Source organism: Schistocerca americana, chromosome 5 (assembly GCF_021461395.2).
Source record: "Schistocerca americana isolate TAMUIC-IGC-003095 chromosome 5, iqSchAmer2.1, whole genome shotgun sequence".
NCBI classification, from domain to species: Eukaryota; Metazoa; Arthropoda; class Insecta; order Orthoptera; family Acrididae; genus Schistocerca; species Schistocerca americana.
The window spans coordinates 452,746,993-452,891,171 of NC_060123.1; positions in this window are offsets into that span (position 1 = coordinate 452,746,993).

The window sequence follows — 144,179 nt, forward strand, 5'->3', positions numbered from 1 at the left end:
ATCATTCGAGAGTGGAATGGTAGAGAAGTAGTATGAAAATGGTTCGATGAACGCTCTGCCAAGCACTTAAGTGTGAATTGCAGAGTAACGATGTAGATGCAGATGTAGATGTAGGTTTGCTGATACCATACCTCAGTTTTACTACAAGGGAAACGAAGGAACTGGTCTGTCGGAAATTCAAAATGAAATGATCAATGGTAGGGGAAATGATGTTATATGATGTTAAGTTCACATCACAAAATATTAGTTACCTCACCAAAGGCCAGCACTTGTCCTTTGGAGTGCTGTAAATGGCCTGGAAAGACGAAGGGTACTGAATTACTGAAAAGTGACGTTACCTAAACCTGTAAATACTGCGAGAATAAATACCACAACAGAAAATGCACTGGATGGGGAATGGGCAACTCTAAGAAGAGCATTCGCAGACGTTGAAAAGTCATAGAGGTACAAGGAAGGAAAATTCTAAGAACCGCTGTGTAACAGACGAAATACTTCAGGTGATGGAGAAATGAGATAAGTACGACAAAATGTTCATAGGAAGACAGCAATATAGCAGTATAAGTCAATTAGGAATGAGACACGTAGGAAATTATGGGAAGTCAGAGCAAGAAAAATTCAAGTACTTCTGCAAGAAAAATGAAACGGATTCGAAAAAGAAAAGGTCGTTGGAAGGACTAATTGAGAATACAGAACAGTTAAAACAACGTTTGGTGAAACTGAGGCGTCAGTGTTAAGAGTACAATGGGAATTCCAATTGTCATCGCACATAAACAGCGAATGGGTGAAATGTGTAAATTTAAAGGCCTCTACGACGGGGGAAATGTCAACTGACGAGAAAAATTAAGAAATGGGAGTCGGTATTAGAGCACTTGCTGTAACATAAGACAGAAGACATAGATAACATTCCATCGGAATTTCTAAAATAGCTGAGGGACTTCGCAACCAAACAACTATTCAAGTTAGTTTATAGAATCTGTGGGTGTGGATATTTACCATCATAATTAACGAAAATTATTGTACACACAGTCCCGAAGATACAAAGGGAACGTAATGGCAAGTACTACCGCAAAACAAGCTTAAAGGCTCATGATTCAAAACCTACTGACAAGGTAATACGCACAAGAGTGGAACAGAAAATGGAGGATCAGTTGCATGACGTCAGTTTGACAGTTCCGACGTTGTGCTTGATAAAGTAAGCAAAGTTGCGCTACTGCTTTCAAGTCGGCGTCTGTAACCTGCGATCCGTTAAACACAACGCTTTCATCACATTCTTACACACGAAACTGTAGAGGGACCGAGCTGACATAAGCGAGGTGTTTTACCACACGTCCCCTGTTCCTATGCCGTATGGCGAAGGTTATTCATGGTGCCACTATTATTTCTTTTGTTTCCCATTACTCTAGTGATAAGTGCTTTGGAAGAAGCACCGTTGAGTATGACTTCGTATGAATTCTAATTTCTCTGATTACCTCGTCGTGGAATTTTCCAAGTAAACACAATAGCATAAAGCATATTTCTTTAAGGTGCCTCTCTGCATTATCTGTAAGTGACTTATCTACCAAGAAGCCGGTATAAGTTGCCATGCCCATTGAGGAAGACAAAATATTAAAGTTTACGAATGCACATCATTAGGAATTCTGACCTTCTGTAGTGTATGCTGACTTCGACTGCGTCCCACTCCTGTGGCTTGGTGTGAAGGAGACCCTACAGCCTCACATACCAGCTTCACAGAAGGAAAAAACCATATGCGGCAGTGTACGAGGTCAAATGTTTGTATGAATGGAGTACTAGACACAAAGCATATGCCAGGGATAATGCTACGATTTGGTTTCTCAGTGAACTTGAGACACTTTCATGGGAGATTGATAAGCTTTAAGCATCAATATTCCCATGACCGAATCAAAAGAAAATGTTGATATTTACAAGAAGGTGGGTGATAATTATATCTGTGGCAGTCATTAAATTGGAAATTGGAAACTCTTCATAGCCACCATTGCCACCTAACAGAGAATTTTCGCAGTGCCGCCCATAACATGTGCAACCTGAAGTACAATTTGCCACAACACATACCCCTCTTTTTCCACCATTTCAGCAGACATGAGATTCATCCTCGTATTTGAATGGTTTATAAAAGGCCGGTTGGTTCAAAAACGAGCCAGTGGATAGAACAGTGGACTAGTATGAGAGATTTACTGCGTGCATACCTCTAAAACTACTAATGGTGGGTTTGAAGACATGCACTGAATTATTATAAATGCTAAACACGAACTTATGGAGACTGACAGACAACTCATACATTCAAGGAACCCAAGAGGAGAACAAGATCATCGTCAGTAAAATAATATGGAAAATACCTCACATCGCTGTAGTAGATGAGCAACGTTTGAAGCTTTTAATAGTTTGAAACGCGGGAGCGGATCTGACACTACATTTCCTTTCATGGGAATTTCTTCTGAATAACCAGTGCTACCAATGGCAACCAGATGTCTAAACACTGATCTTGGATTCCCTATAGTATCAGATAGCTCTTCTCATGTCTCATGACAATCGTCTTCAAGTGAATCCTCTAGAAGTTTCAAAATTCATTCTTCTGTTGATGTTTTCGGCTGATCAATTACCGGATAATCTGGGTTGCTTATGCAGTAATCACGGAAACGAATAGACCAGCGAGAAAATATACATGAATGCTGTATAAAGATTCTAGACGAAAACATTGCGGCAGCAAGTTATGGACATGCGGCTGTTTTAGCGGCCAAAGTGGTGTGTAAAGCTGGTAATTAATTTTTTTCGGACCCAGTGGTTTTTACGTAAAGAGAAGGAAAGCTAAAGGGCTTGCGTAGTAGTTGCAATATACACTAACCACGGCAACCAGTGCGACCAAAATTCCCATATAATTCCAGTTGAAACCATAAATGAAATATACATCATTAGCACAGCTAATATGCCGTTTTTAAACGCTGAGTATTAATTTTAAAACAATTGTACGTGTTACAACTTTTCTGGTACAACATCAGCATCCAGCATACACACTCACAAAAAAAAAAGAAAATTGAAAACCAACCAGTTTCCTGAAATTAGCACTTCCACCACTGGATTGTGTTACAGAGGACTGATTAGATGGCTATCTGTTTACCGTATAGTACCGATACCCAGTTGTGTTGTGAAGGATGTGATCAGGCTTCTGACGCACAATACAGCACTAAGACTGGAACCGAGACAGGTGTCTCAGTGGTGTAACAATTGGGCTTGCGTACCAGCTGAGCGAGGTCCCAAACCCCTCTTTTCCCCCTTTCTTAAATGATCAACACCTGGTTTTGCTAAGTGGAAGAAGCGAAAGTTGAGACGGTTATTTAAAAAAAAAAAAAAAAAAAACCTTGTCGGTATCTTTAACTCGGCTTTCCAATTCGAGATGGAGCCCGTGGCTAAAGAGCTCGTTGTCGGCGGTACGTTAAACACTAGCCTCCTTCGTTCCTAGTACTGGAGGCTGCAATCTAGATGCGCAGCTGCGTATGAACTAGGTAAACGCAGACACAACTACTTTTTGGCACCAGTGTCTATGGACCAAGACTTCGTTATCGTCGCCTCTGATAAATATGACATCGACAAAAGCTAAAAATCGTTCCTTGCGCCCATCTGTTAGTGAAAGTCCTTCATTCAAGATTGTTGATAATTTCTATGCCATGAACTGAATAAAAAAAGATCAGAAGTTATTTTTAAACGTTTCTTGCAAACACACACGTGATTTAAGTGTGGTTAGCGTAGTTTAAATAAGTTCAACTGGCACCAAAACTGCATGTATCTTCTCGCCTCACTTTCTTAAATCGTAATGTAATTTTTCAGTACATCTACTGTTCTATTTAACAAAATTTTGTGTCAAACTTTTATAAAATCGATCAGTCAGGTTAGAGAAGCGTCGCTTTTACAGCCGTTCTTCGGCACTAGCCTCTAACTTAGTTTGCATTTACCGCGAATGTCTCGCCCAGTGGACAGTCCCAAGGACTGAAAGAAAACAGAGGTGATTCTTGTCTATAAGAAGTCTAAGAGAACAAACCCGAAAACCAAAGAACAGTATCCTTCACGTCATTTTCTCTGCAGAACTATTCACAATACTTCAGGTTCTTACAGAATACATTACCTTCTAACAAGGGGAGGCCGCCAGTTGTGAAATTCAGATTCGATTCATACTGCGCATAATAAAAGCTTATGGCCAGAGGTGTAATGTGGCAAAGCACCAAGATGCACTTCTCAGCCGTTGTCGAGAAAATCGACAGTTAAAAGAAACCGTTGCTGTGAAATACTCTCTACGATTAATAATGCTATACAGCGTCATAGCGCAGCGGTAAGCGCTCGGGTTCGTAATCCAAAGGTCGCCGGATCGAATCTCGCCCTATGCAGCCTTTTTTTTTTTTTTTTTTTTTTTTTTTTAGTATTTGTTTTTCATAATTCAAATATATATATAATTCCCGGCAATCAGTTGCAACAATTATGCATATAATAAGTTGTTGAAAGTCGTTTGTCGTGGAAAAACTGGCGACTTTGAACATCATTATGTTTTCCGCAAACAAAGTTGTATTTCACAAATGTTATTAATTGTCTTCATAATGTTAACCACGTATAGTTAACGGAAGACGTAGAAACGATATTCCGAAACGAATACGTATAGCGTAAGTCAAACGTTCGAATTAGAATAGAGACCCCACGAACACAAATTTGCTGTGGCAGATATGAAATATAAACTCCGTTACTCGCTCGTTACACTTGAATGACAGATGTTGAATGGGCCGAAACGAGCCGCCGCATAACAGCGTAGTTGCCTGCTAACTTCGAAAGAAGGTAGATGCTGTCCCTAGCGCAACTTATAACATTGTCGAAAATCAGTGCGGACGGGAGAGCTTTGGTACACCCTGTTAAAAAAAACGGAAAAATGGAGGCGGTACAACTGGAGACCGATCCGCCTTCACCAACATGCATAAGCAATTCATTAATACTTTATATATATATATATATATATATATATATATATATATATATATATATATATATATATATATATATTTGAATTACAAAAAATTATAATAAAAAGAACGCATGGCGCGAGATTCGATCCGGCGACCTTCTGATTACGAACCCGAGAGCTTACCGCTGGGCCATGACGCTATACACAACTAATAATCGTCGAGAGTATTTCACCGCCACGGTTTCTTTTAACTGTCGATTTTCTCGACAACGGCTGAGAAGTGCATCTTGGTGCTTTGCCACATTACACCTCTGGCCATGAGCTTTTTTATGCGCAGTATGAATCGAATTTGAATTTCACAATTGGCGGCCTCCCCTTGTAAGAGAAAATCAAGATGGATTAAGAAAGCATCTCTCGTGCAAAGCTCAGTTTTCCCTTCTCTCACACGACACCAAGCGAATGATGGATAAAAGCCACTAGACAGATTCCATATTTCTGGGTTCCAGGAAAGTATTTGACGCAGTGCAACAATGCAATCTGTTAGCTTACACCAGAGAAACCTTGCGAGGCGGCGCAATGGTTAGCACACTGGACTCGCATTCGGGAGGACGACGTTTCAAACCTGCGTCCAGCCGTACATAACGTAACTGTCATTAGTGTCCTCCTTCATCAGAATGTTCGACCCCCACGCTGCAGGGGCAACAACGACGCTCCTGCAGCGTTTTCGATGGGAAGTGTTTGGTCACCCACTATACAGCCCGAAATTGGCTCCCACAGATTTTCGTCTTTTAGCTCACATGAACTGCTAGCTTTGACAGTAATTTGGCACAGAAAACAAGCTCCAAAGCAGTGTCGGGATTGGCGGAAAGCACGGGCACCTGCTTCCTGTGACGAAGGTATCGGAAGAGTGTTACCATGCTACGACAAACGTCTAAATCGGGGCGGTGACTATCTAGAGAAGTAGCTGAAAGGTGTAGCTAAATGTTGCCAATACGTAAAACATTTTTGATTTTGACTGTCGTTTCCATTTTGCTTACGATCCAAAGTTGAAAACAAAATAGCCCCAGTACATAAACGGTCTGACGGATAAGATGAACAGCAGTCTGCGACGGCTTGCTGACGACGCTGTAGTGCACGAGAAAGAGTCGAGTTTGAGCGGACCGTACGAGCGACAGAGAGAGACTCGCCTTGTCGTTTGTAAGTACTTTTGCTTTCGCCTGCACCTAACTGCCCTGCTGTTTACAGTCATGCAGGCAAATTTTAAAGAATGGAGCACGTCTTTACCTTTTGCTCTACATAGTATTGACGAAATTCTATGAATATTAAATTCTGACTAGGAGCGATTGGTACGCCTATGATCTTTCAACGTTGTTGCACCTGATGATGCGGTTTTAAGCCGCGATACCAGTTGCGTTTCAATAAGCAACAACTATTCCAGCTGTAAGCGGAGTTCTTCCTAACGTCATGCCTTTCAGCAGCTGCGGTTGCCCGGAATATAAAATAGCTTGTCACAGGAAGAGTGTAATGACACATCCACTGTTAAGTGGATACTTGGAAAGAGGACAGTGAAGGCCTTGTAAGTAGGCTGTTTATGTTTTCTCTATGTAAGTAGGCTGTTTATGTTTTCTCTATGTAAGTAGGCTGTTTATGTTTTCTTATTGGCAATGTTACGTAGCGCTCAATATGAAAATCACTGGCTGTGCTGTGTGCAGTCAGTGGCTGCTTTGCATTGTTGTAATACTCGCCATTGTAGTGTTAGGCAGCTGGCTGTGAACAGCGCGTAGCGTTGCGCAGTTGGAGGTGAGCCGCCAGCAGTGGTGAATGTGGGGAGAGAGATGGCGGAGATTTGTAATTTGTCATGAACTGATATATATATTATGACTTGTGATGATATTAAGGTAAATACATTGTTTGTTCTCTATTAATATCTTTCATTTGCTAACTATCCCTATCAGTAGTTAGTGCCTTCCATAGTTTGAATCTTTTATTTAGCTGGCAGTAGTGGCGCTCGCTGTATTGCAGTAGCTTGAGCAGCGAAGATTTTTGTGAGGTAAGTGATTTGTGAGAGGTATAGTTTAATGTTAGTCAGGGCCATTCTTTTGCAGGGATCTTTGATAGTCAGATTGCGTTGCGCTAAAAATATTGTGTGTCAGTTTAAGCACAGTCATGCATAAATAGCACAAAAGGGGACGTTTCATATGTCGACCCTTAGCCTAGGATACCTCACTGGAATCTTCTGATTTTTTTCTTGTAGTTTGTGTAATTAGTGTAGATTTTGTTTATTGCTAGCGCGTAATTATAGAGAGAATTTCCTTTGTAGTTGCAGTCTTTCATTGTGGTACAGTAAAACAGTTGTAGCATGCATGCAGTTTTACACCAAGTATTTCTCAGCAGCGCGTGAAATTAACTAGATATTTTTTCAGTGTTATGTTAATGTGTTCTCTTATTTTTGCTCTTCAAATTGTGCTTTTCTGTGTTGTCGTGTGAAATATTGTGACAACAATGGCGTGTGAAAAACGTAATACTAGGCTCCAAAGTAAACTGAGAAATGACAGTGAAGATGAAAGCAGTGTGTTAGCGCCGCAGAGTAATGAATTAACAGACATTCAAAGTAGTAATTTGGTAACTGTGCATAGGGAAATGGAGCGGGCGGCAAACAATGGCGTGGACAGTGAAACAATTAGTGAAGAGGGACGCATTATCGAACGATCGGTCGGCAACAGCTCGCCTCAGGAATACGAAATGACAGGAAACAATCTCGCAAATACTGTAGATTCAGGTTTTGGTTCCTCACCGTTTTCTCAAATAAGTCAAGACACATTTTCTGCTTGTCAAAATGTGAATGTTGCCGGTGCAAATTCACTGCCGAAAAGCACTGAGGAACATGTTCCAGACACCAGTGCATTGTTATTACAATTAATACAGCAAATGGGACAAACACAGCAAAAGCTTCAAAAGTTAGACACAATGGAACAAAATCTTCGAAAGTTAGACACAGTGGAACAAAATCTCAAAAAGTTAGACACAGTGGAACAAAATCTTAAAAAGTTAGACTCATTGGAACAAACTCTTGAACAAACACGTGAAGACTTAACTACTGAGTTACATAACATTGAATCGAAATGTCAAAAAGTCTGTAATGACGTAAAAACACAAATTTGTGAGCATTTTCAACCTATTTTTTCGCGGCATGAAAATGCATTACAGAATCACGAAGCAGCCATAAAAGAACTGCAAATTATTGTTCATGAAAATCATGAGACCTTGCAAGCTAAATTTGACTCAGTTGCATCTACTGATTCGGTTACGCAACTTGCAAAAACTCAGGATAACTTAAAGGACACAGTAGATTCGATTTCAACACAAATGGACACTCTGAAACTTGGTTCAGAAAAACACACTGAGGAAATGTGTTCATTATCAGAGAAAGTAGTTCAACTTTCGGATCAGCTAAATAATTTATCTACGAAGGTAGATGATAATCTGAATGACGCAAAACCGGTAGTCTTTAATGACACAGAACAGAGCGAACAAATTAGGAAACTGAAACAAAATCTGAATCAAATTGATACGCAACACCAAAGAGAAATCCGGGAAGTACAAGATCAGCTGACACAGGTAATACAAGAATTACGTATTTCAGAAGACACTCGCGCTCCAACACGGGAAGAGGAACTTAGAAATACGCAAAAGCCACAAAATAATAACACAGGGCATTTCGGTAATTATGAAAGAAATTGGCAAGGTACACCGAATTTTGAGATGGAACCGCCGACACGACGTAACTATGACCGAGATGCTACTCGCAGACACGATGATTTTGACTATAAGCTGTTCATTACTACACGTAAATTCAAAACGTTTAAGAATTCTGCCAACGACATTCATCCACAAACGTGGCTCCATCAATTCTCTCATTGTTTCCCTCCCAACTGGTCATTGGAGCACAGGTTAGAATTTATGTGTGGCTACTTAGAGAATGAACCAGGTGTAAGAATGCGATCGGTCATTCACGATTGTCACAGTGAAGGAGATTTTTATCAGGCCTTCCTCTCAGCGTATTGGTCTCAAGCTACACAAGACCGTGTAAAACATAGCATCATGATGATGAAACACTTTGAACAATCTGAATTTTCCAGTCTTGTCAAATATTTTGAAGACATGTTGCATAAGAATCAATATCTATCAAACCCATACAGCCCCTCAGAACTCATCCGCATTTGCTTACTCAAATTGCCTGAACATTTACGACATATTATTTTAGCAGGACGTTGCAAAGATGACATTGAAGCTTTTCAGGGTCTGTTACAAGAATTGGAAATTGACACTGACAATCGGGGAACGCGGAAACAGGAGCACAACAATTACAGGTCACATCCGTCACAATTCCGTGACGACAGAAACAATAACCGGACACGACGGGTCTATTCTTACAACGCAAATCGTGAACAAAATAGACACCACCCGTACGACAACCGTTGGCAGAGTAATAATAGTTGCAGAGAAAGATCGCATTTCCGTAGTAATGACTATCACAGAGACAATCAGAGAAACAGACAATATGGGAACCAAAACAAGTATTATCAAGGGAGGCAAAATAACTTCAGACGCAACAGTTCGGCGCAGAGTTACAATTCAGGGAGAAATTCTTCACCACATGACCGACAAACAAGAAACTACGTAAACTACCGACAAAACGACAGACCTGAATTTCATCAGAACTGGCGGGATTCTAACAGAGCTGGGCCCTCTCGGCAAGGCGAATTTGTAGAAGTTAGATCTCCTAATCCCAATAACAAGGCGCGCCAACAAAGAGACAGACAATGACTCGCGCCGCAGGCACCCACGTGCGCCGGCTGGCTCAGAGAAAAATAACATAGACGCTAACCTTGAGAAAAATTCCAGTATTCTTTGCCGACGTATATCGCATGACAATTGCATTCAAGTTCAAACTCTGAGTACTATGAAGAGTAAAGGTTTACACCAGGTTTCACATGTAAAACCATTTATTGAAAGATAATCTGCTTTTTAACTTAGTCTTTGTCATAAAATTTTTCGCTTCACATTACTAATATGCTTTGTCAGACTTAGAATCTGTTAACATACAACAATGTTTGAAGTTAAATATCCAATCAAGAACCAAGAGAACTTATTTAAACAGAAATGACGAATGCATTGTTATAGTGAACAGACGTCACAGTGTTATTGTGTGTGTACATTCTTGCTTGTTTGTTGCACGATTACGTAACGACTATAAGGCTCACATACTTAGAACATTTACCAGTACTGCTAATGAGATTTTAATGCAACATTCTGGTTTATTTGAAAATAAATTCTGAATTTAAAGTGCTTTCTGAGAGATACCAGATGACACAGAGGTTAGTTTATGTGACAGCTACACGATTTTTATCACGACACTACTAATGAGTGACAATTTACAATGTTGCTTTTGCGGTCTATCTGTTTTATATCTGCACAGTTTTCTGAATTCTTCTGGAAAGAAAAACATGTTTTAGTAGTAACTTTTGTGGTATAGCTACAATGAGACTGCCTTTTCCGTAGCACAACAATACGTTACAGCACAGTACTTTCCTCATCACGGCAATAAGCGTAATAACTAAGACATTTATACGCAAAGCATTTCACTTTTGTGTATTATGAGGTAAGTACATTGACTTCTGCAGAACTTAGCTTTCGGAGGACGATAACTACGACACTTCCACAGAGATTATGTTGCAACAAGACGCACATTTAGCGCTACAGGACACGTATTTGAGTGATCAATTTTGTACTAAAAACATTTATTTTCAAAGATATTTGAAACACAATGATATAAAGTTTTTCCGTGATACATTTCATTCCATTGCAATAATCTGTAGCACCTGAGGGTATAATTACATTAATCCTCAGGGGGGTATATGCTTACTTTGTGTACCATGTGTGTGGCAACCACAAGGAACCCTAGCTAATATGGTATTTGCTTATACAACTTTACACATCGGTACCATATTTCTCTAACACACAAATTACACAGCTATCTGATCATTTAACTGAGAGAGACAAACATTTATTTTTACTATATCAGTGACAGATGTTTACGTAATTACACCGTTGGAACTTCACACTTACGAAATTGTATTTTGTCTGTACTTTGTAAACTGTTCATATTTTTTCGGAACCATTGTGATACTATGAGAGCTTTGAATGATGTATTTGGTAAAGGGATTATGATTTTTAAAGTACGTTTGAGGCAGATGACACTTTTGACATGAGCAGAGAATTTTTTTAATTATTGGAGGAAGCTACGACGATTTTGAGATTTGACCGAGGTGTTATGATGTTATTTTTACGACGACGATGTGTATTATGCTGCTGAGGTATGTTTACGATTAATAGGCTGAGGCTATATGAGTTATTTGATTATGCTTCATATTTATAATGACGAAATATTGACGAGTGTCGATGGATACGTATATGTGTAATAAGGTAAGGAGTAATGAATAGTGGGTAGGGACTCTTGACTTGTGAAAAAGGATGTTGGAAACCAAGAATCGTACTTTAAGAGTTATGACATGTGTGAATCATGTGTGAATGTATCACAATGCCACTGAACATTTTTTGGACACTGTTATATTCATAGGATTTTGTTTCTACAGATTTGCAATGCTAATTCTTGACCTGTGAAATATTTTTATGTGAGGCTGTCACTGCAGCGGTAAATATTTCCGTAAGAAAGTTAAGTGACCACCTGCACGTAATGCGTCGCGGGTACCCAGCTGTGTCAGACGCCTGGAGAAAAAGCCATTATTGCGAGCCCTTTTCAGCGGCACAGGTAGAAAAAAAAGGGGACGTGGGACGTGTCAAACACCTGGAGAACAAGCCATTAGGGTGTGACTTTCATCGCTAATGCGACACCCTCGTTACTTGAAAACATATGATTACTCGCACTTTGTGCTAATTACTGAAATGCTTATGAATTGATGGGAAATATTCGTACATCTGCACACCTGATTACGACAAGCGTCTTTCTACGAGAGTTGAGAGAATTTCTACTAACTTATGAAATGTCACATGACTATTGAATGATATTTTTATGCTTTGGTTTGCGTAACTGCTTATTTCATTTGATACCTGTTTTTCAGCTGTGTTGCAGCATTGCTTTTATAAAATAAACTTAGATGCATTTGCTAATGTGAACACTTTCTGTCAACAGATCTATTAAATAATTATTTTATGATCCACATTCTTTAAAAAAAAAGGAGCACTTGGAAAGGAAAGAACAATAAGAAGGAACTAATAACAGTAACACACAATTTTCTTTTCAAGTACTTGGTAATTTCTTTTGTAGAATAAATTGTGATGCATCACTCTAATGTTAAGATGTGACATAGGTATTAGACATGGCCATTTTAGTGTAATATTTTTTCTGCTTGCGCTATGTCATGTTTAGGTATAAGTTGCTGCTGTTTGCCAGGCATAGTGTTATTGAATTTGACTTTTGCTCATTTATGCTGCTAGCTTTGCCAATTTGCATTTTTTGCATTGCTGTTTATAATAATTGTTTTACGTGCTGCTGCATTGCCTCGTCCCTTAGTTTAGCATCTGAGCTCAGTAGATTTAAGTTAGCTTAAGAGGGGGTAGACTATATGAGAAACTGACTATGGAGAATAGGTAAAGAACGCATTGCGAAGTTATATAAAAAGGATTTGGGCCCAAATGAGTATTGTACAATCAGAAATAATTATTTTGAAAGAAATATGAACAGAATACAGAAAGCATGCTTGGATAAGATTTTTTTGGGGGAAGCAAAGGTTGAAATAAGACGAAAGATCTATAGAATGAAGTTTTGGGTTGGACTGCAGTACCAAATGTTACACTGAAAACGAACCCTGTCCTTTCCTATTGGTGTTATCCCACTATGTGTTTGTGTACCCTTGTGTATTTGTTTTCTTCCTGTCTCTGTGTAGTTTCATAGAATTTTTTTCTCTTTTAATATTAAGATACATTCACTATGATGAGGAATACTGTTATCCTCAAATATAATTGGCATTAATAATATGTTATTTACTTTGTAAAGATGTTAGACATTATTCATTCTGTTCAAGTGCTCATGTATAAAGTTGATGTTCCAAAAGTTATTCTGATATTTTATGTATCTACTTATGTCATAATTCCTGTAACACAGATGTATATGTCTATTTCTATTCTTTTGTAAAGCCTGTTTTGCTACAAATGTTATCTGTATTGTTATGTTCTTAATGATGTATTCTGTACCTTTGTTATTGTATTCTCATGTTATAAAATTGTAATTGACACCAGTTTATCAAACTAAGTAACATGTAAGCATTCATTTCACTGCACACATTTCCGTTGGTCATAGTATATGGACAATATGTGAGAAGTAGGGACTGTTAGTGTTTGCACGTGTGTTAATAACTCAGCAAGGGACTGGATAACAGCATTGCTGGTTCTAAGGACAATTTCAAAAACTTTGTGAGTGCACAAGTGGTGGTTATGGACTTGCTACATTATCCGCAAGACTCTTCAATGGTGATTGTGCACCTGCACAGTCACAACAGATGGCTGCTGACCATCTCTACAAGGACTACAGTGGGTCTGCATCTTTGATGACCCACCAGTACCATTATCTCTACAAGGACTACAGTGGGTCTACATCTTTGATGATCCATCAATATCATTATTTCTACAAGAACTGCAGTGGGTCTGCACCTCTGGTGGCCCACCAATATCATACTCTCTACCAGGACTACAGTGGGTCTACCCTGTGTTGACCTAACTACCAATATTCTTCAAAACGTCGAATGACTCTGCTGTGGGTTTGCTCCATTGTGGCCCATTACCTGTCAGCATGTCAAGAGTCAGCACTGTCTTTCCGTTGGAAGGACAACACTACTTCTTCAAGACTGCATGGAAATCCACTACTTCTGTGTGCAATTTCTTTTACTAATGAGACTTTGTGAAAAAAACCTGTAATTACTGTTATGATGAATGATCAGGACTATCTTTATGGACTGTGACAAAATTTTAGCTTTTGACCAACATTGTATCAATAAGTGTGTGCATTTGATTTCTTTGTTATTGTAATTATGAAAAATTTTATCAAATCATTATTGGCCACTGCCCAAAAAAAATTTGTAAAATTTTTTGTGGGGAGCATGGGGGCTATGTAAGTAGGCTGTTTATGTTTTCTCTATGTAAGTAGGCTGTTTATGTTTTCTCTATGTAAGTAGGCTGTTTATGTTTTCTTATTGGCAATGTTACGTAGCGCTCAATATGAAAATCACTGGCTGTGCTGTGTGCAGTCAGTGGCTGCTTTGCATTGTTGTAATACTCGCCATTGTAGTGTTAGGCAGCTGGCTGTGAACAGCGCGTAGCGTTGCGCTGTTGGAGGTGAGCCGCCAGCAGTGGTGAATGTGGGGAGAGAGATGGCGGAGATTTGTAATTTGTCATGAACTGATATATATATTATGACTTGTGATGATATTAAGGTAAATACATTGTTTGTTCTCTATTAATATCTTTCATTTGCTAACTATCCCTATCAGTAGTTAGTGCCTTCCATAGTTTGAATCTTTTATTTAGCTGGCAGTAGTGGCGCTCGCTGTATTGCAGTAGCTTGAGCAGCGAAGATTTTTGTGAGGTAAGTGATTTGTGAGAGGTATAGTTTAATGTTAGTCAGGGCCATTCTTTTGCAGGGATCTTTGATAGTCAGATTGCGTTGCGCTAAAAATATTGTGTGTCAGTTTAAGCACAGTCATGCATAAATAGTACAAAAGGGGACGTTTCAGCCTGTACGCGGAGGTGGACGTGTCTGACGACGTGATATTACATATGAGGGTCGATGTGAAAGACGTAGATGCTCAACTAATACAGTCCTCAGAGTTCAACACGACTTTTGAAGAATTGCAGATAAGGCAGAAGGGTAGATAATTACCAATCAAAATGTCTAAAATCACTGGGGAAAGTGGCAGCCAAATAGTATTCTAGTGAGAGTGTAAAAGCCATAGGGCTGACGAAGTAGGACTTAGACCATTTCACTTCGGATTAAATATCGGCGATACAGCTCCGAGACAGCAATGCATATTAGTTGCAAGCCATCGCATAGTTAGCTTAATACCTCCTGCATCAACGTTACTGGTAAGAATAATACACAGAACAACGGGAACGAAAATTGTGAATATGTTAGATGACGATCAGTTTGGCCTTTGTAAAGATGAAGACACCTGAACCGTCGTTCTGATTTTGCGCTTGACAGTGGAAGGAAGAATAAAAATTAAGACACGCTCACAGGATTTAACTACCTAGAAAAAGTGTTTGACAATCTAAAATGGGGCTAGATTTTCGAAATTCAGAGAAAAATGGGAGTAAAGTATAAGGGAAGAAGTATGATGTACAAAATGTACGATAATGAAGAGGGAACAATAGAAATGGAAGACAAAGAACGAAGTGCTCGGATTAAAAAGGAGGTATGATAGGAATTCAGTCTTTCGCCACTACTGTTCAGTCTACGCATCGAAGAAGGAATGAAGAAACTATAAGATGCTTTCTGGTGTAAGATTTAAATTCAGCGGAATGGATATCAAGGAGAAAATTCACTGCTGACGTACCTATCCTCAGTGAAAGTCAAGTAGAATTACAGGGCTTTCTGAATGATATGAACAATCTAAAAGGTACAGAATACTGTTTGAGGATGAAACGAAGACAGACGATAGTCTTTAGGAGTAGCAGAAATTAGATTAACTCAGAACGTAACACGAAAATTGCTGTCCATAAGATAGACGAAGTGAAAGAATTCTGCTGACTTACAAGCAAATTTACACATGACAGACGAAGCAAGGAGAACGCAAAAGATAGACTAATACAGGAGAAGAGGGTATTCTTCGCCAACAGAAATCTACTAATACAAAAAACTGGCTGTATGTTAAGGAGTGCAGGGCTACAAGAAACATGCAAGGATATCGAAAAGAATACGGTCTTCGGAAGGACTGATTCAGCATACAGAAAACGAAAACTACACTCGGTGATATTAAAAGTAAGGGCGGCCACGTGAGTGGTGCAATGAGATATCCACTGTACGCAGAGGAGGGAGCAGATAGGTGAAACGAGTACAATGAAGGCCTCTATGAGGCTTATGATCTGAATCACATGTGATACGCATCACTGGTTCAGGGTATTTTCCAGACGTATTTTTTGGCCTTCTGTATTGAAGGTGACTCCACGGATGTAAAATTATTGACCGGTCTCACTCCATACTTCATTTTCCAAAATAGTGGAGAAGGTAAAGTGTTGTGTTGGCTACTGCGGGAGTCAGCACCGACACAAACTAGGAAGGAGAGAAGCTGCGATGGCCAGTGGTGGGAATCGAAATGATCTGTGCATTGAACTATATAAAGGCACATTTGCATGCCGCGCGTGAGTTTCCTCGGAAACGCGAAATCTTCATTAAATAATTAATCTGTGAGAAATAAAGCCTATGGCACAGAACTGCAGCGCTGTGTCGCTGATAAAACAAAAACAGAATTACGATACTCTGATGTTTGATTAAGGAGAGGGAGGTTCTGGTTGAAGTGGTGCGAGAAGCACGTATTTTATTTTATTGTCTGGCACACCGCCATATTTCATGTTATAGAAAATTACTGCGAGTTGCAACCATACTAGGCACTCGATTCTGAAAAGAATTTATATTTATAAAAGTAAGTAGGATTATGAACTGTAGGCTTATTCATTGAATATATATGATTTAACTAACTGTGTAATTTTTTGTTTAGTAGACAATCACCTCTGTACGACGTTTTGGCATGGCTGGCAAATTACTGTAATATTGAGATTTAGTTTATGAGTCCGCACCTACCGCAGCAGTCTTTGGAAACGATTTAATTACGAAGTCCGATTATTTCAGTTTTATTTCACGGTCAACTACGAGTAACATTGCCTTTACGAAAAAGCCATTGTCAAGCGTCTGATACCGAATAATTAAACGTCACGCAAATATTAAGTACAACCAATCACTATCATACAATAATACATAATTAATATTTTATTTTATTTTATTTTATTTTATTTATTTTATATTGGCGACTGCGTGTCGGACTTGTTATTTTGTCATTTGTTACACTGTTCTCTTTGTTTCATGTGAAAAATTAACTATCTGGACCTGGACGTGAATGTATGAGAAATAACAAAGATCTGAAGATATTTTCCAATTCTAAAATTTTGCGGGAAGACGCAATGAAGCTTCCAGCAAAATAAGGTAAGACGCAGCATCTTTGCATTGGCAGGCTTGACCAGACGTATAATTCAGTGTATTAGCTTTTCAGTAAAATTCTGTAGTGTTTCTTTTCCGCATAACAGTTTCAGTGATAAATTCCATTCTCAGTATTTTTCCTTAAACAATAACGTATGCAACAATACCAATACACGAGTGTACAATATGGCCGACTTCTGTACGATATCATGTAACATGGCCAGCAGCCATTACCAATAATCTCAAATTCAGTTTATATTTTTAAATTAACAGACAGCCATTGTTGCTACGACCGATTCATGCTCAACTGCATTTTATTTTAAAACCAGTGTCAAACATTAATTTCTTGAAATATATATTACGTGTGGCATGGTAATAACTAGAAAACAATACGCAAAAATGGAACAGCAAAGACGTACTATTCAGACGCAATCCGACTCGGACGAGAGACAAATGTTAGAAAATGACTTTACGACAGCAACCGGTAGTGACGATTCATCAAACATTGAGGCAAGTGTTGACGAAAATTTTGACAATAGGCCTTCCACCACAAAAATTTCAAAGTCTCAATCAGAGCCCATGTTAATGCATGACGTCACGTCTAATGACGCGGCGGGGGCAGAGACCTTGCAAACAGTAAACATTGCCAACATGTTACAAATGCTAATGAAACAGAACGCGGAAAACATGGCAACCTTAAAGACACAAAATGACGAAATTAAATCTGACCTCATAGCAATCAAGGCATGTAATGACACTTTGTGTAAACGTGTGGAACTTATAGACGCCACACTGACCAAACAGATGACTGAACTCAGTACGAAATTTTCCAAGCTTAATACGAGACAAGAAAAGACTACAAATGACGTAGCACTTTTACAGACACAATTAAAAAACCTTAATGTCACGTGTGAAGCTCTTACTGAACAAATTCAAACATATCCTTCAGTACACGACAACCTTGAAAAACGAATTACTGACGTGCAGAATAAATTTGACGATGTTGAACAACACCTGACTGACATCTTACAATCTGATGCCACAGCTCATTTTCAAAATATTAATAAAGAATTTCATGATTGGGTAGAGAACAAAGACAAACATTTTGATAGATGCATACGTGAAAATTTACCAACAATTGTGCACGACTCCGTAGCGGAATACATCACTAATAACAAACAGCTGATTAGTGACGCAGTACAATCCGTCACTGCACCCATGAGACAATTCACCGATCAACCACAGTCTGAATGTAACGAAAATATCAGTCAAAATGTACAGTTCAGAAATCAATATACATTCGAGTATGACGCACACATACCGCACACAACATACACACAAGAACAAAACACACCACGACAACAACACATACCACAACGTGCAAACACAAACACAAGCTATTATCATGGTAAACCACAGCAACATTATCGTAATTACTCGCCAGCTGAGCATTGCAGTAATTACAGTGGAACAAATCCATATCATAATGCAAAGGAAGAAGAAAGCTTAATGAAACACAGGCAATTTCAGATTTTTATCCCAGAAAAACGAACCATTCATCCGGTGATTTTTCTTAAATCTTTTAGTAACGCATTTCCACGCACTTGGAGTGACCGGAAAAGGATTTCATATATTGTCGGTTACATCCAAGGCGATGTAGCTGTCTGGGCATACAGTCAAGCTGACGTATGTACCACGTACAGTGAGTTTGAGCGTGCTTTTCTGAACAAATTCTGGTCGCAATCCGTCCAGGAGCGACTCAGAAGACAAATTTTAGAACCTGAAACTTTTAACAGTAAAAATGGTAACTTACGCAGATATTTTGAAAAATACTTGAACATGGGACATTTTTTAGACGAACCAGTCGCAACACGTGATATACTCCGAGCGTTGAAGGCCAAATTGCCTTTCAACATTAAGGAAAAACTTCTACATATCCCGGATGACTATTCAGATTATTTTTTAACAGCTTTAGATTCGGTTGACATGTTACTTGAAGATCAGCGCTTCGCGCGGCAAAACAGCAGCCACAATGTTTACACTAGTGGTATGCAAAACATGCAGGCTTGCCAACACAATTCTGGCGCGCCCACAGTTGGATACGCGGTACAGCAAAAACAGCAAACTCAAATGCCGTCTCAATACGGAAATCAAAATCAACACGCGTATTCCAATACAAACAACAATTACAACAGTAATAACACTTCATGCGGCAATCCATACAAAAGGCACCGCGGTAATAACAACAACGGTAACAACGGATACAAATGTAACAACAAAAACACAAACAGAAATAGAAATAATAATAACTACGAGCCAAGACAGCATCAAGGCTGGACTCGTAGCGATCAATACTTTCATTCAAATACTGCTTTACCACAGCAGCCACCAGGACAAAATTGGAGCATACCTTACGACCGACAGGTAAGTTATAATGCGCAACAGCAACAACAACCGCAAAAGTTTGGAGATCATAATAGGCAATATCCGAATGTGAATATAATAGAAATGACACCTGATGCACAACCCCAATCTGTGTCAGTACCTAGTACAAATGATAATCCAAGAAACTAGAAACAGTCACTACTTTGCCCCAGGTCGTGGCTGAAGAATTCTTGGGGGGCGACTTCAATGTTAATCAGTTATTTGACACCACAATTGAACAACAAAATATTGATGTGCCTAATAATTCTAAACAAAAGCTACCTGTTTTATTTATAAGATACAACCACAATGACAATATATCAGATGAACTTTTACAAGACAGTACACAATGTCGTTTAAACACAAATGAAATTGTTTTAGCATCTACTACTGGTGTAGTAGGTGGGATTCCAACTACTATTATCCTAGATACAGGTGCAGCTGTGAGCGTTTTGTCTTTTAATTTCTATAGAAAGATGTGTGAATTGGAACCTGTGCCTGAGTTTCCTGCCCAAAACTGTAAAATAACTACTGCACTAGGTAATAAGTCATGTAGGGTTACAAAGCAAGTTTTTGTAAACGTTAAAATAGGTAATGGAACCGTACAATGGCCATTCCTGGTTGTACAAAACCTTGTGACAAATTGCATATTAGGAATAGATATTATGAGCGAGAAGGACTGCATTATAGACTTCTCCAAAGTTAAATGTATTTTAAATGATAAAGGCAGTGTAATTATTATTGATTTGGACAGGAGAACTCTAAAGCATGACAAACACTGTACAGGGTGCAAGGTTCAGTTAGTACTTGACAAAGACATTCAAGACATGCAAACACACTCATCTGACACAGAGCTAATGGACTTGAAAACATTGCTTGATCATAAAATAAGTGAAGCTACAGCTCTCAGTGTACATGAACGTATAAAACTACAGGAAGTGTTATCCAAATATTTACAAGTTTTTACCAAACGATTAGGTGTTATCAACACGTATGTGTACAAGATTGAAGTTAAGCCTCACAAGATCTTCTACCATAAGACATATAACGTACCGTTATCTCAACGACCTGCTGTGTGGCAAGAACTAAAACAAATTACAACATAGATTATAAGTAGTATAGAAATTTTCATTTCAGCGGTTCCAGTGACGCAGTTGAAGACAGAAGAACTTTTCTTTCAACGCCGCGGCACCACCGAGAAGACTGAATATTAAAGTAAAATTTATGATTACGTAGCAGTGAATGATATATAAATTTTTCACGGAACATTTGTGACTGTAGGTACCACTGACTTGGTATGACACCTGACGAACCGACAGACGTCATCTGTGAAGCGATCTTTTACTTCGAGAAATAGATTAGACGCACATCACTCAGCAAGAAAAGCATCTACCGGTAGCCAAGGCCACACAGACACTATACACACACGCACAAAACGCGAGGAATCTAACAGCTTTCCGTCTCTTATTATTTTGAATATTTATTGAGTAGTGAAAACGCCTGGTCTTGCCTACTGATGTAATGAATGTTGTGTCTAACCTATCTTAATTTCAGATGACATCACAAAAAAAAAACATCGATAAAATCCCAGCAAAACCGTTAAAGAGGACGTAAATATCTGCAATCCATGTAATCAAATGTGACACAATGTAATAATTTATAGCTATGTAATAATGATGAAAACATGTTTATGTGTAACTGTATTATGTTTATGCTAAGAAAATATGTGACGTGTATATGTATGATTACTTATGTTTTTTTTTAACTGATGTATAATGTAACTGTTACTGTGTGAAAATTTGAACGATAACGAGTGCCAAAATGTGAAAAACTTTAAAAAAAAAAAAATGCGTAGTGAACCACTGTTCACGGACATTAACGTACATTACTAAGTCTGCAACTACGCAGAAACCTATGTGAAAGAAACTGTTAATGACATTCATGATGCATCGTACCTTTGTAAACGCGATGAGTAACTACGAACATTTAGGTGAGCTATATTTAAAAAAAAAAAAAAAAAAAAAAACTGAATATGTGAAGTGCATAATTCGTGCATCGTCTAGTGACATTACTACAGTACCCAACTTCAAAATGTTAACTGGATTAAATGGACACAAAGTGACTGTCCAGAAAACAACACAACGGGTGGAAGAATTCTGGTTGGAACTTCAGGGAATGAAATGTTCTCGAAATGTGACGGACACTCCTACCTGGACTGTCCAAGGATCGACGCCAGCTATGTGGCGTCCGAGGTTCTGCAACCAAGCTTCCACGGAATATCGAAAACGAACTGCATATGGACTAATTACTCGACGGGTCACGTCTGATCTGTAATAAACAATGCTTTTTGTCACAACGAACTGCATCACAACGACTATAATGGAAATAGGAAATGGACATGCTTATGTATCAATCACGTTGTTATACAGCGATGTTACTGTGATCAAAAAACTTTACCACGACGACACTAACCTGTGAAACAGTACTGTGCAGTAGATGAATATAAACTGTAATAACGACACGATGTGTATAGGTCGACGCACCTGAAACAACAGAACATTTTTCGTTGAAGCATTTCATTGCAATGCTATGTAACTAAGAACATTCAACAATCTAAAGTTGTATTGTATTATAACAAATATTGTAATTTTAAAACTAAGTTACCTGTCATAGAATGTAGTCTTCATATGTAATCTTGGTGGAATATTTTCTTTGTGCAACGACTAAGAAATGCGCGCGCACACGAACAATATGAACTGCAATACTGTGCCGCGTGATCTAAATTTACGAAATAACGGCAGTGCCGTAGTTACACAGACGCTTCTGCGCATGCGCGCACTCTGTTTTGCCAACATAAGAACTTTTTCGGCGCACGCGCGTCATTCAAATTTTGTATATAATATACAGTATAATGTAAGTCATGTAAATAGTTGTAGATAACTTAGATTTTCTTGTGCCTTTAGGTGAATTGCTCGCCTGCAGGTGTGTCCTTTCGCCTCGCAATTTAGGGGGCAATATAAAGGCACATTTGCATGCCGTGCGTGAGTTTCCTCGGAAACGCGAAATCTTCATTAAATAATTAATCTGTGAGAAATAAATAAAGCCTATGGCACAGAACTGCAGCGCTGTGTCGCTGATAAAACAAAAACAGAATTACGATACTCTGATGTTTGATTAAGGAGAGGGAGGTTCTGGTTGAAGTGGTGCGAGAAGCACGTATTTTATTTTATTGTCTGGCACACCGCCATATTTCATGTTATAGAAAATTACTGCGAGTTGCAACCATACTAGGCACTCGATTCTGAAAAGAATTTATATTTATAAAAGTAAGTAGGATTATGAACTGTAGGCTTATTCATTGAATATATATGATTTAACTAACTGTGTAATTTTTTGTTTAGTAGACAATCACCTCTGTACGACGTTTTGGCATGGCTGGCAAATTATTGTAATATTGAGATTTAGTTTATGAGTCCGCACCTACCGCAGCAGTCTTTGGAAACGATTTAATTACGAAGTCCGATTATTTCAGTTTTATTTCACGGTCAACTACGAGTAACATTGCCTTTACGAAAAAGCCATTGTCAAGCGTCTGATACCGAATAATTAAACGTCACGCAAATATTAAGTACAACCAATCACTATCATACAATAATACATAATTAATATTTTATTTTATTTTATTTTATTTATTTTATAACTTGGAGATTAACTGTACATTTTATTTCTAAAAATTAAATAATCGTAGCTTAACTTGTTTCCTGTTCCTCTTACATACAAGTAATTTTACTATTACTGCTTGCAGAACTAAGTATCGGTTTCCTGTTGCTCAGTACTGGAATGGAAATAAAGTCCCATGCTTCTTGGCAGAGCGTAGGGGAACGATGTGGGGGACCCGCACCGCCGTACTAGACAAGGTCCTAATGGAGATGGTTTGCTGTTGCTTTCCTCCGACCGAAATGGGGATGAATGATGATGATGAAGACGACACAACAACATCCAGTCATCTCGGGGCAGGTGAAAATCCCTGGCCCCGCCGGGAATCGAACCCAGGACCCCGTGCGTGCGGAGCGAGAACGCTACCGCGAGACCACGAGCGGCGGACTGCTCAGTATTGATGCCCTAGAAGTCTGTGACTGAACTGTGCCGCTGACGCTGCACTGAGGAGGGTGGACCCTCAACTTGAGACGGAAGTTGTAGCGTTGGAGAGCTACGCCTTCCTCTTGGCGATGTGGTGAATTGTGACGTGGTGGTGTGGAGCTCTTGACGGTGTGCATATTCAGTTTTTTTATTTGTTTTATTTTATTGCACCCAAAGACGATAGGAGAGTGAGAGAGAGACAGTGGAAGAGAAGGAAAACGAAAGACCACATGTGACTGGCCTGGTGGTGGGTATGCCCCACGGATGTTGAGCAAGCCATCGCATAGTTAGCTTAATACCTCCTGCATCAACGTTACTGATAAGAATAATACACAGAACAACGGGAACGAAAATTGTGAATATGTTAGATGACGATCAGTTTGGCCTTTGTAAAGATGAAGACACCTGAACCGTCGTTCTGATTTTGCGCTTGACAGTGGAAGGAAGAATAAAAATTAAGACACGCTCACAGTATTTAACTACCTAGAAAAAGTGTTTGACAATCTAAAATGGGGCTAGATTTTCGAAATTCAGAGAAACATGGGAGTAAAGTTATATATATATATATATATATATATATATATATATATATATATATATATCGGGGCGGTTAGTAGACCCGCAACCGAGCGCCTCCCCAGGTGGCGGATAGGGGAATGCCTCCTAGATATAGGTGGTACCGAGGAAATGAAATACTCGGGGCGGACCAAAACTACTAGTAGCGTCTGTTCCCACAGTGGGCGGCTACAAAAGGCGTCTGCTCCACATGTCAGTGGCGGCCTCCACCAACCTCCTGATCTGGAAAGTCAGGTTGTACTCGGCAGCATGCCATACATCCAACTACTAAACATCATGATGGTACAACGAGAAAAATCTCATTACCCCGTGCCCCAGTCAATAGACTGGGATTGTCGTGAGCATCGGATTCCGGGGGCTCACGGACATCATGAGAAGAATCGGAGCTTCTCAAACTCCCTCAAGACCAAACGCAAACACTACATCGGCACACTCAACGTGAACACACTGATGAAGACAGGAAAGATGAAACAACTGACAGACACTCTCGAAAAATTTCAAATCAAAATATGTGCACTGCAAGAAACACGATTCACAGACGAAGACCATTTCAACACGCAGAATTTCAGAATATACAAAGGAAAACCATCGAGACAACTGAAAAACCTAAGGCTTTTTGGCACAGGATTTGCAGTACACAGGTCCATCACGGATAGCATTATTAACTTTTCGTCACCAAACGAAAGAATCAGCGCCATCACAGTGAAATCAGCCAATAAATCCTACACAATAATCAACGCACATGCACCAACTAATGACTACAGCAGGAAAAACCCGGACGAAATTGATGACTTCTGGACGACAATGGAAGAAACTATCAGAAAAATTCCTGCACATAGAGTCAAAATAATACTGGGAGACTTCAACGCCAAACTCGGAAAAGAAAAGATATACAGACATATCACAGGAAAACATACTCCACACAAGGACACCAACAAAAACGGAAACATCTGATAGACTTTTGCAAAAGCCACGACCTCGCCATTATGTCAACAAAATTCAAGAAACCAACACGAAAACTTACCACATGGAAATTCCCCAGCGGAAAGCAAGAACTACAAATCGACCACGTAATAGTGCAGAAAGACTCACAAAAAGAAATTTTGAACATAGACACCCGTAAAGGCTACTTCGACTCAGACCACCACCTACTACAGATCAGGATTCGTCTTTTGCCCAAGAAAAAGCTCCAGAAGAACAAAATTGTTAGACCAGATCCAGAATACGTTACTTTAAACCAGACACAAATACTACACAAAATTAAAATGGAGAAAACGACAGACTGGACACAACTTTCACGAAGAATCCGAGAGGCCATGAAACTAGCACAAGCACCACGAACACGGAAACACCGTTGGTGGAACCACACATGTGACCAAGCTATTGACCAACGAATCAGTGCATGGAAAAAATTTAGTTGCCATAAATAGCAAGAGAATTGGATGAACTTCTTGAAAACACAGAAGCAATCAAGCAAAATCATTCGCAGTGAAAAACGACAGTATGACAAACGGCGACTGACAGAGATCGAATCGGACTTCATGAAGAACAATACAAGAAACTTCTACAGAACGTTCAGAGAAAATATGACTGGATATCAACCACCCAACTTGTGCTTCAGAAGACCGGATGGAACCCTAGAAACCAATACCAAAAACAATTGTGACATTCTGGCAAAGTACTTTGAAAAACTGCTCAACACGGACCCCCCCATGGAAGAAATGATGACAGAAACGAGCACATACAATCCAGATAGTGAACCTCCAACTCTAGAAGAAGTTAAAGAAATAATAAAGTCACTCAAGAATCGTAGAGCAGCAGGAGAAGATGGCATCATCGCAGAAATCTGGAAGTTACAAGACCCAGAACTCACCAAAGACATCCACAGGATCTTGGAAGACATCTGGAAGACCATGAAAATCCCTGACGACTGGAAAACTGCCCTGATACACCCACTACACAAAAAAGGTGACAAGACTAACCTGAACAACTACAGAGGAATATCCCTACTACCGGTCACATACAAGATCCTCTCTAAAGCTTTACTGAACAGACTAGAACGCCAAACCGACCACTTGATTGGGGAATACCAAGCAGGCTTCCGTAAAGGGCGGTCTTGTGCGGAACAAATTTGGAACCTGAAAATGATTTTACAACACAAACAGAACCTGATCATTACCTTTGTTGACTTCAAAAAGGCGTACGACTCTATCGACCGGAAAACTCTCTTCAAAATTCTAGCAGAATACCAAGTAGACAACAAAACACGGGCTATCATAGAGCAAACTTTAACCAACACGACCTCCAAAGTAAAGTTCTGTGGGGAACTATCAGAGCCCTTCGAAATTCGCACAGGTGTCCGACAAGGCGATGGCCTCTCACCTCTCCTTTTCAATCTGGTGTTAGATAAGGTCATAAAAGAATGGGAAACATCACAACAGGGGATAACCTTAGGAAACCTACAGATTAAATGCCTGGCTTTTGCAGACGATTTGGCGATTGTCACGAAAGGTATAAAGGAAACAAAAGACGCTATTGAAAAACTGCACGAAATCGCTTCCAAAACTGGACTACAGATCTCTTACGAAAAGACACAGTTTATGAGCACAAAGAAACTCTCATCTCTGAACACAAAGTATGGCACGATTTACAAAACAGCAAACTTCAAATACCTCGGTGAAACACTACAAATGAGTGGACATAACAGAGACTCAAATGAAGAAAGAAAGACTAAACTGGACAAGGCATACAAAGTAGTGTGGAATCATTACAACAAGAAGTCTATCTCACAAAAAGCCAAATTACGCCATTACGACACGGTGGTGCTCCCCGAGGCACTATATGCAGCAGAGACCACACTAATCCGAGGGCATACACGTATCAGACAATTAGAAAAAGTAGAACGGAAAATACTTAGGAAAATATTTGGCGCAACTAACAACAATGGAATATGGATCAAGAAACCTACAGAGGAACTGTACAAACATACGGAGACAATCACAGAAAAGATTAGAAAACGCAGACTACAATTCTATGGACACCTATACAGAATGCCATCACACAGGCTGACCAAACAGATCTTTGACTGGGCAACCACTAGAAACAACAAATGGGTGGCAGAGGTAGAAAACGACCTGAACCAGCTCAACATAACAGCAGACACAATAAACGACAGAATAAAGTTCAGAAACATCATTAAGAAAAGTAAACTACATGAGATACAATGCGACAAACGAACAGGCATAAAATGGACCGAAGAACGAAAGCAAGATCACAGCCAGAAGATGAAAGAAATATGGGCAACCAAAAAGGCAATCAAGATGAAGCCGAAGATACGAAGCCGACAAGAAGCATGGACAGAGGACCGGAAACAGAAACACAGCGAGTGAATGAGGGAAGTTTGGGCAGCAAGGAAGGCAGCAAAAGGAACTGGCCATGTAGTTTAGTCCAAATGCGCTCTTTAAGGGCAAAACACCAATAATAATAATAATATATACATATATATATATATATATATATATATATATATATATATATATATATATAATAGAAGGGACAGTAAGAGAAGCAGGAAAACGAAATGAACTGTGCCGACCACCGTTGAGCGCCTGGTTAAATCAGCGTTGACAGGAGGAGTAGAACTCTCTCTTACTGCCTGCTCTTCGCACTGGTATGTGGGTCAACGCCTTCTTGATGCCGTTTCGTGGCGCTGCGTTGGTAAGTCGTGCAGTCAATACTTTAGGTATCCTCATAAGGTACACGACGGTTCTCACTATGTAGTAATGAAATATTTGGTCAATCATAGATTTCAAAACGGCTTGTGTACTAGAAAACCTGTGTATACCTTCGCTGAGCACATAACAAAATTTTTAAATAACAAAATATCACAAACTGGGCTGTTCCGTGGCATCAAAGGTTTTTGGTTGTATCAGTCATAATATTCCATAGAGAAACTGAGCTTGTATTGCATACATGGTTCAGCACATACCTGATTTCGTTCCTTTTTAAGAAACAGGTTGCAGAAAATTACAGTACAACGTTCAGAAAATAGAGACAGAGCTGACAGTATTCATTTGTGAGAAAATTATGATGAGCTATCTGCAACACTGGATCATAGGCTAATTAATATTATTGTTAAATTTTAATGATCTAAGATTTCAATTAAATAAAGAGGCGAAATTATCCCTTGTTCAAGGTGAAGTAAACATTATTGTCGAGGTGATCGAAGAACCATCCACATGGAAAATAGTAAAGATGTATTTGTTAAAATTAAGAATTGGTTCTGCTCAAATATAACATCATTAAACTTTGAAAAATCACTTAACACTCTAAATTGTTGCAATTATCCCAGTCTTCTTGAATGTAGTTCATCAACAAAATGTGATAAAAGGAACTGAAAGTTCTAAGCTCTTGGATGTGCATACTGATGAAGACTTAAACTCTAAAACCATGTAGCATGGCTTCTAAAATTTTAAGCTTCAACTACTTTGCCGTAAGAATAAACGCCAACTTTGGAGACAAAGAAATCAGTGATTTAACAAATATTTCACGTATTTTAATTCACTAAAATGGTACGTGCTAATATTCTGGTGGACCTCTTCATTTACGTGAAAGATATTCATTGCACCCCCCCCCCCCCCCCCATGAACCATGGACCTTACCATCATTGGTGGGGAGGCTTGCGTGCCTCAGAGATACAGATAGCCGTACCGTAGGTGCAATAACAACGGAAGGGTATCTGTTAAGGGGCCAGACAATCGTGTGATTCCTGAAGAGGGGCAGCAGCCTTTTCATTAGTTGCAAGGGCAACAGTCTGGATGATTGACTGATCTGGCCTTGTAACACTAACCAAAACGGCCTTGCTGTGCTGGTACTGCGAACGGCTGAAAGCAAGGGGAAACTACGGCCGTAATTTTTCCCGAGGGCATGCAGCTTTACTGTATGGTTAAATGATGATGGCGTCCTCTTGGGTAAAATATTCCGGAGGTAAAATAGTCCCCCATTCGGATCTCCGGGCGGAGACTACTCAAGAGGATGTCGTTATCAGGAGAAAGAAAACTGGCGTTCTACGGATCGGAGCGTGGAATGTCAGATCCCTTAATCGGGCAGGTAGGTAAGAAAATTTAAAAAGGGAAATCGATAGGTTAAAGTTAGATATAGTGGGAATTGCTGAAGTTCGGTGGCAGGAGGAACAAGACTTCTGGTCAAGAGACTACAGGGTTATAAACACAAAATCAAATAGGGTAATGCAGGAGTAGGTTTAATAATGAATGGGAAAATAGGAATGCGGGTAAGCTACTACAAACACCATAGTGAACGCATTATTGTGGCCAATATAGATACGAGGCCCAAACCTACTGCAGTAGTACAAGTTTATATGCCAACTAGCTCTGCAGATGACGAAGAAATTGAAGAAATGTATGATGAAATAAAAGAAATTATTCAGATAGTGAAGGGTGACGAAAATTTAATAGTCATGGGTGACTGGAATTCGGTAGTAGGAAAAGGGCGAGAAGGAAACGTGGTAGGTGAATATGGATTGGGGCTAAGAAACGAAATAGGAAGCCGTCTGGTAGAAATTTGCACAGAGCACAACTTAATCATAGCTAGCACTTAGTTCAAGAATCATAAAAGAATCCTGTATACATGGAAGAACCCTGGAGATACTAACAGGTTTCAGATAGATTATCTAATGGTAAGACGGAGAGTTAGGAACCAGGTTTTATATTGTAAGACATTTCCAGGGACAGATGTGGACTCTGACCACAATCTATTGGTTATGACGTGTAGATTAAAACTGAAGAAACTCCAAAAAGGTGGGAATTTAAGGAGATGGGACCTGGGTAAACTGAAAGAACCAGAGGTTGTACAGAGTTTCAGCGAGAGCATAAGGGAACAATTGACAGGAATGGGGGAAAGAAATACAGTAGAAGAAGAATGGGTAGCTTTGAGGGATAAAGTAGTGAAGGCAGCAGAGTATGAAGTAGGTAAAAAGGCGAGGGCTAGTAGATATCCTTGGGTAGCAGAAGTTATATTAAATTTAATTGATGAAAGGAGAAAATATAAAAATGCAGTAAATGAAGTAGGCGAAAAGGAATACAAACGTCTCAAAAATGAGATCGACAGGAAGTGCAAAATGGCTAAGCAGGGATGGCTAGAGGACAAATGAAAGGATGTAGAGCCTTATCTCACTAGGGGTAAGATAGATACTGCCTACAGGAAAATTAAAGAGACCTTTGGAGATAAGAGAACCACTTGCATGAACATCAAGAGCTCAGATGGAAATCCAGTTCTAAGCAAAGAAGGGAAAGCAGAAAGGTGGAAGGAGTATATAGAAGGTCTATACAAGGGCGATGTACTTGAGGACAATATTATGGAAATGGAAGAGGAGGTAGATGAATATGAAATGAGAGATACGATACTGCGTGAAGAGTCTGACAGAGCACTGAAAGACCTGAGTCGGAAGATGGCCCCTGGAGTAGACAACATTCCATTGGAACCACTGACGGCCTTGGGAGAGCCAGTCCTGACAAAACTCTACCATCTGGTGAGCAAGATGTTTCAGACAGGCGAAATATCCTCAGACTTCAAGAAGAATATAATAATTCCAATCCCAAAGAAAGCAGGTATTGACAGATGTGAAAATTACCGAACTATCAGTTTAATAAGTCACAGCTGCAAAATACTTTACAGACGAATGGAAAAACCGGTAGAAGCCGACCTCGGGGAAGATCAGTTTGGATTCCGTAGAAATGTTGGAACACGTGAGGCAATACTGACCTTACGACTTATCTTAGAAGCTAGATTAAGGAAAGGCAAACCTACGTTTCTAGCATTTGTAGACTTAGAGAAAGTTTTTGACAATGTTGACTGGAATACTCCCTCTCAAATTCTGAAGGTGGCAGGGGTAAAATACAGGGAGCGAAAGGCTATTTACAATTTGTACAGAAACCGGATGGCAGTTATAAGAGTCAAGGGGCATGAAAGAGAAGCAGTGGTTGGGAAGGGAGTGAGACAGGGTTGTAGCCTATCCCCGATGATATTCAATCTGTATATTGAGCAAGCAGTAAAGGAAACAAAAGAAAAATTCGGAGTAGGTATTAAAATCCATGGAGAAGAAATAAAAACTTTGAGGTTCGCCGACGACATTGTAATTTTGTCAGAGACCGCAAAGGACTTGGAAGAGCAGTTGAACGGAATGGATAGTGTCTTGAAAGGAAGATATAAGATTAACATCAACAAAAGCAAAACGAGAATAATGGAATGTAGTTGAATTAAATCGGGTGATGCCGAGGGAATTAGATTAGGAAATGAGATACTTAAAGTAATAAAGGAGTTTTGCTATTTGGGGAGCAAAATAACTGATGATGGTCGAAGCAGAGAGGATATAAAATGTAGACTGGCAATGGTAAGGAAATCGTTTCTGAAGAAGAGAAATTTGTAAACATCGAGTATAGATTTAAGTGTCAGGAAGTCGTTTCTGAAAGTATTTGTATGGAGTGTAGCCATGTATGGAAGTGAAACATGGACGATAAATAGTTTGGACAAGAAGAGAATAGAAGCTTTCGAAATGTGGTGCTACAGAAGAATGTTGAAGATTAGATGGGTAGATCACATAACTAATGAGGAGGTATTGAGTGGGATTGGGGAGAAGAGGAGTTTGTCGCACAACTTGACTAGGAGAAGGGATCGGTTGGTAGGACATGTTCTGAGGCATCAAGGGATCACCAATTTAGTATTGGGGGGCAGCGTGGAGGGTAAAAATTGTAGAGGGAGACCAAGAGATCAATACACTAAGCAGATTCAGAAGGATGTAGGCTGCAGTAGGTACTGGGAGATGAAGAAGCTTGCACATGATAGAGTAGCATGGAGAGTTGCATCAAACTAGTCTCAGGACTGAAGACCACAACAACAACAACATTCATTGCACAGCAAAAATTTAAATTATATGTCTATTTCACACAGAGACGTCTTACAAGCGTCGTCTAAGCAGGTTCATCGTACATCTGTTCACTCATGAAGTAATATTTTGTCAACAGTCTGCCTCAGTAGGAGAGTAATAGAAATGTTCGTCAAACTAACACCATAAGCAAGAATGATCTAGACTTCCTTCTATTGAACCGCATTTTGAGACAGAAAGCTGTGAATTTCACAGCTGTAGAACTCTCGTATGGTCTACTCTTTGAAATAAAATTGTCTGACAGGCAGCTGAAGGGTGTTAAAGTATTAATTAAAGTTGTTTCTCCTTCTTTTCCACTGAGGATTTCTTAACTAGAAATAGTCAATTACAAACCTGTACCTGACGTTAATTGAACTATATATACAGGGTGGTCAGAAGTAATCTGTAAAGACTGTAAGGGTGTAGCAATAAATAGTGTGCTGAGAAAACATATTAAGAACGAAATTTCATACATTCGTTATTTGCGACGTAACAGCACTGAAGCTAGCCAACCAGGTCGTATTGCACGCAAATTCAAGCGGTCCTGCAGATACATTGAGTATCAGTTGTTTTCCTAGCGTAGATGATAGCCCACGAGACTGCTCAGCCATGTTCTCTGGATGGATCCTTACTACCGCCTCATGTCCAATTTATTCGGTGTTAGGAAAGCACACGAGAACGCATTCGACGACTTCGCTTCTGGAGGACCAGCTGCATTTGGGCTTGCAGCTTACCCTGCAAAGTGTGTGTGCGTGTGTGTGTGTGTGTGTGTGTGTGTGTGTGTGTGTGTGTGTGAATCCACGTACGTGTTGGGTCTGCAATGTTTCGTCTGGAACGTTAATCTTCAATATGTTCTATGGAACATGGAAATAACCAACAACAGCTAGGGTGGAAATGATGTGTCAATACATACTTCTATCAGACCTTGCATGTACGTTGGTACACTCTGTGCTCCAGCTTCTCTCTTCCTTTCAGATTCCTCTGCTGCGAGAAGCCGTCTTCGAAAAGTTTCGTCGCACGCTGTAATCACTTGTAAGCACTTCATGAAGTATTCAAGCAACGTAAAGCAGAATGCTACACACGGAACAGACATAAAATGTGCATGGAGTCTTGAACGGGTGTTGCTATTTCGACTGCCGAGAACCGAAGTCACGATCTTGTATCTGCTTCGCGGCGTACGCTCTTGACTGCGAAAGGGTGCAAAGAGAGAGGGAAAGAAAAGGAGAGAGAGAAAGGGAGTTGGAAGAGAGAATGGAAAATAAGTTCGTTCATAAGATACCGAATGTAAGACAGTAGAACTCGAAGTCACCCAGTACGCGGCAGTTCACTATTAACGCATCATCATTTTAGTTATAATGCTGAATGCCGGTGCAATACGCCCCATAAAAAAAGCTATGTTCGAAACGGTGCCATTGCAAATGTTACATATTGCTTCCAAAATCAAAGTAAGTAGTGTTTCGCTTATTTATGAGGGTTACACATTTGTAAATGTGTAGCGTTGTATTACCGAAACGTCAGCTATGAATTCTCTATAACAAGTATGAGCAACCTTTCCTGACTCGCGGACCCACTCGTGAGGTGACAAGACACCAGTGTGAAATCAGTACTATAGCGTCCGTGACGTTGATGATTATGTGGTATCGAACCGATATGAAAGGTATCCGTTACCCGATACACCACTTCCCACCACTTCAACAAATTACGCCTCAAAACATGTGTTTTTGAGAGTACATTGCTTTTATGTTCGTCCCACCTTCAATATTTACATTTATTTCCGTGTCGTAAACATTTTTCTTTACTTGTGACACTTCACGATAACTGTCTTAATTTCTTCCGCTGAAGAATTCTGTAAGACCTTTAGTAAAGAACCGATATTCACAACACTTAAATACACTGCTTGTCAATTGCTAAGGAATAGAGACATCGTCGGGCAGGAAAAACAACAAGCAATGATAGACTACATGAAATACAGTAAATACGTATTTATAACGAAAAATGGTACGGACTTCACCACATGGGAGAGCAGTATAACGGACGTAATAAATTCCATGTTGAGACAGGTTAGACTCCCAAAATAAAGGTCTATATCGACTCTCAGTAAAGAAGATGCTTTCCTCGAGCAGTAATGCACATTTTTCACCTGTTATTCATGTTGGCTACCAAGCTATTGAGGAGTTCTCGCCCTCTCAAGGCACGGAGCGAGGTGGCGCAGTGTTTAGCACCCTGGACTCGCATTCGGGAGAACGATAGCTCAAATCCGCGTCCGGCTGCCATGACTTAGTTTTCCGTGATTTCCCTAAATCGCTTCGGGAAAATGCCTGGATGGTTCTTTTGAAAGGCACGGCTGATTTCCTTTTCGAACCCTCTCTACTCCGAGCTTGTTGTCGACGGCACGTTAGACACCAATCTGCTCCTCTCTTTCTCATGGTGGTTTTCAGTTCTTGCACAGTTTGGTGTGGAGATATTCGTAGAGAATCACGTCTGCCAAGAGCATTTCAGGTATACTCTAACAAACTGGAGACCAGAATCACTTGCCACAGTCAAGCGGGATTCGCCGGATAACATCACTTCGTCACTTTCGATCACTGTTGCTGACCCGAACCAACGCGCTCCATACAACAATAAACTCTTTCACGACGATTACATGGTTGAAGTGGGATGCATTTAACAACTTTCCGAGCATTCAAACCAACCTGATTTAACTGCCGTGAATCGGTTAAGAGATACTTACACTGGTAGCTGTTGCAAGGTCCGCCTAGAGGCGAGATGTTTTTTTCCTTTTAACCCAAGGACTACAAATCGATCATCTTGTAGTGTGGTGTTCCATCTGCGAGCACAGCATACTTTCACCCAACATTTCGACCTTCAGAGGCCTTTTTTAATCGTAAGATGACAATTTTCGACACTGTAGCCACTGTAGTGACACTTTGACCGGCTTCTAGCCCTTCAACTGCTCGTCCACGACCGTAAACACTCAAATGATGTCTTGCAGAGATGTTGCCATATAACAGGGAATGTCGCACTCATTGTTTCCACAACAACATTCCTCATACACCGTCCTGCATGAACTGTGGAGTGAATATACAACGTTTGTGCACAGGCTTCTCTGAAGTTAACACATTTCCTTTTACTATCGTTGGTCAAGTAATCCATATGAACTGTCGGTTGTTCTGTAGCAACTGGCAATTGTTTCTTAGCCGTTGTCGGTTTTTCCTTAGCAGTTGCCATGCTGTGTAAACGTAGTCATCTGAACATGTGATGTCAGTCACCTTGAAATTTCATTATTGAATAATAAGAAGCCTACAAAACCAACTGTTTACCGCTAATTCTGTCTTGATATTCTTCACGGATCTGCAGCCGGATCAAGTCGTCGTTCAGACACAATATTTCGGCAGACCAGCTGTCCGCCATCTTCAGGTGAGTTAATGCTCGTGCACTGCCTCGCCGGAAACTGAATTCCAGCCCCAACGACGGAAACCTTTAAACACCACGGACAGACCACCGAGCGTGAGCGAGATGATGGGCAGTGCCTCCTGGCGGCAAGTAGACAAGCAGCGCGCCCGTGGGAGAAGACGGCAGAAACGGTAAATCGCAACAGCACTAGTTGGAAGAATCCAATGATCGAAAAGAAGACCGTTGTAGTTTAATGTCGGACAAAATCGGATTCCATATCTTACTTAGAGGAAAACCTTTATCCCTGTTAATAATATTACTTGATAATCTAATTTCAAAGGATTATTTAAGAACACATTCCCAACACCGAGAAGCAGGAGCGATCAGTTGTGTCTTGTCATGCATCATCCTGTGTCCTTCGATAACTCAGTGTTCCGCCAGTGTTCTCAGGCTGGAACAACGGAGTGTGTCGGTGATGTTCCACACACCGGTCCTGAACAGTTCGAATAGTTTGACCAACATATTTCTTTCCACACTGACACGGAATTTCATAAATCCCTACTTTCCTCATGCCCAAATCATTTAACTGAGCCAAAAAAGGCACTAGTCCTGGCTACCGGCGTAAAAATACTTTTAATATCATATTTTATTGAAATCCTTGAAATTTTGGATGATATACTTCCCGCAATGGGTAAATAAGCAACAGCCTCAAAAGTACCCTCTATTGGCTCGCCTGACGGACCAAACTGAGGAGCACAGCATGTTTGTTGTTTCGTATATCCATTCTGTTTGAAAACAATCCTCAAATGGTCAAGTTCTTCTTTCAAATGTTCCTCGTCAGAAATTGCGTAAGCTCTTTTCACCAGAGTCCGCAAAACTCCACTACGTCGGTGTGGTGGATGAGAGCTGGTCGCATGAAGATAGCGGTCAGTATGAGTAGGTTTCAGATAAACACAGTGTCCAAATGTCCCATCATCTTTTCTGTGAACTAAAACATCAGGAAATGAAAGTTTACCATCACTTTCAATTTGCATAGTAAATTGAATATTCGGATGTAGACATTTAAAATGATCTAAAAAGAGATTCAAAGCATCAATTCCATGTTGCTAAACCATAAAAATGTCATCAACGTATCTCAAAAAACACTTTGGTTTTAGAAACGAAGTTTTGAATGCCATGTCCTCAAAGTCTTCCATAAAAAGGTTGGCGACTATGGAGGAGAGTGGACTCCCCATAGCCACTCCTTCAGTTTGCACAAAATATACACCATTAACAAGAAAATACGTCGAAGTCAACACATGACGACATACCTTGGTGGTTTCTTCATCTAATTTCTCACCGATTAGTAACATGGACTCTTCAAGAGGAACCCGAGTAAAGAGAGAATTAACATCAAAGCTGACGAGCAAGACAGAAGGACCACAGTACAACGATTTTAATTAATTAATTAATTCATTCATTCATTTGTTGTTCCGTGGGACCAAATTAAGGACAAGTCTCCATGGTCATGGAACGAGTCAATACATGAAATTATAACACGATAGTAGAAACAGTTAAAATGAAATATAAGTAACATATTCAGGCGACAATTCGTAAGTTTAAATAAAGAAAATCAACAATGTAACACTGGAATTTGCTTAATTTTTCACCTCTTCCAGGAGCTCTTCGACAGAATAGAAGGAGTGAGCCATGAGGAAACTCTTCAGTTTAGACTTAAAAGTGTTTGGGCTACTGCTAAGATTTTTGAGTTCTTGTGGTAGATTATTGGAAATGGATGCAGCAGAATACTGCACTCCTTTCTGCACAAGAGTCAAGGAAGTGCATTACACATGCAGATTTGATTTCTGCCTAGTATTAACTGAGTGAAAGCTGCTAACCCTTGGGAATAAGCTAATATTGCAAACAACAAACGCCATTAAAGAAAATGTATACTGTGAGGCAATGTAAGAATTCCCAGACTATTGAACAGGGATCGACAAGACATTCTCGAACTTACACTACACATAGCTCGAACAGTCCGTTTTTGAGCCAAAAATACTCTTTTTGAATCAGAAGAATTACCCCAAAAAATAATACCATATGACATAAGCGAAGTAGACTACTTTTCGTGTTGAACTGTCACTTATTTCAGATACTGTTCTAATGGTAAATAAAGCAGCATTTAGTTTCTGAAGAAGATCCTGAACATGGGCTTTCCACAACAGCTTACTATCTATCTGAACGCCTAGGAACTTGAACTGTTACGTCTCGCTTATAATATGCCCATTTTGTCTGATCAAATATCGGTTCTTGTTGAATTGTGAGTTAGAAACAGTAAAAACTAAGTCTTACTGTGATTTAGCATCAAATTATTTTCCACAAGCCACGAACTTATTTGATGAACTACATTATTTGATACTGTTTCAATATTACATACAAGATCCTTCACTACCAAGCTGGTGTCATCAGCAAACAGGAATATTTTTGACTTACCTGTAATATTAGCATGCGTATCATTTATATAAATAAGAAACAGCAGAGGCCCCAGCACCGACCCTTGGGGAATGCCCCACTTAACAGTGCCCCATTGGGACTGAACATCGCTACCACTCTCAATATTGCGGAGAATTACCTTCTACTTTCTGTTCTTAAAGTATGAGGTGAACCAATTGTAAGCTATTCCTCCTACTCCATAATGGTCCAACTTCTGCAGTAATATTTTGTGGTCAACACAGTCAAAAGCCTTTGTTAAATCAAAGAAAACACGTAGTGTTCACAACCTTTTATATAATCCGTCCAAAACCTCACAGAGAAAAGAGAATATAGCATTTTCAGTTGTCAAACCATTTCTAAAACCAAACTGTACATTTGACAGCAAATTATGTGAATTTAAATGCTCCAGTAACCTCATATATACAACCCTCTGGATAACTTTAGCAAACACCGATGACATAGAAATAGGTCTATAATTGTCAACATTATCCCTGTCTCCCTTTTTATAATCGTTGAATAAAGTCGGACGAATTTGATATGTGATGTTTACATTTTCCCACATATGGCCTGAGAACTGAAGCTATATATTTGGCCAAATTACCGGGGCGCTCAAGTTGCTGACAATGGGGCGCAGAGGAATACCACTCTTACCTGATAAAGGTAATGCCATGGCTATTCTCTCACGTGAGCATTATGTCGCCAAAATGCATCTTTTGTTAGAGGAATCGGCCTATCGGAAAATCAAACATGATCTCACGGATTGCACAAAACGGAAGACTCTCTCACTTTTAAAGAAGAGCTCCTTCCCTAGCGATGTTCATCAAGTAACTTCAAACTGGTGCGGCGGTTCCTCCGAGATTGTATGGTCTACCCAAGATTCATAAGAGTGGTATTCTTCTGCATCCCATTGTCAGCAACTTGGGTGCCCCTACCTATAATTTGGCCAAATAGTTAGCTTCATTCCTCAGGATATATGTGTTCTTAAAGAATCCATTGAAATTAGATTATCAAGTAATATTATCAACAGGGATAAAGGTTTTCCTCTAAGTAAGATATGGAATCCAATTTTGTCCGACATTAAACAACAACGGTCTTCTTTTCGATCATTGAATCCTTCCAACTAGTGCTGCTGCAATTTATCTTTTCTGTCGTCTTCTCCCACGGGCGCGCTGCGTGTCTACTTGCCGCCAGGAGGCATTGCCCATCATTTCGCGCACGCGCGGTGCTCTGTCCGTGGTGTATAAAGGTTTCCGTCGTTGTGGCTGGAATTCAGTTCCGGCGAGGTAGTACACGAGCATTAACTCACCTGAAGAAGATGGCGGCCAGCTAGTCCGCCGAAATATTGTGTCTGGACGACGACATGATCCGGCTGCAAACCCGTGAAGAATATCAGCAGTTATTACGCCTAGAAAGTCTACGAAATCATACTTTCAGTCTTAACAGTTGCAGTTTTGTAATGGGTCCACAATGGACAAGAATTATTAACTAACGTTAATTCGAGGAAGAAACCCGAAAATACGTTGCGAGCGGGCTACAATGCGAGTGCCTCACTTTTTCTGCCACGAATGTCTTTCGAGGACATGACAGAAGACAAACATTGGAGTAATTAATATACCAACGTTTCTACCTGGCTTGTGGAACACTTCATTTGGTCAGACATGTGGTTTTATCTATTCTAATGTATAATGCAGTTAGACAATTCCTCAAGTTTACTGAAATTAAGATGAAAGCTTACAGAAAATACTAACAGTGGACGATATAGTGTACTGTATGTAAAGCAGAAATTTCCACGTCTAACGTAAGAGAAATTAGAAAAATTAGAATACGGGTCGGACATGTAAACGTACTGGGCAACCTACAAATTCAGGTAATCCGGAATCACTAGAGAATAACTAAGGAAGAATTTAGGCCCTGTAATAACCACAAAAGACTAGAAATTAAGAATATATGACAACGTATGATGAAGTATTCGAGTATTCGAGCACGTACAAATATTTCCGTGTTTTACTGTAAATTCATTGGATGTAAAAAAGGTAGGAACGAAGAGCATAAGGGGAAATGCATTTGTTATGTTGAAAAAAGATACAAATAATAATGAATCTAGATTATACATACACTTGATGTACTGAAATAAATGACTGCAAATGAAACAACAAATTATAAGTAAGGGGAAATTTACTGACCTTAACTGAACGAAAGGTAAAGAATAACAAGCGATACCTCTTCAGGTACAAACTTTTGTTTATAATGAAACTGAGATTCAGGGAAACGTGGGTGACAACACTGATTTTTTTTTTTTTTACTCATTAGGCCTCAGACTAGGTTTGATGCTGCCCAGAAGGGATTCCTCTCCTGTGCCAACCTTCTGATCTCAGAGTAGCACTTACAACCTACATCTTCACTTACATGCTGAATGTATTCCAATTTCTGTCTTCCTCTAGAGCTCTTAGTCTCTACAGTTTCCTCTAGAATTATAGTTATTCCGTGATATCTTAACGTACTGTCCCTTCTTCTCGTCAGTATTTTCCATATATTCCTTTCCTAGCCGATTCTAGCTTATCAGTCTACTCAATTTTCAAAGTTCTTCCGTAGCACCACATCTTAAATGCTTCGATTCTATGTTTTTCCGCTTTTCCAATAGTCCACGTTTCACTAGCATACAAAAGTCCATTCTCAGAAATTTTCTCCTGAAATTAATACCTATGTATGACGACAGTTGACTTTCCTTTCTCAGGAATTCCCTTTTTGTCTGTGTTAGCCTTCTTTTTATGTCCTACTTGCTCCGTCCACACTACTTATTTTGGTGCCTAGGTAGCAGAATTCCTTAACTTCTAATTCGTGATCACCAATTCTGTAACCCTTCTTCACCTACACGTAGAATAGCAAGGTCATCAGGGAATAGGATGTTAATTTCTTTCACCTCGAATTTTAATTCCACACGTCAACCTTTCTATTATTACCGTCATTGCTTCTTCGATATGTAGATTGTACAGTAGGAGCAAGAGACTACATTTCTTTCTTACATCCTTTTTAATCCGGGCGCTCCTTTCTTGGTCTTCCATTGTTATTGTTTCCTCTTGGCTCTTGTAAGTATTACATGCTACCCGTCTTTCCCTGTACCTTACCCCTATTTTTCTCTGAATTCCGAACATCATGAACAATTGGTCACCGTTGAACGCTTTTTCGAGGTCGAAAAATCCTACGAAAGTCTTTTTATTTCTATTTAGTCTTGCTTCCATTGTCAACCGCAACGTCAGAACTGTCTCCGCGGTACTTTTACAGCCTAGATGACCGTCATATAGCAGATCCTCAATGTTAGTTTCTATTCTTCTGCGTATCATTCTTGTCAGCTACTTGGATGCATGAGCTGTAAGCTAATTGTGCGATAATTCTCGCACTTGTCGGCTCTTGTAGTCTTGAGAATTGTGTGGATGATTTTTTCCGAAAGTCAGACGGTATATAGACAGTCTCATATATTCTACCCAACAACGTGAATACTCGTTTTGTTGCCACTTCGCCCAACAATTTTAGAAATTCAGATGGAATGTTATATATTCCTTCGGCCTTACGTGATCGTAAGTCCCCCAAAGCTCTCTTAAATTCAGATTCTAAGACTGGATCCCTTGTCTCTTCTAAATCGGCTCCTTTTTCTTCTTCTATCACGCCATCAGACAAATCTTCCCCCCACATAGGCCTTCAATGAACTTTTTCCACCTATTCGCTCTCTCCTCTGCATTTAACGGTGATATTCCCATTGCACTTTTAATGTTACTTTCCTTAGATTCAGTTTCACCGAAGGCTGTTCTGATTTTTCTGCACTCTGAGTCAGTCCCTCCGACAATCATTTCTATTTCTATTTCTTCGTATTTTTCATGCCCCCGTTTCGCCATAGCTTCCCGCACATCCTATTTGTTTCATTATGGTTCAAATGGATCTGAGCACTATGGGACTTAACATTTGAGGTCATCAGTCCCCTAGACTTATAACTACTTAAACCTAACTACCTAAGGACATGACACACACCCTTGCCCGAGGCAGGATTCAAACCTGCGACCGTAGCAGCAGCGCGGTTCCGGACTGAAGCGCTTAGAACCGCTCGGCCACAGCGGCCGGCCTTTGTTTCATTACTAAGTGCCAATTTATTGTAGTGATCTATTTTGCAACTCGTGTGCTGGGTGGCATTTCTGTCTCATCAATGTACCAATGTACAACGTAGTCTATTTACTCCTGCAGCATTGTGTGTGTCCACTCTATCCTAGGTGGAACCTATCAAGTCGTGTATCCTATTGCTGCAGTAAAAAATAGATTTGAAACCTCGTCACCGTAGGACGCCTGTCACATGCGGTAAATGCACTATCTGAATCTTTTACTTGCTTACCTTCTTCTTCCCCTCTTTCATTCCAGTTGGTCTTGGCTGCTTTTATTATATTTTTGTTTTCATACCCGTTGACACGAAAGGTGTGGTATAGCTCCAATTCTTCTTTGATGTGCTTACATGCCCACCAGAATCCAACCGCTGAATTACAGACTGTCTCCAACCATCGACTATGGGGATGTCCACAAATAGCTAAATTCATACCCTCTCCCTCTCGCTGTGACTAGCCTATTATACTTAAGCACTTATAAAGTTCCACAAATATGATGTATTGTGACCGATCATCTGGAGTCCATAGGAGCACCTTTTCTCTAGGAAAACCAATTTTGTCCCGCGGAAGGCAGCTGTAATAAGGTCGAAACATCGATTTAATAGCTTATCTTTCAAAGTGTTTTGTAAAATGACGCGTTACAACACCTAGAAGAATTTTAATCATCTTAAAAAAATTCAATTCTTTAACGTATGCCTGATGCACGAATTTAAATGCAACTCTCACGTGAACTGTTCGGCTGTTTCACCCACCCACACTCTCAAAGCTGTTATATCAGAGGTGTTACATGTTGCCTGACAGAATTTTTATACAGCTTGCATATGGAGTATTGTTTCATTCAATAGATATAATTCCTTGTTTCCTGCGGATACCACCCGCGATAAACCATCTAAATTTGTTATGAGTCCGTTGTCTCATTTTCAAGAACGGCTTGTTTTGAGCATTTCTATAAAAACATTCAGTACGGCCACTTTGATCAAGGGACACTTGACTGTTCTGGTGCAGAAGGAGATTTGTAATACTACGGGAACATGCAGAATGGCAGTCGCGTTATGAAGAGCTATGGTAGATTCTGAAGCGATCGGGAGGTGAGGGTGACTGCACAAAATACATTACATTTTGGAGAGTCCCTCTCATTTTGTACAACTTCATGTGGTTGTTCCGTACCCCATATTCTCACATTATGACTCTTCATTTTTCCATTTAAATGGAATGTCGCCTCGTCACTAAACACTAAGCGTGGAAGAAAACTGTCATCCTCCATCTTGTAAAAAATGAAATCACAGAACACAAAACGTTGTTGTTGTCACCTTCACGAAGAGCTTGCAGTAGCTGAATTTTGTATCGTTTCGTGTGTAAAAGTTGACGCAACACACGCCAGACGGACATCGGCGTCATACTGAGCTGTCGAGCTGCACGGCGAACGGATTTCTGCGAACTCCTTGTGAAACTACGGCGGATGCGTTCGACGTCTGTGTCAGACACTCGGGGCCGGCCTGGCGACTTTCCTTTACACAAACAACCCGTTTCTCGGAATTGTTCGTGCCATCGTCTAAGGCTCTAGGCTGCAGGAGGATCCACACCATACCTAGTACGAAAGTCACGCTGAACAGTTATTACTGACCTGCACTGCGCAAAACGTAGAGCACAAAACGCTTTCCGTTGTCCCAACACCATATATACTAGAACTGACTTTCCGAACTTACATTGTTAACGTACATATATCACATATAATAATAGTTACGATTTTTTAATAAAGAAATGATTCGTTTTGATACACCCTGTATTTGGAAAACGTTTCTTGCTGCTTGTGCAAAACCTGTTTAGCAACGGTCCTGTACCGTAAAGGCTTCCGAGCTGTACACATGGCTTGAGCACAAGGACAACAACAACGTTTGGTGTTCTGTAACTTCGTTCTTGGCAACATGGAGGATGACACTTTTCTCCCGCGCTTAGTGTTTAGTGGCGAGGCAACATTCAATTTAAGTGGAAAGGTGAGGAGTCATAATGTGAGAATATCAGATACGGAACAACAACATGAAGTTGAACAACATGAGAGAGATTCTCCAAAATGTAATGTATTTCGTGCTGTTTCACTGGAAAAGGTAAATGGTCCATTTTTCATTGCCGAGAATACTATTACAGGAAGCACATATCTCGTTACTCTTGAGAACTTTCTTTTCCCACAGTTGGAGACTGATTCGAACGACTTCATTTCCCAACAGGATGGTGTACCGCCACACTGGCATCTGGAACTGCGGGAATTTTTAAATGAAAGGATTGTTGAACGATGGATCGGTCGAACTGGACCAAAAGATCCAGACTTACATAACTGGCCTCCAAGGTCACCGGACCTGTCTGTATGTCATATTTCTTGCAGGAATTTATAAAAGACTGTTTATGTGCCTCGATTACCACCGACAATGAACGAACTGTGACACCACATTACACCAGCTGTGGAGGCTGTAGCTCCAGTCATGCTGGCAGCAGGGTAGGAAAAGTTTGAATACCGCACTGAGATGCCGCGCATTTCTATTGGGCATATTCAACACCTATGAAAAGGTACGAAAAAAACTTTTGGAGTTTCACGTTCATCAACTTACAGAATTCACTGTATATGTTTATTAGTTTCATAAATATAGACGTGCCAAATCGGATGAATATTTAATGGAAACTATAATTGTAATATTACCGCTCAAAATATGAAATTAATGTCTTAAGATGGTAATATTAAACATGTTGTTATTGGACTAGTGTGTGTAGTGTCTCTGTTTGTATCTCTGTGAAGGACAATATCCCAAACGACGTCGACTTCTCCCACAAAAAAAAAAAAAAAAAAAAAGGTTCAAATGGCTCTGAACACGGCTCTGAGCACTATGGGACTCAACATCTGAGGTCATTAGTCCCCTAGAACTTAGAACTACTTAAACCTAACTAACCTAAGGACATCACACACATCCATGCCGGAGGCAGGATGCGAACCTGCGACCGTAGCGGTCACGCGGTTCCAGACTGAAGCGGCTAGAACCGCTCGGCTAACCCGGCCGGCCTTCTCCCACACCCTACGTTATTTCGTACACGTAGACGAGTTACTCTAGTGGTGTAGGAGCAGCTGCCTACTCCGACGTAACCTGTAAAATTCTTGAAATATACTAGAAAATTTCTATAGGATCTTCTCGAATTGGAACACTGCCATCTGCATTTCGTCATTCGATGATTGTCTGCGAGTGAACTGAGTTCGTTTTAACAGAGGAAACTTTCTCTATGCTCTTGACCGTGTTATTGAAGCAGGTTCTACAGCAAACGTCGACCACCAAATGTTCGAATTCCTATACAAGATTCTGGTACATAACAGTTCATCAGAGAATCCCTTGATCAAAGTTAAATATCCGCAGTTACCTTTGAAATACAACAATTGTTGCCATTACGAAACTCCACATTAACATTACATATCGCTTGTGAATCTCAAAAAACACAAATTATACAGTATGGTGGCTAAAAATGACTGTTTCGTTGCACACCTTCGTACACTTCCTCTCGCTATCCTGTCCGTAACAAAGCACTGTCACATTCCAATTTTCTTACATTTCTTCTCTCGGCATGGAGTAACTCGAACTGAAGTAATAAATATTTTTCTCGTGCAGGCAAAGCGCGCTACCTTGCGATATATATTAATTTTAAGCCAATAATAATTTGAAGGTCGTTAAACCAAGCAGCTGATCGATCCACGATTCGAATCCGCTACCATAGGCCAAGGGGTATTATATAATCATGCTGAAGGAAACAAAAGAGATATTCCCTGTAAAAATACATCATGTAGTATTAGGTACGATGAAATTATGGTCTATTATTGATATATATGAATCCTAGTCATAAACATTGCCGCCATCAGTTGTATAAAATCCACCAGGTCGGTCAAGAATAGAACCACCGACATCGGTTACAAACTTCAGCAAGTGCTGAATTTTCAAGGGATTAGGGCTATGTGAATCAGTTTTCGTGGGCTTTCTTAATCGGAATACAATATGAAATGTTAAACTAAATTGCCTAATTATACACAGTAATCACTCGGTCTCCATGAAAAAATTTGTTTTTAGTAAAATATTCGATGTCACCTGGAGACGTGGGTCTAACGAAGGAGATACTTTAAAGGGATTTAAGTGCACGGGAAATATCCCCTTCAATCCGAACAAAATACGCACAAATTTCTTCCTTCGTCCACATTCCTGAGTGATGAGTACCGTTCTTTTAATACACAGTCAGAAGTAAATCCAGGCCCTGCAACTCCTAATCTCCCAAGAAATTCGGAAAGTCAGAGCTCAACAACTTCATTAACACTTTGTTCTGTTTTGTCAACCACAACAAAAAATGCCGGTGCCTCACATCTTACGCCATAGTTTACTTCAATCTCACAAGAGAGAGAGAAAATTGCGTTTTCAAAATTGTCAAAGAAAGAAGGTCAAGGGTTGCTGAAATCCACTAGATGTTCAGAGAAACATTGAGATCCAGGAAAATATTCTTCTTCATCACTTGAAGCTGAGTCTAAGGAATGAAAAATTCCTGTGGCTTCTGCGACATTAAATATTACGACTATAGACCTGTTAAGAAACGTGAATATAAGGTGTGGTAAGTGCAAGATGTGGTTTCACGAAATTTGTAAGGGGACTGTTGGTCGTAGCCAATTTCACTGTGAGAAATGGGTGTAGTAACTACTGGAACCGATAAAAAGTGTAATAATCCGCATTGTGGATAACTGTTTGGCAGCCCGATTTACGATTCGACAAAGCCCCAAAAAGTTTTCCTTTTTCCGTTGTCTCAACATTTTAATCTGCATTTTCATCTACAGTGAAGAACAGATCCTGGAGCAATGTACCTTTACCAGACAAAACTAACAAGTGTGATCTGTTCATCATTACCAGTTAAAATGCGTAATGAAATAATAACGGTCTCGTACTCGAGGCGTGGAATGTCTAAGTTTGAACGTTGTCGGGAAGCTAGAAAATCAGAAATGGGAAATTCTAAGGCTCACTCTAGATATAGGGGGGGGGGGGGGAGGAGGGTAAGTGAAGTGAAATTGGAAAGAAGACAATAAATTTTGGGCACATGAGTGTAGCGTAATATCAACAGCAGCAGAAAATGGTTTAACGGGAATGGGATTCGTTTTGAATAGGAAGGTGGGGTACTGAGTTACTGTGAACAGTTCAGTGATACGGTCGTTCTCATCAAAATCAGTAGCAAACTAACACCGACAACGATAGTTCAGGTGTAAATGCTGACGTCATAAGGCGATGATGAAGAGATAGGGAAAGCATTTGAGGGTACAGAACTGGTACTTCCGTACGTAAAGGGAAATCAAAAACTAATTGTCATGGGGGACTGAAACGCGGTTGTAGTGGAAGGGGTAGATGAAAGAGCTACAGGAGAATACAGGTTTGGGACAAGGAATGAGAAAGAGACAGACTTATTTAGGTCTGTATTAATTTCAGCTAGTAACAGCGAATGCTCTGTTCAAGAATCACAAGAGGAGGTGATATACCTAGAACAGGACGGGATGTATGGGAATGTTTCAGTTAAGATTACACCATGGTCAGGCAGGGATTCCGAAAACAGATATTGGATTGTAAGGCGTACTGAGGAGGATCACAATTTAGTCGTGATGATGAGTAGGCTGAAGTTTAAGAGAGTAGTCAGGAAGGATCAGTACGCGGAATATTGGGATACGGAAGTACTAGGGAATGAAGAGGAATACTTCAAGTTATCTCAGGCTAATGATACTGCAATAATGAAGAGCTCAGGAGGCAGCTTGTTTGAAGGTGAATGGTCATCTCTATAAAGACAATCAAAGAAGTTGGAAAGAAAAACATAGTCACAAAGAAGGTAACTGCAAAACCCCATGGGTAATAGAAGAAATACACCTGCTGATCGACAAAAGAAGGGAGTAGAAACATGTTTAGAAAATTCAGGGACATAGAAATAAAGTCATTTTTAAAATATAAATAGAAAGGACAGGGAAGCTAAGGCGAAATGCGTACATGGAAAATGCGAAGAACTCGAGAAAGAAATGTTTATCAGAAGCACTGACTCAGCGTATAGAAAAGTCAAAACAACCTTCGGTGAAATTTAAAGCTAGGGACGTAACATAAGGAATGCAATGGGAATTCCACTGCTATATACAGAAGAAAGAGCAGATAGGATGAAAGAGTGCATTTAGGCACCTGTGTGTGTGGGGGGGAGGAGGGGAGGTGGATTTGTCTCATGATGTGAAGAAAAAGAAACAGAATATAGAAGAGATAGGAGATTCGGTATTATTCGTAGACTCAGAATTTAAAAGAGCTTTGGAAGACATACAATCAAATAAGACAGAAGGGACGGATAAGATTCATAAGAATTTCTAAAATTAGTGGGGGAAGTGGCACACAACGATTCTTCATGTTGAAGTGGAGAATTTACGAGACGGGCGATATACCATCTGACTTTCGCGAAAACGTCATCCACACAATTCCAGCAGCCAAGTGCGAGAGTAATCGGACAATCAGCTTAACAGCTCATGCATCCAAGTTGCTGACAAGAATAATATACAGAAGAACGGAAAAGGGAATTGAGGATGTGTTAGACGACGTTCAGTCTGGTTTTAGGAAAGGTAAAGGCACCAGAGAGGCAATTCTGCCATTGCGGTTGATAATGGAAGCAAGATTATAGAAAAATCAAGACACGTTCATGGAATTTGTCAACCTGGAAAAAGCGTTCGACAATGTAAAATGGTGCAAGGTGTTCGAAATTCTGAGAAAAAGAGGAATAAGTTATGGGGAGAGACGGGTAATATGCAATATGTACAAAAGCTAAAAGGGAATAATATGAATGGACGACCAAGAGCGATATGCTCGGATTAAAAAGGGTGTAAGATAGGGATGTAATAGTGGAATTAAAATTCAAAGTGAAAGGGTATCAGTGATAAGATTCCCTAATGGCATTGCTGCCCTCAGTGGCAGTGAAGAAGAGTTACACGGTCTGCTGAACGGAATGATCAATCTAATGACTACTGAATATCGATTGAAAATGGAAGAAAGTCGAAAGTAAGGAGAAGTAGCAGAAATGAGAAAATCGAGAAACTTAACATCCGGAATAGCGATCACGAAATAGGCGAAGTTAAAGAATTGTGATACCCAGGCAACAAAATAACGGACAGAGCAAGGAGGAATTAAAAGGCAGGGTAGCACTCGCAAGGGGGCATTCCTGACCAAGAAAAGTGTACTGGTATCGAGCATAGACCTTACTCTGAGGAAGAAATTTCTGTGAATGTACGTCTGGAGCACAGCTTCGTATGGTAATGAAAAAATTGGGTGCATTGTAAAGGTAAATAATGAGGAGGTTCTCCGGAGAATAGTGGAGGAAAGGAATAAATGGAAAACAGGAAGAAGCTAAAAGATGTAGGACATGTATTAAGAATTCAGGGAGCAACTTCCACGGTACAAGAGGGAGCTGTAGAGGGTAAGAACTGTAGAGGAAACACAGATTAGAATATATCCAGCAAATAATTGAGGATTTAAGTTGCAACTGCTACTCTGAGATGAAGAGATAGGCGCAGGGGAGGAATTGGTAACCATTCGGAAAGGTGATGGATAAAAAATAAACAAATAAAATAAAATAAAAAAGTATTTACTACCCCTTTGGGGACAAAATTTAGCTCAACCCTACCCTACGTGTCACAAAGTAAAGTTATTCCTGTAAAATACTTTTGTCCATTCACAATTTTAATGACAATGACAACATTTTAAATGTGAATGATATCAACATATCAACACAAACCATTCATGAGTGCAACAAAGATGCTAATCACATACTAATCACACTTAGAATGTGACACATATCAGTGGATAAAGTATAGCACAACCTCACGATATCCCCTGCACTATTGACAGCCGTTGCATAGTGTTCCAGTACCTTGCCGAAGAATCAGTAGGCATGCGACAGCATACTCTAAAAGCATGTTTCGAAAAGCAGCACATGAAAACAGGATCTTTCCGGAGTTCATATCGCGAGTTCTGCTGGTCCTTGGCCTAGGTGCAGTTTACATACTCAACAGAAGGTTTGTCTTACTGTAAGTACCCTACAGTACAGGGACAAAGTTTCATATTACACAATTCTTAGCAGCTTAGGCAAATGGAGAAAAGTGGCTCTTCTTCTCGCATTAGATGTGGTCTAAGTGTTCTCAGCAACTGTAGACCCAGAAAACTGCTCAAATTTTAACGATATACACTGATAAGCCAAAATATTATGACCACTGCCCACTTTGAGGTCGGATGCCGCCTGCTGACGTTGTGGGCACATGACGCGCTGTGAAAATGTGTAAACTCAGAAGAGGCGTATGAAGATCACCCTAGCGAAGATATGAACTGTAAATGGAGAAATCCACCGAGATTAGGGACTTTGTCAAAGGACAGATTAATATTACGCAAAGCCTGTGACCGAGTATCTCGAAACCGGCGAAGCTTGTCGAATGTTCACGTGCTACTGTCGTGAGCATCTACGAAAAGAGGTAGAAGGATTGTGAAACTACCACTAGGCTCTAAATGGCTGGACATCCATGACTCTACACAGAGCGTGGGGTTCGGAGACTTGTCTGCTCTGTAAAGCAGGATAGACGGTTATCTGTGGCATCTCTCCTGAGAGGACACAATGCTGGTGCACGCACAAGTGTATCGGAGCACACTGTTCATAATACATTGTTGAATACGGAGCTCCACAGCAGACCATCCCTACGTGTTTACATGTTGACTCAGCGACATCGTCAATCACGATTGCAGTGGGAACGGGATTATTGGGATCTGTCAATGGAAATGTGTCGGCTCTCTGTGTGAATCACATGTTTGCTACACTAAGTTGATGGTCGTCTCCATAAACGCCGACATCAAGGTGAACAGCGAGTCGAAACGTGCAGCGCGCCACGGACGCAGGCTGTTGGGAGCAGTATTATGCTATTGTCCTGTTCTTGCGTGGGACCTGTGGCGGTAACCGAAGACACTATGTCAGCTGTGAACCATCTGCATCCCTTCATGCTTGATGTCTTCCCTGACGGCGATGTCATCTTTCAGCAGCTAATTGTCGGTGTCTCGGGGCCAGAAGAGGCGCAGCATTGTAATGAACCCACGTTAATATCTCGGGAACCAAATTCACCTGATTTAAATCCTACGTTACTCATCTGGGTCGCTATCGGGCGCTATCACCGCGTACCCAAATCAGCGGCCCATTATTTATGAGTAGACATGTAAAGGCGGCCGCTGTGATCCAGCGGTTCTAGGCACTTCAGTCCGGAACCGCGTTGCTGCTACGGTCGCAGTTTCGAATCCTGCCTCGGGCATCGATGTGTGTCATCTCCTTAGGTTAGTTAGGTTTAAGTAGTTCTAAGTCTAGGGGACTGATGACCCCAGATGTTAAGTCCCATAGTGCTTAGAGCCGTATAATGCCATTTTCTCGTTTCCAAAAATCCTTATTCGTCTTCGAGAAACACACCAAAAGCACTTTTTTGGGTACCAGAACCAAGCCTGGGATTCCAAGTCGGCTATGGACAGTAATTGCCTGAAATTATTATATTCTTAGGGCGGTATTCTCGAACAACCTTGAAAATTGTCTTGATAAATTTATCCGTTTCCGAGACACAGAGATTCAAAGGTATCCTTCTTGTACAAGCAAAATACTCATATAAAAGCTGCTGTCAGGCGAAAACGCAATTTATAAAGTGATAAGAAACAGAGAAATATGTAAAGTGTCCCCATTTTCATCGGAAGGGTTCTGGAAAATCCATGCTGTGGTACTGAAGCACATTCAGACTTTTTGTGCAAGTGCAAGTGCAAGTAAAATCCCGACTGAGGTGTAGAATTAGTTTTGTGTTACTTATATTTTTTATAAGTAAACTATCATAATTTTACAGACCAGTAAAATTGTTTCCATGTGAGTGACATGCCCTGCGGTATCAGAAGGGAACCAGCGTAAAATGACGCTATCAGAGAGCAATAAGAAGAAAATTCTCCTGTTTAAAAGACTGATAAGTACGGTTGCAGCTGTCTCATTCTACGTTCCTAGGCACCTTTAAAAATTTTCCCAAAAATTTTGGCATTGGAACACATTCGCGCTATTTGATGCTGAGACTAACACCGTGATAGTGTGACACAGACGGTAAAGTAATAAATACTGGAAGATTATGGTGTTGTGATTATGGTACAGAACGAGCGAAGGAGACAATGGCAGTGTGATAGAAAGAGAGGGATACTGTGGCAGTGGAACATGTTCAAAAAATTTTCAAATGTGTGTGAAATCTTATGGGACTTACTGCTAAGGTCATCAGTCCCTAAGCTTGCACACTACTTAACCCCTATGCCCGACGAAGGACTCGAACCCCCGCCGGGACCAGCAGAGTGGAACATGGTTGACAGTGACAGAACAGTGATAAGAAAAGAGTGAAGGAAACAGTGCCAGTGGGAGAGGAATGAAGAGATGGAGAAAGTGAGTGCGACGCCGTGGTAATGAGAGACAGTCTATGAAAACAGCAACTAGTGAGACAGAGACAGTGCTCGTGAGTGGAGACCGCAGTAAGAGGCCAGAACGATGGAGACTGCAGCTGTGATACAGAAGACAGCGAGACGCAAAGAGATGATGGCAATGAGCTAGGCCTAATGAGTGAGAGAGAATTGACAAGTGGCCTTGTGGACGCGTGCGGGTTAAAGTTAGGGGAGCTTGTGGGAGTGACATGTGAGTATCATGTTAAAACCAGAGCTAATATATTCAAACCCTAGAATTCTTGGAAAAATTTCTAAGGAGCTGAAGAAGGTAGCACAGGACTGTTGTTAATCCACTTTTCAACCACAGCCGTTTTTGTGCTCCAATAAGAGCATTTTTCATTTTCTTACAGTATTATTGAAAATATCTTCACATAATAAGGCCGACATCGTTCTATCTGGGCTGAAAAATTAATCAACACTTCTTATGTAAGTAACTACACTCCTGGAAATGGAAAAAAGAACACATTGACACCGGTGCGTCAGACCCACCATACTTGCTCCGGACACTGTGAGAGGGCTGTACAAGCAATGATCACACGCACGGCACAGCGGACACACCAGGAACCGCGGTGTTGGCCGTCGAATGGCGCTAGCTGCGCAACATTTGTGCACCGCCGCCGTCAGTGTCAGCCAGTTTGCCGTGGCATACGGAGCTCCATCGCAGTCTTTAACACTGGTAGCAAGCCGCGGCAGCGTGGACGTGAACAGTATGTGCAGTTGACGGACTTTGAGCGAGGGCGTATAGTGGGCATGCGGGAGGCCGGGTGGACGTACCGCCGAATTGTTCAACACGTGGGGCGTGAGGTCTCCACAGTACATCGATGTTGTCGCCAGTGGTAGGCAGAAGGTGCACGTGCCCGTCGACCTGGGACCGGACCGCAGCGACGCACGGATGCACGCCAAGACCGTAGGATCCTACGCAGTGCCGTAGGGGACCGCACCGCCACTTCCCAGCAAATTAGGGACACTGTTGCTCCTGGGGTATCGGCGAGGACCATTCGCAACCGTCTCCATGAAGCTGGGTTACGGTCCCGCACACCGTTAGGCCGTCTTCCGCTCACGCCCCAACATCGTGCAGCCCGCCTCCAGTGGTGTCGCGACAGGCGTGAATGGAGGGACGAATGGAGACGTGTCGTCTTCAGCGATGAGAGTCGCTTCTGCCTTGGTGCCAATGATAGTCGTATGCGTGTTTGGCGCCGTGCAGGTGAGCGCCACAATCAGGACCGCATACGACCGAGGCACACAGGGCCAACACCCGGCATCATGGTGTGGGGAGCGATCTCCTACACTGGCCGTACACCACTGGTGATCGTCGAGGGGACATTGAATAGTGCACGGTACATCCAAACCGTCATCGAACCCATTGTTCTATCATTCCTAGACCGGCAAGGGAACTTGCTGTTCCAACAGGACAATGCACGTCCGCATGTATCCCGTGCCACCCAACGTGCTCTAGAAGGTGTAAGTCAACTACCCTGGCCAGCAAGATCTCCGGATCTGTCCCCCATTGAGCATGTTTGGGACTGGATGAAGCGTCGTCTCACGCGGTCTGCACGTCCAGCACGAACGCTGGTCCAACTGAGGCGCCAGGTGGAAATGGCATGGCAAGCCTTTCCACAGGACTACATCCAGCATCTCTACGATCGTCTCCATGGGAGAATAGCAGCCTGCATTGCTGCGAAAGGTGTATATACACTGTACTAGTGCCGACATTGTGCATGCTCTGTTGCCTGTGTCTACGTGCCTGTGGTTCTGTCAGTGTGATCATGTGATGTATCTGACCCCAGGAATGTGTCAATAAAGGTTCCCCTTCCTGGGACAATGAATTCACGGTGTTCTTATTTCAATTTCCAGGAGTGTAGTTCCGGCTTAAATAACCATTTTAGAGTGTTTGCCTGAAGAAAACGCACTTTAAACTACTGCCACGAAACAAGAAGACAATAGTATAAACGTAACAGTTGTCCATTCAAGAAGAAAGGATCGTAATGTCGTTGCCCTCGGAAAAAGGAGTGGTCTCTGTAAGTGCGCTGCCGTTTCGAACTTGCCGCTGGAGGGGTACGGCCGCACACCCACGCGACGACAGAGCAAGCACGTGCATGCGTCGACCATCCACAGCACCCAGTCGTGATGAAAACAGTGAAATGAGGCTAAAAAATTAGCAAAAGAGAGGACCGTGGTTAGGGTGGAGACTGCCCTACCTGTTTCCACAGGAGACATAATCTTTTCGATGGAGTTTCATGTAATGACACCAAGTGTCGCCTCCAGCGACAACAGGTGACAACAATTCATTCCCTTGCCTGAACAGCGCCGCGGGTTTTCTTGAAGGAGTCTCACCAGACGTGCTTCCTGCGATGGTTGAAAGCTTTGGGTCACTCATTGGACGCATACTTTGTGACGTTTCAGTTTCTCCTTAATAATGGCACAAACACTTCCGACGCTCAGTCCGACCTCTGCAGCATTAACTGCTGCCGTAACTCGCCGGTGTAGAATAAAGACGGCATCCACCCGCTCGACAACTGCATCGGTAATGTGGTGTGGTTTACCGGAACCGTGGAACACCGGCCACTTACATCCATTCTTTCTTGGACCACTTGTGCATTGCCTTGAAACTTGCGATGGACATACAGTGCTCGCCTATATTTATTCCATGTACGGGCGTTGATGACCACGTCGTTTAGCACCCTGCATCACTGGTCTTCATCATTACCATCTCCTTACTACCTCCACTGTTGGTATAAACACTGTACCCTTCATCTGAAACTTCGATTTCACTATTTTTACATGTTTCAGCGCAGTGGACGGTCGACAAGTGCGCGTGTGCACTTTGTCGTCACGTGGGAGTGCGCACGTGTCCCTCAAGTGGCTAATCTTAGGCCTCAGTGCCCTTACAAAGACCGTATCTTCTTCTTTAAGTAACGATATTGTGAGCTTGTCAGCAGTTTTCATTTTCTTGCCTATGGCTAGTTTCTTTTTGAATGCTCCTTACGCACTGGAAGGCGTCATAGACATCAAAACAGCAATAAACTCACGAGCACAACATAAGTTAGAGATGCTAGGCTACCATGTGTTTTAACAATTAAATTGTAGCTGTCGCTTTCAAAAGTATATTCTGATTTTAAATCAAATGTATTACTGATGCATGTCAGCTTTTATCTTGGACGTACTGTACATCATCGCTGAAGCCACTGCTCAGGAATAATTACAACCACAATGCAAAAAAATGGAGGTCGTTCTGATGTTAGTTAGCCGCAACTATTGCCGCAGTTCCAACCCAAAAGCCAATAGGGCGCAACAGAGTTTTACATAGTCTCAGTACCGCGGTCACTGTAACTTGTGACCTGGGCAGTACCAATTTTTCTTTCCCTCTTCATATTAATCATTATTGTTCTCGAAATTTAAGTCTGATCGGACGTCACATGACACCTGTTAAAGCTGGTCGTTGAATACCTTACTCGCTTTTATATTACAGAGAGCAGGCAGCTCTCTGACCAAACATGCTGAGCTACCGTATAGGCTGAGTCATCCATGGCCGCATATATGTGTGGTCAAAAACATCTGGAGCCTGACACTCGGTACAGTCACCACCATCTGTACTTGATCCAATAAATGTGCCAGCTATGTCATTAAAAGTCAATACACTGATTTTAGGCGGTGGTATTTTTCACAGGTCACTTGCACGCTACGTAATTTCTCTACAGTAGGAATGTGGCACACTTTTCGCAGTTGACACAGTCCTGTAATGTCGGGTAGATACTGAGTTTCATGTTCGGAGTCTTACCACGAAGTGGTACAGAGCGAGCATCTAACTACTGGTAGTTACAAAAGGAAGTCGAAAGCAAGAAAGACCATTATTGAGCCGTGCTGTGGCTTGCGTTGGTGCTGTTGTATGTTTCCGTCCTCTGTGGAGGCCAGACTGTATCGTTTAGTTGACATGGTTGCGATTGTTTGTCTTCTTCCTGTGTTGACTGGCGCCACTTGGTTTGACAACCATTGCCTGTCTACAAGTGGCAACAGCGACGTTAACGTTATGTGGTAACTGTGATCTATCTTTGAGGTGACGTAGTTGTTCTTCCGGGTCGTGTGAGTGAGGAGTTCGGTTGGGGAACCTGGAGGAGCCAAGAACGCAGTGCGTGAACACGCCGGGACCGCTGGTACTGCCGGATTGTGGTCGCGAGGTTACACGGTGTAGTCGTCAACCGGATCCAACAAGACTTAAGTTCCCTGGACTTTAATCTGAGTAGTGAAACCTCCACCATTGTTAGATCTCGCAGTTCTCCAGTGACCTGGGTTCGTGTTGCTGCTTGCAATGTCACCAAGACGAGTGGAGTGCTTAAAAGGCTGACAAAATTAGCTTTCCTCGACTTCTTGTTACTAAACACCGCATTCTATATGTTACTGTTTGCTAAGTTCAACCAGCGGTATTTTTTCTGCCTCGTGGCCGCCAACATCCCAGTTACCTGCCCTGGAGGTTAGTGTATGCAACAGCAGAGTACGTTCCCTCCGGCCATTGTGGCCGAGCGGTTCTAGGCGCTTCAGTCTGAAACCTCGTGACCACTACGGTCGCAGGGGTGAATCCTGCCTGGAGCATGGATGTGTGTGATGTCCTTGTGTTAGCTAGGTTTAAGTAGTTCTAAGTTCTAGGGAACTGATGACCTCAGAATTTAAGTCCCATAGAGCTCAGAGCCAGCCAGTACATTTCCTCGTCTTGCCGTTGCTGTCCGCTAAGGCGTGTAGTTTTGACAGTTTCCTTGATTTGTAGGTCGGTTGGTGTTTCTTCTACTCTGGTAGTTGCGGTTCCCTTCTACTTTCGAACGCTCTAAACACAGCATTCTGAGGGCGTAGTGCTGACTGCTGGTTCTGGCCTTGGCGTGTTGTTCCATCATTGCATTGGTAATCGGACGTTAGGTCGCTCAGCAGATTATCATTAGTCTTTCATTAGACTGCCACTGGTTTGAGTTACCATCTTGTGATGTGAATGCAACTCTTCGCTGCCTTTCTCATTGCTCGCGAAAGTATTTTTGGCCTGATCTACTCAGAGGTCGATTCCTGGAGCACCATCCGTGACTGGCCCTTGTGTTTTATTATTGCGTTATTATTTTGTTATTGTATTACCAAGTCACCATCATTTGTCTTACCTGTTTGTGGATCAGTTGCTTGTTCTTTTGAATTAACCGTATTGTATTTGCTGTTTTATTGCATGTTCTAAATTTTTTAAATATAATTTCCACTCTTGGCGGTACAGCAAGTTAAACGCTTGTGTCACCAAGTTATTATCATTTTGTCTCACCTGTTTAGTGATCAGTTGGCTGTCTTTTAAATTAAATTTTGCTATTGCATTGCTGTTTGACAGTATGTTTGTTAATTTTTTTAAATAATTTCCATTCTTGGCCTTTAAGGCCTTCAGCCATGAAACAATTCTTAATTTATTGCCGTCAAGGCCCTCAGCCGTGAGTGTCGTTAATTGTCTTAAAATTCTAATTTGGCAATTGTATTTTGCCGTGAGCTTTAAGATCTTTGGTCACTTGTCCTTTGTATTTTAATAACTGTAATTGTAGGTTGCAGCAAGTTTAATCAATTCTTAATTTATTGGTATTAAGGCCTTCAGCCGTGAGCATGGTTACTTGTTTTAAAATCCTAATTTGGTAATTGCATTTTAGCAGTAAGCTTTAAGATCTTTGGTGATTTGTCTTTTATATTTCAATAACTGTAATTGTAAGTTACAACAAGTTTAAACAATTATTAATTTATGTCCTTTAGGGCTGTCAGCCACGAAACAATTCTTAAATTATTGCCATTATTTTAATTTATTGTTGATTTTAAATAAATTGTGTGTATAAAAAAAGCCAACAGATAGTAACTTATTACGGCCCCGTCCACAATCGTAACCGAATTCTGCCTTCCTTGACTACCAGTTTTCAATTATTTGTCGGCTCTGATGTGCGGAAGTTAGATCGCAACCAGTTTCCCGTTCAGAGGAGCATGTGTGTATGTGAGGGTGTTAGAGAAACCGTGAAACTTTAATACAGTGTCTGTTGGACGCTAAAACACTGCGAAATTTAAGAAGGCGCCACCGTCTCTAGCAAAACGTCTATGCCTTAGGAGGGCGTAGTTTGCGCGGAGATCGGAGGAACAAGGGCGGTGATAGTGAGACAGGGAAGGTGAAACAGTTCACTCAGAGTGAGTAGGCCGAGCTGGAACCTGGTGGCGAGGCGAGTCGTGTACGGCAGTTGATGGCTAATACAAGTTTGGAAGTTAACATTCACCGGCTCTGAGTTTAGCACCGAAACGAGGAACACACACTCGTGCGGGTGCCTGGATTGCGAGCCCTTATTACGCAGGTTTCGGCCGGCTGCAAACCTTTGAACGTGTGGGGCCCTTCCAGAGGGAAGGAGCGTGTTGTGTACTTCAACGACCGGCCGGACCTGGAGGCGCGCGCCGGACCGCCGCGGCGTTGAAGTTGTGTGTGTCGGCTTCACGCTGCCCTTCCTGGATCGCTATACGGATACGCCTGGTGAGCTTCCCACTTGGTTCATAGAATGCGAGTGAGGCGAGCGTCGGAAGCAACCTTAGCTATAACTGCCATTTCCTGTACCAGTACTGCAGCTGTTTAGTACAAATGTAGGTTCTGACATTTTGTACCATTCAGCACGCAATATTCAACGTCCTTTTCGTCTGGTTATTTCCCTTGCGCGGCTTGAGCACCTCCGCCATCCAACGGTATAGAATTTCCTTGTATGGTGCTTTTTTGCGGAGTATACTTCTATTTTGAATTTATATTATGAAGCTCCCTTCGAGGAAGAATTTTTAGCTCTTTTATTGTACTGTTACAGCTTTTATTATTTAATGTAATCTATTTGCTATTAATCAAGCTACTCTGTTTCATAGTAGTAAATACCACTGGTAGGTTGTTTTTTTTTTTTTTTTTTTTTTTTTTCAACGGACGTTCAATAAATTTAACTTACTGCGTTCTGTTAAGATAAAGTTCACAACACCAATGATGTTCAGTCTGCCTTTGGCCCTGTCTTCGTACCCTAGACAGCCTGTAGCGGCGACTGCGTACCAGCTACAAGTCTGAAGAACAAATATGAAAATCGAAGTCGAGTTTTAGTTTAGTTTGTACAAGAATACCATCCTGAATACCATTTGCACCTACTATTTATGCTAATGACGGTGCAATTTTATGAAATCTTCGGTGAGTGGATAGATTGTAGAGAAGATCTGTATAGTTTAGAAGGTAGCTTTAGGCAACATGGTTTATGAAGATTAAACTTGTGCTTCTTTACATAAAATTTTAGAGACCTTGTTCAAAACAGGGATAGTCAAACAGTTAGTGGGTGCACGAAGAGACCACGAGGACAATGATGCAATTCCATGGATTCAAATACCAATGTCGTAGAACATGCAGTAGACATTTTGTGCTTTACCACGATGATATTACAGTACAGTAGTGCCAAGCCATAAAGGGAAATCAGTGACAAGTAAGAAAAAATGATTTAAATGCACAAAAATAATGTAGTCTGTGGCATATAACGTCAATAATAATTCTATTACATAAACGAAAAGTACTTAATGTCGCATTTTATCGATGACCAGTGAAAACTGTGCTCGAATGGGAAATAATAATGTGCACAATGTACTTCACAATGTCCACTTTCACCTGCTTTATGTTAGGCAGACGAATTACAGACTTCTCAACATGAGTTTCAAGCAAGCTCATTTAGCGATTTCCAGTAGTCTTTAAAGTTAAATATTCTATTTTTCAGAGAACACCATTTATGTTGTCTGAGACGGTGAAACTACATGCATCACAAAAGTTGTGCATCACCTCGGTTCCAAGTGTGCCGGAACCTGTACAGAAAATTGGAATAGAGATCAACGTAAACATCATTTCCACCCTTCTTATTGCTCATGAAAACCACACACTGCATGTTGTACCACCATACAGCGAGACCTTCAGAGATGGTGGTCCAGATTGCTGTACACACCGGTACCTCTAATACCCAGTAGCACGTTCTCTTGCTTTGATGCATCCCTGTATTCATCGTGGCATACTATCCACAAGTTAATCAAGGCATTGTTGATCCAGATTCTCCCACTCCTCAACGGCGATTCGGCGTAGATTCCTCAGAGTGATTGGTGGCTCACGTCGTCCATAAACCACCCTTTTCAGTTTATCCAAGGTATGATCGATAGATAGGATTTATGTCAGGAGAACTTGCTGGCCACTCTAGTCGAGCGATGTCGTTAACCTGAAGGAAGTCATTCGCAAGATGTGCACGATGGGGCCGCGAATTGTCGTCCATGGAGACGTATGCCTCGCCAGTATGCTGCGGATATGGTTGCACTACCAGTTGGATGGCTTTCACAGCCCTTACGGCGACTACCATGACCAGCAGCGGAGTAAGTCGGCTCCACATAATACCACCCCAAAATAGCAGGCAACCTCCACGTTGCTGCACTCGCTGGACGGTGTGTTAAGGCGTTCAGACTGACCGAATTGCCTCCAAACATGTCTCCGACGACTGCCTGTTTGAAGGGATATGCGGCACTTATCGGTGAAGAGAACGTGATTCCAATCCTGAGCGGTCCATTCGGCATGTTGTTGGGCCCATCTGTATCGCGCTGCATGGTATCGTGGCTGCAAACATGGACCTCGCCATGGACGTAGGGAGTGAAGTTGCGCATCATGCAGCCTATTGCGCACACTTTGAGTCGTAACACGACGTCGTGTGGCGGCACGAAAAGCATAAGCATTATTCAACATGGTGGCGTTGCTCCGAGCCATAATCCGTAGGTAGCGGTCATCCACTGCAGTAGTAGCCCCTGGGCGGCCTGAGCGAGGCGTGTCAAAGACAGTTCCTGTCTCTCTGCATCTTCTCCATGTCCGAACATCACTTTAGTTCACTCCGAGACGCCTGAACACTTCCCTTGTTGAGAGCCCTTCCTGGCACTAAGTAACAATGTGGACGCGATCGAACGGCAGTATTGACTGTCTAGGCATGGTTGAACTACAAACAACGCGAGCTCTGTTCCTCCGCCGGCCGAAGTGGCCGAGCGGTTCTGGGCGCTACAGCCTGGAACCGCGCGACCGCTACGGTCGCAGGTTCGAATCCTGGCTCGGGCATAGATTTGTGTGATGTCCTTAGGTTAGTTAAGTTTAAGTAGTTGTAAGTTCTAGGGGACTGATAACTACAGCAGGTAAGTCCCATAGTGCTCAAAGCCATTTGAACCATTTGAAACCCGTACCTCCTACCTGGTGGAATGACTGGAAATGATCGGCTGTCGGACCCCCTTCAGTTTAATAGCCGCTGCTCATGCGTGGTTGTTTATATCTTTGGGCGGGTTTAGTCACATCTCTGAATAGTCAAAGAGACTGCTGGTAGAATCTATTCATTTTGTCGTGTTTCAGCTCCAACATTGTATGTACATTTATGACGACTTCCCAGAGATAAACTGACGAAGAAAATCTCAGCACCAATAAATAGTTAATGTAGGTAACTAAATTTAGTGAAGATATCTGTCTAGGTAACATATTTAAGTGATTAACATTCCAAGATCACAGGTTAATGTAAGGGCGAGATAAGCAACTTCAAATGTGAAATGCTAATACAATAACTATCAGTGTAACTGCCAGAATTTTGAATACAATCACGCGAAAGTGCAGGAATCGTGTTGCACATTTGTCGCATGGAGTTCCATGCCTGTTGCAATTGGTCGATCAATCCAAGGAAGGATAATGGTGGTTGTGACTGACTCTGGAAATATCGACCGATGATGTCCCTTAGGCGCTCGAATGGAGGCAGATATGGTGACCGATCAGGCCAAGGGAACATGTCGATACTCTGTAGACAAGTTACGGTTACAACAGCGGTACGTGAGCGAGTGTTATCCTGTTGGAAAACGCCCCGTGGATTACTGTTCATGAATGGCAGCACAAAACGTCGAATAACCGGAGTAACATACAAAATTCCAGTCAGGGTGCGAGGGATATCGCGAGAGTGCTCCTGCTGTCATACGAAATCGCACCCCAGACCATAACTCCAGTTTTGGGTCCAGTCTGTATGGTCTCTAACAGGTTGGTGGCAGACCCTCGCTTCGTGATAACCAACACACGGCAACCACTGGCATCGAGTCGGAATCAGCTTTCACCAGAAATCGCAACGGACCTCCACCCTCCTCTCCAACGAGCTCTCGCTTGACACTATTGAAGTCGCAAAAGGACGGTGGTTTGGGGTCATGGAAAGCACGCTGCAGGGCGTATGCCTCGGAGCTGTCCTTGATAAAAATGGCTCAGAGCACTATGGAACTTAACATCTATGGTCATCAGTCCCCTAGAACTTAGAACTACTTGAACCTAACTAACCTAAGGACAGCACACAACACCCAGTCATCACGAGGCAGAGAAAATCCCTCACCCCGCCGGCAATCGAAGCTGTCCTTGAAGTAACCAATTTGTAACAGTTCTTTGTGTCATTGTGGTGCCAGTTACTTCTCGAGTTACTGCTGCAGACACAGTGCGATGCGCCAGAACCATACACCGAGCACGTTGGTCTTCCCTCTCGGTACTGTTACGTGGTCAGCAGGAGCCCGGTCTTCTTGCGACCGTACATTCACGTGGCCTCCGCCACCAGCAGTCATCTACAGTCGTTACATTCCCACCATGTCTTTCTGCAGTACCACAGACCGACCGTTCAGCTTCTACTAGCTCTACTGCATGACCCAAATGGCGTATTTGCCGTCTTAAAGGTCTCTTGACTAACATAAAGTCAGCACGTCTTATCTCAGAGGTAACTAATGCTGGCGACGGTTGCTATCTGATGTAAACCTGGTTTGTGTCCTCATACTGGCACTACTAGCGCCACTATTACGCGAATGGAGCGAAATTTGAATAGATATCATGCTTAAGATGTAGACACATGCCTGCCAACATTCCTTTGTGTCGCACAACTCCTTGTTGGTCTTCTTACTTTTTATTGTCAGCTAAAAATGATAAAGTATGTAGTAAATATTCCATTCCATTTTTGAACTAAGGGCGTAGTGTATAACATGTACTACGTATGATGCATAACAGCCGTTAAAGATGATAACTTTTCATGCTTTTGGCGACATCAAGCGATGTTATGGAAAATGAAGAACGTTATACTACTGGCCATTAAAATTGCTACAACAAGATGAAATGCATATGATAAACGGGTATTCATAGGACAAATATATTATACTAGAACTGACATGTGATAACATTTTCACGCAGTTTGGGTGCATAGATACCTCTGGCCGTAATAACGGCCTTGATACGCCTGGGAGCTTGGATGACGTGTACAAGTGCAGCTGCCCATGCAGCTTCAACACGATACCACAGTTCATCAAGAGTAGTGACTGGCGTATTGTGACAAGCCAGTTGCTCGGCCACCATTGACCAGACGTTTTCAGTTGGTGAGAGACCTGGAGAATGTGTTGGGCAGGACAGCAGTCGAACATTTTCTGTATCCAGAAAGGCCCGTACAGGACCTGCAACATGCGGTCGTGCATTATCCTGCTAAAATAAAGGATTTTGCAGGGATCGAATGAAGGGTAGAGTCACGGGTCGTAACACATCTAAAATGTAACGTCCACTGTTCAAAGTGCCGTCAGTGCGGACAAGAGGTGACCGAGACGTGTAACCAATGGCACCCCATACCATCACGCCGGGTGATACGCCAGTATGACGATGACCAATGCACGCTTCCAATGTGCATTCACCGCGATGTTGCCAAACTCGGATGCGACCATCATGATTCTGTAAACAGAACCCGGATTCATCCGAAAAAATGACGTTTTGCCATTCGTGCACCCAGGTTCGTCGTTGAGTACACCATCGCAGGCGCTCTTGTCTGTGATGCAGCGTCAAGGGTAACCGCAGCCATGGTCTCCGAGCTGATAGTCAATGCTGCTGCAAACGTCGTCGAACTGTTCGTGCAGATGGTTGTTGTCTTGCAAACGTCCCCATCTGCTGACTCAGGGATCGAGACGTGGCTGCACGATCCGTTACAGTCATGCGGATAAAATGCCTGTCACCTCTACTGCTACACAGATGAGCAGCGAGGAAGACTTAACTAGCTCACATTTCATGACAGCGGTACTGCATGTTGGCGGAATGAAGTATTTAAAAAGGAAGGTTGTAATTTAAAGCCCCGTCGAAACGTCAGAAATTTATGTTGAAAATATGGTACGTTACAACAGTACGAAACTACAAAGAAACTATAACCACTAGTACATTCGTTCACTGAAATTTTTAAATATTTATCAGTTTCAGGGGTATCTGAGTCATCCACGTGTTTCGGTCAAAGAATTTGATACACAACACTTTCGGTCCGTCAAGTCGAGAAACTGTCACAAATTGACCTACAAAACCCCCCGAAGCACGATATTGTCAGTATTATCTCGCTCTGCGAGCCAACTGTTGGTGCTAGAGAAAAAAAAATGAATGTGACCAGCTGTTCTAGTAAATTTAATGTAGTTTAACTTTGTATCAGAATACATATTCAGCTAGAGGGCGCGGTTTTTGTGACTTTCAGAAAAGCGTGTAGAAATAACCTTAAAACACACTCCCACCCCCACACTCTTACCCAACTGGTCAGGATTTTTAGTGTGTTGTTCACATTACATTTGCCGCTACATGTTTTGTTTCCCATATTCGACTGGGCTATTTCACCGCCAGCTTAGTCGGCTACTTCGTTAACGTTATTAATCTGTACTTACTCTAGGATCTGCTGAAAGAAAAAAGACTTTTTGAAGCGTTATAGATAAACTACGCTAACAGTTCGATCTCAACTTAAGGCATACAGCACCGTACAGTAGCAGTAAGAAAGCCAGACAAAGATAACGATTGAATTGTTAATTTTATGCTGTTAAAATTCCCGAAAGTTTTGAGTAATATTTACACATCATCCAAATTCACAATTCCTAAATGCACGAAGAATAACAATCCAGGAAATGAAGACCAAAAGAAATGGGAAATAATCTGTGTAGATACATTTTTTGTACAGTGGTAGCAGTGGAGGGAGCGCCATTAGTAACGTAGCAAAAATTTTTTCCAGTGGGAGTAAGTGTGAGGATGGGCGTGTATTAGAATGTCACATTTGTACGATGTTCTTAAATGACTTGAAAACAGCAGCCTCTAGGGAAAGTGTATCCTGCTACAGAATTAAATTAAATAAAGTTTCTTACAAGAAAGGTCCCCTTCATTTATGCTCTAGGTCCAACAGTTTGTGCTCAGAGAGCGAAAGAATTTTGAAAAATCATGATCAACGTGCATTCTCTGTAGCTTCTGTGGTTTTTGTAGGTCAATTCGTGGTAGGTAAGTGACTTCATGGCTCACAAGTGTTCTATATCAAATTGTTTGTCTCGACTTACTCTACACCACTATGATACGTAAACAGTTATCGTTTTCACCCTACATACAGGACGTCCGTGGAGCAATGGTCAATATTCAGAAATATGACAGGAACTATCATTCGAAGCAAAAAACTCTAGTGTCTTTCCTTCGATCCATACTACCTCCTCCAAAAATGTGGAAAGCAAAGAGTTTGCAGTCGAAGGAATTATTTTGACATTATTTAATATGAAGTGTTCATAGCTCTAAAATTAGGCGTTTCAGAGTCCATATTTACTGGACATTTTTGCTTCGATCGGTCGTTCCTGTCATATACCCGAATGTTGGCCATTCCTCCTGGGACACCCTATTCCGTTACGCGAAACGAAATCATGGTTTGGTGTTACTGTACATTTTATACATTCAATATCTTATGCTGCCTACGCTAATTTTTCGTTTACCCATGCCAAAATTATTCATTGAAAACAATCAGTTACGAACGAAATACAAGTTAAGTTTATCCATTATACTACCATATTTTATCATTTCTCTGGTTGTATTATCATTTTTAAAGTTCCGTGCCTCAATCGGTAAAAATGGATTGCTTATAGAATCACTTCGCCGTTGACCAGTCTGTCAGTTTGTCCGACTGCTGAAAACACGTTACGTCGGCAACATTCAGACATATGAAGTTGAAGTTTATGTTATGTACTACGGTCAACGGCCAGTTTCGGTGTAAAAATTTTAAGTTTCTGAGTCAGTGTAATCAAACACACGGACATTGTGTCACATATTTTCATACTCGCAAACTCACTCATCAGAACCCATAAGATACTTCCCGTTGACAAAGAATCACGAAATTTGGAAGAAGCAAGGATTCAAAATACGAGTAAAGGAAAAAATAAAAGAAATGTCAATTTGTAATTAAGTCACTCGAAAAAATAATTCGTTTTCATTCGTTATCCGACTTCATACTCAAATTTAAAACATTCTCGAAAATCTCAAAATTTCTTTGCCCTGTACCTTGACAACACCAATGTCGATAACAGCCAAAACTCGTAGAGATCCTAGATTCCCGGTTTAAATGAACTGTCTGTTAACTAGGGGCGTTCGGTAATGCCACAACTGTTCTTGCTTCTGAAAGCAGGTTGGTTATATTCAGGATTCCAATACACCACAATATTCCCCACTATTTTGGGTACAAAACCGTGTTTTCAACTTAATCTCCGTTCAATGCGACGGCCTTATGCTATCTTACTGGGTTAGATTTGTAAGTCCGCAAGGTACTACTCTACTGGTCAACGTCGAAGCCAATTTTTTGCTAGATTAACAAGGTCCCCATTTTCCACGTACTGCTTCCTGTGGAGTGCATCTCTCATTGGGCTAGAAATATGAAAGTCGGAAGGTGCGAGATCAGGCTGTGGGGCAGATGAAAAAGAAAGAGTCCAGTGAAGTTTTGTGAGCATCTATAGGGTGCGCAGACTTGTTTTGTTATAGAGAAGGAGAAGCTCATTTGAATTTTTATGGTGACGAAAAGGCTCAAGTATCTTCACTTTTCTGAGGATTGCACAACACACTTGCGAACTGATCGTTGGGATATTGGGGAGCACATCAAACAGAGTAGCCCGTTCAGAGTTTTAGAAGACCGTCGATCACTTCCACTGAGAGTGTCAGCACGCTACACCATCGCAGAAGTCACAGCTGTGTGCGGCCGGCCGGACACAGGAGTTCGGGCAGGTTTGCGCGACCTTGTTGCGATGATGACACACGCCTTGCCCAGCGACTCACCGTGCTTTTGTTCAATGTCAGGTGTCCGTAGACATTCTGCAACCGACTATGAATGTCTTTGACGCTCTTGTTTCCAGCCGAAAGAAAGTGACAGCACTCTGAATGGGACGCAGCTCCGCTACAGACGCCCTTTTGAAGGCTAGGTGTAGTGCTGCCACCTATCAGAAGTTCACGGTACTGTAGGAGATTAAGTGGGAAAAATTCACGATGTCCCGCAAAGAAAAAAACACATTTTTTGCAACAGAAATTTTCCAAGAAAAAGAATGTGTTTGTATACTGAACGAAATGGCTCTGAGCACTATGGGACTTAACATCTGTGGTCATCAGTCCCCTAGAACTTAGAACTACTTAAACCTAACTAACCTAAGGACATCACACACATCCATGCCCGAGGAAGGATTCGAACCGCACGGCCACACCGGCTGGCTATACTGAACGCCCCTCGCGCGTAATTACATTTGTATTGTATTCTAAGTCAGAGTCCTACTCGCGTATATTTCTCTTCCGAATGACAACATTTCATTTACCTTCTGTATTAAATCCTTCTGGCACTCTCTTCCCTGCAGTGAGAGAAAAAAGCGCCCCCTCCTGCCGGTGGAGAGCTTCTGGGAATCACACATTGGATGAAATGGGCGGTAGATTACCGCGTTAGCACAAGGTGAGGACTGAATGGGCCATTAGCGGGGCCGGGCAGGGCAGTTTTACAGCGAGCGGCAGACACAGCTCTTAAGGCGGCCGCGTCACCCCGCGCGCTTTACGAGCGCCGGCAGCTGTCGCGCTCCTAACTCGGTCTCTCAGCAGAGTGACCGAGCCAGCGTTATAGAGTGCTCTCACACCGACTTCAGTTACGATCGCCCACAGCGACAACCACTGGCTTGCGAGTGGCGTGTCTGCTGCGGTATCACTAAGTAAAGACACTGAGTGTTGGTGAACGTAGATTAGCAAGGAAGGTCGCTCACCTGCGGATCTTCTACCCAAGGCGTCGCACTTCGTTTCTCACAGCAGGTGTTTCAGCGCCTAGTAAGGAAATGATTTACAAAAGTGGCAGTAGGGAAGCTGCAGACGACGAAGTCAGGATAATCTGAAGAAACATAGTTCAAGAATGGACATATATTTATTTATTTATTTAATCTGATCAGATTACGGCCATCAGGCCCTCTCTTACATCGGACTAGTGTTCCACACATGCAGCATTTAACACATCAGAGTTACATCATGACAATAGTTTAAATAAGAAAATTAGATTGCTCTAGTGACAATATGAATAAAGAGTAATGACTAAGACCTAATAAAGTAAATGCTGGCAGTATTTTTACAACAGGTGCTATACATACAAATTATGATAAAAGCAATAATAATAACAGTAAAAAAAATCAAATAATAATGATAAACATGAGATCCTTTGTGTACATCGTCCACCCCTCGTACCTGTGGAGTTACAGAAGCCAATTGTTAACTAGCAGACGGTTTCAGGATGCATCCTTGAATTCTTTTTGCCATGGAACGTGTCTGCATCATGGTATATTGTCAATGGAAAATTGCCGACCAACTGTCGCCTTCATCATATAGAACTGGCTACGTCACCACTTTGCTCTGATTGCCAATTTGACGAGATCGATGTGCATAGTCTTACGTGGCTCCTGAGACGGGTCAATCGGCCCCTCATCCAGGGCATCATGGGCTACCGCCTTCGCTCCCCGACAACGCCGGTTAACCCTGAGTACCTGCTGTTGCTCCAGACTACACTCTACCTTGCAAAGCACCACGCCGTCATCTGGTTTCGAGCACATGCTTTAGAATACCTCTCTCACAATAGTCTACATGTAGTCCTCGACTTCTGGAATCGGGTTGTGATCAGGCACAGTACACTCAGCCAGTCGCCCACAACTGGTGATGCTTCGCAGGATATCTCCACAGCGCTTTTCTTGACCACCCCTCCCCCTACAGTTGGATGTCCCATCTCCCCATCTCATGCTTCATCCGTGGTCACCTTCCACTATGTGGAGCACCACTACCTATAGCCCAACTAACGGATATAATACGACCACAGAATAAAGAAAAATGAAACAGGAAGATAATAAAAGAAAAGGAAACGTCAATAAATAAACGAAATAAAGTTGACCTTGCTTTATGGTTATTGGGTTCTTCAGTCGTTCATTCCCGTCACCTTTAATGATTGGCGCTCGAAGCTCGAACTATTGCCCCACTTTAGTTCAATTACTTTCTTTAGGTGGAGAGGTGAGATTTAGGTGTAGTTAGGATGGCAACATCGGAAGAGGGATACGTTTATTTCATTTTGGTAGGGTCACAAGTTACGGAGCCCTGTAGCGTTAGTCCTGTTTTTTAGGTAATTTTAACTTGCAAAAAAAAAAAAAAAAAAAAAAAAACATTCCGTCATCAGGTGGCAGCTATTTGTTAGCGAAAAGGTGGCATTTTTATTCTTTGCTGCGATAGCAGTGTAGAAATTGTGCACTGAAACGCTAAATCATCTTGAAACAATAGTGGATACAAAGTAATGTTATTGGGTTGAAATTAGAGTGCCTACTAAGCATTTCACAACACAGATGCGCACTTCTAAGAGAAGAGAGTAGTTTGTCAGTTTCTACACATTGCGATTTTTTTACTCCGCATTTACTTTACTGTTTGTGTCTTTTTTCATTTATTTTGTATGCTAGAAGCATGAAGTCAGCGTCACTATGATTTCTTACGGTTTACAGCGAAAGAATTATAATTGCTCTCCATTTTTCTGAAAAAACTCGTACGCCATTTTCAAAATTTAGATTGCAGACATTGGGATGAAAATGTAATGCGAGCATCATCACCATAGGTTTGTCTTACAACGCGACTCTTTTGTCGATGTTAATTTACGTAAAACTAACCAACAAGAAACGTGCCCGAGGTGCTCCAACAGGTACTGCATATCTAACTGCAAATAAGTATACGACGAATAGGTAGTGGGAGCTTTACAGTCGGTCTAGAACAGCACTGCGCATTAAATTTCAGCCACAGAAGAACTGACGCAAGGTAAAATCATAGCTTCCATAGCCGTCACCCATTCAGCGTCGACATCACTTTCACTCAATACGAACTCTATGTCCTCCCATTCGCTCTCAAATGCAGGATGCGGTCATAATAATTTCTAATAAGTTACGAGCGCGTGGGGTTTAGTAAGTGACGACGCGCTTCATTTCGCGGGCCGCGGGGTCTTTTTTTCCGCTAGCTCCGCGGCTGACGATGTCCGCGTGCGAAACAAAGCGCGCAACTACAAAGCGCGTGGGCGGGCAGGCGGTGCTGCTCATTTATTCAGCGGGCATAAACCCGGCAGCACGCAGGCCGCGGCTCGGCGGCCGGCGCTCCCTGGGGTCCGCGCAGCGCACGGCTGCGCGGCGCGACTCGCCGAGCACTCGTAAACACAGCGCCGACCGCACAGCACCGCACCAGGCCAGAGCGGCGCGGCGCGGCGCGACGCAGCCCGCGGCCCGGCCGATAAATCACCGCCTGGCCGGGCGACAATCCGATTTCTTCTGAGCGGCTCTCCCCGCCGCCATGATATACGGCCGTGCTGCTGCCGTGGCCGCCTATTGGCTGTCACAAGGAGCCCATCCCGACTCACTCCCAGCCTCCACTCCCGATCAGAAGGGAGCCACTTATTCTTACTGCGCTGCCGTTTATGATAAACGGCTCCGTCCAACACAACATGAAGTGCGCTATCTGCCGAAAACGGGCCACCAAAAATTTATATACTCAAGGCACTCCTCAAACATTTCATTGGATTCACATTTTGGCTGCCACACAATATCCCTCTTCTAGTACGGTTGTTCCCTTTCGAAACAGTTACCCATGCTTTGAAGGGTGCCTTTTGAAATGTTAATAATCTTTATCAACAGTAGCATGTTCCTTGTGCAGCAGTTACCGAAATTCAACTCAATTTTCCAGTCTGGGATTCCCAAATGTCATTGTAAATTGAAAGATTTAAGATTCGACTACTTACATTACGTTCCTGAGGAACTAGAAAACTATCTTCACAGATTCTGAACAGTGACAATCAATACTTAGTTACATAAGAAATTAATTAAGATAGTGGAAAACCTTTTTCCTTCTTGGATACGCCTGTGCTCGCGTGTAAGCACCACTGCAAATAGCGATCTGCTTATGGTTCAAATGGCTCTGAGCACTATGGGACTCAACTGCTGAGGTCATTAGTCCCCTAGAACTTAGAACTACTTAGACCTAACTAACCTAAGGACATCACAAACATCCATTCCCGAGGCAGGATTCGAGCCTGCGACCGTAGCGGTCTTGCGGTTCCAGACTGCAGCGCCTTTAACCGCACGGCCACTTCGGCCGGCGATCTGCTTATGACACGACCCTATTTATAAAGTGAATAACTGAACAAAAGTATCCGGACGCCTCTAAGTAAAGCGGAACTGACCGCTTGATTATGAGAGGCGGGCTCATCAGTGCTAAAGAAGGCACGGACTGTTACCTTGTCTGTTCAACGACAGTGACAGCTGCATGGATTGGTCGGAAGAAAAAAAAATGTTCAAATGTGTGTGATATCTTATGGGACTTAACTGCTAAGGTCATCAGTCCCTAAGCTTACACACTACTTAACCTAAATTATCCTAAGGACAAACACACACACCATGCCGGAGGGAGGACTCGAACTTCCGCCGGGATCAGCCGCACAGTGGTCGGGAGAGCTCTGTCAGTTCAAACGTGGACGTGTCATCGGACGTCACATTAATAGTAGCTCCATTAGGTATATTTTTACCCTATTATATATACCCAAGTCGATAGTTGGCAATGTGACTATCAAGTGCAGACGCGAAGGAACAACCACAGTTACACAAGTCTACGCCGACCTCGTGTACTGTCGGATAGGGATCGTCGAGTTTTCTGGAAGGAATCACTCGTGCTTTCCAAGCTGTTATCAGCAGCCCAGCTTGCACATTGAGTTTTTGGAGCGTGTTGAAAAGAATGGCGTAAAATTGTCGAGCAACTTCTCGCAAGTGGCACTTGTCTGCAGTCAGTGTTAAGCAATAGTTGAAGTAATATAAAGAACGACGCCATGGGACAGCGGATAACTGGAAACGAGTGATATGGGGTGATGAATCACGCTATGGCCTGTGGTATTGCGTTTTAAACTATAAGTGGGCTGCTTCTGTGTTGGCCGCGCTGTGTAGTGCTTTGCATTCGATCTCCGACTGCGCTTTCGTTGTTAAGAGATTCTGTAGCTGGTCGGACTCGTTGTTGGAAGTTAATCGCCACCACTGTTGGGTAGTTGCAAGTTAGTCGCCAGGAGTGATCAAAGCACTGTTGGGCATTTGGAGATGCATACCCCGCAGTGATAGATGTTAAATGTGAGAAGTTAGCATTGATGGAGGGTAGAGGTCTGAAGTGTTAGCGTAGGCTAACGATCTGGAAGTATCCGACTTGGAGATTGGATATTATTCATGATTATATATCGTTGTACTGCATGTCGATGACGATTTATATTCGTGTTTGAACTGAATGTCACATCATTAAGGTTAAAAATACATTATTTCGTTTGTAACAAAATCTTTCCTTTGCTAACAACATGCCTATTAGTAGTTGGTGGCTTTACTAGTTAGAATCTTTTATTTTGCTGGCAGTATTGACGCTCGCTGTATTCCAGTAGTTTGTGTAATGAAGATTTTTGTAAGGTAACTGCTTAATGAAATGTATAAGTTATCGTTAAGATTTCTTTTTAGTCAGGGCCATTCTTTTGAATTAATTATTTGAAGTAAGGTTGTAGTTTTTTTTAGCAATCAGATTGCGGTGCGCTAGTTCACATGATAAGAAAAATTAAGAGGAAGTAGGCTCAGTACGTTCAGTTTTATTCAGCTGTTTCAGAATCAAATAACGTAGAAGTTTCATCTTCTCAGCCATTCTGCAATTTAAGTACAGACACACTCATTTAAATAAAGAAGTTTCAAAACCTTTGCGTCTGGCGAATGCCTGCAGAACGTTATCTGACGTAATGTACAGTGCCAACAGTGAAGTACAGAGGTGGTGTTGTCGCAATGAGAGAGAGTTTTTCGTGATTGGGCTGTGGTACCTTTTCTACGTTCAAGAAAACAATAAACATCAAACGACTAGTTTGTGAACAATAACATTCCTGAAATCGACTGACCTGCCCCGAGCCCCGACCTATACCCAGAGGTACACATTGGGGATAAATAAGAACGCTAATTTGGTTCTGGATCCCGTTGTTGAATGAAAATGGGCTACAATTCCCCTAAATTCATTCATACTGTTTAAATGGTGTACGTCAAGTTTATTTAACCTTTTATACGTCCCGCCCACTTTCGTATCTCTGGTAGTAGTAAAATTTCCTGACCGTCCACTTGTTCCACAGTAATGGCAACCATAGATTCCATGCGAAACATGCAGACTTTTTACGGTTTTAAATAATGGCTGTGTATAGAATACACTGAGCAGCTAAAACATTATGACCACCTACCTGCCGGCCGCTGGTGGCCGAGCGGTTCTGGCGCTACAGTCTGGAACCGCGCGACCGCTACGGTCGCAGGTTCGAATCCTCCCATAGTGCTCAGAGCCATTTGAACCATTTTGAACCACCTACCTAATAACCAGGATATCTTCCATTGGCACGGATAACAGCGGCGACGCGTCGAGGCACGGAAGCAATGAGGCCTAGGTAGGTCACTGGAGGGAGCTGAGACCACATCTGCACACACAAGTCACCTACTTCCCATAAATTCCGGGCGTGGAGTGATGAGCTCTGACGCCGCGTTCATCCACATCACAGATGTGTTGGATAGGGTTCAGATCTGGCGAGCTGGGGGCCAGCACATCAAGGAACCATTCCATCTCACTCCTGGCCTTGTGATATTGCTGAAAAATGCCGCTGTCTTCGGGAAACGTGATCATCACACAGTGGCGTATGTAGTCTGCCACCAATGTACGATATCCCAAGACCGTCATGATGCTTTGCACGAACTCCACTGAACCCATGGGTGCGCACGTGAATGTTTCCCAGAGCATAATGGGGCCGCCGCCAGCTTGTCTCTGTCTCGCAGTACTGGTGCCAAGGAACTCTTCCCCTGGAAGATGATCGGCGTGATCAAGTATTTATCGGGATCCGTCGGACCATGCAACGCTCCATTGCTGCGCCAGGGTCCAGTGCTGATGCTCAGGTGCCCATTTCAGTCGTAGTTGGCGATGTCGTGGTGTTAGCATTAATGCGTCGTCGACTGCGGTGGCCCATCGTTAGGACTGTTCGTCGCATTGTGTGTACAGACACACTTGTACCCTGCACGGCATTAAAGTCTGATGTTCCCCGCCACAGTTCACTCCCTGTCCTGTTTTACCAGTCTGCCCACCCTACGACGTCCGACATCTGTAACGAGGAATGGCCACCTAACCCCACGACATCTAGACGTTTTTTCATCTCAGTTTCGCCACTTGTTGAAGACGCTTACCACAGCATCCAAGTCGTGCAGTTTCCGAAATTCTCCTGCCGAGCCTCGGCGCCATCACGACCTACCCAGTCAGATACATCGCACGCCCTCCCCATTCCACATACGGACAGCGTGCTCGCTGATAGTACATGCACTGTTAAGTGTGTCTGACTAGCAGTAATTCTCCGCCAGGTGACACTGTTGTTGTCTGGACGGTTTTATATTGATAGCACGTGTGTGGTCATAATGTTCTGGGTGATCAGTGTATGATTATGATGAGGAGAAGGAGGAGTTGGAGGAGACCAACACAAAGATCCATTCCCCAGGCAGAGAAAATCCGCAATCCAGCCGGGAATCGGACCCGGGACCTGATCAGTGTAAGTACAGTCGTTGGGATGAAGGTAGTTTTGCGAATTAAGAGAAAATATTTTTGAAAATTTACGGATTAACGTGAAATAATAATCCTGAATTTATGATACACTACTGTATATACATTTCCATGCATCTGTTAATGTGTTTTGTATTTGCGACTTTCGTCCTGGCTTGTATGACGGGTAGAGATCAGGGACTGCCAGTAGGGCCACATAACCTATAATTTTAACATGACAAACATTTTTAAGTACAGTGAGCACGTTAGGCCGTATTAGCAATAGATAAATCAGAATTCAGTAAGAAATGAAAATGTGTCATTGATGGAAGTACATTAGGTTAAGAATGTCAGTTTGTACAACGGACAGAGATAATGGAATACTGCAGTGGTCACGGTTACATATGACATTGCTACAAAAAATTATCCAGTCAATACGTATGTAAAAACAAATAAAATTACATTGAGGTAATTAATAAATTAGCTTCGTAAAATTAGGTATGAAGCAGGGCGTTTATTACGCCATTTTCCTTATAATAGTTCAGCCTCTCTTAAGTTAAAATTAGCCGGCCGAAGTGGCCGTGCGGTTAAAGGCGCTGCAGTCTGGAACCGCAAGACCGCTACGGTCGCAGGTTCGAATCCTGCCTCGGGCATGGATGTTTGTGATGTCCTTAGGTTAGTTAGGTTTAACTAGTTTTAAGTTCTAGGGGACTAATGACCTCAGCAGTTGAGTCCCATAGTGCTCAGAGCCATTTGAACCATTTGTTATGTTAAAATTTCCCTAAAATAATAAGTTTTAGCGTGAAATTGATATGCAGTATCAGAAGCTGAGTGAAAATCTTTCTAACGATACCTCATTCATCCCTGTACGATTTGTAAGTGTTGAGAAAAATTGATAATGGCTTGAGAAATAATATATATGATTTATAATGTAGGGAAGTAACTTTACTTTACGAAAGTTATAAAGTAGTATTACAGCAAATTAAAGCATATAAGAATAATATTTACCAAATACTATGTGACAATTTTTAGGAAACCTAATGAAAATGTATTTAAAATCACAACCGCCAGCTCCCCGCCTTGGAAGCTGGAATGCCCCCTTGTGGGCGGTAGGGATCATGTTGGCTACTACTAGCTTATACCATATGCCTCCGTGTCCGCCCGGTACATTCTTTATTTACCTACAATTCTCAGAAAACACACCGACCTCCACTATCCCAAAAAGAAGGGGCACTGCTCTTGGTTTCGGGATGTGGTTGAAGGACAAATCTTACGTCACTGTTCCAGTAACAAAGTAACAAAAAGTCCAATTTGATCTGAGTCTGCCTCAATTCGCTCATTTGTCTCATTTGACTCAACTTACCATAATTTTTTATGGTGCCTATGACATACTCACTGCGGATGTGAATTCATGTTAAGAAAGTACTGGACACGTGCTCTTGGTATTCCTAGATTATAGGAAGTCATCACCGGCAATAAAACTGGTTTATCAAGTATTTGCTGCAAAGATTGAAAGCCAGGTTTTTGCCACCACATCCGAAGCCCTACACAGTCAACACGAGATAATACAGCTTAGTGTTTCCGGCTCTCCATTCTCTCATTCGGCGTGCACAATCTTCAGGCATTGACGATTCCCTTCCCTCTGCGGCAAGTCGTTTACTTTTCCCCACACTTGTTTCAGTTGTTCAGTCTACGAATTTGTTCTACCAACAATGTTCTTCTGGACTACAGCATTTTATGGTACTGAATCAGCAGTAGAAGACCTTAAGTCGCTAGAACAACAAAGGTGACTACCGGAAGGCTTTCTATACAGTTCTGCAGTATTGTTTAGCGAATAAAATATAAGGTTACCGAGTGGTCATACCAGCTTTGTGACCTGATTAAGGATGTTCTAAGAGACAGATTTCAATACGTAATTCCCAGTCGATAAAATCGACAGATGTGGAGGCAATTTCTGGATTTTCCGTAGGTGGTATAATAGGTCCATTAGTACTTACAGCACATTTAAATAGTCTAGTAGATAAATTCTGGTTGGTTGGTTGATTTGGGGTATAAAGGGACCAAACTACAGGGTCATCAGTCCCATTTTCTGACGGAAACAATGCTCAATATAAAACAACGCCCAAAGTACGTTTGGGAAAGTGAAAGGGGAAAGGAATGTGAACCACATCTAAAAAGAAAACGAATGGAACGAACACAAGTTGGGAAAACATGCACCATAAGGAAAAGCAGAAGAAGGTATTAAAAACCATAGAGCCTATGGTCTGGGCTGCTGATCACAAGAATAAAAGAGGATTAGCCAGCCACTCTGCAACACATTAAAAAGTCCATCCCATAATGGCAAGGCTAGATGAGCACATTGAGGGAAAAGACGAAGACCAAGACAAACAAATACAAAGTAAGGGTAATGGTTCAAATGGCACTGAGCACTATGGGGCTTAACTTCTGAGGTCCTCAGTCCCCTAGAACTTAAAACTACTCAAACCCAACTAACCTAAGGACATCACACACATCCATGATCGAGGCAGGATTCGAACCTGCGACCGTAGCAGTAAGGTTGACAGAGATAAAATGGATGGAGGGTGGAGGCCTCGGAGAGAAGACCAAATGCTTACCCTTAGATGGTACGATAAAAACCCCTTCACGAAAAAACATAAAACTATATCTGCTGTTGAGGCATTGCCGCCCAACACCGAAGGTAGGGTGGCGGGAAGGTTAAAAGTCCGCCGCAGAGCGGCTAAAATTGGGCAGTCCAGCAAGACGTGGACGACAGTTGGAAGGGAGCCACACTGACACCGACGTGGGTCCTCGCGACATAGGAGGTAACCATGTGTTAGCCAGGTATGGCCAATGCGGAGCCAGTAAAGGACAACAGATTCCCTGAGAGTGGCTTTCATGGATGACCGCCACACATTTGTCGTCTGCTTGACAGCACGGAGTTTATTTGGGGTACTCAGGGGGCGGCATTCAGTATTCCATGTGGCGAAAACTTTGGTAGCTTGCAAATCGGTCTCCGGTAGGCTAATCTGAAGAGATGGTCTACTGGTCGCCTGTTTGGCCAGGCGGTCAGCAAATTCATTGCCTGGTATCCCGACATGGCCTGGAGTCCAAATGAAGGTCACTGAGCGTCGACTCGCGCAGAAGGTATAGAGAGACTCCTGGATGAACAGCACCAAAGGATGCCTAGGGAAGCAGTGGTGGAGAGCTTGTAGGCTGCTTAAGGAGTCACTACAAATGACGAAGGACTCACCATAGCACGAGCGGATATGATCAAGAGCATGATAGATGGATGAATGGTGTAGGAACTGACAGTTGACCATTAGCGTAAATCGATGTAACGTATTGCACGTGAATATCAGAGAGATGCATTACTGTTTCATTACGCTATTTCTGAATATTCACTGAAAACAATAATAACGTAGGACACCTAGTAGTAACAGTTCGGCCGTCCAGTGTGGCCGAGTGGTTATAGGCGCTTCAGTCTCGAACCGCGCGACCGTTACGGTCGCAGGTTCGAATCCTGCCGCGCGCATGGATGTGTGTGATGTCCTTAGGTTAGTTAGGTTTAAATAGTTCTAAGTTCTAGGGAACTGATGACCTCAGATGTTAAGTACCATAGTGCTCAGAGCCATTTGATTTTTTGAACCTGGAGAAGTACATACCAAGTTGAACAACAACGGAAGAAATTTAAAGACATGTAATTCACTCACGAAAGAAGTGGGTTACAAAATATTTGTTCGATCGACTCTTGAGCATTATTCACACCAGATACGCCTACCAAGTAGGGTTCACAAAAGAGCAAACGAAGAAAGGTACGTTTAGTCACAGGATCGTTTAGCCAGGACCAGAGTGTTACGAAGATGCTCAACTAACGTTAGTGGCGTACACTACAATAGAAGCGTTCCATATCACGGATAATTTTATTGTTAAGTTCCCATCTTGTACGTCTGAAGACATTACTGAGCCATGCTGCGGCTCGCGCTGGTGCTGTTTGCAGGTTTCTGCCCTTTGTTGGAGGCCATACGGTATCGTTTAGTTGGCATGGTTGCGGTTGTTCGTCTTCTACTCGTCTCGACTGGAACCACTTGTTTCGCATGTCCGCTAGTGGCAGCAGCGACGGTTATCGATATTTAGTAACTGTTGCCCTATCTTCGGGGCGACATTGTGGTTTTTCCATGTCATGTGAGTGTGGCAGTTCGGTTGCGGACTCAGGAGGAGCCAGGTCCGCGCAATGCGGGAACACGCCGGGACAGCTGACGGCGTGCATGGATTGCCCGATGGAAGGGCTGTGGTTACGAGGGTGCACGACCTAGTCGTAAACCAGATCCAGCAGGCTTTAAGACGAGTGCATTTCAATTCAAGTAGAGAAACCTCCACCACTGTGACACCTGTGAACCAGCAGTACTTTTCCTGCCTGGTGGGCACTAACGCCCCAGTTACCTGCCCCGAGGGGTTTTTGTATGTAACGGCAGTATACGTTTCCTCGCATTGCCATTGCTGCCGGTTGGGCGTGTAGTTTTGACAGCTTTCTTGATTGTAGGTCGTCTGTGATTCTTCTACTCTGGTGGTAGTGATTCCTTTCTCGCTCCTGGCGCTCTAAGTACAGTATTCTGGGGAAGTAGTGCACTCCGCCGGTTCTGGCTTTGACGTGTTGTTCCATTCTTGCATTTGGTTTATTGGACGTCAGGTAGCTTCAGCAAGATTATCATTAGTCATTCGTTGAACTGCCACTAGTCTGAGTTACAATCTTGTGAAGTGAATGCAACTCTTGGCCACGTATCTCATCGCTAGCGAAAGTGTTGGTTGCCAGACCTTCTCAGAGGTCGATTCCTGGAGCACCGTCTGTGACTGGTCATTGTGTTTTATTGTTGTATTATTTATTACCGTACCTTGTAGAGCCTACACTAACGGTTGTGTATGTCTAGTTAATAGTTCCAGTCACCTTCTGGAATAAATCTAGCAGTGTAAGGGTTGTGTTACAAGGTTACCATCATCTCATTTCACCCGTTTGGTGGTCAGTTGCTTGTCTCTTTTAATTACTCTTTGCTTGCATTTACTGTTTTAACGCAGGTTTCTAAATTTTTTATATAATTGCCGTGTTTGTGTTCATTTGCTTTGAAAAAAATAATCCGATATTTGTATTTTAGCAGTAAGACTTAAGACCTTATTTACTGCCATTCCTGGCGTCTGATACCTTCTGCTGTGTTTGTGGTCACATTCTTTTTAATATTTCAATACCTGTGAGTTGTAATTGCAGCGAGTTCTTAAACATTCTTAACTTATTGCCATTCTTGGCTTATAAGGCCTTCAACTGTGATCACAGTGGCTTGATTTTTTTAAAAACTTTTTTCTGTATCTGTATTTTAAGGCGATTTGCAAAATTGTAACGCACTGAAAACACTATTATTAACGCAGTTGCTGGCCGGAGTGGCCGTGCTGTTCTAAGCACTACAGTCTGGAGCCGCGTGACCGCTACGGTCGCAGGTTCTAAGCCTGCCTCGGGTATGGATGTGTGCGATGTCCTTAGGTTAGTTAGGATTAAGTAGTTCTAAGTTCTAGGGGACTGATGACCACAGCAGTTAAGTCCCATAGTGCTCAGAGCCATTTGAACCATTTTTTTTAACGCAGTTGTTTATTCCTTCATTAATAATGAGTGGTATTTTTTAAATTTATTGTTGAGTCTGGAATTACTGTTTTAAAAATAAATAACTGTAAAAGTCAACCAACTGTAACTGATTACGGCCCAGTCCACAATCGTAAACGGATCTTGCCTTCCCTTGACTATCAGGTTTCAATTACTTCCTCCTACATATGCTTCTCGGAATTACCACGACAACAAACCCAGAGAAATTAAAGCTGATACAGAAGTTTATCGACAGTCGTTTTTCTCACTCGACACTCGCGAATGGTGCAGAGAAGTGAAAAAATGATAGTGGTGCTAGAAGTATACACTGCCACACAAGGTAAAGTGGCTTACGAAATATATAATACTGGAGAACGAGAAATGAAGAGAACCATACCGAAAACTAAGCGGACTGATAAAAATGAACTTTTCAGCAGAGTCACCTAGAAAAAGAGTGCGCTGAGAGCACTGATTAAAAGAAGGGACAGGATGGTAGGCATATGTGTTACAATAACCTCCATGGTACTAGGTTGAGCCACGGAGACCAGAAATATTGGAGGAATACAGAGGTAGGAATACATTCCACAAACTACAGAGGACGTCGGATGTAAGCACTACTCTCAGATGAGGTTTTCACACGAGAGGAACTATGGTGGTCAACATGAAATCAGTCAGAAGACTGGTGGAATGGAAGAAGATTCCATTTTCATCAGTAAGATATAAAAAACGTAAGCAGGGGAGCTTTTCAAATGTTAGTGAGTGGTAATAGTGTGGGAGACCTGATTCAGAGTCATGTAGCGAGGCACCCCAGCATCTGCTGGGAGGTTACATAAACTAAGCCACCAACGTCTGCGCCTAGGGTGCAGCAGCTATACCAGCCGCTACACACACGCGCACACACCCATAAACACACCACACACACACACACAATTCCTATAGTCTGGAAAAGCTCCCAAACATGCATATAGTGAGCTCCTCGTCGCCAGCCCATGGTTGTTGCATCGTCTGGCAATATCCAATAAACGTTCACCTGTCTCATCTCTAACAACCGCCTCGATGACGGGACATTAAACCTTAGTCCTCTTCCAATCCTTCTACCTGCTAGTGTTGCCTTTTTCTAAAAGCTGTGACTATAAACCAGGAAAGCGGGCCTAAGGTAATAATTATTAAAACAATTAATATAATCTCTGTGCCTGATAGTACGATTCTAATGTCGCAGAATAGCTTTTGTAAAGGCTAACAGCAATATATTTAGCCACGGACACGATTCAGATAAATACTGTGCTAATGAAGAAAATATATGATACTTAGCTACATTACTGCAGCATGTGCCATAAATCCTTCTATTCTTCATAGCAAATGATGCTCTGAAGAAAGATATTTTATAATCAATAAATTAACAGAATCTGAACTAGAGTCTCAGGCTCCATAGTATCAACTTTTAGTTAAATTCCTACTCTGTGTGTAACAGCATTGCTACATTAGGCAGTTCCCAGCTACCAATAACATATTATGCAGTATATAAAATAAAACATAAAGCTGGGGACAAAGTACTTTAAACTAGTATGTTAAGGTCTAAAGTAGCTTAGTGAGGGACTGCTGATGTCTCTTGATAGCCATATCTGTCACGAATGCTGTGCTTCGTTTTCTTCTCTCCTACAATAACCGCTTAGTACTCATATATCTTGTAAAGGTTCAGAGATCGAGAGAAGGATTAAACAATGCTGGAAAATACAGAACATCCAATTGTGCGACTTGTTGTTTTCGAATATGAGTGAGAGTGCTTGTTAGCGATCCAAGTCTACAAATCTGTGAACACCAATATCACGCTCTAAACGGCTAAGGTCAACAGGAAGTGTAAGTATTTGAGGGCAGGGCTACAGCCTCAAAATGTCCGAGTGTTAAGGTCGTTCTAGAATTACAAGAACGTAATTTACCTCGGCCAACGACGTTACGATGACAAGTTCCAAGAAAAATCTCGAAAAACAGAAAGTAGTACTAGGAAATTGGAAATAAGGCGAATATTGGGAATAATAAAAGCAGAAATAAAATGAGTTAACACAGCTGCACGTACCAAAAGCAGAAAGGAATTTCGAAAATTTTCATTCTACAATATGAGTTCTCCGAAAAATTGCGAAGATTTGTTAGAACCTGCAGTATCCACAGTTTTCAGCACTACGCATTTCGTAAGCCAGTCTTCGGAGCATCTGGAATACAGATACGTGTACTTCGATTTGCGGGAATATTGTCGCACAGTCTAGCATCTACGAATCTGCACTATCATCTCTTCTCCTTTCCCTCTTCCATTTTGTTGCTGAAGAGACCTTGCATTACTGAAGTGATCTCAGATCATCATTATCCCCCGATCTTGTAGCGTCACTTCATTGTGATCAAGTAACGTGTGAAAATTGGAGGAGAAAATCAAAACATAACAAGAAATTTCGAAAACTGGCCTCTAAACAAATAAGACTAACACCTCATTTCGTCGTCAGACGTCGGTGATCGGAGGAAGACAGTACCGGCACCACACAGTAGCGATCGTAGTTCTCTTCGTGCTGAGGCAGGTGTCGCGGCAACTTGCTACAGTGTAAGCAGTGTTGTGGATTTTTAGCTACCACCTGAGCTGCTATTAAAAATATTCATTTGAACTATCCATTTCCGGATGTACTTATTTAATTTTCAATCATACGTCGTATTGCGTTAAAGATTTGCCACGGTCTTGAGGAGTTCTATGGTTAATCTATTAAACTTTCGTGAAGGTTTCACCCAATTCGTTCCTTATTCTCTTGAACACGAAATTCTGAAGCAGCCACCCACAAAATATCAGAATTGCAGAGGAGGTGTTACTTTAAAATCCACAGTACTACTTCCTCTGTACTACTTCACACATGAGGAGACGTTACTGAAGAGAATTCAGGAATGGACCTCGGACTAGGAAGAGAAAATATTACAAAAATTTCGGACTTTTTGGTATTCTGTAAGACTAGGAGAACAATGGATCAGATAGTCTGCACTATAGTAGTGCATTAAAATTCAAACAGTCATTCAAAAGAAGAGAGAAGAACCTAGGCAAGGAAAATGAAATAAGCCGAAAAATTAAGGTTTCGGAAATATGTTCAATGACCGAGACACATGTATGAGAGCTGCACCATTGACAACAGGTAGATGCTTGTGAAGACCAAATATCGCTGTAAGTTGGAGAACAACGAAGTATGAAAGCCCTGAAACTGAAATAACTTACGCAGCGAGAAGAAAAACCTTTACAACATCGGTAAATTCCAATACCCCCAACAGCTGCAGCAGGCGCGTATATGTGGTGGATCTAGAGAGGAAATACAAAATGGTTCCTTATCTAGTAACGTAAAACCTGAACGGGATGAAACTTCACAACTAAAAGAGTCACTAAGATGCAGTAGGTAGCTAGCTAACAACATAATACACTCCTGGAAATTGAAATAAGAACACCGTGAATTCATTGTCCCAGAAAGGGGAAACTTTATTGACCCATTCCTGGGGTCAGATACATCACATGATCACACTGACAGAACCACAGGCACATAGACACAGGCAACAGAGCGTGTACAATGTCGGCACTAGTACAGTGTATATCCACCTTTCGCAGCAATGCAGGCTGCTATTCTCCCATGGAGACGATCGTAGAGATGCTGGATGTAGTCCTGTGGAACGGCTTGCCATGCCATTTCCACCTGGCGCCTCAGTTGGACCAGCGTTCGTGCTGGACGTGCAGACCGCGTGAGACGACGCTTCATCCAGTCCCAAACATGCTCAATGGGGGACAGATCCGGAGATCTTGCTGGCCAAGGTAGTTGACTTACACCTTCTAGAGCACGTTGGGTGGCACGGGATACACGCGGACGTGCATTGTCCTGTTGGAACAGCAAGTTCCCTTGCCGGTCTAGGAATGGTAGAACGATGGGTTCGATGACGGTTTGGATGTACCGTGCACTATTCAGTGTCCCCTCGACGATCACCAGTGGTGTACGGCCAGTGTAGGAGATCGCTCCCCACACCATGATGCCGGGTGTTGGCCCTGTGTGCCTCGGTCGTATGCAGTCCTGATTGTGGCGCTCACCTGCACGGCGCCAAACACGCATACGACTATCATTTGCACCAAGGCAGAAGCGACTCTCATCGCTGAAGACGACACGTCTCCATTCGTCCCTCCATTCACGCCTGTCGCGACACCACTGGAGGCGGGCTGCACGATGTTGGGGCGTGAGCGGAAGACGGCCTAACGGTGTGCGGGACCGTAGCCCAGCTTCATGGAGACGGTTGCGAATGGTCCTCGCCGATACCCCAGGAGCAACAGTGTCCCTAATTTGCTGGGAAGTGGCGGTGCGGTCCCCTACGGCACTGCGTAGGATCCTACGGTCTTGGCGTGCATCCGTGCGTCGCTGCGGTCCGGTCCCAGGTCGGCGGGCACGTGCACCTTCCGCCGACCACTGGCGACAACATCGATGTACTGTGGAGACCTCACGCCCCACGTGTTGAGCAATTCGGCGGTACGTCCACCCGGCCTCCCGCATGCCCACTATACGCCCTCGCTCAAAGTCCGTCAACTGCACATACGGTTCACGTCCACGCTGTCGCGGCATGCTACCAGTGTTAAAGACTGCGATGGAGCTCCGTATGCCACGGCAAACTGGCTGACACTGACGGCGGCGGTGCACAAATGCTGCGCAGCTAGCGCCATTCGACGGCTAACACCGCGGTTCCTGGTGTGTCCGCTGTGCCGTGCGTGTGATCATTGCTTGTACAGCCCTCTCACAGTGTCCGGAGCAAGTATGGTGGGTCTGACACACCGGTGTCAATGTGTTCTTTTTTCCATTTCCAGGAGTGTAGTTATCATAGCGAAACTAACATTCATACTCTTTTAAGACGTAGGACAATGAATGTGGAATACATACGTTACATATTTGTGCCTGCATCGTGGACATAGGAAGTTTACCCACATGAGTTGCTATTCAAAATGGCGGCTTCTCAATCTTCGCTGTAGGCCTACAAAGTGTGGAATGGAAATATAGGAACGCGCACCTATTTTTACAGAAGGAATCTTTCACTCGAAAGTGCAGTGTAAACTGTGAACGCTACCTAAACCCTCCAACCTTGGGGTGGATGACACAACACATTATCAAAATATCAAGAACGTACCATGGAAATATGGCTGCTTGGGTTAATTTGCACGAAGGTTGTCCTTTTCATTACAAATTTAGTTTAAAATACGTAAATGAGATTAACATGAAGAAAGTATTGATTGATAAGTTTTTCTCAGTTAACATCATCATAGTCATATGCCAATAAAGAAACTGTTATCAAAATACAAATTAATGTGAAAATCAAATTCTTGTAGGACATGAAATAATTTCCAAAAATACGAACATGTTCCGACATCTCCACTGTGTCTCCACATAAAGAAATATGAACTAATTCTGCCATATATGATGTACTACCGAAGCCTTTGATCAAACCTTCAGTAGGATTCAGTTTCCTTCTTCTAATACGATCACTATGCGCATCTAACGAAGTCAGGGCAGATTAACATTTAAATGACAATCGGAAAACGATCTAGTGCTTTTAATACAATGTAGCGGTAATATAAATTGGTTATCCTATGAAGTGTCACGAGAGCTGGCCTGTAGTCTACGTAAGTGATGCCTCCTGTATCCATTTACATTCAAACCACAAAGAACTGATGAGCTAAACTACATTTAATGTAACAGCTTACAAACTACAACACAAAGCCTGTCTACTTAAAACTACTTTCAGAAGTTTAAATAAAAGTTGTTAAGTAGACAGTTGCATTCTGCAGGGATGGTACATGCGTAAAAACCGTTCAATTAGAACATGTTTTGCAAAATAAAAACAATGCACAAATCACTCTGTGTCTTAAGGTATGTCCCTGAAAGGAAATCGAAAATCTCCGAACAACAGGTTGCAGCACACACAAAGCCTTTATTACCTCTTGCTACCATAGTATCGGTAAATCGAATTTCTAATGACTGCAGTCAACATTCGCTATTATAAATAGAGTTCAAGATAGCGATTTCAAATAAAGAAAGCAGAATCCCATAGCAGTTCTGCACTTTGTAATTTGCAAGTCCAGAACACATTACGTGCCCCAAATTCCTTACGACAATACCCACAATAAGTGAACAACCCCTTCCTCCTCCCCCTCCTCGCAATGTGTTTCTACTGATTCCACCGCAGTAAATCATCCAGTCAATACAAAATGATCATAAAGTTTCCTTTCCATATACTGGCTACTCTTAACTTAACCAGTATGATTAGTTGCTAGTGCCACACGAAGTGTCGATTGCCGACCTTAAAATAAAGTTGCACAGTGACCTGTAGCAAAACTGCTTCTTTTTACAAACCCATGAAGCCCCACTACATCCGCACACGCCACAGCTCGTGTATGCGCGCCGTTCCTGTGTGCGGTCTGCATATACCGTCAATTCCCGGTAGATGGCTTGTTACTCCCTTCCCTCTGACTGTAGAACTACACTTCGATTTTGAGCGGCTGTGAATATGTAGCAGAGTAAAGCAAAATAAGAATTTTTTTTTGTACGTGCCTATACCGCTGTTAAGCGGTTGAAACACCCCCGTGAAAAAAACTGAGTGCAATATTTCTGAATTGATACGGTTGACGGCAACAGATATAAACAGATTTAAAATAAAAGTAGTATGGTTTTCAATCCGTGTTTCAACGGTGCACCCAAATTTGTTGGGAAAGTCAATTTCTTCCAAATCCCCTCCCACACATTATTTTTTCATTTCCACTTTTGACTAATAGCGAAACTTACAGCATCACGAATACCAATTTCAGTCATGTATGTTGATGTGCTACTCTGAATAAGCATTTGTCACAAATAATCTAGAAGTATCTCTGTATCATTTTACGTTTGCCTGATATGTGTCTGCTTCAGTAGTAATTGTCATATTGGTTTATTTAAGTATTCCCTAGATAAATATAAATGTATATTCTACGCTTATTGTTGTAAATATCTATTTTTCTTTTAACCTCATTAAATATGAAGTAGTCTGTGTTGTGTTTGTGTTTTCTTCTTACGCTTTCCAAGCTGTATCATTCTCACATTTAATTATATTTGTAGGGTTTTCAGGTTGTGATTGTAACAATATTTTTAATAATATTCTAGTAATGGGGACGAGCAAGAATTGTTTCGATCAAATGGGAGGGGATTTCGAAAAAGATGAGTTTCGACAAGTATGGGTGCATCGTTGTAGCATACAGTATAAACGTACATCTTTTTTAATATTATTTTTGTATCTGTTTCGATACTCATTCAGAAATATTAAGGTCAGTTTTTTCAAGGGGGCTGTTTCGCGCCCTGAACGGATGTAGGGACACATATAAACAATACATGTCTCTTATTTTGCTCTACACTACAACTTATACAAAGTCTATCGAAATACACCCCTTAGGTAGATTTACTTGTATCTCAGTCGACAGAAGCATCATCTCCGAACATGAAAGTTTATTGTTCTAATCCCATTCCAGCACTCAGTTTTAATATGAAAGAAAGTTGCAGTATGGTATATACCTAATTGCATTCTTAATTGTTGAAATCAAACATACTTTGCAACATGAATGAAGAGAAATTGTGTACTTTTTGGAATTACAAGCCTCAGGTACTTTAAATTTAACATTCATGTAACATCACCACCACAGGGCAAATTTTATCTGTAAAGCTAAACAAGTAAGAAAAATACCTGTATCAGTTACAAACAATGTCTGTGTAGAGCCTGAAAAGTTCAGAAACTTCATACGAGCCACGTGTAAACTATTGTCCGTATGCTGTTTAGCTGCAGGTTCTTCTATGTTTTCTCCCCACTTCTTTCAAAGGAAGCTACACGTGCATCGATGGCCAGACACAGAGCTAAGCAAAGGCACTACGGAGACTCCTACGCTGAAGTGCGGCAATATGAGAAGCGCCGGCGTGGATCATAGGGGGAGCATTCTGCATCCTCTGAACATTACTCGGAAGGCGAATGTAACGGAAATTAATCAAGAGAAAGTCTGTGTGCAGAGACCTCTGTGTTAAAAATGTACACCAGTAAAGAAAAATTTAAAAAATCTCTTCTTCCAGAAGAGAAGGAAAAACTACAGTGTATATTAGACTGATTAATTTTCAAACATTTTCACTAATTATGTACTATCACGTTATATTGAAATTAGATAATCACGGGTATATTAACTAATAAGACACTTACCTTTGTGTCCATATTCTTTACACTAGTAAATTTACTGTTGAGAGATATTTCACTTTTTAGATCCATTACTCTCGAGAACCGGTAGACTCAAATAATATTCATGATGGTAGTGTTGGTCACTTGCAGTAAAAATAAGAACATTAAAAATATATTTACGAAAATAGCTCAAGATAGTATACGTGAATGTATTGGTACGTTTTCTAAGCCAAAGACTTTACAGTGAGAGCCTGCCATAGATACGTCAATAACATTATAGTACGAAAAGCGTAACGAAGCGTCTTGTACGACCACTGTCAAACATATCCGGGTACCAGATGCAACTAACGGCGCAACAGTAGCAGTAGCAACATTTAACTTAATACCGTCTCTTAAGATACATAAATAAAACTTGAGGCGAACAAGCTAGATTTTGTAATTAAAACGTAACGAAAATGTCATATGCATAAATTAATATCTGAATGTAATTTTGTTTCTCCATTTACTTGGGGCTGACTCAAGTTTCCAAAACAGGAATCTTCACAAGCTTTTGTTTTAAAGTACTGGAAAGGTCTGAAATCAAAGTAGCTGTTAATATAAAGATGACTGTGTGTAGTGGTACATGTATTGTCTGTTTATCAAGATAATCACTGTGGATGATGAGACAGCTTTGGTAATTTCCCACAAAAGGATTCCTGATTGATGAACCAAGGCGTCACAGCATGCTGCTGTTCCTCACTGGACAAGGCCTCAGGAGTTCTTGTCGCCGGAGACCACAACCGATACCTGAGGCACTACGAAGTGTGTGCAGTGTCATTCAAAACAGAAAAAGGGACGTGCTGTCGCCGGATGTCGTTCGTACAAAATAAATAATAACTCAAAATGTATGACCTAATAGTGATAATAATGACAATAATAATAATAATCATAATAACAATAAAAATGTCACGTAGAAGAAAATGTAATTACACGAATGCCGAACACTAACATCACTTAACGAAGTGATTTTGATTTCTTTTGCTCCAAAGAGACACTTTCTTGGATTAAGTTTCAGTCCGCCTTGTTGGAGACACTAAAGAACGGCCCTCAGTCTTTTTACGTCTCCATTAAAGGTGTCTGAATACACTTTAATGTCATCTAAATAACAAAGACGCACCGTCCACTTCAGATGACTTGGATGATTATCCAACATCCGTTCAAAGTTGCTGGTGCATCACACAAACCAAACGGCATTACCTTAAACTCATACAGGCCCTCATGGGCGATGCATGCAGTTTTCTCACGATCGGCCTCATCTACTTCGATTTGATAGTATCCCATGTCCATGGTTGAGAAAAACTTAGCCCCCTTCAGACAATCTAGTGTATCATCAATTCGCGGAAGGGGGTAAACGTCCTTTTTAGATACCTTATTAAGCTTCCTGTAATCAACACAAAAGTGCCAACTGCCATCCTCCTTCCTGACGAGAACCACTGGTGACGGCCATGGGCTCTGCGAAGGCTGAATGATATTCTTCATCATTTAGTCTACCTCGTCGCGAATTATTCGACATACCGTTGCTGACACACGGTATGCTCTCTGGTTTATTGGTTGATGGTCTCCAGTGGTAATCCGGTGCTTTACCGTCGATTTGTCTAATTTGTTCTTCACCTGTGGATTGAAGCATTCAGAGAACACTTGAAGAATGGCAAGTAGCTTCTTCTGTTGTTCCTTATTGAGATCTGGTGATAGTCGAGCTAGAAGATCTTGTCTCGCAGTGGTAGGGCCAATTGGGCCCACAGACTCGGCCTTGGAGGTTTCTATAACGCTCAGCTGTTCGGCAATTAACGGCTCAGCGTTTGCTACGCACATGCGTCTTGGATGGATCTCCAGTTCTCGGTGACAGTTAACTATCCCCAGATTACCGAATCCGTTCTTAGACGAGACGACAGAGGCTGGGATGATCAAGTTATTCTTCAGTGGTATGCTTCTCTTACATTCCACTACAAGATTCATGAGTTGATGCATGACATGACACATGACAGTAACCTTTGGAGTGCTGACTGCAGGAATGATAACTTCCTCCAGCACACACAGTCTCCACACACTCGGATGCGCATCTTCCTGTCCACAGTATCTCATCCCGTCTAGCATAATTTCGAGCGACCACAGTCTATAACTGCCAGAGAAGCTTTCAAAAAGTCCCATCCGAGAATGACGTCATAACTACACTCATGTATGACAATCAATTCTAAGGGCTGTGTATGGCCACTTATAACCACACGAATGACACATATTTCCCGTTAGCCACCTTCAGCAGAGATGTTTTGCTGTCGAGGAATAAGGTTTTCTGCAACTGGCAACGGTACTTTTCCGAAATGAGTGAATAAGATGCTCCAGGGCCCACAAGAGCTTTGGCTGGTCGGCCATCCGTGAGGATATCGACATAGTTTCCCATCATTTTTGTAGTAATCGACGGCGGAGGATATTTCTCTTCGGTGACCTCACCTCCAGGGAAGGTCGCACCCTTTAGTTTTCCAGGTTACAGCGGCTACGTGATCGTCTGGAGCTTCTAAACAGCGATGGAGGCCTTGATCGGCGTATGGGGGAGCGTCCTCTTCAGCGGCTATGTTGCGACGATGGTGACCTACGTTGTCCTGCGCCCACGTCTTCTTGTTCATCTTCGTCGTCCCGGAGTTGGCGTCGGCTAAGGTCGGTCAGCTGTCGAAACCTCCTTCACGAATAGGAGTTGATACATGTCCTTCATGAGATGTGCAACCTTATCTTCCTCCTTCATTCTAGAATAAACTATTTTATACAGCTCCAAGACGTCTTGAATGTAGGAAGATGTAATTACTCCTGGACGCTGTGCTCTGCACTTTAGCCTTGCACTTCTCTCGTTGTGTGTCGCCGAAATACTTGCGCAGTTCCGTTTGGAATACTTCTCATCTTGTGATCCTCTCCTCGTTGTTCTCATACATTACTTGGCAGTGCCCTCCAAGTAGAAAAATACGTTAGCCAAACACATGGTGTCATCCCATTTGGTAAACTTGGCTATACGCACATATACCTTCAGCCACTTGTTTGGATCTTGGCCAGCGTCACCAGAGAACCCGGAAGGATGTCTCATGTGGTGGCACACAGTTTCTGTCATCGTAACGTCCTCTTCTTTCTCCGATGGATTGAGATCTGTTGAATATGGCTCGAACCTGGGTTTCTCACCACGTAAACGGCGGCTCTGTCGTGGCCTGATGGGAGCCACTGTGTCGTCGATAATGTGCGATATCACAAGTTGCAATACCCAGCGTCTCCACCAGAATTATGTCAAGTAGAAGAAGATGTAATTAGATGAATGATGAACCCTAACTTCACTTAGCGAAGGTTTATTCAGCACTTGCACATACAAGAGCGTGGAAGGAACTGCCTCCAGCCAGAACACATACGGTATATACACAGTTACAGAACATACCAGTACAATGATTCTTGATATTTGTGGATACTTTTAGAATGTACTCGAACAGAATGTAGAAATTAAAATTATAGAGTCCAAATGAGTCTGGAACTCACGACCCTTCATGCTAAAGTTTAGTATCATAATCACTACACTACGGTGACTGTGCTACGTAGTTACTTCAGTAAGAGTAATAATAATTTCCTGTGGCCTAGTGGTCTGCAGCAAGTCTTTCAACTGGATGCCACTTCGGTGACCTGTGTGTCCCTAAGTGTCCCTAACCTACCCCAGTTATCCAACCTGGGAAAGGAGACTTAGAGATCAACGTGGACACGAACCACATGTCGTTTCTGGAAAATCTTCATGCCACAAACAGATGATGATTAGATTACAGGCAATATGACATAATCTTTGGTACGAGTGCTATACTACAACGCTGTTCAGTCAGTTTGGAGACATGCTTTTCCGCTATACTACCAGGCTCACCTATGTGCATACTGAACTGACTTCATTACTACCATTTACAAGAGTGACTTGGAGTTAGCATTATTTTTCGAATTCGTCCAATTGACTAGATAATTATTTCTGAAGACTAGCAGTTAATTCATTTCATGACCGCAAGTTGCTGGAGTTACGGCAAGAGTCTTGGCAATATGAAGAACAGGGCGGAAGGTTTTTCAGCTGTTTTCTGACGTTAGAGAAAGATTGCAGATGGGGTACTTTGAGCCGAGCAGGGTCTGCTGCAATTCCTTACAGAGCATGAACCATATCCGACTTATTTATGTCTCTGTGGGAAACGGGCTACACCCGCATGTGACTGTGGCGCTGAAGAAGGAACTCTTGAACACGTGATCTACGAGTGCCCGACATACAACGAAGTGGCAACTAAGACAACAACTTCCAAACCATGACATCTTTCCTTTACGAAGACGCGACGATGCCTTTCAGATACTTAACAGCTTGCCAAATGAGGTATCACAGAAGAAACTGAGGGAGTTTGCAAGTGACCAAAATGGTCGCTGAATGGAAAGAACCGCCCAAGGCTGAGATGCACCTGCTCAGTATCACCGGGCGCCGAATGGCCGAGCGCCGTTACGATCAAGATCCGCCGCGCTCCTGGATTAGGGAGGCAGGTTTGTCAACAACATCAATCTGACAACAACACTTATATAATAGTTATTAGGTTTCAGTAATTTTTGAATGGAGTGTAGATACCAATTAGCAACCACAAACATGATAGGGACTGCAGCGAGTTGAAGTAATTTGGGACAGCCCAGTGCTAGGGGCACGTCCAATGGGATTAGCTCGGTGGGCAGGCGAGCAACGGTAGGTTTACAAGGACTCCTGGTACACCAGTAACGCTGCAGAAATTACAACTCTTCGTATACTTGTAGAGTAGTATAGTTAAACATTCTAACCTTGCCCGTAGTAATAGCCACTTAAGAAGGTATGTAGCTGCAACAGTTAATTTAATAAGACCCACTAATTACCTTAGGTGTGGGTTATGATGTATGATTATTGTATTTTGTTCCGAGTAAAGACTTAAAAATACCTTGATTAAAAGCTCTTGTATTATGAACTACACTGCGGGAAAAGAAAACCTTTTTAGACGTTTCCATCTCACTCGAGATTTATTGTTGCAACAGTGTATACGGAGTACATGAAATGATTACATGTACAGATCAGTACCAGAAGTGGTTCTAAGGTACCACGTATCGACGCAAGCTGAAACATCCGTATCAGTGCGTGGTGTAGCCTCGACGGGCGGCAATGAAGTCGCTGACTCTGGCATCTAGTCGACTGTAGAACAGGTGAAGTCTGTCCTCGGATACGTTATGTCACGTGTGCTAGACCTGATCACATAGTCCGTAAGAGTTACTGGTTGACGAGTCGCACCAGTAGTTTCTCGTCCCATCATAAGCCACACGTGTTCGATTAGAGGCAAGTCCGGAATACAGCTGGTGAGGGAAGTAGCTGCATGTCTTGCGGAGCACGTTGAATTTCACGGACAGTTGGAACAACACTTCACCTTCCTGTTGAAAAACGGGAAAGAACTTGTCAAACAGCTTTATGCACATACCAAGCGCTGGTTACCGTCCCTCCCAGAAACACTGAAGATGGACGACAGATGTAAATTACCGCATCCTGGACCAGAAGAGAACCACGACACAGCTCTCACCAGGTCTATGTCATACGCACAAACGACCACCATTTGCGTGCACTCAATCTATTTTCATCGCTGACGACCATGGTGCGCCATTTCATCTTACAAGCGATCCTCTAACGGTGTTAGTCGAGCTGTGCATGTCTACGCAGTGGCGTGAGATGGAGACGGAGTAGAGGTGTACATTTAGTGAGTCTGCTTTCGTCGTTTGTCTAAGCCTCGTGCCTCAGTAATGTGTTTACATCTTGCGGCGTGCACTGCAGCTGTAGCGGATATAATCTAAGTACTGACAAACTTATTTGTGCTCTGTAATACAGTTATTAAATTTAATAGATTTCAGCGGTGTTGCGTGCCATTTGTGGCGAAATAACGACTTAATAAACTTTTGTAATCGTTCGCTCGCTGTGTTTTATACTTTTCAGCGTGTTGAAGTCGTTAGTAAATTTCGTGCTTTAGATTTCAACTGACGTTTATTATTCTTTCTAGTGAAATATTTCAGTAAAATTTTCATTTAGTGTTTTAACTTCACTTAGTGTTACAGTGGTCGTTTTAATTTTTTGGTTTTAGCTAATAACTTTGTGAAGTTTTGCTGGTATTGGTATCGGCTGTGCTGTAGTAGTATTAATACAAGTAGCTGCTTTATTCGTAGGCAGAGAATTTCGAGACCATTATTGTTAGTTCTTAAATAGTTCTACTGGTGTAACTAATTTTGGTAACGTAGACGTATAGTTTTTTTGAGTAACTGTAAAATTTGTGCCATGAGTGAAAAGTGCGGGCTCTGTCGTAGGTTTGTGAGTAGTGGATTACGGTGTGGGATTTGTTCAAAGTATTTTCATTGGGGGCAATGCGGTGGGGAAGCCAGTGGTCATTTTAGGGAGATCCTCTCATGGGAATGTAGAATCTGTAGTAGAAACAAGTTAATAGAGGAGCAGGAGAGAAAGATCTGTGCCCTTCAGGTGCAGTTACAATGCGAAAAGGAGGAACTAGATAGGCTGAGGAGGGTGAAGAGTGGTGGGGAATGGGAACTGGCAGTTGGCAAGAAGGTAGCTAGGAAGAGGAGGTATTCAGACAGTTTTACTTTGCAAACATCAATAGATACGACCAACTGTCAGAGTTGAGTGGAGAGGAGCCTCGTGTAGCCGTAGATGTAAGTAACTTGCAGCAGTCCTCAGCAATTAGGAGGCCTAAGTTAGTTGCAAAGTCTAGCAGAAAGAAGGTTCTGCTGCTAGGTAGTTCCCACGGTAGAGGTGTGGGCCAGCAGTTGCAGGAAGTGTTGGAGAGTGAGTACCAGGTCACCAGAATTGTGAAGCCTAGTGCAGGATTGGCTCAGGTGACTGAAAGCATAGGGGAGTTATGTAAGAATTTTACGGAAGAGGATCAGGTAGTGATAGTGGGTGGAGCAGAGAACAGTCTCGATGGGGACGGGGAATATGATGTCAGTGGTGACTTGGTTAAGATAGCTACTCAAACTGGTGGCACTATGTGCATTTCGTGCAACTGTTTCAGCGTCATGATGGGCCTCACCTTAATGCGGCTGTTAGGCACGTTAATGTGGGGCTGGGGAGGGCACTGATGGCGGAGGGCATGGATCACATCTCAGTGGTGCCAGTTGGGTCTATCAGTAGATGACGTTCCACTAGGAATGGCCTGCACCTCAATAGGTATGGGAAGGGGAGGCTGGCTAAGCATATAGGTGACAGTGTAGTGGGTGGTGGTGGTGGTGGGAGTAGTGGTATCATTCATGGAAAAACTCCTGTAGTAGTTGGTGTTAGAGCTGCTCCTTTTTTAGACTAAGTCAGCTGATAGGTATACCTGCTTAAAGGACGTGCCTCTAACTAAGGGCGCACCCCCAGAGGATGTAATGTTTCCAAGTAGAGAAGGAATTAGCATATTTCATCAAAATGTAAGAGGTATTAGAGATAAAGTTAGTGAACTGCTAATAGATGTTAACTCTGAAATTATTGATACATCAGAGCACCACTTAAATAATTTGATAGTTCAGAGGCTTTCTTTACCAGGCTACAGATTAGCTGGCTGATTCTCAAGGAGTTCCTTGCGGGGTGGGGGAGTGGCTCTGTACGTCAAAAAACAGTATTTCATTTGAGTGCATAGACGTATCGCGGTACTGCACTGAACAGATATTTGAAAGTTGTGCAGCATTAGTTGAATTTAGTGAAACTAAACTTATAATTGCTGTTGTTTATAGGTCCCCTAACTCCGACTTCAGAGCATTTTTGCTTAAGCTAGAGAGGGTTCTTGATTCACTTTGTAGGAAGTACCAGAAAGTAGTTATATGTGGTGACTTCAATATTAATTTTATACGTGATTGTGTAAGGTAAAGGATGTTGGTAGATCTCCTAACTTCATATGATCTGATGCAAACTGTGTTTTTTTCCAACTAGGGTGCAGTGGAATAGTAGCACAGTCATAGACAATATTTTTATTCATTCTTCATTACTAGATGGGCATTCTGTTAGTAAAAGGGTCAATGGCCTTTCAGACAATGATGCTCAAATTTTAACATTAAAAGGTTTTTGTACTCAAACCAACATCGCATTCAATTACAAACTACGTAGGAAAGTTAATCCAACAGCAATAGAGAGTTTTTCAAAACTTGTCAAGGAACAAGAGTGGCAAGTTGTTTATAGTGCCGATAATATAGCAGTAATGGACAGCCCGGTTGGCTGACTAGTGGGATAAGGATATCATGTAGAACAAAGCGGGAATTATATCAAAATGTTAGAAGTAATCACAATCAAGCTACGGTGGCCCATTACAAACAGTATTGTAAGGCGCTTAAAAATGTTATTACCAAGGCAAAAAGTAAGTGGTATGTAAATAGAATAGCTAATTCACAGGATAAAATTAAAGCCATATGGTCAGTTCTGAAGGAAATGTCTGGTCAGCAGCACAAGGTTGATGATATAAAGTCATTTCGCAGTAATAATATTTCTGTTACTGATAAAACAGATATATGTACAGTATTTAACAACCATTCTCTGAGCATTGCTGGTGAATTAAATAAAAATTTAGTTTCTACAGGAAATCATATAAATTTCTTAGCAAATGCCTTTCCGTGATTGACATCTGAAATACTCCTCTGTGATACAGACAAGAGGGAAATTGAGTCAATAATTAAATCACTGAAGACTAAGGACTCTCATGGTTGTGATGGAGTGTCTAGTAGAATATTAAAGTACTGTGCTGCACATTTTATCCCTGTATTTAGCCATATTTGTAATTTTTCCTTTAGAAATGGTCAGTTTCCTAAGCGATTAAAGTACTCAGTAGTAAAGCCGCTTTATAAAAAGGGAGAAAGGGATAATGTAGATAATTTTAGACCTATTTCTATGCCATTAGTGTTTGCGAAAATTATCGAAAAGGCTGTGTATGTAAGGTTAATTGATCATTTTATATCACACGATTTGCTATCAAATGTACAGTTCGGCTTTAGAAGTCGTTTGACAACTGAAAATGCTATATTCTCTTTTCTCTGTGAGGTACTGGATGGGTTAAACAAAAAGTTTCGAACGCTTGGCGTATTTTTTGATTGAACAAAGGCATTTGGCTGTGTTGATCTCACAGTATTGCTCCAGATGATAGATCATTACGGAATAAGGGGAGTAGCTCTCAATTCGTTCACCTCTTACTTTAGCAACAGGCAGCATAAAGTCATTATTCACAATTTTGATAACGGCTGTGATGTGGGATCTGAGTGGGGTACTGTCAAGTGTGGGGTACCCCAGGGATCAGTGTTGGGGCCACTCCTGTTCCTTATTTATATAAATGATATGCCCTCTAGTATTATGGGTAACTCTAAAACATTTCTGTTTGCTGATGGCACTAGCTTGGTAGTAAAGGATGTTGTGTGCAACATTGACTCGGTTTCAAGTAGTGCAGTACATGACCTCAGTTCATGGCTTGTAGAAAATAAACTAACATTAAATCACAGTAAGACTCAATTTTTACAGTTTCTAACACACAATTCAACAAAACCCGACGTTTTAATCTCACAGAACGGGCATATGATTAGTGAAACTGAACAGTTCAAATTCCTAGGTGTTCAGATAGATAGTAAGCTGTCATGGAAAGCCCACGTTCAAGATCTTGTTCAAAGACTTAATACTGCTATTGTCACTATACGAACGGTATCGAAAGTGAGTGATACTTCGACACGTAAATTAGTCTACTTTGCATATTTTGATTCACTTCTGTCGTATGGTATTATGTTTTTGGGTAACTCTTCCCATTCTAGAAGGATATTTTTGGCTCAGAAACGGGCGGTTCGGGCAATAAGTGGTGTGAGTTCACGAACCTCTTGTCGACCTCTGTTCACGAGTCTGGGTATTTTGACATTTGCCTCTCAATATGTAAATTCCTTATTGTCGTTTGTTGCTACCTATATTAGTTTATTTCCAACAATAAGCAGCTTTCACTCGGTTAATACTCGGCTGAAATCAAACCTCCGTTTGGATCGGACTTCCTTAACTCTTGTGCAAAAAGGTGTGCAGTATACTGCTGGATCCATTCTCAGTACGCTGCCACTCGAATTCTAAAATCTTAGCAGTAATCCACGCGCTTTCAAATCGAGACTGAAGAGTTTTCTCATGGGTCACTCCTTCTACTCTGTTGAGTAGTTCCTTGAAAAATTAAGCTGATTGTCATTGTAATGCTGATAGCATTTGCTTAAACTTATGGACTGATTTTCTTTCAGGTTCATTAACATTTATTTCTATCTGTTATTACTTTTATGTTGTAAGTTCATGTAATGACACGTTCCATGACCTTGGAGATTTTCTCCTCAATTTGGTCCTGTGAAACTTGACATGTAAATAAATAAATAAATAAATGCCATTAGTCCCACTGTTAATAACCGGTTGGCAGCAGTTTGTACTTACATGTCTGAGCTCACGAGCCTTCTTGTCAGGGCTGAGGTAGCTGCACGACCTGCTACTAGTATCCTTCCAATACGGCGATCCTGGCAGGCGTCTGTGCTGCGTGGACGTCCAGAAACTCGTCTACAGGTATGAAAATCTTCACGTCACCATTACCGGCATAGTTACGCGACTGATGCAGTACGTCCCAACATGTGTCGTAAATCTCCGAAAGGAGCATACCGCCACTCGGAAAGCCACAAATTTACTTTCAAACTCCCTCAGTTGGCTGTATGACGCACAAGATAGTTTCCTTGGCTTGGTTATCTGCTTCCTTCACACGTCTGCGCCACACTGAGCCTTCTGGTTGTGAGCAATCCCTAGCGCTCTTGCAGCTATGCCACTACGCCATCTATTGGCAGACGACGCTGAAACCAGTATCAGTACATCTACTATCCCTTAGGCATCATATGCAGTCATCTTATCAAATTGAACGTCGTATTTCTATGTGTACTATTTTTTTCTCTGGCAGTGTAGCTATCGCTGAAAGTACCTCGACTTGAAACCACCATTGATAAATAATGGCCGATATATTCACAGAATATTTGGTATGGTTTTTGTAGCTGCGTTGTGTACACTTCATGTTGTCATGCTAAATGTTACTAGGATTTGGTGACAGTGCTGAGGAGCTTACATTATGCAACAACTTTCCTAGGCCTGAAACAGCCATGCACGTAATTGCGGCTACATATACAGAAACCATTTTTGTATTGTCGAATTATTACATGCAATATTCTCATCCACAATCCGTGTCTTACATAGCAGGAAATCATTTAAAAAAGATATAGGAATTTTCGAAGTACTCTCAAACTTTCATACTAAAATATATCTGAGAAAAGTATATTCTACAGAAATAGATACAATCCATTTACAACTGACTACGCATTTTGTCGATGAAAAATATTAGTAATCGTTACGCATATGTTCTACTGCACCATCAAAATTTCAGATGGAAAGGTTTATTTACATTAACAATCTGTCTAGAAAGCTTTAACGAAACCTGGAGAAAAAGATACGTGATTAGGAGTAAGGATAAATTATAGTATTAATAAATAGCAGCAGTAGTAAATACCTGCAGAACTATTTATTTCACTCGAAGTGGTGCAGTTCTAGAGTGTGTCTCAAAAAATTCTTTTCGAGTGTATATTTTACAGTGCTGCATATTTGGGATAAAACTGCATACGATATTCCCATGTACTTATCGGTGAAATTCTACGACAGTTTCGACTATGTCAGCATACTGCAATGAATCGCGTCGTATAGCTGTGAACATTAAAACTGAAGCGTTCACTTTTAATATGCTACACTCAGATAAACCCACATTTCAGATATCTGACACATAATTTTATGTTCATACAACTTTTAATGAGTCTGATCAACAACTGGTGAGATGTACCACACTTTTACTTTTAACTGGTCTGAGAACGAGACCAAATTTTACGTCTTTCTAGCAGACAAATGTAGATATATGAGTACATTAGATCCTGATGTGCTTTCGTCATGCAGGTCATAGGCTAGCGTTTCACATAATAATCTACAGAAACACATCGTAGCTCTGCAATATATGGTTTCAAAAACCATTTAAATTTCATCTTATTCAATAACTGACACCTATACTGATTGAAAGTGATATTTACGTTGGACAAATAAAATATCTTCAAGCAACACTTGCGGTAAACATATAACACACGCTAAATCGGTAATTATAATTTCAGTACATCTTTGTATCTGCGCAACAGAATAACGGTAACATATACAATACTGATAGTGAACGAGATAAGTGTATACGCACACGTATTCAAATCATATGTGGAGTCTACTGAAAATATGAGTATATAACATATATAAATTATGTGCATATTCATAACAATTTTTTCACTGAATGATCTCCAGAGAGTACAAGGTCTTTTACTTCCTTTGGTTTGTTCTTTATTAATTTCATTATTACGCAATTACATCAATATTTCTTTTTTTATCAAATAATTGTTTTGTATCTATGATGGATCTTTTTGGATGGTTTGTTTCAGCCAACGTAATTTGTGCTGTTGCTGCTGGAATGGCCTGCTTCGTCATGCTGATGTCCTTCTAGTCTCTATCTTCATTGAACAGAAAATCACGCTTAATAATTATGTCTTTAGTATCATCCTGAAATTTAGCGGCTGTATTCTTTTTAACTTCTTTAATGTCGAGGTCATTAAAAAACTTCTCCTTTCCACATATCGGATGATAGCAGTGGAACTGCCTTAGTGATTATACATGTATTCTGTTCTATATTATTACTTAGATTTTTAATTCTATGCATTTCATATCATTAAACTTTCATAACTTCCCTTTATTAAAGTGCTGTATCCAGTTGTTGACGCGTGCTCGGTAACCTTTGTTGCAAGCACTCTTTGCTTCCTTGGTAGTAGTATGTGTTGAAATCTACTTCAGAAACTACGCTGACATTAAACCTCTTGCTTGACACGGTCTATCTTTTGTCATGGTAATTTTAATAATGTTCATAAATATATTTGCGAAGTGATTTATTTTATTTCGCCTCAGTCACGATTTTGTTCAGCAAATAAAAATCTTCCTGTGTCCTTGCAAGTGCTTCCTGCTCATCTTATAAACTCTGTTGCTTTTATTAAAAAGTATGGAAACTTGGACGGCTTTATGATGCTATCTCATTGAGGTTATAGCTTAAATGGTTTGATATTAATAACAGCTTTTCACTTCTATGTTTAGTTTATTCCAGTAGTAGGCGACAAAATTCGCATTATTGCTTCACTGACCTGGCAGATGTAGCATTATTACCGATTTTTATTGTAGCATACGAGTATTTAGGGATCAATGCTTGTCCGAAACAATACTTATTTAATATAGTTTTCATTATACCTCTCATACTGTACTTTTTCTTCTCAAAAATACAGTTTCTACTCATTTTTAGTTTGACGAGGCATAATGTTATCAATGAACGACACAGTTGCACTGAACACTCTGAATCGTTTGACCCCTTTACAACTTTACACATTTCATCTATAAGCCAAGTTATGAATGTGTCAGATGAAAAGACATAAAAGAGAAAAAGTTGTATTCGGAGCACAAAAAGTTACACACATATTTAAACGAGAAATATTATATTAAGAGGGAAATGATACACAGTATCTCGACAAACATTCCAGTGTGCAAAATACAAGCAAGACTAGTCCTATAGTTTAATGATATATACACGACAGTTTTGAAATTTTACATTAAGCAACAGAAAGCTACACTTTTAAATGTACTGTAATAAACTAAAATCACTATTCGGAGAAAGATACAGCTACAACGAGCGACACTTCAGACTAAACTGGTATTCTTGAATCTTTATAGACCAGCTGGTGTAGCAAGATGTATTGTATTGTGTTGTAATGTATGTGAACTGGGGATCTAGAAACGACGGAGAGGCTCCGTCCCCGCCGCAGCCGCAGTGGTCCACAACCCCACGACGACTACCGCAGTCCATTTCACCCCTCCGCCGCCCCACCTCGAACACAGGGTTATTGTGCGGTTCGGCTCCCGTTGGACCCTCCCAGGGAACGTCTCACACCAGACGAGTGTAACCCCTATATTTGCGTGGTAGAGTAATGGTGGTGTACGAGTACGTGGAGAACTTTTTCGCGCAGCAATCACCGACATAGTGTAACTGAGGCGGAATAAGGGGAACCAGCCCGCATTCGAGTGAAGCAGATGGAAAACCGCCTAAAAACCATCCACAGGCTGGCCAATTTACCGGACCTCGACACAAATCCGCCGGGTGGATTCGTGCCGGGGACCAGGCGCTCCTTCCCGCCCGGTAGCAATATGAAGAGCGTGACTGATATATGTCGGAGTTGACGCATACCTCTCTTTAGGGGGTGCACGTAGCGTGTGGGTTATCAGATGGTGAATTCTGGTATCAACAACACAAGTTTACAAGACGGCAGCGAAATAGGGTCTATGCTAAAGACCAAAATTTCAGTTTAATTCTAATATTTTAACGCCCTGGCATATGTGTACTACTAAAGTCATAATTACTATCATCATTATTTTACGTAAAATTTGCTTTTATTTACTAGTAAAGCGAACATGTGCTTCTTTTAATTACGTTGTTTCACATACATAAACGTCACTTATTAAAACGTCCACTGTAATTAATAGCACATTGTATTACGTTTACAGATTTTATTTATTTTTGTAGGAAATGCTGTACTGATACTAAGACTTTAGGATGCTCTATTGAAGAGCATTTCTACACTAACGGCTCTTAACGGCCACTTATTGTCATACCTGAAGCAGCCTACATTAATAAACGTCAGCAGTAGGCCATGGTACACTTGTACGAAGTACTATGTGTCTATGTCCTCCTAATACGGTGTCTCACGATTTTATATATGGGCGTGTAACATTTTGTGCCTTTCAAGATAACGGCTCCTGATTTGCGTCTTCTTATTCAGAGGATGGTTTAAAACCTAAACGATTCAAATTGTAATACTTACACAACAAGAAAGCAATCAAAACAGAGTGTCACATTCTTGAGAGAACTTAATGCCTAGAACGAATTCAGTACTATTTGTGGCTGAATCCATCGATACGTAAGTGATCATTTTAAAATATGCTTCTTTATGAAGAAACATGATACCTGGTGTCGATACAAGTGTTAGGAGGATTATTATAAAATAAAAAGAAAACGACGTGAATCCGAGCAGTACTCGAAGGGTTCTACTCTGGGCCTTAGCCGGTTGCACTAACGCATCTTTCAGACGGGTGGCACCCTAGTCAAGGGTTCAACACTCTTGTAAAACTTTAAACGTCGATATCTCGAAAACGCCTGAGAAACACAACGTAGTTGAGCAGGAATTGCTACATCTAAGTACGTACTACAAAGGTATGAAAAATGAGTAAAATGAATGACTTGCTTGGTTTATTCTTTTCTTGTAAGTTTTGCTTGGATGATCTCTACAAAAATCGTGGAAAACTCTACCCAAAATGGAAGGAAGAATGTTCTTCTTGCGTACTCTGCAATCTCACTACAGCGGTAAAGATGGATAACAGAACAGGAAACATAGCATTAAAAGATGCTGGAGGTATACTACGTGAGATATTGACAGGCAATTAATTTTATGAATTTAAATTTAAGGAAGATAGGGCTCAAAGTTCCACTTTCACAATGTTCTCACAACGGTGGACAAAGTTGGAATCCACAAGAAGGGGGCGGGAAGTTGCACATGTAAGTTTCAATGTCACCATACTGGTGCTTAAATCCATCGACGGAGGGACACATAGGAAAACGTAATTCTGGGTAGCTGGGTGGGAATTAGAAACGATTTTTCGTAAATCCTGCACCAAAGCAGGAATTAGATTAGTTAAAATGGAAAATTCTGAGTAGACATTCATAGAATACACGTATAAGGAAGATTAAAATAATTTTATTCCGTTTCCTCTTGGCAGCTGGAGTGGGCTTGCGGTTCTAGGCGCTCAATCCGGACCCGCGCGACTAGTACGGTTGCAGGTTCATAAATAGTGAACTACATACTCTGTCGTGTTTCAGGTTACATTTGCTTATGACTCAGATTTTTGGTACTTAAATTACATATAAAATGAACAATCAAATGTTATAAGCAAGCCGGCCGCGGTGGTCTAGCGGTTCTAGGCGCTCAGTCCGGACCCACGCGACTGCTACGGTCGCAGGTTCGAATCCTGCCTCGGGCATGGATGTGTGTGATGTCCGTAGGTTACTTAGGCTTAATTAGTTCTATGTTCTTGGCGACTGATGACCTCAGAAGTTAAGTCGCATAGTGCTCAGAGCCATTTGAACCATTTGAAACGTTTCCTCTTAATTTTTATCTAGCCAACCTTTATTGAGGGAAATAGAATAATAATAATAATAATAATTAAAAGAGCGACACTTCGCCATTCATTTTATTTCTAGCTATTCTGATATCACGCCAGTGGCAGTTTCTGCGTGTTTCATTGGCAAGAATGTCATAATCTTGGAGAAATGACAACAGGTCATTTAATTTTCTTTGTTAACATATCCTTCAAATTAATGTTGGCGTAACTAATTACAAGAGGAACATTAAGGTCGAGACAATTGTGTAACAGGTGAACAAACAAATGCAAAGTAATAAAGACACAGGTTGTCATATGTGCTGAACCGTGTTCACGTTCTAATTAGAAAATATCAAGAGAAGCTGTGAACCGATACAGAAGTAATGAACTATTCCAAAGGAGTGCTAATATTGCCTCGATAAACAGCACCTGAGCTACGTAAATTGTTAATTCAAATAATATGGACATGTCGATAGCAGGTGATGATCGACCTATTGACTTCCTCCAAATAGCGCATCGCAAATGAAATACATGTTTGCGTTACAGCAATCCAATAGAGAGGAGGATACAAATTTTCAATTCACTGCTGTCACTGGCAGTGGAATATTATGTGTGATGAATACAAATATGACTGGCAAACTGAAAATAGAGTAGATTGCATTGGACAGTCATAAGAGAAATGAAGCTATTATTACGTTGTCTGTATATAGGGACGAACTAAAATATTGGTGCAGCTGTTTGTTTTAAAATGGTACAGCGTTAAAGACTACGGTTAGATGACGAATAAAATTACTCCTACTACAATAATTTCTAATGTTTGCGAAAACTCGCTACCTTTTCTGAGCAAGACAAAGAAATATAGTGAACAGGTTACACGATGAAAAAGAAAATGTATTGGATAGACTTCACTTTGTGGAGTTATTTGAAGAAAATTATTTTCAGTGGAACTGTGATGACTGAAATACACAGAAGAAATCGTTTTATAGTGTTAAAAAGGGAAATGTGAAATCTGAAATCGAAAGTTCGTAGCAGCATCTGGTTAGGTATTGTAATAAAACAATATATTTGTATGAAAATCTATACAGCCTCACTAATGTATGTACTGTATTATGAGCGCTCGTTAGGAGTGTAAACTCCATAATCGTTTGGATTTTGTTTATAAACCAGTTATACAAAAATTCTTTGAACCTGTTACTCACTGGCGTTTTCGTGCGCTTCCTGTGATTACCAACAGAATCTTAAGAGAAAAGAGGTTTTTATTCTATATTGTCGTGATTCATTGTCCCCACTTTGCCTTTTAAATATTTTTACAGCTTTCGTAACGGTGAGGGACGATTTAAGCTGGACAGTGTTAACACAGTGATACTATTGACAGAAAACCGTCAGAGCAGCCTTAAAGTCATATCACAAGTTCAATAATGGAATCTGCATTCATTCTAAATTCATTACACGAAGTCCGATGTCTTATAAAGGGTTACAGCATTACAAAGCCCATATAGTCATTGAAATACCTATTCATGGTTACGCATCTCTCTGTTAGCAACGATAAGCGATCACTGATTACGCCGATCATTTCCCTCGCTCACATCATGAAGGCAATTCTGCTTTCGCTCCTTGACAGTAATCAAAAAATTAACCACGACACAACTCGTAGATATTTTATATTGTCTTTTCGTTATGTTTCACGTCCAACCAATTCATGGAGAAAGTACAGAATAATTATTTAAAAAAACTGAAATGTAAGACGAGATTAACAGACGAAACTAAACTGCAAAAGAGGAAAGAAGAAGATGTCTGAAGAGGGATCTATATCAAAACTATTCAAGATTATAAAAGAAAAATTTTTATTGCTCAGTTTACGTAAGCATACCGTCTTCAACATTACGATATTCTTCCACTAGAAGGAATATTTTCTAACATAAAACAGTATAATTTCTTCTACACAGCGATTCTTAACCCGAAGATGGCTGTTCTAGTAGCGTATAAAAATGTAATGGTGAAGTGGCGTCAAATTCTTGAACTCATTATCCTATATTATTGATTCGGTTAATTGTAAAGGTTAACCACTATTAGCGAGTAGATGCTTATTCAGATCATAAGTTTTTCAGAAATCTTTTAAACTTTCTTGCTTACATTTTTTGTTTTGGTGAAAATAGAAAAGATTACTAAAATGGCTGCAGAAGAAAATCGTAACATGGAACTCGACGCAATGCGAATTTGCTAATACAGAGATGGAAAACTGACGAATTTCGGAAAGTGATATAGATCTCTGAAAGCAATACAGACAATGTAACTGATGAACTTTTACGTGAACTTGGTGCAGAAACAAATGATAATTCAAGTAATATAATTATTCAGCCTGAAGAAGTTGCATGTGAAGTAAATGTTCCAATGGACGGTACATGTGAATCGAAATTTCAGATAATTAATCAGCGTGCTGAGCCAATTACGCAACTCTTACAAAGATTCCACGTAATGGAAGAAAGTGTAAATGGTATTGAAACTGGACAACAACAAAATGGTTCAAATGGCTCTGAGCACTATGGGACTTAGCATCTATGGTCATCAGTCCCCTAGAACTTACAACTACTTAAACCTAACTATCCTAAGGACATCACATACATCCATGCCCGATGCAGGATTCGAACCTGTGACCGTAGTCGCGCGGTTCCGGACTGAAGTGCCTAGAACCGCTCGGCCAGAGTGGCCGGCAACTAGCCAACAAACGAAATTTAAAGCTGCAATTAAAAAAAAAAAAGCAGTTCAATGATCTAAAAAAACTGACTACTTATTTTAATAGTTTATCACTGCATATTAATGCTTTAACAGGTGAAGTTATACATCTAACGATGGCCTATAATGCCTAAGAACCAAATGAATTGAAATTTACTGTACAAGAATTACAAAATTAGTTTGATACATTTGTGGAAGGGGAGATGTCTTTTGTGCAGAAACAGTCTGATAATCAGTGCAGGCACATTCTTGATAACTTTTCACAATGAACTTCACACGAGGACATAGAGATTAATAGCAATGTTAATCCAGAATTAGAACGTGTAGTAAATGAAATGATAATAGCTACTACGTCGAAACAGGACGATTCCAGTGAATCAACACTGGCAGGATTAGCAGAGATAAGATCGACTTAAAGCAAAGATTTTCCTGAATGACGTTGCCAAATTGCACAACCATGTAACAGCAATTGCCTGAGGTTTAACGATGTATGGGAACGAAATGAATTACGGTGATTTGTTGCCGAACCTTGTTCTCTACAGGGCAGGAATTTTATCTTTATTGTCCTCTGCCCTATTTGAAGGAAGTTTACTTAAGGACAGGTAATTCCAGGTATTTTCCGGATAAACGTATTTCACACCCAGTGGTGTACATAAATATTTTAAAAGGTGTGCTACTTCAATTGTGAAGTGAAAAGCAGAAGATTCGCTTCACAGTGGGCTATATTCATGATGATTCCGTTCTTCAGGTAAACGAAACCGCAGAATTTTGCCAAACGCACGAGCAATTCGATTCGGCATTCACAACAAAATACTGGTCAGCATGCCACGGGGAAATACGTAGGATACAGGTATCCAATCCTGAACCATTTCATGCTAAACTAGGTAGAGTCCGCAAATATTTTGAGAAGTACTTAGCTAAAAGTCGCTGTTGGGATGGGTTCACTTCTCATAAAGGTGCGATGAGAATTATTATAATATATATAAGACAAAGCTGCCTTCAGACATTTGCGAGAAATTCGTACATACACCAAAAGAAAATCTAGAATGTTTTATGTCCATGTCTGACTCCATAAACCTGATCTGTGGAGACATAAAAGTCTCAATAGTGCGCCACAGTCAAATAATCTGTGCACGTAGAATCACAATCCAGATCGGTCGAACGGGTATCGCACTGCCCTGGGATGATGCACGATGTACTATCAACTGCCTGCCGAACCTTAATAATAAGAATAAAAGAGCATATGAAAATTGCTGTCACCCAAGTTAACAAGGAAACAAGGGTGGTCAGTTCCGTAGAAATAACAATAACACTGAAGAACAAATTTGAAGTGGAAGCATGTAAATTGCGTGATTTTGAGTTATTTATGTTTATTTCAGTATAAAATGATACAAAATCGTCATCTTCATAAACATTTAGCTCTAGTTTTTTTAAAAAGTAATCTTCATTTTGTATGAATAGCTCACTAACTAAATTTGCATTCATGTTCCATGATTCAGCATAACAAATTTTAAGTGAATAATTACTTGAATTATGTTATGGGTTATGCATTGATAAATTTCAGTGCCATTCTGGAAGTACAAAAGCAAAATATTAAGAAAAAATGAAGATAATAATACATGAATGAAAATAATAGTTAAGTCTGATTTGCACCAGAACTATGTAAAGCATAAAAGAAAATTTATAAATTAACTGATCACAAATGTATAAAACGGACTACAAATGTTAAATGTCCATATGTACAGTACATACAATTACGTATTTTATTCAGAGATAAATTCAGAAGAGGACCCTTTTCGTTTAGCTTGACGTTTGTATACATACTTGGGAACATCCCTTATGACAGTGCAGCAGTAATCTGCTAAAATAGTAGGGTTCCACTTTCCAGTATACCTCTTCTCAAATGTGGCAATATCTTGATAAAATCGTTCCCCATGTTCATCACTTACTGCACCACAATCTTTGGGGAAGACGTCGAGATGACTATGTAAGAAATGCTTTTTCAATGAAGTGTTGCAACCAAGTTTTCATAAGATGATACCATATTATCTACAATCTCCTTGTAATTTATTGTTCATTTGTTCCCTAAGAAGCGTAAACAAGCTGTTTAAAGATTTACCCATGCATGCTTCTCATCACCTTGCATGATTCCATCAAAAGTATGGTCTCCATAAAGCTAGGCCTACAAAGATGCCCTCCTTTACTTTGGCATCCCTTAAGTAAGGGAATTTTTGAATTAAGTCCCTAAACGCATCACCATCTTTGTTCATTCCCTTGACGAAGCTTTCATGAGACCCAACTTGATGTGAAAGGACGGGAGCACAATCGTTTTAGGGTCTACTAGTTGTTCACTCTTAATGTTCTTTACACCAGATTGAAGTGATTTTCTGGTGGGCCATTCATGTTTAGTATAGTGCGATGCAAGAGCTCGGCTATCCCATTCACAGAGAAAGCAGCAATATTTAGTATAACCTAACTGCATTCCTAATAGCAGTGCAACCACTTTCAAGTCACCACACATCTGCCATTGAGAGTCATTATACTTGGTGCCTTGTAGCAAAATTTTCATGTTTTTGTTTGAGTCTTTCATATGCACATTATGCCCAACTGGACCAGGGGCAATAACATAATCCATTGTTACTAGTTTTTATCATTTCGACAAAACATTATAATATTAGGTTTTAAAGTTAACATAAAAATCCGTATATAACTATCCCGTCGTAATGAAACAGTGTAATATGAAAACTAGAGCTAATTTTGAATTGTCTTTGTGATATTCGCGATCAGCACATTAGAACTGATAGGTATTGCCTATTTTGATTCGATTTACATTTTCATTGTCGCACAGTGTAATGGTTACAGGAATTTATACAATGCAAGCCACAACCGAGAGGATATTAAAAAAAGGCATATGCCCCATGGTCCTCCTGATACCAGCTGTCTAAATTATGGTTAGTTCGTAAATATTACTGAAATGACCAATGAGCTGCTATCAGTTACCTACAACAATGCTTTATAAAATTAATTCTGACTTCAATATGCCCTCCAATGAGGGTCGTTCCACAGTGTGGAACCTGTTAAGGTATAATAATGGAACTAAAATACGAGATGAACAGACAATGGATCAACACAATTATTCTAATAATCTACTAGTATTAGTTCAGCCTTCACCAATGGCAATAACTGAGAAAATTCCTACATCCATTATTCTAGACATAGGTGGCTCTGTTATTGTCACATCACAGAATTCAGCTAAAAAGATGAAAGAGATGAACAAAGTGCCGACTTACACAGTGCAAAACTGCCGTATAACTAGAACTCTGGTTGCAATATCACAACCTGTCAAGTGACAGACACAAGTGGTGGGTATAATAGGTAATGGAATTATATTATGACAATTCCTTATTTTGAAGGGTTTCATAGAAAATTTTGTATGTGGCGTAGAGTGTTTCGAGAAAAAAAAACGTAAAATTAGACTTTTCTTTTCGCAAATGCTGTTTTTGTAGCAACGACAAAGATATAGTAGTTGATTTAACACAAACATCAACAAAACTCTGTAAATGCTACCAGGATATTAAGATAAAATTTGTGAGAACAGAGAGCAATCCTGTAAATTATTCTTCAAATCTCTGTAGTTAGAGTGAAAACAGCAATGCTTACATCCATAGCGAAGCAGTGGAATGACCCTATCTCAATCCAGAACATTAACTAAAACTAAAAAATGTACGAAGTATTTACATGTACTTGTTGAGAAAAGAGAAGTACTAAATATGCATCTGCACAACTTGGACATGATGCCACTGGAATATCCATGAGCTATCTCAGTTCACATACTGCAGTCCATTAATAGTAGTAGGCAAGCCTAATGATGAAATTCGTTTATTCCACTATGCACGTGAGATTAAAAAGATAATTGTGTCAGTCCATACACAACCTGAGAATTTAAGAGGATCTACTGCAAAAATTTGAAGCTGTACACCTTATAACTAGTACTGATATTAGATACTCCTACTGCCATGTCCTATTATCTAATGAATCTAGGAACTACGTCGCTTTCGTCTATCCTGGCAGAAGTTACCAATTTAGTGTATTACAATCTGAACTGAATAGAAGTTCAGTTCCTTCATTGCTACACCAGATAAAATTCTGGGACCCACCCTGCTAGGAGAAACTAAACTATATATGTCGATAACATCTTGGCTGCAATGACAGCTAATCTACATAAATCAAAGTTTGGTTGGGAAAAAATTAAATTTGTAGGACTTATTGTACCTCCTGCAGAGATAACACCTGATGCTAGTAAAACAAGTGCAATAAATAATTTTCGAGCTCATAGAACAAAGTGGCAGGTAAAGACGTTCATTGGTCTCCGTCCGTTTTTTGTTGCTTCGCTCCAAATCGACTGCTCAGTCGCCCACTACTGTTAAACTTACAAAATAAAAATGGAACATGATGTTGGACGGAGCTATAAATATGATTTAGTACATTCTGAAGTCCTACGCCATCCTGACATGGATGTAGCGGACGCATCTTTCTCTGGACTTGCAGTCTGTCTATTTCAGATGCCTGAGAAAAACTATAAGGTTGAAGTTAACAGGATTAACTCTGAAAGTCGGACACTTTCAGAATATGAGCATGTATATTTGGCTACTGAGCTGGAAACTTTATTCATAATATGTGCAGTTGAGAAGTTAAAGTATTACAATTTTGATACACATGTTAGAGAATTTCGTGATCACCAAGCATTGAGTTGTTTTTTGTTAAATTACGTCACGCTAGAAGCGCAAGGTGGACAGTATTCCTCCAGCAGTACCGTTTTAAAATAATGCACCTGAAAGGTAAACGCAGTATATTAGCAGAGTCCTCGTCATGTATAACTCAGTGTCTAACTGATATTACAGAACTATTTGAACAACTCACTGATATCTGGATTCTCTTAATGAATGATACTCGATATAAATAACACTATGTCGACATGACTGCTAAGATGGCTACGTTACTATGGAAAAAAGTAAAGATGCAAGTCACTGAAAATTCATCCAAGACACTACTACGAAACTAAAAATTGCAGGATAACGTATTGGCTTATATTACGTAACGCTAAAAACAATAACCGTAGTCTCCATACCTAAAGCTCGCAGAAACATTGACATACGCATTATCTTCGGGGCACTATGATGCTACGAAATGTCTAGAAAAACTTTATGGTTCTTGTTAGGTTTAGAATATGCATAGACATGTAGAACGGTTGTAGAAAATTTGTTTTATCTGTCAAAAGACAACACCCACAAAGAAGTCTTGCTACAAGGAACAACTGTCTATATTACCAATACAACATTGACAAACAGTATCCATGAATGTTACAGGCTCAGTACCCTCTGCATGAGGCGGAGTTAAGTACTTACTTGCCCTTTATGATGTATTTTCGTAGTACATCAACCTATAATCTGTCATAATCGGGATAACTCTCGGGCACTACATCCTTACGATTGGTAAAAGTGTCACACTATTAATAGATAATGCGTGAACTTCACATGTAAACACATTCTAATACCAAAATTTCTCCTCCAAAGTAACTTCATTGTCGGATTTTGTAGGAGTTTCATTGATATATGTGGAAATATGCAAGTACCCAACATACACGATGGATGGAATTTGCCTGATCTTTTGAACACATAGATATAATTTGCTAATTCATACAAACCCTTAAACACTGACAGATCTATTAATTAACAGCAAAGAATTTCAGGATTGCATAAATCCACTGTCATGCGTGCCTAAAGAAGAATCTATGCTGCAAGAGAAGATAAGGGAAGCACTAACTGCAGTCACTGGACACATCATTCACAAAAATGATGCTATGACAAAAGTCAGGACGTGAACCGGAATATTTATTTGGGGAAACAGTATTCTTTAAATCATACCAAAAACTTTCTGTACTTGACTAAAAAGAAATAGTAAATGGCAGCTATTCTATACTGGATCATATAAGATCCAGGTAGTTAACTTTTGGCTTTTCTAAAAACAAATCAAATTAATGATTTCTCAAGTGTCTACTCGGTTAGTAATATTGTATTACTTGCTTAACGATTCACGTAGAAACGTGTTCTAAGCAACTTCCTATGTTAAAAATAAAAAGGGAAACAAATTTTTTTTTTGTTTTTGTAATGAATGTGCTAAACCGTCTCGTGCCTTGAAAGAAATACTAGAAGGTATAACCGTTACCTGATTAGCTTTGCTGTAGTATACCCACAAGTACAACAAGTACGGCCTGACATTCTGAACTATTTAGTAGGAAACTGTGCTTCATCCTGAAAGAGAAAAACAATATACCTATTACAAGAATATATACTTCGTGTATAGCACGTCAATGTCTAACACAATACACTCAAGACAGAGGAATGCTTTAGTACAAAACTAAAACTTAGTCTACGAATAGTCTCTGGCTTCTCTTTGATGGAGGTTAAATGTTACCTTCTAGGTAATCTCTACCTTTGTTATAGAAAATGTTTATATTTATACATGGGTGTATATTAGTCTCTGAGTTATATTTTGCATAATGAATATTTGTTTCAAAATGACAATGAAACAATTGAAATCGATATGAACTCTTGAGCAGAGTACTGAAAGCAAAATATAAATATTCCTGAGGAAATTAATGGTTTAGATTTTGCTGTAGTATACTTTAAAATTTTATATTAATGTAATTAAGCTTCATGAGCCTCAATGACGCAGACGTATAGTCCATTAACTTTAAATACATAAATAGACGAAGATAAGTGATACACAAAAGTTCTAATGCGAAAGTTGTGCGTGTACTAAGACATGATGCACCTCTGAGTGAGCCTAACCTTGGAATTTTCAGTTTGATTTGTGTGTGTTTTGCACGTTCAAGTGGTAATTTTTCTTTTGTGAGCAGACGAAATTTTGCTAAGGTAATAGGCAAATATCTGCAGTGGGACCTTTGAACAGTGTTGAGTCCACACGGTAGCAAATTCTTGTAACAGAATCGGCGTAATCAGTACCTAAATAGCACTTCACCGATAGATGGGTACTATCATGCAATGTAAATATTTCTTTAAAGGACAAGAAAAGAATCTAAAGAGGGATGAAGTTAGTGTTCTTTGCCTCCTACTGAGAATAGGGAGATGTGTAGTGACGAACTAGGAATATGTCTATGCAATAAAAATGACAGAACTCTAAGACGAAAATCTGTGATCAAGCTAATGTGAAATCTGAGCGCACTCCTAGTAGCAGTTAAAAATTTGTTACTGCAATTAGGTCACTCGTACGCAGGGTGACGTATGAGTGAAATACTGTGTCAGGCGTGCGTTACGTGGTGCAACCGGACAATTTCGCCACCGCAGACGCTTCGAAAAAAAGTGAGGAATTTCACTGACCTGGGTTCAGTCCTGTGAGCAGATGGTTGCTCATGGTTCGATCTGCAGAGGTCCTTATGCGGATCAGCGAGGCATTCCGTACACAAAGGCTCGGGAACTCAATAGCCGCTATGGAAATTCGCCAACTGACTGTTAAAACTGTACGCGCGTGGACCCGGTGACAATACCCGGACTCAAACTTAGGTATAGGCACGGAGTGTCGCGCATGTGCTGCCACTAAAAATATTCAAGTACCTCGACCAAGAAAGACACGAAATCAGGTTCAACAAGGAGATTTTCCGTGTCTGCTATAAATAATAATGATTTGTGAAACTGATTAAACACAGTTGTGATGCGGAATAATTAAGAAATTAATAAGACCGTCTAAGATATCAAACAAAAGACATTGTAAATAAAATATAAAACAACGCCCCATAATAGTAACAACGCTCGGATCCCTTAAATCTATGTGTACTTCTCATGTGATTGATGTCTAGCTTGCAAATAAAAATTTGGTATCTTTCAAGTACGAAATTTTATTTTCAGCACAACTGTTATAAGTTGAGCAAAGACATTTCTGAGCGTACTGTACGATTGTTTAATGAAACCTGACCATGCTAAACACCTGACACTTGTCACAGTGTGGCTGACAACCTTCCAACGTCTTGTACTGGTCCAGCCACGTGATTCGTCGCCTGGGTTCCATCCTTCCGCTTAGTACCATATGACAACCTCTGACCTCATCTGTCGCTTGTCTCTGTAATCTTCAAAGAAGACTTTGAAAACGTCTTTCCAAAACTGTTCAAAAATGTTTTAAGAGAACAGTATCTAATGACTTTGTGAAGAGAACCCTCTGTGTCTGTATCTCGCTAATGAACCGTAAACTAACGGTAACTATTATGGCGTAAGGAGTTTTATGAATTCTTAAGAGCAGTTCTGTTATCTTAGATGTAACGTCCTCTTACTAACGTCTAACAAACGAATGTATTGTATTTTTCTTTATAAATGTAATGTAATATGTACCGGCAGATTCTAACCCAGAAACAGATAAGTGACGCTATTCATAAATGTTAACGAACTGTTTCAATGACAATTAATGAAAAACACATGTATTTCTGTCCTCGTACAGCCGTCAGATATAAAATTTCCATCGTGTTTGTACCTTGCACGAATGAAAATTAGGCTTGTATATTCTGACTGGTCAGAACCAGAGGCCTAAAGGCACATGGCACGCTCTCGCACATTTGGCGGAAGATTACGTTTAAATACGTAAATTTACCTTAAAATGTCACATGCGTGTCGAAGAATGTCCCCCAAAAGACACGTAAAGATACATAAAAATGCAAACAAAAATAAAAAAGGGGAAAATTTGGCAACCGACAGTGACAGGGAAATAATATGGCAAGAAATGAATTCACATTTTTTTAATATTTAAATACTATGAGACTTCACTTATTTAAAGAAACATATATTTGATAAAAATAAATAAAAATTAAATTATGAATTATTTTGAACTTCTTTGCGATTCCTTACATTGAGAGACTTTACGGAGCAGAGCCTTATGGGATTTGGTTGCAAACTTAATAAATTCGTTTTTCGTAGCAAAGAAAATAAGTAAAATTTATGGAAAGAAGCTAAATGGTGTCCTTAAATTTTGAATACGCAGAGCTAAATCAGTAAATCCGTGGATCCCGTCAGTCTTTATTCGCAAAGGGAAGGCTGCGTAACTTAACTCTGTCACTGATGTCAACTTCCGAAAATACATCTGTCATTGAGATTAAAATAAAAAAAAAACCTAGCTGCGCACCTGTTGGTTATGGTTCTCTTATGTATTACGAAAATAACATGTACTGTTTGTTTGGTGTCCTTCACTGAACTAATGAACTGAGCAGATGATTTTATATGAAATCTGAAATTATCATATCTTCTCCTTTGTGTTCAGATTTTGATGAAATAAAGCCTATATGTTGCCCCAAGCTACGATAAAGTTCCCTGTGAAAACACAATGAAAATTCGACTAGTATTTTTAGAGATTAGCGTGTTCAAACAAACAGATATACACGACGATTTTAGATAAAACTTTAAACCACGATATTTTGTCCGTGATCCGATCAGATTTTAATTAAATGAAGCCTGTAGGTAGCCCAAAACTACGCTAAAGTTATTTATACAAACCCAACGGAAATTCGTGTAGCAGTTTTTGAGATTAGCTTGTTCAAACAGACAGATATGACGGTTTCACACTTTTATTATTAGTATTGGTGTAAATATAGATTTCAAGTTGACAGTTTCTCCAATCGTACAAAACTTACACCTCGTGGATTATGAAACTGCAGTTCATCCGTTTTACCACACATCTGATATACACGAACAGATTTCGTATGTAGAGAACTGTTTAACTGCTTCAGTGGTCACTTCTACCGTTTTAGGGTGCGTGACTCGCGTAAGGTAGGAAATTATAACCGATGTTTTTGCAACACACGTCACAGCAAACAATTTAGTCCAGGAAAACAACAATAACTGTTTTCCCACATATGTATTGCATTGTTTACAGCGTTTCACGAGGCTCACACTATTTAAATCTCTCTTACATGTTCTTTACGGAATGTTCACTGCAGATTTAAGCCCATACTGAATTCGGAATGTAAAAATTTCTGCAGTACTTGGCAAACATTTCATTCCCACAAAACACCGACCGCGTGCTGTCTGCAGTACACACGGACTGCCACCCACACATGTACTGTTCGTTTCTCTATTGACACAACACTCGCTTTGTGCCTCTAGTATAGGAGTTCACTCTTACACACCATACCTAGTGAAGGTACTGCAAAATGGACGTACAGTAATGCATACTCATAAAATACATATGTTAGTAACAAATAGACATCATAACATAACAAAGGTCATGCACAGTTATACGAGGGTCGTTGATTAAGTAAAGCAACACTTTTTTGATGAAGGCAGCTTGGTTTTATTCAGGCTTCGAATACTCCATATTATTCCCAGCTCTTTTGGCTACAAAACCGTATTCTTCAATATAATCTCCGTTTAGTGCGACGGCCTTACACACCACTTCACTGGTGGCATGCGAGGGGGGGGGGGGGGGGGGGGGGGACTGTATCCCGGCAGGGTACCATTTCAGTAGATGACGTCAGAGCCAACGTCTTGCTGCATCGATAGCCTCCCATCCCTTCAACGTGCTTTCCGATAAGTGCATCCGTCATTGTGCCACACAGATGGAAGTCGAAAGGTGCGAGATCTGGGCTTTGTGTGGGCGAGGAAGAAAGTCCAATGAACGTTTGTGATACCCCCTCGCGTACACAGACTTGCATGAGGCTTTACGTTGTCTTGGAGATGGAGAAGTTCGATTGTATTTTTCTGCCACGAATACGCTGCAGTCTTTGCTTTAATTTCCTGTGGATAACACAGTACACATGAAATTCACAGTTGGAACACGAGGGAAAACATGAAGCAGAATAACCCCTTTAGAAACGCAGACGACTGTCTCTATGACTTTACCGGCTGCGGGTGCGGCTTTGAACTGTTTCTTCGAAGAAGACGTGGTGTGGCACCACTCCATGATTTGAAGTGATGAACCCACGTTTCATTGCCTGTGACAAAGTTGGACAAAATATTGTCACAACCACCTCCGTTACGTGCAAGGAATTCCGCACAGTTGGTCCTTTTTGCTCTTTATGTTCTTGTGTTAGGAGAGGAGGAATCCATCAGGCAAACACCTTTGAATACCCCAACTTGTAGACGAATGTGGCACCACTACCAAGAGAGACGTCAAGATCAATAGCGATGATGCGTGGTTACTTAGGGAAGGCAGGAAAAGGTATGAACGTGTCCTAATCTGTTACCGTTGGTAAACACGTACACTGTATTTAAGGAAATAATTTTTTAAAAACAATCATTTTATAAAAAATTGACTGTAACGCAAGCTACACTGACTGCTGAAGGCGTTATTAAGAAAGAATTCAAATCATTTCTCGGCTGAAGGCCATGAGCAATACTTCAGAACAATTAACGGCTGAAGGCCTGAATTACAAATGAGGAAGACAATTATACATTGAAATTAAGAAAATCATTTTTGAAAACAATCGTTTTAAAACCATTGACAGTAACACAAGCTACACTGACGGCTGAAGAGCTGATTAAGAAGAATTCAAATTATTTTTTGGCTGAAGGCCACAAACAATAAGAATAATTTGAACAAAAACAATATTTTACAAACAATTGACACAATCAGACCAAATAAAGAAGGGAGTGATCCACAGACAGTGCTCCAAGCATCGACCTGAGAAAAGTCCCTACAGCTGCGTAAGCGGTGAGACAGGCAGCCGAGAATTATGCTCACTTAACAGGATGGCAACTCAAACTAGGGACAGCTTAAACGCCGACCAGCACACTCGTAAAATCCACCTACGACGCTATTACCAATACCACGATAGAATAACTGTTAAAATCGTCAAATGACAAGCATTTAATTACACAAGTTGACTCCACCAAATCCTAGTACGCAGACAGGGTTAAGACCAAACAGCCTATTCAAAATGTGACTAGATGCCCATGGAACTGCAAAAGACAGTTGACAAACAATTCAAACAATGCTAAAACAGTCACTGTACAGCAGCAAGAAGAATTGCACGTAGACATGAACGCTAAGAACACAGAAACGGTGTGCGGCTGGTCCCGGCGGAGGTTCGAGTCCTCCCTCGGGCATCGGTGTGTGTGTTTGTCCTTAGGATAATTTAGGTTAAGTAGTGTGTAAACTTAGGGACTGATGACCTTAGCAGTTATGTCCCATAAGATTTCACACACACTCATACACACAGAAACGGTCGAAAGAGCAGAAAACTTCGTCCACTGAGACGACCGACCGAACGACCAGCCATCGGTCACTTCCAATCAATTCAGGCAAGGGAATCGTCGGAGTATAAAACCGACAACTGACAGTTTGATGGCATGAGGCCACTTCGACGGACGCACACACACACACACACACACACAAGTGAAAGTGGCACTACTCGAATATAACGATCCATTCAACTTATACTCGCTGAATCCGAACCTCGACGTGGTCGTGTACTCTCGCGACCACATTATTCCATCGAGCAGTGCATATATCGCCAGCTTCCTTGTCGAGTACTGGCGCTGTCGGACCTCACTGCTGCTCCGTCCCCACTGAACTCCGACCCACGACGACCCGGAAATACTTGAGGTCCTCCAAAGAACGTACCACAGCACTCGCTATCTGCCACTCACGGACAGACAAAGCGAGCAAACGTAGTGGCGCCAGTGAACGCACTAAGAAAACGAGAGGTCACAATCCGAATACACGACGCCAAACTGTCAACGGCACAAACTCGAGCTGGAGCACGGCTCAAGCGAGGTCCTTGATTGGGACCTGTCGATCACCTCGAATGAGGGTGTTCGTACTGCCAACACTACCGGAGTCACAGTTGTGTGCAAGCAACAGGCAACGCGGCAGACCGGACATGTTTGCGCGATCTTGTTGCGAAGATGAAAGACGCCTCACTCAAAGACTCACTGTCCTTTCGTTCACTGCCAGGTCCCCAAAAACATACTGCAAACGCATATGAACATTTCTGGTTTTCCCCCAAAAGAAAGTAAGCGGCAGCTCTCTGCATTGGAACACATTCATGTCAGAGACGCCACTTTGAAGGCTGTTTATAACACCGCCTCCAGTTAGAACTTCATGAAACTACAGGGGCTAAGGCGATAATATTCCGCGATGTCGCACAGCAAATTGCATGTTTTTCATCCGAAACAGCCCGAGAAAAAAGAATTTTTTTTATGACTCATTGAATACCCCTTGTACTTACACTGTAAAACGAAACTGGTAACAAGGAAAACTGGGGTGCCGCTGACTTTAGTGTAAACTGAGTCAGTACTCCCAAATACCAGGCAAGCATACCAATATGCACAACTGCAGAAAAGAATTACTGCAACTCCGTTTCCAAAACAAACGTTTACTCAGTGCCCCAAAAATACTCAGTTTCAGTTGCTCGTTGAGGCTAAGGCCAGCTGGTTATCATTACAATTCTGCCACCGCCCGCTAGAATCTGCTTACGGGCTCGCTTCGTCCGGCATCTCGGTTGTTCCGTGTTGTTGTTGTGGTCTTCAGTCCTGAGACTGGTTTGATGCAGCTCTCCATGCTACTCTATCCTGTGCAACCTTCTTCATCTCACAGTACCTACTGGAGCCTAAATCCTTCTGAATCTGCTTAGCGTATTCATCTCTTGGTCTCCCTCTTCGATTTTTAACCTCCACGCTGCCCTCCAATACTAAATTGGTGATCCCTCGATGTCTCAGAACATGTCCTACCAACCGATCCCTTCCTCTAGTTCAGTTGTGCCACAAGCTCTTCTTCTACCCAATTCTGTTCAATACCTCCTCATTATTTATGTGATCTACCCACCTAATCTTCAGCATTCTTCTGTAGCACCAAATTCCGAAAACTACAGGAGTGGAATTAAAATACAAGGCGAAAGAATATCAATGGTACGATTCGCTGATGAAATTGCTATCCTGAGTGAAAGTGAAGAAGAATTAAATGATCTGCTGAACGGAATGAACAGTCTAATGAGTACACAGTATGGTTTGAGAGAAAATCGGAAAAAGACGAAGGTAATGAGAAGTAGTAGAAATGAGAACAGCGAGAAATTTAACATTAGGATTGATGGTCACGAAGTCAATGAAGTTAAGGAATTCTGCTACCTAGGCAGGAAAATAACCAATGACGGACGGAGCAACGAGGACATCAAAAGCAGACTCGCTAGGGCAAAAAAGGCATTTCTGGCCAAGAGAAGTCTACTAATATCAAATACCGGCCTTAATTTGAGGAAGAAATTTCTGGGGATGTACGTCTGGAGTACAGCATTGTATGGTAGTGAAACATGGACTGTGGGAAAACCGGAACAGAAGAGAATCGATGCATTTGAGATGTGGTGCTATAGACGAATGTTGAAAATTAGGTGGACTGATAACATAAGGAATGAGGAGGTTCTACGCAGAGTCGGAGAGGAAAGGAATATGTGGAAAACACTGATAAGGAGAAGGGACAGGATGATAGGACATGTGCTAAGACATGAGGGAATGACTTCCATGGTACTAGAGGGAGCTGTAGAGGGCAAAAACTGTAGAGGAAGACAGATATTGGAATACATCAAGCAAATAATTGAGGACGTAGGTTTGTCTTTCCTTAATCTTTCTTCTAAGATAAGTCGTAAGGTAAGTATTGCCTCTCGTGTTCCAACATTTCTACGGAATCCAAACTGATCTTCCCCGAGGTCGGCTTCTATCACTTTTTCCATTCGTCAGTAAAGAATTCGCATTAGTATTTTGCAGCTGTGACTTATTAAACTGATAGTTCAGTAATTTCCGCATCTGTCAACACTTGCTTTCTTTGGGATTGGAATTATTATATTCTTCTTGAAGTCTGAGGGTATTTTGCCTGTCTCATACATCTTGCTCGCCAGATGTTACGAGTTTTGTCAGGACTGGCTCTTCCAAAGCCGTCAGTAGTTCTAATGGAATGTTGTCTACTCCCGGGGCGTTGTTTCGACTCAGGTCTTTCATTGCTCTGTCAAACTCTTCACGCAGTATCGTATCTCCCATTTCATCTTCATCTACATCCTCTTTCATTTCCATAATATTGTCCTCAAGTACATTGCCATTGTATAGACCCTCTATATACTCCTTCCACCTTTCTGCTTTCACTTCTTTGCTTAGAACTGTCCATCTGAGCGCTTCATATTCATACAAGTGGTTCTCTTTTCTCCAAAGGTCTCTTTAATTTTCTTGTACGCAGTATCTATCTTACCCCTAGTGAGATAAGCCCCTACATCCTTACATTTGTTCTCTAGCCATCCCTGCTTAGGAATTTTGCACTTCCTGTTGATCTCATTTTTGAGACATTTGTATTCCTTTCTGCCTGTTTCATTTACTGCATTTTTATATTTTCTCCTTCGATCAATTAAATTCAATATTTCTTCTGTTACCCAAGGGTCTCTACTAGCCCTCTTCTTTTTACCTATTTGATCCTCTGCTGCCTTCACTATTTCATGCCTCAAAGCTACCCATTCTTCTTCTACTGTATTTCTTTCCCCCACTCCTGTCAATTGTTCCCTTGTGCTCTCCCTGAAACCCTGTACAACCTCTGGTTCTTTCAGTTTATCCATGTCCTATCTCCTTAAATTTCCACATTTTTCCAGTTTCTTCAGTTGTAATATACAGTTCATAACCGATAGATTGTGGTCAGAGTCCGCATCTTCCCCTGGAAATGTCTTACAATTTAATACCCGGTTCCTAAATCTTAACTGCAGATGTGGACTCTGGCCACAATCTATTGGTTATGAACTGTGGATTGAAGAAACTGCAAAAATATGGGAATTTAAGGAGATAGGACATGGATAAACTGACTAAACTAGAGGTTTTACAGAGCTTCAGGGAGAGCATAAGGGAACAACTGACAGGAATGGGGGAAAGAAATACAGTAGAAGAAGAATGGGTAGCTTTGAGAGATGAAGTACTGAAGGCAGCAGAGGATCTAGTAGGTACAAAGACGAGGACTAGTAGAAAACCTTGGGTAACAGAAGAAATATTGAATTTAATTGATCAAAGGAGAAAATATAAAAATGCAGTAAATGAAGCAGGCTAAAAGCAATACAATCGTCTCAAAAATGAGATCGACAGGAAGTGCAAAATGGCTAAGCAGGGATTACTAGAGGACAAATGCAAGGATTTAGAGGCTTATCTCACTAGGGGTAAGATAGATACTGCGTACAGGAAAATTAAAGAGACCTTTGGAGAAAAGAGAACCACTTGTATGAATATGAAGAGCTCGGATGGAAATCCAGTTCTAAGCAAAGAAGGGAAAGCAGAAAGGTGGAAGGAGTACATAGAGGGTCTATACAAGGGCAATGTACTTGAGAACAATATTATGGAAATGAAAGAGGATGTAGATGAAGATGAAATGGGAGATACGAAACTGCGTGAAGATTTTGACAGAGCAATGAAAGACCTGAGTCGAAACAAGGCCCCAGGAGTAGACAACATTCCATTAGAACTACTGACGGCCTTGGAAGTGAAACATGGACTATAACTAGTGTGGACAAGAAGAGAAAAAAGCTTTCGGAATGTGGTGCTACAGAAGAATGCTGAATATTAGATGGGTGGATCATGTATCTAATGAGGAGGTATTGAATAAGATTGGGGAGAAGAGAAGTTTGTGGCACAAGTTGACTAGAAGAAGGGATCGGTTGGTAGGACATGTTATGAGGCATCAAGGGATCACCAATTTAGTACTGGAGGGCAGCGTGGAGGGCGAAAATCGTAGAGGAAGATCAAGAGATGAATACACTAAACAGATTCAGAAGGATGTAGGTTGCAGTAGGTACTGGGAGATGAAGAAGCTTGCACAGGATAGAGTAGCATGGAGAGCTGCATCAAACCAGTCTCAGGACTGCAGACCACAACAACAACAACAACATGTTGTTTGTAGTAGATTACCGGTACTCCTATTTTTTTATTCATTATTGAACCTACTCCTGCATTATCCCTATTTGATTTTGTATTTATAAGCCTGTATTCACTTGACCAAAAGTCTTGTTCCTCCTGCCACCGAACTTCACTAATTCCTACTACATCTAACTTTACCCTATCCATTTCTCTTTTTAAATTTTCTAACCTACCTTCCCAATTAAGGGATCTGACATTTCACGCTCCGATCCGTAGAACGCCAGTTTTCTTTCTCCTGATAACGACGTCCTCTTGAGTAGTCCCCGCCCGGAGATCCGAATGGGGGACTATCTTATCTCCGGAATATTTTACCCAAGAAGACGCCATCATCATTTAATCATACAGTAAAGCTGCATGCCCTCGAGAAAAATTACGGCTGTAGTTTTTCCTTGCTTTCAGCCGTTCGCTGTACCAGAACAGCACGGCCATTTTGGTTAGTGTTACAAGGCCAGATCAGTCAATCATCCAGACTTTTGCCCTTGCAACTACTGAAACCACTTGAGAAGTGGATATTAAAAGCTGCTGTAATGAAATTGCATGTTAAACGGAACTGATGGAATAAACCAAACGATGACGCTTTTCACGGAGATTGTGTTTTTATTTTTAGTGAGGAGATAATTACTAAGGATAACATGAGAGCAAATGCAAAGAGAATAGCGCCCTAATACATGTTGGCAAAGGAAGAGACGAGAGCATACTAAGTCTGAGAGGAATATTTCAAGCGAAGGAGAGTACAGACATTGGTTAAATGACGTCATTGATAAGAAAATAGTATCTATCTTCCTTAAAAGAAATAAGATTGCGAAGCCAGAAACTGAAGAGCAGAACATGTTGTTCGACATTATTTAATAAATCCGTAGCCCTTCGCCATATAGTGTCAATCTGACGGTACTTTTCGTACAGTCATGGTCGTTTCTTCGCTAGTGAAAGTCGCGCACGGCGTTCTTCGATGATGCACGTCACTAATAGTTGTGTTACTTGCAACTACAGCAGCCAAATCACTTTGCGGCAAATTCTATTTCCTAACCACTGCTCCGCTCATGTGAGTGGACAACATGAAACACGACACTGGCAAACTATTAGAGATTTCACGAACCTCAGCGATCATTGCCAGAATTGACTTCGATTCCGCAAAGATGAAATCATAAAAAAAAATGGCTCTGAGCACTAAGGGACTTAAAATCTGAGGCCGTCAGTCCCCTAGAACTTAGAACTACCTAAACCTAACTAACCTAAGCACATCACACACATCCGTGCCTGAGGCAGGATTCGAACCTGCGACCGTATCGGTCACGCGGTTCCAGACTGAAGCGCCTAGAAACGCTTTGCTACACCGGCCGGCGATGAAATCCGAAGTTAAGCACTGTCGGGCTGGGCTAGCACTTAGATGGGTTACCTTCCGGTCTGCCGAGCGCTGTCGACAAGGGGCTTGCACTCAACCATTGTAAAGGATATTGAGGAGATACTTGATTGAGTAGTAGCGGCTCCGGTTTCGTAAACTGACAAAACGGCCGGGAGACGGGTGTGCTAACTCCACATCCGCATTCAGTGACGCCTGTGGGCTGAGGATGACATGGCAGCCGGTCAGTACTGTTAGACTTTTGCGGCCTGTTTGGGTGGAGTTTAGTTTAGTTCAGTTAGAACTCAGTTGTGTAAAACACTGCCACCATCCAGCAGAATTGGATTACGCAACATCGTGAAAATGCCACCTCAGCCAGTGAAATGTAATGTAACTCTCAATCTAAGATTACGTGAACTATTTTATTTCACAAAAAATGTTAAAAGAGACCGTACACTATACTTATTTTGAAGGTGGGTGCCACGCTAGTAACAAGAAAAAAGTTAAAAGAAAATTACGACTGAAAAAATGAGTCCATTGTTTGGGCTTTAATAAGATAAAACAAGCTATTGTTGCTTCCACTGACAAAGTCACTAAGAACAACCGCGAAGAGTGTTACAATGTATAGTGTTACGTTAGTTGAAGAACTATTGAAGGAAAAAGTTACAGTAGTCTGTGACAAAACAACAAGTAAATTCCGCCAGAAAGGAATGCTTCCAAGTCAGCTTCTTATCCTCATCGTTTGGTTTACATGACACCTTGATAAACGTAAGCTATGTGCTACAAAAGAGCTAAAGTATCATGCTGTTTAGTTCTGTGCAAAACATTTCACAGTAGATGACAGACGTTAAAAGCATCCATTTTTATTCAATAATGAAACTGAGACAGTAGTTGAGTCTCTTGAACAGAAGGCACATACATGCAAATGCAAGAAACAGGCAATAATACAACATTTTGGCTGATGGGCAAAAGCAATGGATGATGCACCCATAAATATTCTGTATTTGTTTTCAAAGCAACACTCTCGTAACTTGGAAGGAAGATCTTATAAATGGAAAATTTTGGTAAAGGATTCAGAGCAAGAAACTATAAGTTCTCTTATGGAAACAGACAATCAACCTACGCCTCCTAATGAATTTTCTGCACGCCCTGACAAGTCTGGGAGTTACTCGCCAGCAGATTGTGAAAACTGGATGATCATCAAAACTGAAGGTCACAATCTCAATCAATATTTTCATATTTGATAATACTGTTTCATAAACAGATTTGGGTATTTGTTACAAGGAAGGGGACTTATAGACAGTCCTCATGTATTTTATCGAGTCCAGGTATTTGTGAAACGATTGGTTAATGTTTAACACATTCTACTTTAGCAACAGTATTCCGCTACCCTAGACTGTGTGGCTGGACAAAACAATACAAACACTGATGAAATCTCTGTTTTCTCTGTGTGACTGGTTAATTGTAAGCTTTGGGGTGATTGTATGCTTTCGGGTATTAATATGACTGGTTCATTCTGTTTTTCTGCATAAATTTGAAACATCAGGTCTGCTGAACATCCGAAATCTCACGATTAGTGCTAACATTAATTATCTACAGTTAGGTCAAATATTATTTACGCTGTGATTCCTTACTGAGTTAACGTAAATCGTTGGTCGTTTAAGATATTTCCACTGAAGATTCCGAACTCTTTAACTTCACCATTTTCACCCGTGACTGAGAGCTTAGACCCATCAAGTACCTAGCGTTATAGAATTGGGGTGATTTAATATGGAATTACTGGATAGCTACAGCGTTGCCTGACAAATGTTTATTTGGTAAAACCATAAGAAAAGGGCATTAATCTAAAAGAGAGAGAATGTTTCAAAGATATGTAGCACGAAATGTCATGGCTATGCCTGTGTCAAATAGACAATAACCTTCTGCTCGGGAAGTTGATGGAAAGCCGTCACTCTACGCTGTCGACCTTGCAACGTTCCGAGAGTACTCGTTCCAAAATGAGAAGTATATTAAGTTCTTTAACACATGCCTTGGGTGGTCTCGGGTATTGTCGGAATTCGACAACTTCAGGACGTGCTGTGGTTTATCTACCAAACTGATGAGTTCAAGGGGACTAGACGTTACGCCATTCAATTTCTCACCGTTCGCATGCAACTAGCGCCCGAGAGATACATACTGCTCCCTCGGATACACAACATGAGAACTTCTGTTAGCAGAACCGTCATTTGGACAGCATGAGTTAGATATCCAACGTGTTAAGGCTGGTGGATGGGCTCTATCTTGAAGGTCTCCATGAAGTTTCGACAACATAAGAACATATGTCGCCAGCAACAAACATTAACTAATTTGAAGCAGCATAGTATGACGTAGCGATACCTTCACCCGAGCTCATCTACACTCGATGTCCAGCCGAAATGAAGCTATTGCTGCAACTCTGTGGTATAGATTTCTAACTCTGTGCACCCCCTAAACATACAGAAATTTAATCATGTCTACTTCCTACCGCATACACAGAATAGGAAAATTCCGATATTTGCTATCCTCCCTGGTATTACTGTTTCAGTTTACAGCAATGTTAAATCGGATTTATACAGAGCATTGTCAATAGATTTTCCATAGGTCAATGGAAATGGAAGCGGGTGAATGATCTGGTACACAATGTATCGTCTGCCACATACCTTAACTGTAAATGTGTGTATGTGCGGTTTTACACAAATAAACAGAATAGTGTACATGTTCCTTAATTGATAGTAATGTGGTTTTTAAGTGTTGACGGAAATATTTATCAGCACAGTCTTTACTGAGTGAGTAAATATTTACCCACTGAACGCGACGCTTCTCAGTTTAAACCGTTTATTGAGTCTGGCATTCGAATATGCGATTAATGGGGATTTTAATTCGGATAATTCTGAAGCAGTCTGCATAGCGCGGTTTGACTACTTCTAGGAAAGAATAACTGCACTTCGGTTTGCCGAAAACTAAATTGGTCTCTATACTTTTTTACCATTTTCGTTTCTGCTCGTTAACTGTGCGATATTTTCAGTTTTAATGTGGCTTTCCTGTTTGGCTCCACAGTGCTTCAAACTGCATAAACGAGAAACAAATATTTTTCAAGGAGAGCGCAGAACAGTTAATGGTACCTATGTCTATTATATCACATAGCCTTTTATCCTAGAATAGAACTTTTAAGGGGAGTATGTCTAAAACTGTCTCTTGCTGTTTTCTAACAAAATTAAATTCGTATTTTGTGGCAGATTGGGTACCAGTTGTTTGTTGATTTCCATAATTTCAGCCATTTTAAGCGAACATTCCATTCCGATGAGAAGTCAATGTTGCTTATAGAACAAAGTTCGGTAAATTTACTGTGAGGTTATTGTTCAGTATTAACGACCTCCACCACTTAACGCTGGAATACTCGAAGGACAATCATTTAAACTTACTAAATTTATAAGCAAATCGATTACATTTCCTGAGGTTCTAACATAAATGCGACTACACTCTTCTCGTTAGCTATTTTCAATATCCAGAATCATGTATTGGATATCACATCAAATACTAAGCAAAATCGAAAGTATTCACAGTGAGTTAACGGAAACATACGGATAACCTACATCAGTAGATTTAAAATATATTAGGACGATATGTGAAATTACAGGTTCAGAGATAATTAATCATTTTTATTCTGTGCTTGCAGTTTAACAACTTAAGTCCACTGGGACTAGGAATTCCGCTACATGCAAGACACGTTTTCAGTTTCGTTTTACCCAGACATGTTTCAGCACTTTTTGTGCTATCTTCAGAGGATATAAGAAGAACTGCAACACCACAAGATAATTATAATAAGTCAACTGGCTACTTGATGTACGGAGGTGACTGTTCGTACGGCTTTTATTTGAATCTAAGTGTTTTTAGTTTGTAGAAGTCAAACAATACCGAGCTGTCATAAAATCCCAAATTGTGGGTAGTTTATTAAAAACGGTGAGTCATCTAAAATTGATGAACAGTTATTAAAGGCGCAGTTGATTTCAGGGATGGTCCTGATTACCTTCAAGAGGATTCAAATGAAGAGTAGTAGCAAAATTCTCAAAATGGTGCTTTCCAGTACGAAACTTGATAAACTTTAGGTATGAACATTGCTATATTAAGTGTGTTGGTATGCCGGGGTCCCGGGTTCAATTCCCGGCCGGGTTGGGGATTTTCTCTGCCTGGGGACTGGGTGTTTATGTTGTCATAATCATAATCATCATTCGTGACGGTGGCTAGATTGGACTGTGTAAAAAGCTGGACTGTGTAAAAATTGGGACTTTGTACGGGCGCGCTGATGACCGCGCAGTTGAGCGCCCCAAAACCAAACATCATCATCACAGGACTCTGAAATGTAAATAATCGGCAGCGAGAAACAAATCACAAAAGCTATAATAATTCATAATCTATTCACTGAATTCAGCAAAAAGCTTAAAAATTTAACCCCTTGTCCCAAATCTGGGAACGGTTCATAGCATTACTGATCATGGCACCTGCAATATTTGTAGTGTTGGGAACAATGGACAGAAGAACGTGATGAAAACCCCCTTTGTTGACCCCAAAAATGTGGATCTACCTCCCCTGCAGATTAAACTAGTTGTCGTCAAAACTTTGTAAAAGCTATGAACAAAACCTCACGTGAGTTCATGTACTTGTCAGATTAGTGAAGCCAATTAAAACGTGTAAATATTTGCAGGATCTCAAATTACATCATCTATGTGTAGTATAAATTTCTTATATGTACAAAGAATGGCATGGCTGCTTCCCAAAAGGATCTATAAGAAGTTTTCATCAAATTTTATGGCAGGAGAGTATCGCGAAATTGTATAAGTGCTGCTGCAAGGGATCGTACCTTCCCGACATCACCAGTTTTGTCCAAAGTCTACGTCCGCTTTTGTCCCGTTACAGGACAGGGAGCTCCAGATGGTGAAAAACGTAGATCACAGGGCTGCGCAGAAACGTAGAAACGCTTTTTTTTATTTTCAGTTTCTACGTTACTTACTTTCCAAATAAGCTGAACAATCCTCCATATACTTTATTTATTAATATTTTCATTACATGTATTACAAGGGATTGCAGTGGAAGATTTGGGACTGAAAATAAATTTCCAGGAAGGGATTTTACTCACAGCGTCCACGAGGACTCTGAAAACAGTTTTCCAAGAAGCTATTCTAATGAAAGTGCATGTGGTTTATGTTCCATTAGTTTCATGTTTACTTCCAAGAAGCACTCGGCTGCTAATGAAGCCCTACAGTGTCCGTTTTCACCATCAGCTGAAGACTTTGGGATAACTTTCAAAACAGCTCTTAACTCATCGACACAGGAAAATGAATCATATTCCAAGAAGACTACATCGTCAACATACATTCCAACATACATCAAAACCTATCGTCGCCAATATTTTCCGAAATGATGCGTTACACGTCGTTTATTGCCAAACTGTGTGACGAGTCACATCCTTTGATGAATGTAAACCAAGTTTATTTTTGAACAGAAACTTTAAAACAATCATGTGATTGTAAAATTGAAACGTTTATAAAGTGTGCAAGATGCGAAGAAACTTACAGCTTCCCCTGTTCTCTGGATGAGTGTCACCACAGCTTGTGTAAATTATCAAGAGTAAAATAATAAATGAATCTAATTTTATGTACAAAGTTCTGTTGTATACCTTACAATCCCTTCGTGGAAAATTAATTTGCAATCAAAAAGTTTCCTTTACTTCTGATTTTCATGCCTTTCAAATAATAGTTATAATACAATGAGCATTATTTCGGTTTATTTCCTGTGTTTAACGTAAAAACTGAAAATTACAAAATAGGCTTTCGCTTAGGCGTTCCACTCAGAGACCCTCGGATTACCCTTCTGCACGTTTTCCACTGCGCCAACCATTCCCTCGAAACGAGTATAACATAATTAGCTAATGCCTTGCCCGACCAGCGGCCAGAATGCTGTTTTTAAGAGTTGCGTACCGCAATAGGTAAAAACTAAGCTCTCACAGGGTCATTTTTTCCGTCTGTCTGTCTGTACAATAGTTAAGACCCCTTTTATAAGGAACGGGTAGATTTATGAAGGTGAAATTTATGCCACGAACAAAGAAATACATTTCCTTGCGGGTACAGAAAACTTAAGCTTCTACTTCAATGCAGTAATTTGTGTCACACATCGTGATACTAGCAAACTCATCAAAACCTATAGAGTAATCCCCGTGTATCTAGAACCATGAGATGTGGCAAGAGGCAAAGTTTCGCAGTACAAATAAAGCAAAAAGTTCGAAAATAGCTAAATTGTCGTTATATCACTTTTTTTGCCGTTAGAAACTTACGCTGCATTCATAATCTGTCAAAAATCTCGGCAACTACTGTAGGGATTTTGATCTTATTTCCAGTAACAGGCAGAGCGATTGATGAGAAAGTTTTGTGTATATAATCTACGAATATTTCGTGCTGATTTCGTGAGATGCACCAAAATCAAATCCCCTGCCACTGTGAAAACGAAGCTTTTGTCATCTAGCGGAGGAAGCCATAAGGCTGCCCGGCTACCGCGTAGATACTTTATGCCTACGACACGAAATGCTTCAAAGGAAAGTAATACCGGTAAATGAAGCACGATTCCACTTCCATTGTTTGGGGTGAGGATTCGACATCCAATAAAATATCCACTGAAGCGTCCCACAGAACAATTCCTCATCTGCGTATCAAATAGCCCTATGGTCAGCTACACAGTTTTCTTCTATTGTGATTTCCGTTAATTCTTGTCATTGACGGCTACAGGAACCAGAGCAATCGAAGTCCACACATCAGCAATTGCCAGTTAGCAGAGCATCTTAACATAACTCCAAAATAAATGAAGCATTACAAATAACACTGTGAAAAAATTTTTTACCACGAAGAAGCTGTACAAATTGGTCACCAACTGATATTCACACAGTTATCTACGGAAAATGCAAAATAGAAAATTGTACACTTGACTCCCGGTGGATGAATGTCTGACGATGCAGCGCAATTGCACCGCCTAGATAGCAAACATAGTACACTGGGGACGTGTCGACAGCGGAGCATAAACAAATGCGAATTTAATATTAATCATTCAGTTGCTACTGGCAGATTTTGTTACTGTTTACATTTGGGCGTCTTGTTGCGAGAGTGCGTCACTTTGTCACATTTAAAGAGGTCAATAACATTCGCTTACTGTTAAACTGTCCGCCATTTCGGCACAAAAGTACTAGCAGCATTTAGTTCAGTCTTATATCAGTATGTTATCATCTGCAGCAGTAACCCCCAAGCCTTGGGCAGAGGAGAGCACAAGTGTGTTCCCTTTTTTGTTTTTAGTCCATCTCAAGATGCAGCCCTATCCTCCCCATTTTTCCTTGTGGGTAATGTTATGTTACCGTTTTCACCAAAATATCCAAAACGTATATAAAAGTAGGGGGAAAGAGTCAAATCAAATTGGAAAAAATGGATCCCCAGAGGAAATTGAAACGTGAGTCAGTGCCAGTGGTCGTCAGTACTTAACTTCTTAGATTACAATTTCTTATGTTAAGTTGTATGCATAGCCAAATGAGAAGCCACTGTGAAAGTAGCTTGGAATGCGTAGAGAACAGGGGCAGTCATTTTCTATTTTCGCACCTTGATAGGCAGGCTTCCCCATTGGAAGACGTCACTTCTAGATAACTTCTCAGGCTCTGATCCAGAGAGGCGTTGTTGGTACAGAACCAATGATTGATTTTGGAGCCACTTATAGATTATAAATATGGTGAGATCTAGCTGCAACAGCGGAGCTAACGGTAGGAAAAGACCATCATTAGTAATAAACTTCAGTAAATTCACACATCCTTCAGAAGAATTGTTTGCAGTTAGGTATTCTACCTGCTTTCAACTCTGGCGATAGAGGCTCATGCATACCTTTCTATATTATTTCGATTTATATGCACTAACCTTCGGCAATTAGTGTACGACTTCCGCAGATAGAGAAGTTTTGTCCAGATACTCATTCACTTGAAACACATTTTTGATCCTCTAGCCAAACTGCATTTAGTTTACTCGCTTTAAAGTATATTCCTTTCGGTTATTGTCAGTTATGTATACACTGATCTCACTGATACCTTTGTCTTGTTTTCCAGTCAAATGGATTCGTTTATCGTCATTTTGACGTATGCTGATTGATATACTCTTTTTTGAATCATCAGTCTTCTGACTGGTTTCCTCTTCTCTGCCAGCCTTTTCATCTCATATTAGCACTTACAACTTACGTTCTCAATTATTTGCTCAATGTATTCCAATCACTTTCTTACTCTAATGTTTTTACCCACTACAGCTCTATGTAGTACAATTGAAGTTATTCCCTCATGTCCTGTCATCTTGTCCTTTGTTCTTGTCAGCCCGAGAAGTCATCTAGAAGCGAAATCTGCCAATGGAGAAGCCTGCCTACAAGGGCTCGAGAGTAGAAAATGATTGCCCCTGTTCTCTCTGCATTCTAAGCTACTGGAGACATCTTCATTCCTTCCACATGCAGTCCACCTAATTTCCAACATTCTTCTGTCGCACCTCATCTCTAATTCTTCAGTTCTCTTTTGCTCCAAATATATATTCCCAGAAATTTCTTCCTCAAATTTAGGCCTATGTTTCATACCGGCCAATAATTTCTGTCTTTTATGTCCTCCTTGCTCCGTCCGTTATAGGTTACTTTTCTGCCTAGGTAACAGAATTCCTAAACTTCATATACTTCATAATCACCTATTCTGATGTTAAGTTTCTCGTTGTTCTCATTTCTGTTACTTCTCATTACTTACGTCTTCCTGCTACATACCCTCAAGCCATATTCTGCACTCATTAGACTCTTCATTCCATTCAACAGATCCTGTAATTCTTCCTCACTTTCACTGAGGATAGCAATGTCATCAGCCAAAATTATCAATGATATCAGTTCATTTTGAATATAATTCCAGTCTTGGACCTTTCTTTTATTTCCGTCATTGCTGCTTCGGTGTATAGATTGAACAGTAGGAGCGGAAGACTTCATCCCTGTCATACTTCATTTCGTACCTAATCCAACTCCGAAAACAACACGTCAAATGCTTCCAGTTTCTACATGTTCAAGTTTTCAGAAGTCCACTTAACACTTCCACACAACGCTCTGTTCTAGAGGAACGTTTCAAGATTGTCTGTCCCAGTTCCGCAATGTCAGACACCATCGCTCTTACTAAGTAAAGAAAGTTTTCTTAGTCTACACCAATACGCATCAGATATTTATTTATCTGAGTGGTGACTGTTCCGTTGGACATGACAAATGTTGCGGCAGGTGCATACATTTATACAGAAAAATGGATGGGTTTTAAAGGGAAAGGATGACAAGCAAACTGGTGACTTTCAGCATCACAAGGCTTTTTGGTAATGTAACAGCACTCGAAACCGGATGATCTGCTTCTCTAGAACAAGTTGCCTTAACCTCTTCGCCGGCCGTTGTGGCCTAGCGGTTCTAGGCTCTTCAGTCTGGAACCGCGTGACTGCTACGGTCGCAGGTTCAAATCCTGCCTCGGGCATGGATGTGTGTGATATCCTTCGGTTACTTAGGTTTAAGTAGTTGTAAGTTCTAGTACCCGTGGTCTAGGCGTAGCGTCTTTGATTCATAATCAAAACGTCTTCGGTCCCGGGTTCGATCCCAGCCACTGCCTAAATTTTGATAAATAATCAGCATTGGCGGCTGAAGACTTCCGGCATAAGAAGTCAGCCTCATTCTGCCAATGGCCTTGTCAAAGAGGGCGGAGGAGCGGAGAGAGGTTCAGGGCAGTCTCTTGTCCTAGGGGTGGGAAATTGCCCCTAAAGGCGGAAGAATCAGCACTGATCAACGACATGAGGATGCAGAAGGCAATGGAAACCACTGCATTAAAGACACGTAACGTGTATCCACAGGACATGTGGCCTGTGATTGAAAAAGTGTCATGATGATCTCTCCGTTGGCAAAAGATTCCGGAATAGTCCCCCATTCGGATCTCCGGGAGGGGACTGCCAAGGGGGAGGTTACCATGAGAAAAAGATTGACTAATCAACGAAAGGATAACGTTCTGCGAGTCGGGGCGTGGAATGTCAGAAGCTTGAACGTGGTAGGGAAACTAGAAAATCTGAAAAGGGAAATGCAAAGGCTTAATCTAGATATGGTAGGGGTCAGTGAAGTGAAGTGGAAGGAAGACAAGGATTTCTGGTCAGATGAGTATCGGGTAATATCAACAGCAGCAGAAAACGGTATAACAGGTGTAAGATTCGTTATGAATAGGAAGGTAGGGCAGAGGGTGTGTTACTGTGAACAGTTCAGTGACCGGGTTCTTCTAATCAGAATCGACAGCAGACCAACACCGACAACAATAGTTCATGTATACATGCCGACGTCGCAAGCTGAAGGTGAACAGATAGAGAAAGTGTATGAGGATATTGAAAGGGTAATGCAGTATGTAAAGGGGGACGAAAATCTAACAGTCATGGGCGACTGGAATCCAGTTGTAGGGGAAGGAGTAGAAGAAAAGGTTACAGGAGAATATGGGCTTGGGACAAGGAATGAAAGAGGAGAAAGATTAATTGAGTTCTGTAACAAGTTTCAGCTAGTAATAGCGAATACCCTGTTCAAGAATCACAAGAGGAGGAGGTATACTTGGAAAAGGCCGGGAAATACGGGAAGATTTCAATTAGATTACATCATGGTCAGACATAGATTCCGAAATCAGATACTGGACTGTAAGGCGTACCCAGGAGCAGATATAGACTCAGATCACAATATAGTAGTGATGAAGAGTAGGCTGAAGTCCAAGACATTAGTCAGGAAGAATCAATACGCGAAGAAGGGGGATACGGAAGTACTAAGGAATGACGAGATACGTTTGAAGTTCTCTAACGCTATAGATACAGCAATAAGGAATAGCGCAGTAGGTAGTACAGTTGAAGAGGAATGGACATCTCTAAAAAGGGCCATCACAGAAGTTGGGAAGGAAAACATAGGTACAAAGAAGGTAGCTGCGAAGAAACCATGGGTAACAGAATAAATACTTCAGTTGATTGATGAAAGGAGGAAGTACAAACATGTTCCGGGAAAATCAGGAATACAGAAATACAAGTCGCTGAGGAATGAAATAAATAGGAATTGCAGGGAAGCTAAGACGAAATGGCTGCAGGAAAAATGTGAAGACATCGAAAAAGATATGATTGTCGAAAGGACAGACTCAGCATACAGGAAAGTCAAAACAACCTTTGGTGACATTAAAAGCAACGGTGGTAACATTAAGAGCGCAACGGGAATTCCACTGTTAAATGCAGAGGAGAGAGCAGATAGGTGGAAAGAATACATTGAAAGCCTCTATGAGGGTGAAGATTTGTCTGATGTGATAGAAGAAGAAACAAGAGTCGATTTAGAAGAGATAGGGGATCCAGTATTAAAATCGGAATTTAAAAGAGCTTTGGAGGACTTACGGTCAAATAAGGCAGAAGGGATAGCTAACATTCTATCAGAATTTATAAAATCATTGGGGGAAGTGGCAACAAAACGACTATTCACGTTGGTGTGTAGAATATATGAGTCTGGCAACATACCATCTGACTTTCGGAAAAGCATCATCCACACAATTCCGAAGACGGCAAGAGCTGACATGTGCGAGAATTATCACACAATCAGCTTAACAGCTCATGCATCGAAGCTGCTTACAAGAATAATATACAGAAGAATGGAAAAGAAAATTGAGAAAGCGCTAGGTGACAATCAGTTTGGCTTTAGGAAAAGTAAATGGACGAGAGAGGCACTTCTGACGTTACGGCTAATAATGGAAGCAAGGCTAAAGAAAAATCAAGACACTTTCATAGGATTTGTCGACCTGGAAAAAGCGTTCGACAATATAAAATGATGCAAGCTGTTCGAGATTCTGAAAAAAAGTAAGGGTAAGCTATAGGGAGAGACGGGTCATATACAATATGTACAACAACCAAGAGGGAATAATAAGAGTGGACGATCAAGAACGAAGTGCACGTATTAAGAAGGGTGTAAGACAAGGCTGTAGCCTTTCGTCCCCAATCTTCAATCTGTACATCGAGGAAGCAATGATGCAAATAAAAGAAAGGTTCCAGAGTGGAATTAAAATACAAGGGGAAAGGATATCAATTATACGATTGGCTGATGACATTGCTATCCTCAGTGAAAGTGAAGAAGAATTAAATTATCTGCTGAACGGAATGAACAATCTAATGAGTACACAGTATGGTTTGAGAGTAAATCGCAGAAAGACGAAGGTTATGAGAAGTAGTAGAAATGAGAACAGCCCGCATCTCGTGGTCGTGCGGTAGCGTTCTCGCTTCCCACGCCCGGGTTCCCGGGTTCGATTCCCGGCGGGGTCAGGGATTTTCTCTGCCTCGTGATGGCTGGGTGTTGTGTGCTGTCCTTAGGTTAGTTAGGTTTAAGTAGTTCTAAGTTCTAGGGGACTGATGACCATAGATGTTAAGTCTCATAGTGCTCAGAGCCATTTGAACCAAATGAGAACAGCGAGAAACTTAACATCGGGATTGATGGTCACCAAGTCAATGAAGTTACCTAGGCAGTAAAATAACCAATGACGGACGGAGCAAGGAGGACATCAAAAGCAGACTCGCTATGGCAGAAAAGGCATTTCTGGCCAAGACAAGTCTACTAATATCAAATACCGGCCTTAATTTGAGGAAGAAATTTCTGAGGATGTACGTCTGGAGTACAGCATTGTATGGTAGTGAAACATGGACTGTGGGAAAACCGGAACAGAAGAGAATAGAAGCATTTAGGATGTGGTGCTACAGACGAATTTTGAAAATTAGGTGGACTGATAAGGTAAGGAATGAGGAGGTTCTACGCAGAATCGGAGATGAATGGAATATGTGGAAAACAGTGATAAGGAGAAGGGACAGGATGATAGAACACCTGCTAAGACATGAGGGAATGACTTCCATGGTACTAGAGGGAGCTGTAGAGGGCAAAAACTGTACAGGAAGACAGAGATTGGAATACGTCAAGCAAATAATTGAGGACGTAGGTTGCAAGTGCTATTCTGAGATGAAGAGGTTAGCACAGGAAAAGAATTCGTGGCGGGCCGCATCAAACCAGTCAGTAGACTGATGACCAAAAAAAAAAAGTTCTAGGGGACTGATGACATCAGATGTTAAGTCCCACAGTGCTCAGAGCCATTTGAACCATTTTTAACCTCTTCGATCATTCGGACACGCTTCCCGTCTGACCCAAATGGACGAGGGACGCTGCTTTGCAGCGTGCGATATGTCGAGAATTTCTGTCAGATGGGAAGCGTGTCCGAATGGCCAAGGCACGGCCTGGCTTTAGCAGCCAGACCTCCACTCATGCAAAATCTTAAGGTCCTAGGTCAACTGCAAGGCACTAAAACCGACCAATAATTGAATTTTAGAAAACTAAAGCATGTAATACGGCTTACTTGTCGATTAGAAGCTTCTGTTTTGTACAGATCGGTGCGATTAGATACTTCAGTACGTGACATAAATTTCTAGCCGATAAATGTAAACTTTTCCTAGAGAAAAGCGAGCAATGTGATGATTTGGCATTACGTCATTACGAAGATCGTTCCGGATTTCCACCTGCGGCCGTTACTTGCGCGCTTTCTACTGGAGCAGTGGCGAACATATTCTTTAAATCATTACTTCGTTTCATGTTCTGCAATGTCTATTAAAGACCAAATGCGCCCGAGGTGGAGCGCTTTCTTCGTGGTGTAGCCAAAATCCCGGCAAACAGCAAATAGCACAGTGGGTATGCACTTACCAATACTGAGCAGTAGAGCGTCTGTTAATGTCACCGACGGAGACGCAGCAGGAATACCGTCGCGGTACGTCTTCCACGTGACATCTTTGCCTCTAGCGAAGCGCGAGCAGTTTTGAAGTAAACAAGTGACCCTGCGAGAATTGAGTCGGCGACAGCAGGTATCGGAACAGCAAGCGCTCTTCATGCACTGCGTGTTGTCATTTGAACAGTGCGAATTCTCTGTTGGACGACTGGACTTCTGTAGGCCACGTGGGCCGCGGGTCCGGGATTAAGTATTTATCCTCGCGGTTCCAGGGGACGCGAGCCGAGGGAAGTTATTCCTTCCGTGGAAGCCCGTGGTTTTGGCGCCTTAGAGCTACGGTGAAGTACGTAATTTATGATGGGTGAATTAGGGGATAGAGTGAGGTTCGCAGAGGATTCATTTTTGTCTTCCTCAGGGCTTTGCAATGCGCCTTACACACCTTCACGGCTATTACAACTGTAAAAATACCTTCTCAATCTTGCTGTTGCTTAACGGTACTTTGAGTGCGAGATCAAGAGACCTGCACGTGTTTGTACCAACTACTTATTGTACCACTACTAAATTTGTGTGATATTCTGTATTTAAGACATACTGTGTAATTACCCTCTTAGCCATATTATGTTCAGTTTCATGACTGAGAGGTCAAAGAACATTTATGAGATGAAAAGGCTGGCACAGAAGAGAAAACCAGTCAGAAGACTGATGATTCAAAAAAGAGTATATCAATCAGCATGCGTCAAAATGACGATAAACGAATCCATTTGACTGGAAAACAAGACAAAAGTATCAGTGAGATCAGTGTATACATAACTGACAATAACCGAAAGGAATTTACTTTCTCTGTGTTTTTCGAATGTGTGTATGTGTCCTTTTGGAGAACTGAATGTAAACATTAAGATCATTGTATTAGTAAATTTTCATTTCTTTGGTGAGTGGTGTTGTGAAACATTCCACGATACCAAGCAAATTGTTCATCAGTAAACTGGCTGTCAAAAAATTCGATAAGGTGAGTTGTTCACATGTTCGTCACACAAAGTCTTCTTGTTGTAGATGTCGTGTTGAAGCGCACGTACTGCATAAAATTTTTGGATCATTCTTCTGTTACATAAGCTTTTTCTAAAATGTTTTGGTGTCCTAATAATTACATTGTGTCTCATTATAGGAATTGAAACTTAATGGTAAGCAAATAATTCTCAAGGAACTACAACAAATTTCCTTATCTCTGTGATGTGGGTTGCTGAATCAATTTTCTTCCACAACTGTGAAGTGCGAAACTTATTTGCTAACTATGAACATACAAATTTCATAACCATACACAACATTTTGGGTTTCCTGTGTTTTAACAGTATAATATGGGACGGTGTGACACTGTATTAAAGCCTTACTTGAAGGCAAAGTAGACGCTGCAGCACATCTTAAGGACGCACATATTCAAGAAATACTGTTCAGACTTGCTATGGTTGTTCTTATTGTGGTTTTTTAGTTAGTTATTGAAAGATTACAAGTAAATTTTTCTTAATTTGTTTGATTGATCCTTTAAGCATTAAATGTTAAACAAATGTTTTGATCACGAATAATGATGTTCAACCCTTACTTTGGCCTAATCCTCCCCTCCAAGACAATTTCCTGCAGTAGCTGTATAGCACGTAGTTTCTGCCATACCGACGATAGCGTCGGGCCGGTAACGGTAGATCGCGCAGGATCACGCATGCGACCAATTCGAGGCTTTGAATTGCCATTCTAACTTCCAGCGGCTAACGGCATGAACGCCTTGTGTCGTTATGGCCCCTTTGACGGCCATGTAGCCGAACTGGAGGTGCAATTTCGGCTATATCCGGTCCTCAGTGGCGTCCGCCAAATAGCCATAGACCTCCTTCGTCATGTGTCATCCTACCTCCAGATATGCGGCTGCCGCGCGTTTGTCATATACGACTGCAAACCGCGGACTTGGTCAGTATGCGGCAAGGAAGGGCATGTAGGTCAGAATGTCTCCAGATTGGCATCACAAAACTGCCAGCCTGTGACGTGAGGCCCGCGTCACAACCAATATCCCTTCCAGTCTCCTTCGTCGCTCCTGCAACATCGCACCGATGCCTGGAACCTGTATTGGCCCCCTTATAAGACGCCACCGATACCATCGTTGCACAGCCTACAAAGCAAGAATCAGCCCTGTAGACACCACACCACCGGCACCATGGCCTCCAGAAGCGGGATCATCCATTAGACGACCGATGGAATTTACACTACTAACAGTACCGGTGACAGCCTTTCTGACAGAAAGACACAATTCACTGCCGACATGGAAGGCCGGACACTCAAGTGATGCAAATACAGACGTTGCACTGTCTCCAGTCGGGATGCCTGCCCTCACGATGACGCATCAGTTGCATTTACCATGGAAGACGACCAAGAATCGACTGAAGCCACCAGCCCTACAGCAAGTGAGTCGGTTATCGGAACAGAAGGCACCTCGTTTCCTGTGGATGCTTGTTCATCAGTGAAGCACCCTATACCGCCGGATAAGACGGATGATTCGCCAAGACTCCACTCTTCCATCTGCAGCGGCGACATCAAAATCGACCCCGATTCATGGTCTGGAACAACATCTCTAGCGGCCACGACCTAAAATACCTAGGCTCCAATCTGGGAGGCTGGACAGGACGGTTTAGACCTTCTTTTTCGCCCTCGATTACTTAAAACATGATATCAATCCTCCCGTTACTTCTCCACAAGTCATACAAGATTGCAACGATCTATATCCACCACGTCAGTTCGGCGCCAGGTTTTAATTATACTTCAATATATTTCTGCAATTGGTGGGTTCAAATGGCTCTAAGAACTATGGAACTTAATTTCTGAGGTCATAAGTCCCCTAGAACTTAGAACTACCTAAACCTAACTAACTTAAGGACATCCACACATCCATACCCGAGGCAGGATTCGAAACTGCGACCGTAGCTGTCACGCGGCTCCAGACTGTAGCGCCTAGATCCGCTCGGTCACCCCGGCCGGCTTTCTGCAATAATTATCTGTTTTGCTGAAAGACGTAACGTACGGAAATGTGTGAAATTCCATCAGAAATTAATTCATCTTTCTACAAATTACAAAAATCAATTCCCTGGTATCTGACTACGAGTTTTAAAATATTCTATAATGTCCTGAACAACTATATTGCAGTACTCTTGAATGCAACAGACAAGTTACCCGTGGTGCCACTGCAACTGCGCAACAAGCAACATGCCAAAATAATTCAAAAGAAATACAGCGATCCAGGCAGAGTGCAATGCATGGTCAAAACTACTGAAACAAACTACGGCC